Source organism: Schistocerca serialis, chromosome 4 (assembly GCF_023864345.2).
Source record: "Schistocerca serialis cubense isolate TAMUIC-IGC-003099 chromosome 4, iqSchSeri2.2, whole genome shotgun sequence".
NCBI classification, from domain to species: domain Eukaryota; kingdom Metazoa; phylum Arthropoda; class Insecta; order Orthoptera; family Acrididae; genus Schistocerca; species Schistocerca serialis.
This window is the reverse complement of record NC_064641.1, coordinates 208,052,932-208,197,110: the sequence shown is the minus strand read 5'-3', so window position 1 is coordinate 208,197,110 and position 144,179 is coordinate 208,052,932. Positions and strand designations below refer to the sequence as shown.

Here is a 144,179-nt window from a genome sequence, read left to right as displayed (position 1 = left end):
TCACGACGCTTCTAATGAGTGACAATTTACAATGTTGCTTTTGCAGTGTTTCTGTTTTATTTCTGCACAGTTTTTCTGTTTTATTCTGCAAAGTAAAACATGTTTTAGTAGTAACTTTTGTGGTATAGCTACAATGAGACTGCGCTTTCCGTAGCACAACAATACGTCACAGCACAGTACTTTCTTCATCACGGCAATAAGCGTAATAACTAAGATATCTATACGCAAAGCATTTCACTATTGTTTATCATGAGGTAAGTACATTGACTTCTGCAGAACTTAGCTTTCGGAGGACGATAACTACAACACTTCCACAGAGATTATCTTACAACAAGATGCACATTTAGCGCTACAGGACACGCATTTCAGTGATTAATTTTGTACTTAAACCATTTATTTTTCAAGATCTTTGAATTACAAAGAAAGTTTTCCATGATACATTTCATTCCATTGCTGTAATCTATAACACCTGAGGGTATAATTACATTAATCCTCAGGGGGGTACATGCTTACTTTGTGTACCATGTGTTTGGCAAGCACAAGGAGCCCTGGCTAATATGGTATTTGCTTATACAACTTTACACATCGGTACCATATTTCTCTGAAACATAAATTACACAGCTATCTGATCACTTAACTGAGAGATAAACATTTTTTTACTACATCAGTGACACATGTTTACGCAATACACAGTTGGGTAACTTCACACTTATGAAACTGTATTTTGTCTGTACTTTGTAACCTGTTCATATTTTTTCGGAATCATTGTGATACTATGAGAGCTTTGAATGATGTATTTGGTAAGGGAGCATGATTTTAAAGTACGTTTGAGGAAGATGACACTATTGAAATGAGCAGAGAATTTTTTTTAGGTTTTGAAATTATTGCAGAAAGCTACGACGTTTTTGAGATTTGACTGAGGTGTTATGATGTTATTATTACGACGACGATGTGTACTATGCTGTTGAGATATGTTTATGATCAATAAGATGATGCTACCGTATATGAGGAATAAGAAGTATGTTGGAAACCAAGAATCGTACTTTAAGAGTTATGAAATGTGCGTAAATTCGTGACAGTATCACAATGCTGACGAATATTTTATTTGGACACTTATATTTATAGGATTTTCTTTCTACAGATTTGCAACGCTAATTCTTGACCTGTGAAATATTTTTATGTGAGACTGTCACTGTAGCGGAAATTGCTGTCGTAAATATTTCCGTAAGAAAGTTAAGTGACCACCTGCATGTAATGCGTCGCGGGCACCCACCTGGGCGACAGCCGCCCGAAAAAAAAAAAAAAGCCATTAGCCTTTCAGAGGCGCAGGTGGAGAAAAAAAAAGGAGAGACCATTAACCTCGCTATTGACATTCCTTTGTGGAAAGCATCGCAAATAAGACACGCTCATTACTTGGAAACATATGATTATATTGTGGAGCGCCTACTTTCTGCTACTTACTGAAATGCTTATAAACTGATGGGAAATATTCTTACATCTGCAAACCTGATAATGACAAGTGTCTTTCTACGAGAGTTGAGAGCTACTGACTTATGAAATGTCACATGACTATTGAATGATATTTGTATGCTTTGGTTTGCGTAATTGCTTATTTCATTTGATACCTGTTTTCCAGCTGTGTTACAGCATTAGTTTTATAAAATAAACTTAGATGCATTTGCTAATGTGAACACTTTCTGTCAACAGATCTATTAAATGATAATTTTGTAATCCACATTCTTTAAAAAAAGGAGCACTCGGAAAGGAAAGAACAATAAGAAGGGACTAGTAACAGTAACTGGACACATAATTTTCTTTTCTAGTACATGGTAATATTTTTTTTACAATGAGTTGTTGTGGTGCACCACTTTAATTACTTAGACATTAAGATGTGATTATACATTTCCCTTATCTGCATTGTTATCTTTACTGTAATATTTTTTCTGCTTGAGCTATGTCATGTTTAGATATAAGCTGCTGTTTGCCAGGCATAGTGCTACTGAACTTTAATTTGTGTTACTCTGCTAAGCCAGATTTATTTTTTTATTTGCTGCGCATTGCCTCATATTAGTTGTAATGTTGAATTGCTTGGTAATTTAGATTTACTGTAGCTTGCTTTGCGATTTTCCATTTTTTTATTGCTGTTTATATTAATTGTTTTATGTGCTGCTGCATTGCCTCGTCCCTTAGTTTAGCATCTGAGCTCAGTAGATTTAAGTTAGCTTAAGAGGAGTAGACTATATAAGAAACTAACTATTATAAATTTATAAGAAATGGGATACTGTACAGTGGAGAAAAACTATTATTGACAGAGGATGTGAACAAAATACAGAAGGCAGGCTCAGATAGGACTTTTTGGGAATAATGATGAACAAAGGGAGATCTCCATGCAAAATACTGCAGTAAAACAAACCCTGTCCTTTCCCTTTTGTGTTATCCCACTATATGTTTATGTGCCCTTGTGTATTTGTTTTCTTCCTGTCTCTGTGTAGTTTCATAGAATTTTTTTTTTCTTTTAATATTAAGCTATATTCACTATGAGGAGGAATACTGTTATCCTCAAATATAAGTTGCATTAATAATATGTTATTTTCTTTGTAAAGTTGTTTACAATTCTGTTCTGTTTCAATTCTCATGTGTGAATATAATGTTTCGAAAACTATTCTCATTATTTTATTTAAAGCTTGTACTACAAATGTTATCTGTATTATTATGTTTTTAATGATGTATTTTGTACCTTTGTTATTGTATTTTTATGTTATAAAATTGTAATTGACACCAGTTCATCATATTATTAACTTGTAAGTTACATTTCACTGCACACGTTTCTGTTGGTCCTAGTATATGGACAATATGTGAGAAGTAGGGACTGATAGTGTTTGCACGTGTGTTAATGATTCAGCAAGGGACTGGATAACAGCATTGCTGGTTCTAAGGACAATTCCAAAAACTTTGTGTGTGCACAAGTGGTGGTTTATGGACTTGCTACATTATCCGCAAGACTCTTCAGTGGTGATTGTGCACCTGCACAGTCAGAACAGATGGCTGCTGGCCATCTCTTCAAGGACTACAGTGGGTCTACATCTTTGATGATCCATCAATACCATTATTTCTACAAGGACTGCAGTGGGTCTGCACCTTTGATGACCCACCAATACCGTAATTTCTACCAGGACTACAGTGGGTCTGCTCTGTGATGACCTAACTACCAATATTCTTCAAAACGTCGACTGACTCTGCTGTGGGTTTACTCTGTTGTGGCCCATTACCTGTCTGCATGTCGAGTCAGCACTGTCTTTCCGTTGGAAGGACAACACTACTTCTTCAAGACTGCATGGAAATCCACTATGTCTGTGTGCATAGTCTTTTACTGCTCAGACTTTGAGAAAAACACTGCAATTTTACTGTGACGAATGATGAGGACTGTCTTTATGGACTGTGAGAAAATTTTAGCTTTTGACCAACATTGTATCAATAAGTGTGTGCCTTTGATTTCTTTGTTATTGTAATTGTGAAAAAAATTTTAACAAATATGTATTGGCCAGTGCCCAAAAAAATTTGTAAAATTTTTTGTGGGGAGCATGGGGGCTATGTAAGTAGGCTGTTTAGGTTTTTTTATTGGTAACGCCACCTCTGTATGAAAATCACTGGCTGTGCTGTGTGCAGTCTGTGGCTGCTTTGCATTGTTGTAATTCTCGCCATTGTAGTGTTAGGCAGCTGGCTGCGAACAGCGCGTAGCATTGCGCAGTTGGAGGTGAGCCGCCAGCAGTGGTGGATGTGGGGAGAGAGATGGCGGAGATTTGTAATTTGTCATGAACTGCTATATTTATATATGATGATATCAAGGTAAATACACTGTTTGTTCTCTACTAATATCTTTCATTTGCTAACTATCCCTATCAGTAGTTAGTGCCTTCCATAGTTTGAATCTTTTATTTAGCTGGCAGTAGTGGCGCTCGCTGTATTGCAGTAGCTTGAGCAGCGAAGATTTTTGTGAGGTAAGTGATTTGTGAAAGGTATAGTTTAATGTTAGTCAGGGGCATTCTTTTGTAGGGATTTTTGAAAGTCAGATTGCGTTGCGCTAAAAAAAATATTGTGTATCAGTTTAAGGACAGTCGTGTATAATTGTTGAAAGGGGACGTATCACAATGTGTTTATGCTCTACGATCATTTCTCTCTTTCTGATGCGTTCTTGGTATGGGCACCAAACACTGGAACAATACTTCAGAATTGTTAGAAGTGACTTACATAAAATGTTTCACACTCCTTTTTAACGTAAGTGACAGGGGTTTCTGATGTACTGCAAACCCTGCTTGACAGTTGTTGTGTATGGAAGAGACTGTGTTCTGTTCACGGAGTTAGTGCAGCATGGTGTGCAGTTTCAGATGTCAAGCGCAGATGCTATGCATATGTCTATTTCCTCATGAAACGTAGCTGTTTCATACATTTTCCATTGATGATGATCATTTTATAAGACTGATGCGAGGATAGCATAACTTCCGAATCGTAATCTGGTGTGAAGGGCGGGCGCTGTACACGTCCGGAATGCGATATAGTGCATGTATCGCAAAGAACCTACACTATGTGACAAAAAGTATCCGGACACGCACAAAACATACGTTTTTCATAGTAAGTGCATTGAGCTGCCACCTACTGCCAGGTACTCCATATCAGCGACCTCAGTAGTCATTAGACATCGTAGGAGAGAAGAATGGGGCGCTCCGCAGAACCAGATGGTCAGATGATTGTCTGCCACTTGTATTATACGTCTGTGTGCGAGATTTCCACACTCCTAAACATCCCTAGGTCCACTGTTTCCGATGTGACAGTGAAGTGGAAACGTGAAGGGACACAAAAGCGTACAGGCCGACCTCGTCTGTAGACTGATAGAGACCGCCGACAGTTGAAGTGGGCCGTAATGTGTAATAGGCAGACATCTATCCAAACCATCACACAGGAATTCCAAACTGCGTCAGGATCCACTGCAAGTACTATGACAGTTAGGAAGGAGGCGACAAAACTTGGTTTTCATGGTCGAGCGGCTGCTCATAAGCCACACATCGCTCTGGTAAATGCCAAACGACCCCTAGCTTGGTGTAAGGGGCGTGAACATTGGACGATTGAATAGTGGAAAAACGTGTGGACTGACTAATCACGGTACACAATGTGGCGATCCGATGGCAGGGTGTGGGTATGGCGAATACCCAGTGAATGTCATCTGCCAGCGTGTGTAGTGCCGACAGTAAAATTCGGAGGCGGTGGTGTTGTGGTGTGGTCGTGTATTTCATGGAGGGGGCTTGCACCTCTTGTTGTTTTGCATGACACTATCACAGCACAGGCCTACATTGATGTTTTAAGCACCTTCTTGCTTCCCACTGTTGAAGAGCAATTCAGGGATGGCGATTGCATCTTTCAACACGATCGACCACCTGTTCATAATGCACGGCCTGTGGCGGAGTGGTTACACGACAATAACATCCCTGTAATGGACTGGCCGGCACTGAGTCCTGACCAGAATCCTATAGAACACCTTTGGGATGTTTTGGAACGCTGACTTCATGCCAGGCCTCACTAACCGACATCGATACCTCTCCCCAGGGCAGCACTCTGTGAAGAATGGGCTGCCATTCCCCAAAAAACCTTCCAGCACCTGATTGATTGCAGGATCCCATAGTCTTAGAAATGTATGTTTATGTTCTAAGAACATTTGTCTGTTTCCAATACCTTCTTGGTACGGACTCCAGACACTAGAAAAATAGTCGGGAATTGATAAGATAAGTGATTTACGTAAAGTGTTTCAAACTCTGTCCATCTGGAGCCATCTCAAGCATAAACCACACGTTCCTTCTTCCTCTTAACCATCAGTTATATCATCATAATACTGTCAAATGTTTCAGGCTCAAATCTGTTGTTCATCAATAAGGAGTGATAACCTCCTCAGTAAGCACAAATCTGGAGAGTTCATCTGTAGCTGATTAGTGCAGTGAGTAAAGCAGATAAGAAACAGTTTCCTCTGAATGTTAGTTACGACTCTGGGATGAGAATACTGGGCTGTATCACTGTCGTTGGTGAGTTCTGCCAGTGTGGAACATGTATTATGTTCTTTCGAAAACAGAATACTGAAGTGTATTGATTACCTCTTCCAGTTTTAATATGTTGCGGAGTCTTCCACATCCTGACAATAAGGAACATCGCTTCTGTCTTTTTTTCTACCACACTGTGTGTGTTGTGGGAGCAGCTTAGTTTCCACTATGCGATGTTCAGCTTTCTGTGAGAGCTGATAGATCAAAACATGTTAATGACGGTTTAGCATTTGACACAGGCCTCCAAGTCATGGTGGAAAAACAAAATTTGTGGCAAGGTACGAGGGTCACTCCAAAACAAATGCACACTATTTTTGTAAAAATACAGTTTTCATTCTGCATATGTGAAAGTTTTCAAACTTATCTCAACCTGTTCCCGTGAGTAACGCCGTCACAGCATGTCTTCAAGATGGCTGCTACACTTGACGTTCGTCAGAAGCAACGTGCTGTCATAGAATTCCTGTGCTGTGAAAACGAGACAGTGGGAAACATCCACAAAAGATTGAAAAAGGTATATGGAGATGCTGCTGTCGATCGCAGTACAGTTAGTCGGCGGGCAAGCAGGTTACATGATGAAAGCGGGCACGGCAATATTGAGGATTGTCCTCGCAGCGGCAGGCCTCGTACTGCACACACTCCAGACAATGTGCATTGTGTTAACGAATTGGTGACTGCTGACAGACGCATCACAGTGAACAAATTGTCACGCTACGTTGGGATAGGGGAAGGAAGTGTTTCCAGAATACTGAAAGTGTTGGCGTTAAAAAAGGTTTGTGCCAGGTAGGTTCCCAGGATGCTGACAGTGGCTCACAAAGAAACAAGAAAAACGGTATGCAGCGAACTTTTGGAACAGTACGAGAGTGGTGGAGATGAATTTCTTGGAAGAATTGTGACAGGTGATGAAACATGGCTCTATCGTTTTTCACCAGAGACGAAGAGGCAATCAATGGAGTGGCATCATGCAAATTTACCTAAGAAAAAAAAAATAGTGCAAAACCACACCTTCTGCTGGAAAAGTTATGGCTACGATGTTTTTCGATTGCGAAGGACTCTTACTTGTGGACATCATGCCAAGTGGAACCACCATAAATTCTGCTGCATGTGTGACGACACTGAAGAAAGTTCAAGCTCGACTGAGCCGTGTTCGACCACATCGGCAAGAGCAGGGTGTTTTGCTGTTGCACGACAATGCACGGCCACATGTCAGTCAAAAAACCATGGAAGCGATCACAAAACTCGGATAGACAACACTGAAACACCTGCCTTATAGTCTTGACCTTTCTCTATGTGACTATCATCTCTTTGGGAAACTGAAAGACTCTCTTCGTGGAACAAGGTTTGAAGATGATGACTCCCTTGTGCACGCTGCCAAACAGTGGCTCCAACAGGTAGGTCCAGAATTTTACTGTGCGGGTATACAGGCGCTGATTCCAAGATGGCGAAGGCAATTGAGTGGGATGGAAATTATGTGGAGAAATGAAAATATTGTTCCTAAAGGATGTATCTAGACACTGTAAAACTTTCAAACATGTAGAATAAAATATAGATTAAAAAAATAGTGTGCATTTCTTTTGGAGTGACCCTCTTACAATGCTGTAGCTGTAGTCACACACTGCTTGGTTGTATTACACAAAAAAAGACCCCAGACAAACGTCTTATGAAAGAACAACACAAGAGTCCTATCTTGTGATTGATAGTCTGTAGGACACGGTCTTCCTCCAGTACAGGCAACAAAACTGTACACAGGTCCACAGAAGTGACTGATCACTGGCCGGCCACCTGCTCCAGAGGACCAGTAAGTGTATGTTTAATATGCCCAATGTCAACACGCAGACCGTATTCATTTTCAATATATTGGAACAGAGAGACATGTTAATATCTTATTGAGTGCTCTACCAGGTGACATTAGCGAAGTTTTTATAGTTCGTAGTTTTATTCTGTTGGATGGTACAGAAATAATGAGGGGACAGAGAAGAGAGAGAGACACCGTGATGTTGTATTTCTAGTGAGGTAATCATAGGAATATGATGAAGGAGATAAGGACATGTACTGGGTGATATTTATTGACTGTCATTTGGTATCGACGAATTGTCAGTGTTATTCTTCTGAATTTCTCTGTGTAGTCCGCCTATACTCTGCATGATTGTGAATTTCCACCTAAGTTAGTGTGCTATTTTTATCCTTGTGATAGACTACTACCTAGTCAGTAAGAGATGGAGTACTATCTAGTACTTCAAATTATGGAACAGTGCTGTCAGAACATGATGGGATTTCGAAAGAATTAGCAGGGGTCTGTGACTTGGCTGGGGGAGGGGGGTATCAGTTCTACCTGCTCTCACAAATCTCCGCTATTGTACATAACATAAATAAAAGATGTGAGGGCTTTTTAATTGTAATTACTTCCATTATTCGTTGACAAAGATGTGATAACAATGGTGTGGCAGGAGGGCTTTGATAGTGAGAAGTTGTGACAGCCATAATAAACGACACCCAGCTAATGTGAACGTGGGCATACCATATTTTTTCAGATGCTGTACAGCTATAAATGATAATCACAGTAGTTGCTGGGAATGCTGCGCTGTTTAAACATAACATTACTATGGTCAGTGTTCCGGCATGTGCAAATAAAATAACTATGTCCAGTTGTAAGGGAGGTACAGGTATAACGTGGGAAACTGTGATTTCAGTTCTTTGATATCTGTAAGGGGATGAAAGACTTTACCTGGAAAATTATGTCCAGTCATAAGAAGGATATGGATACTGGTATTTCTAAGGCAACAGTCGTCAGGAGGAGATAATTCCGATACTTCACTCACTGTCGAATGTTACCAGATTGGAGTTGCACTCGTAATATTTAATTAGAAATATGTGGCTGGATCCCTAGGATCACTATGACGGCCTTTTGGGTGTGTGGAGAAGGTAGCCAGTGAGCGTAGTGAATTGACATTTATGGCTTAAGGTACAAGCCACTACTGAGCCTGCCAAACTGGACAGGTGTGGTAAAAATTGCGTAGCTGACCTAATCATGTCACCCTCTGAGCCGATTAATAATAAACTAATACTCAGCATCTATTAGGCAGCCTGCCTGACTGCGTGTGTTGCGAGTACTTTCCCATGTGGAAATTTGAGAATATTCAATATGGCGTGTGTTTTCACTGGACAATTATTTCCCCCAATTTAAACTGACTCGTTAACTGATTGTACTAGCATTCTACGCATTTTCTGTCTTTATTTGTCTGAGGAAACATAAATTGTGATGTGTTTTTTGCATTAAGATGGTGTAACACAGATGGAAGAGACATTTGCTGGTTCTCTAGACATGAAAAGCGCACCTGATTATAAGTATTAAAAGCTTAGTTGACTTTGTAAAGTACAAGAATGATCTGGAATCTGTTACATCATTGTCATTGTTATTCGTTAAAAAATACGAGTGGAGCTACCAGTGTCCTCTATTTGTGAGTTTTCAGGTAAAATCTTATACAGACGAGATAAGTTTCTAATTACTCAGTAGTCTGGAGCATGACCCACATAATGACCTCACTGAAGTTTCGGCTTTCTAGGGATATACACTCCTGGAAATTGAAATAAGAACACCGTGAATTCATTGTCCCAGGAAGGGGAAACTTTATTGACACATTCCTGGGGTCAGATACATCACATGATCACACTGACAGAACCACAGGCACATAGACACAGGCAACAGAGCATGCACAATGTCGGCACTAGTACAGTGTATATCCACCTTTCGCAGCAATGAAGGCTGCTATTCTCCCATGGAGACGATCGTAGAGATGCTGAATGTAGTCCTGTGGAACGGCTTGCCATGCCATTTCCACCTGGCGCCTCAGTTGGACCAGCGTTCGTGCTGGACGTGCAGACCGCGTGAGACGACGCTTCATCCAGTCCCAAACATGCTCAATGGGGGACGGATCCGGAGATCTTGCTGGCCAGGGTAGTTGACGTACACCTTCTAGAGCACGTTGGGTGGCACGGGATATATGCGGACGTGCATTGTCCTGTTGGAACAGCAAGTTCCCTTGCCGGTCTAGGAATGGTAGAACGATGGGTTCGATGACGGTTTGGATGTACCGTGCACTATTCAGTGTCCCCTCGACGATCACCAGTGGTGTACGGCCAGTGTAGGAGATCGCTCCCCACACCATGATGCCGGGTGTTGGCCCTGTGTGCCTCGGTCGTATGCAGTCCTGATTGTGGCGCTCACCTGCACGGCGCCAAACACGCATACGACCACCATTGGCACCAAGGCAGAAGCGACTCTCATCGCTGAAGACGACACGTCTCCATTCGTCCCTCCATTCACGCCTGTCGCGACACCACTGGAGGCGGGCTGCACGATGTTGGGGCGTGAGCGGATGACGGCCTAACGGTGTGCGGGACCGTAGCCAAGCTTCATGGAGACGGTTGCGAATGGTCCTCGCCGATACCCCAGGAGCAACAGTGTCCCTAATTTGCTGGGAAGTGGCGGTGCGGTCCCCTACGGCACTGCGTAGGATCCTACGGTCGTGGCGTGCATCCGTGCGTCGCTGCGGTCCGGTCCCAGGTCGACGGGCACGTGCACCTTCCGCCGACCACTGGCGACAACATCGATGTACTGTGGAGACCTCACGCCCCACGTGTTGAGCAATTCGCTGGTACGTCCACCCGGCCTCCCGCATGCCCACTATACGCCCTCGCTCAAAGTCCGTCAACTGCACATACGGTTCACGTCCACGCTGTCGCGGCATGCTACCAGTGTTAAAGACTGCGATGGAGCTCCGTATGCCACGGCAAACTGGCTGACACTGACGGCGGCGGTGCACAAATGCTGCGCAGCTAGCGCCATTCGACGGCCAACACCGCGGTTCCTGGTGTGTCCGCTGTGCTGTGCGTGTGATCATTGCTTGTACAGCCCTCTCGCAGTGTCCGGAGCAAGTATGGTGGGTCTGACACACCGGTGTCAATGTGTTCTTTTTTCCATTTCCAGGAGTGTAAATTCCACTCTTTTATCTTCGGAAGTACACTGTCAAGCGATCGGTAGCAAACTGCTATGTAGTTGATATCAAAACAGTGGCGTGAATGGTATAATATTCTGAAACTATATGAAGATGCATCAGATTCTGGAAATTTTCATATGCTATTCAATGATTTCAGCATAAAAGTGTCATAAATACGTCGCTTTTTTGGCGTGTGTAATTGTATAATGCAGATGACATCGGTTCGAGATTGGTAAATTAACTCCCAATTGATGAAGCATTTCTCATCGAAAGAGCTCAGAAAGTAAATGTTCTTGTAATCGCAGAGTCTGGAAATGGTCGCAGCTTGCTGCAGAAGTCATGGCAGCAAGCAGGCCAGACCAGAAATAATGCCATTCGTGGACGCCTTTGTTCCAGGAGAAACAGCCCAATGTTTTTATAGGAGTTTAGAGAGTGATTGCTGTCTGCGAAGGGCGCTCTGATCGCGCACCAAGCCGCCAAGGGGGCAGCTGGCTCATGATCATTAGCCGTGATGGATGACTGACCAACATCACAGGTAAAATCCATGCTGCAACTATATACACTGCATGTGTTTATGTTTTTGGAATCTATGTGTCTTCACGGTATATGTGTGAGTGAGTGGTGGTCTACAGCAATATGCAGGATGCAGAAGTAATGATTTTGTATGGTGCAGGATGGGATTTTGTTTACTATAACGATATGGTATGGCGGTACAATCGTTTGTAGTAATGTAGCCGGGTTGGAAATAAATTTCTCACCGAAAAGTTCAAGCTTTCCCTAACAGCAGCAGAACACTGTAATTGACGAAGTGTCTTGGTGGTAGCTTCCATATTACGCGATCCGCCAGACGCCTCATGCAGCGGCTAAGTCCCGTTGAAGGTCACCCGCCAATATGGCGGCGCACACAGCCATGTAAAACACCCACCCACCTCCCCAGGGGTCGGAACCCCTGCAACCCACACAGAAATGATAATTAATAAATAATTAAATTATAGATCTAAAAGATAAGAGTTTAAAATTAAAGTAGAGGTAGACTTTAAAAAAAAAAAAAAATCTCACGAGATAGATAAGGATGCTTCGCAACTTTATAATGAACAATAAAATTAAAAAAATTAAAAATCAAAAGGTGAGAGATAAATAAACAAGTACTAAACAAAATACACCCAAAACTCCCACAAAGGGCATCCCAGAGTGCTCCAGAGAGCATGCCAGAGTGACCGAGAAAGCATCCCAGAGTGCCCCAGAGAGCTAAAACACTAAGAAGAATCGCTTCTCGGCATTTGGCAAGATCAATGTGTAGTAAGTGTATATAAAACTATTAAATAAATATTAAAGTAAGTGTATATAAAACTATTAAATAAATATTAACTGTCAGTGCAATATGACTGCTGTATGTTTTTCCATCTGTACAAAATAGTTTTCTGCTGAAATTCTCGTAATTTGTCCATCTGTAGAGAGTAGTGGACAGTGCTCCCACATCATCAGCAGCAATTTGGCAGGTAAATTCAATAAGAACCAATCAGAATGCTCCTTTTACAGGAAGTTCCATTACATTAACAGAGTCACAAGACAACCTTTGTTGGGGACATAGGAGCCTGGGTCGAAGAATACAGGGCCAGGACAAGGTATTTACAGAAAGTTCTGTGACGTTGAAGAGTCATGTGATGTCTTCTTTGTTCGAGTGTTCAGAGACAAGTCCAGGCAGACCAGCCTCCTCTGGTTCGGACAGGTGGGATGCTGTCCCCAACCCACCATTGTGGCTTTAGAGCCATCACCACTCTAGCAGTTACAAGACATCGAACATTCACAGAAAATTCCAGCCATTTTTCTCGTTTGTAGGACAGCACTTCGAGTTTTAGGAGAATCTTTTAGACACCCAATCTGCTGTGGGCCTGTGTTCCTTTTTTTCAATTTGTAGCGGGTTTCGATGTATGGTATGAACTTTTCTGTCTCTAATCGTTCTAATTTTCCCGTCTGTGCTTAGACACCAGTGTACTTCGAAAAGTGAAGGAAATAAAAAATTAAGTGTCTTTAACATCCCTGACTCAGCAGGCAATAGTAGTTAAGCCACGTAGCCTTTCAAAATAGTGATGAACATCACAGCAGCTGTAAGACTCAGAAGTTTTTCTTTCTCCGACAGTGTCCCGAAACAAGCAGCTAAAACTCAAAAAGTGGCGAGCGCCCTGTTTAGAGTTACAGAGAAATTTATTTATTTAGAGTTGCATGGAAGAGGCGCTCTGTGTAGAGTTTGAATCTGCATGCTAGTAGTTTCGAGTGATATTGTGAATTTTTTTAACGCCAGTCGTGTGACATTGTCAATTTCAAGCTATATTGCGATCTCTAGAGATAAATAAATAAGCTGTATGAAAGACATCCTCGCAAACTGGCTAAATAAGCAATATTCTGCATGCTTCATCTCCTGCAAATTGTTTAAACAGTATTCCAGTGCCGTAAAGCGTTAAATGCTATGTGACTGATGATATATTAGCCTACTGATGTGAGATCCTCCCAGTCCAACACAGACTGAATGATTTTCCCGCCATTTTTTTAGAGAGTTGGGAATGGGTTGGGGATTTGGTGGGAGGTTCTTTGAGTGTAGCATTCCTAATTGTTTGAATGAATAAACAAACAGGGTAAAACTGTTTAAATAAATACTATATTGACCCTCCCAGTCCTGCAGCTCAACACAGAGTTTCCTGTCAATTTCCAGGTGCGGGAAGGGAGGGATGCTTGGCTATTTACCAGAGGGGGGAGGCGTTAATTAACTGATCGAAATAATTAATTAGTCACTTAATTTGATGTCAAAAGTGTGCTTTTATCTTCGAGGGGGAGGTGAGATGGTTGGGGATTTCCCAAAGAGATGGGGGAGATGGAGAGGGAGAGTTGGATGGTTTCTCAGCAGGATGGATTATTGCCAGGGGCTCATAAATCAACGGCCAGAGGGTCATAAATCAATTAGCAGAACAATAGGTTAAGGGGAGAGGGAGGGGGTCGTATGTCAATCAAGTTTGCCCCTGAATTTGTGCAACCCTCACTAATAAAACGCCCCAGAAGCCGCTTTACCCCAGTACTGTTGTACGAGGTGCATTCAAGTTCTAAGGCCTCCGATTTTTTTTCTAATTAACTACTCACCCGAAATCAATGAAACTGGTGTTACTTCTCGACGTAATCTCCTTGCAGACATTCACATTTTTCACAACGCTGACGCCATGATTCCATGGCAGCGGCGAAGGCTTCTTTAGGAGTCTGTTTTGACCACTGGAAAATCGCTGAGGCAATAGCAGCACAGCTAGTGAATGTCCGGCCACAGAGAGTGTCTTTCATTGTTGGAAAAAGCCAAAAGTCACTAGGAGCCAGGTCAGGTGAGTAGTGAGCATGAGGAATCACTTCAAAGTTGTTATCACGAAGAAACTGTTGCGTAACGTTAGCTCGATGTGTGGGTGCGTTGTCTTGGTGAAACAGCACATGCGCAGCCCTTCCCGGACGTTTTTGTTGCAGTGCAGGAAGGAATTTGTTCTGCAAAACATTTTCGTAGGATGCATCTGTTACCGTAGTGCCCTTTGGAACACAATGGGTAAGGATTACGCCCTCACTGTCCCAGAACATGGATACCATCATTTTTTCAGCACTGGCGGTTACCCGAAATTTTTTTGGTGGCGGTGAATCTGTGTGCTTCCATTGAGCTGGCTGGCGCTTTGTTTCTGGATTGAAAAATGGCATCCACCTCTCATCCATTGTCACAACCGACGAAAAGAAAGTCCCATTCATGCTGTCATTGCGCGTCAACATTGCTTGGCAACATGCCACACGGGCAGCCATGTGGTCGTCCGTCAGCATTCGTGGCACCCACTTGGATGACACTTTTCGCATTTTCAGGTCGTCATGCAGGATTGTGTGCACAGAACCCACAGAAATGCCGACTCTGGAGGAGATCTGTTCAACAGTCATTCGGCGATCCCCCAAAACAATTCTCTCCACTTTCTCGATCATGTCGTCAGACCGGCTTGTGCGAGCTCGAGGTTGTTTCGGTTTGTTGTCACACGATGTTCTGCCTTCATTAAACTGCCGCACCCATGAACGCACTTTCGACACATCCATAACTCCATCACCACATGTCTCCTTCAACTGTCGTTGAATTTCAATTGGTTTCACACCACACAAATTCAGAAAACGAATGATTGCACGCTGTTCAAGTAAGGAAAACGTCGCCATTTTAAGTATTTAAAACAGTTCTCATTCTCGCCGCTGGCGGTAAAATTCCATCTGCCGTACGGTGCTGCCATCTCTGAGACGTATTGACAATGAGCGCAGCCTCATTTTAAAACAATGCGCATGTTTCTATCTCCTTCCAGTCCGGAGAAAAAAAATCGGAGGCCTTAGAACTTGAATGCACCTCGTATGCTTCCTACATAGATCTTTTCAGAGATGCAAGAATCTCTACCAACTTCTGCCTGTCGTCATTTGCATGTCCTCTTTTGAACCGAGTGTGCCACAGCCTTAGCTTCCTCAGCGTTTACCGATTTTCATTGTTAAATCGTGGTGGGTTTTTCCGTTCTTAATCCACTTACCAGCCACATATTTGTTCAGTGCACAGTTTACAGTCTGTTTAAACTTGAGCTATAATTCCTCTACATCCATCATACTGAATCTAAATTACTTGACTGCATTGAATAAGTGAGATGCTAAAAAAATGCTTATCTGTTCTTTCTAGCAGGAGACTGTCCTAGCCTTCTTGATTGATTCACTAACTTTCGCAACTATAGTCAGTATGACGATATCATGTTCACTAATTCCGAGCTCTATAGTGACGCCATCGATAACATTTGGCCTGTTTGTAACTACAATGTCTAAGGTGTTTCCATTGCATATGAGCTGCTGAACTAGGTGCTCAAGACAGTTTTCGGGGATCATGCTAAAAACTACTTAGCAAAACTGTCTGTCTGTAGCTCTGCAATGAATCCATAGACATTCCAGTCCACACTCAGTACGTTAAAGTCGCCTCCAACTGGTATTGCAAAATCTGGGTACTTAAGTGTAACTGACTGTAGAATTTCCTTGAATGACTCTAGAACTGTCATGGCAGAATCAGATGTCCAGTAAAAACATCCAGCAGTTAACTTGGTTTTGCCTAGACCTGTTATACGTGACCAGATAATTTCACTGTACACTCAATTTCGTTCTCACTAATGATAACATTTTTGTCAACTGCAACGAGCCCTCTCCTCCTAAGGTGTGTAATCAATCACTAGCAGGAAATTCGTTGCATACATGACGTAGTCATTAGTGTCCACTGTAAGCCTACAGAGGATACTGACAGATGATCTCTCAATCTTCTGGCGTTACTCTCATGTGCAGTGACTCAAAATCAGCTCAAGTAAAACAGAATACTCATGCTTCCATCTCAATAACAGAAAGGCCAACAGTGAATTACAAACCTATTTTAAAGGAAACTCTATTAAACACAACTCTACCCCAAAATATTTAGGTTACACAGTGGAATATCCTTGAACTATCCATCACCCTCTGCTATACTAAGGCCAATGTTTACACCAGTAGCAACATCCTCCAAAAGCTGTATGGTACCTCATGAGGATCAAAAGCTGCAATGCACCGCTGCTCAGCATTAGGAACAGTGTATAGCACATCAGAATGTTGTGCTCCTGTATGGTTAAACAAAAGTACGCCAACGTACTTACTGCAGTCCAGTTAAAGTTACTTGTTAGTTAACGTCCCTCACTTCCCACTGCTATGTTGCCACATCAGCTGCCAGCTACTGCTCGGTTGTAAGTGACACCCAAGCATGGTAGGTCACTTCACAAATGCTATTAATGAGTAATGCAGAGTAATGTTGGAGAGGTGAATGTGTCGACTATGGCCTATAAATGGGAAGTATCCTGGCACTTGCCTATAATGTCTGAATCATTTTCATAAAAACCGATTTTCATACTTTTAATTCCCTTTAGGGAGCTACAATTAATGTTACATATTCAAGCTGGGCTAATGAACTTATGTGTAGACCTTGCTGTCTACTATTCAATTCATTTCAATGAATTATCTTCCTGTAACACAAATAAATGCAAATGAAATATTCCAGTGGAAAAAACCTTCAGTGTGAGTTTTAGTAGTTTCCTTTTTCCATTAACACTTCTCATGTCCTGTTGAAGCATATTGCAGATGTATGTTAAGAGAGCAGCCAACTACCACTGGTGTGCTTACTTCTTAAAGATTGTTCCACCATTTCTTGTTTATTAACTAGATCAAACAAACTTATGCTACCAACCATAGATCTGTAAGGAAGTGACTCCATCATGATGCCAGTGTAATTAAGTCAGACTACTAGACAGAGGCCTACAAGATCTCTGAGAATAAATGTCACGAATGAATATGATGGATTTGTTCCTGTACTGAGTTACCCAGAATCATAATCCCTTATGACAACAAGAAATGAAAATGTGCATAGTAAGAGTTATTGTGTGTCACATGCAGACAGTAGATAAACCCCTAACTCAAAAAAGTAGATAACTCCTAAATCATAAAGATGACAGCCAACAACAACAATGGAAGTAAGTTAAAACAAATCGTAAATAAACATGTGGTGTTCTTTTTTCAGGGTCTCTTTTTTCCGCAGTCGCAGATATGCATGTTGTTTAGGTTAATTACTGTCATTTGCACTGCAATGAAAGTCTTATTAAGATTTCAGTGAAGATGCTTTGGAATGAAGTGAAACACATCTTCATTGAAGATACTTTAGAATAAACCGAAAAGCGTTTGTTCTTAATAAGACTTTCATTACAGTTGCAAAAGATGGTAATTAACCTACACAACTTGTAAATTATAAATAACTTTTAACAAAAGAATTTTAGTAAGTTAGTTATAAGTAATGCATTTTCTTAATTAACAAGCAAGCACATATTTCCACAAGTAACAAAAATTTAAAAACAAATGATAACATAATTAGCACTGCAGTGTTGGCATTAGAAGTAACAATTAACAGCAACAGTAAGTTCATAAGCATTGTTAATGTTAAAAGTAATGTAGACAATAGTGGTTTGATTTTAGGCAGCATTTATCACTCCACATACAGCACACTATTTAAACGAAATTCTTATTACTTATAGACAGCAAACTGTATCGAAATATCATGTGCTGCAAAAGATGAACTATTAAGTTATATATTTTTGTTAAAACATTTTCAAAGATGATAACCACAATTCCATCTACTATGTTCTCAGCCAGTTTGTACTTATTGTTGACAGTAAAATAAAGCTAAACATAGTGATAATTACAGATGGTATCAATATGTACTATAAAACACTAAGAAAAGCCGTCGTAACATCACAACATATGAGGCACTAACAAGCAAAAGGGCTCACCATCATTGATTTTAAGACTTCAGCATGTATGAATGCTCTTTATGTCTGTTGATTTTGTGGTGGATCAGTTTTATCTGTATCTATAGGATCACATCATATTTCTATCTGTAGAGTCACGTCTTTTATAAGAACATTCACAGAAAGGTGCCTCACCAATTTCCCAGATATTCATTTCCATATGGGCCCAAAGGACAAGGCATAATTTTGTTGGCTGTGCTGCTCGATTGTTATCTAGAACTGCTAAAGTAACTTAGTGTCAACATCATGTATGTGGTAGTAGTACTTCGTAATTTGAGCTGTATTGGCAGTTTATTCCAAACCTCAAGTAAGAGAATTTGCTTCATGAAAATGATGACAACAAGGGCTATGAAGTGTTCGAATAGGTCAGTTAGTTAGATATTTAGTTAGTTAGTTAGTTAGTTAGTGACATGTTATAAAGAACATTTGAATGTTCTGTTCATCGAAATGATTTGGAATGAGTTAGTTTATGCAATATGTATACATGATTAGTTTTAACATTAATGAACACATTTTTTTTACTCCTACTCAAGAAACTACATTTATTTATTTCTTTTTTCTTTTTAGTGGCTACCAGTTGTAACATCCACGAGATAAATTTTTGGCTACAGTGCGACGAGAGGAAATCATGCCTCTAACAGTTATAAACGTTATGTATTCGACGTATGAAAAAACAATGAAAACTTATAGTGAATTAATTATTTATATAATATTCTATGATATAATTGGACATATCGATGTGTATCATACAAAGACAATGACAATTGTAAAGTGCTTTTATAATCTGCGTTTGTCTTCCTTTGTTTTTACCTTTTGTCGAATGGCTTTTGTAGGTTCAGCACGCAAGACGCATATCAAACTGAGGTCTGTTAAGAAATTGTAATTATTTGTTAATTATTACTTGAAAATGGAGTTCATTATTATTATAAACATGAGTGAATAATTATTTGTAACTGTAATTCCTCTCTCAGTAAGCATTATCTGTGTTAATTGTTTCTTTCCACTGCAAGGAGCGCAGCCATTGATGATAGCGATTTGTATCGCATTTTTGTCTGTGTTTTCCTTAGAAAGAAATCAAATGTTTGCTTGATGAAGTCTAAATAGTGCACAATACGAAAGTAGAGTTTCTGTAAAGTTCAATAAGCATTTAAAATTCTTATATGCTCTAACAATAGAAAGTCTCTATCAATTGTCTGCCGCCATCTTCACAATCATCACGGTGACAAACTCAAATTACGCAACTCTGCAGACATAAATGCTGAACGTAATACAAATGTGTAAAAATAAATGTGCACCGGTGGTCCCGAACCCATTTTAATGAAAATAATTCGAATCAGATTGGTTCTTAAAAAACAGTGCTCATAGCACGAACATTATAACAAACTTTTCTAGCTGATGTATGGAGCCGAAATTAATCACGCACGAGTTGCGAAGAATATTGTTTCAGGTAACGTACGTCAGTGTTGTGGGCGGCTGATATTCGGTGGTTTTAATGATAATTTTGCTGAAGATAACTGTTTCCATCATAATCCATAGCTGTATAGAAAGCGTTATATGAACTGTGATTTAGTGACACTTACACAACTTACAGACAACACTTTAACATGGCGTTAACTTGGAGTTCTTTAGCAACTTGATCAAATCTTTAGCCGGGAGAAAAATTATTTAGTAATTACTCAATGTAATAAACTAAGATTATCATTTCCATTTACAAATTAGTTAAATACCAAACCACTGAATAACCCAGCGAACGCCACACAGTTTTAAGTAGAAATTCAATGACGGAATAGGAGTTGCCCAGGAGAAATGATTTTAATTTAGATTTAGAACATTCACAAAAACTGCCTCTGAATAACGTAAGTTGGCCTTGATTGAATAAATAAAACAATCAAAATATTTTCTCCTTACCTCTAATCTGCACAAATCTGGATAACGCATTGCAATACTGCTCTGTCTTGCGTGCCACTATACTAAAGCTGTAAATTACTGTATCTACAGAGACACTCGAGAGGTGCAATGAGTTCTCTGTTAATTGCAAATCGAACATACTTGGTTAGATCATTCATTAAAAAGAATTGTAAGAGAAAGGTTGATAAGACAAATGACAACATTCTGTTTTCTTCGTATATTGAGAAAAAGTGCTCAAGGCAGATTTTAAATTTAATAATATTCTCAACATCCAAATAATACACTTTCCTATCTCTCAAATCTAAAAACTTTCAGTACAATAACCAAGTTCCTTCGATGGTGAAACAACAGTAAAAATTAATAAGATCATTATTTTATTTACCTCACATTCCATTAGATTTCTTCCTTCACAAATCAGTTTCGTGGTCATGTTGATTGAACAAAGATAAACTAGACATTTAATTTGAATCAAAATATTTCCATAGCTTCGTAACTAACACTACTTAACATTATCAGCTTAAGTCTAACACAGTTGTACTTCGACTGCACTCGCTACCAGAGCTAAACATTGCCTGCTTTACGCAAACACAGCTAAACTTCGACTGCTCCCCTGCACCCTCGTGCAACTCAAAGATGTTAGTTTAACTACTGTGATGCAGCTTACAACATCGCTGCTCCCTTACAATCGATTCAGATACCAAAAATTCACATACCTAAATTATACATGGCACCTATCACTACTAACTGCTTCTTCTTGTCTGAAAGGTCGCTCAGGAATGCATCTAGATTTCTCACAAATAGCTGAAAGTTTACTAGAGGGGATCTGTAGACTGTTATAATAATCAGAGAAGTGTTCTGCAGTAACAACTCATAAGCACATGTTTCTAGATTCTGATCAATGCAAAAGCTATTTATTTCAATATTTTTGATTTTGTATCCAACGTTTACATGTGTTGCTACTCATTTCATCATGTTAACTCTATATTAAAATGATGCAATAATCCTTGATACTTAACTTCTCCATCCCTGTGGTTACATTGTATTCAAAAAGGAACAGAAAATGTATCACTTCAGAATTTTCCACATCTTCTAGGCACATAATAAGCTCACCTATCTTTTTTTCAAGCTTCTAATGTTTTAATGAAACAAATTAACTTTATTTTATGGAAATTGTTACACATATTAAGGCCTACAGCTTTAATTTCTTGCGAGACCCTGTGTCTGTAACCTGACTTGACCTAAAAAATGTACCCCTTCGATTCCAGTCATAATTATGTATTTCTGTTCTTTATGTTATGATTCTAGTTCCACATGAATTACGAACTTTACATGTGCCAGAACACACTATTTTCACTGATCTATATATCTAAATTTTATAATCCTCACTATTAATTAAAATTTCCTAATATAAAGAGGGTATATTGTTTTTTCAGAGGAAATATAGGATGCTGAGGCTTGGTTAAAATGCAATTAAGTTGTATTAGACTAGTGGTTTGTCTACAAACTGGATTTTCACAAAGATTTAGTTTTTTCAAAACTTTATGTCTTTGCTTTGGACCCTTATACGTCTCAATGACCCACATGTAATTACACAAAAAATAAGTTCCTCCAGCAACAAGCTAAAACTTTTTGGAACATAACAATATTGGCACAGGAAAAATAAATCAAAATAATGAAGAATTTTTAATGGTAGATAATGAACTGATTGAAAATAGTAATAGCACTGCAGAAACTTCTAATAAATTTTTTCTGTCAGTAGCAGGTAATTTAGTTTTGAACTCTTGTTTTGAAAATGAACAACACTTGCTAAGAAAAGCCTTCCAAACTAGTTTGACATCTCTAGAAGGAGTTTTCAACATTATCATCCCTCTTAAAAATAGGAGTCCAAATGATTATCATGAAATCAGTAGCCAAGTATTTAAATATTTTCAGTTGAACTTAGTAATATACAACTAGTACAATGAAACTTCTTACAATGGTTCTTAACAAGAGAGTCTTAAAGATGCTGTTGTCAAGTCACAAGGAAGGAGAGAAAACATTATTAAGGAATTACTGACGTGTCTCATTACTGCCAACATTTTCAAAAATTTTGTGGAACGTAATGTACCACGAATATATACTTGGTAGCAAAGAGTTTGGATTTAAAAAAGGACTTTCAATTGCACAGACTACATTTACCATGACAGATGAAGTACTAGCATAAGTAAATCAGAAACTGCTACCATTGAAGTATTTTTTGACTTGGCAAAGGCTTTTGATTCTTTGAACAATGATATTCTAAAGCAAATACTAAAATATTATTTGACAGTAGGCACAGTAGGTTCATGATTTCATCATAGGTGAATGATAGAAAGCGATATGGATCAGTTCCTCAACACTCACATAACGACAGGCACTCAGAATTTTAAGCACTCAGCCATGGTGTAGGTCTACCACAGGTTTCAATTTTGGGTCTTCTTTTATTTCCTGATATAAATAAACGATCTTCCAGTTGCAGTTTCAAAAGAAACAAATTTTGAACATCTTTTTAGGTAATAAAAGATAGTACCAGTCTACTTACTGCAAAGGAATCCAATAAATATTCATAAACATCAACAGATCCTTCTAGGCAAACAGATTATCATTAAATTTTGACACTACTCAGTTCATAGAGTTCAGTACTTCTCATAGAACTCCACAAGCTGTAAAAATAATTATCTCAACACATAGAAATACAAGAAGTGGAAAGAGTTAAATTTTTGGGAGTACAGATAGGTCACAATTTCAATTTTGCTTAAAATTAAGGAAACGCCTTGCTTCAGTTATGTTTGCAGTTAGCATAAATACTGCTATAGGCAAACTAAAAATGAAGAAACTATTTAATTCTCGATATTTCGATTCACTAATAACTTATGAAATTCTTTTCTGAGGGACATTCAAGGTCCAGGGAAAAAAATTTCAGAAAACAGAATGCAGTGACCCAGACATTAAAAGAGAAACAGCAGATTCAGTTTAAACAACTTATTTGTTTACTGTTCTGTAAAACACTGCAGCAGAAACAATGGAACCAAACAGTGAATGCAGTACTTGGGTACAGGATGAGTTAGATGCAGACACTGGAAATCACCCTGAAAGTTGTCACTTGATTGAAAGATGCTGCAAATGGATATATTGGGGGAACTAGCAAGATACATGTATTAGAGATGTAAAAGTACTTCAGGTAATATCCTGTCCTGTGGATACATGTATTAGAGATGTAAAAGTACTTCAGGTAATATCCTGTCCTGTGGATACCATCTTCTCTCTCGGAAGAATCTATCACCACTTGTACTCTTACCTGTGAATGGCGCATCAGTAGTGGGTCTGGGACCCTGTATAATAGGACAAGGACAAGGAAAATCTCTTGGTATGCCGGTATGCAAAACTTAGGAACTAAAGCAACTTTTGCCTAATGAGTCACAGACAAGCAACGTATCTCATGAAACTTGGACCTTGCACAGAAGAACTGCTACAGTGCAATACAGAACGTAACAGAAAGAAAAGAGACCAACAGAAACGACACTTTTATTTAAAGACAATAACTACACTGAATTCACTCCATTTATGGTGGTCCCATGTGGTCGTTACAAAATGTGATCGCCACAGACGACAATGCATGCTCTGCAGCCTGCATCCCTGCAGCCCACAAGATTGGCAAAAAGTTCTTGTGGTATGGCATTCCAGTCCTCCACCAGCCCAGCTGACAACTGTTGAACGGTCGTTAATGCATGTGACATGCTGAAGTATGGCCCTTCTACACATTTCAAACATGCTTGGTGGGTTTTAAGTCGGTGCAAATGGTAGGCTAGTCCTTTTGCCAAATATCCTTCTGTTCCAAGAGCTCTCCCGACTGTGCAGTTTCATGCAGTCACGCATTGTCATTCACGAAAATCAAGATAGGGTCAAATGCATCCCTGAAAAGACGCTCCTATCGAAGGTATACAGTGTTTCAATAACATTGGAAGTCATTTTGCGCATGTAACAGTATGTCTCCCAAACCATAACACCTGGACCACCAAATGGATCATGTTCAACGATGTTGGTCGTACCCTCATATCGCGAGAGGTGGGAACAAGTAATGCACGTAGGACCATGTTCGACAGTGCCGGATGTGTCCTCATATGGCGAGAAGTAAGAACATATAATGCACCCATGAATACTGTCGAAAATAGTCGTCTTGGTGGTCCAGGTGTTACAGTGTTGCGAGGTGTAGTACTGCATGGGCATACGACCTCCAAATCTTTGAATACGGCACACTCACTGTTCAACATCATTTTGAGACTGTACTCCTTCCCCATGTGCGTCCTTTGAGGGCTACTTTTGGCTTTGACTTCGTTTTTACAGAAGACAGTGTGTAACCATGTTGAAGGAGTTCTTGGAACGAGAGCATATTTGGTGAACAGACTAGCCTGCCCATTCCACCAACCTAAAACCCATCGAGCATGTGTGGAATTCGTTGAAGAAGTGTATTACAACATGACCACATCCACCATGTCTAGCAATTGTCAACTGCACCGATGGACGACTGGAGGGCCCTACCACAAGAACGCATTAACAGTCTTGTGGACGGCATGGATGCAAGTTTTAGAGCATACACTGTCATCTGTGGTGGTCACACATGCCATTAACAACCATGTATCGCTTTTTGTAATGGTCAGGGGATCGTCATAAATGGGGTGAATTCAGTGTAATTAGTGTCATTTCTGTTTTTCTTGTTTCTTTCAATCACATGCTGTGCTATACTGTAGCAGTTCTTTCTATGTATGGCCCAAATTTCATCGAGCTATGTTACTTGCCAGTGACACATCATGCGAAAGTTTCTTCCTTAAGTATTACATACCATTGCATTTGCACCTACCCCAAAACGAATAAATTCTAGGCATTGTCTTCCACTGAAATTGATATCGTGCACATGAGACACGCTTCACCCATTGGGAAATGCACTGTTATCTTTGTCAAAGAGAGGAAAAGAAAAAAAAGCTAGGAGTCAGTCTGTTGTCAGTATTTTAAACACAAAGCGAATAATCGTACCACTTAGGGAGACGGCGGCAAGGGATGCGAAGCATCGCCCTGTGAACTCACTATGTGTGCTTGGAGACTTCTCTCAGGAACCCGAAGATGCTTTTTCGTCAGCCATTAAGGGGACAGTATGCAACCTGCAGAATGTCGCACACTCTGAAACAAACAATACCTGACATCTGGGCTTTGAAGTATACCTGGATCATTCCAACGACTGACAGAGAATACTGAAATGATCAAACTTGGTTAGGAAAATGCAACGAAATCTGGAGTACTGTCCCCAGAATTAATTGTGGCCTCTTGTTCTCAGTCGAACCAGTAATGGTGAAGGTTCTTTGATAAGATAGGGTGCAACTTGCTAGACTGCGCCCCAGGGCTGAGAAATGAGAGGTCCCTTAAAGGATCGTATTTGTATTAAACATCCAAGAGTGCTATTGAGATAGCTGACAGCGTGTGGGGTGTAAAAAAGTTTTTTTTTTTTTTTTGATTAGGCAACTTAGGTGACTCTCCATGCAGTCCACATACGAATAACTGTAAGAGACCCCAAAGTGTTAGTGTAAGATGGAAAGAAATATCTGCCACGGAATAGATTGTTAAAATCCTAGTCATTAACTGCCAGAGCATCCATGCCAAAGTCTGAAGAGCAACCAGAAAGCAATGGAGCTAAAGTAATACTAGATAAAGAAAGCTGGTTAACAATCTTAAATTGACAGTAGTGAGATTTTATGGCAAATATTAATGTTTGTTGAAAGGATAACCTAATGGAAACTGGAGATAGTGTACTCCTGTTTGTCACAGTAGGCAAGAAATCTGATCCAACAAGATAAAAATTGAAACTGCGTGCAAGATTGTTTGGGTGGGGCTCGGTAGCATGAATCGGCATAGCTTGATTTCCTGAAAGTCTTGGATGAAGACAGTCAGTGGGTGCATATTTCTTACCTTCCAAAAAGCCTTTGATTCTGTAGGACATGAATGAAGATTTCTCAGCAGGGAGGACACAGCATGTTATTTAGGGTGGAGAGTCATTGAAAGACGCAGAAGTAACTTCAGATGTGTCCCAGGGAACTATATTAGAACTCCTGATGTTCATATTGTATCTTAATGACCTGCCAGACAATAATAATTGTAATCTTAAATTTTTTGCAGGTAATGCAGTTTTGTATACAAAGTACTAAAAATGGAAGGAAAATTAGTGCTTAACATCTCATCTTTACTGAAGTATTGTTAAAAAAAATCTTCACAAATATTCAGTCAGATCTTGATAAGACTGGAAAGTAATGTGATGATTGGCAACTTTCTTTAAACGTTAAGCGATAAAAAAATTGTGCACTTCACAAAATAAAAAAACTGGTATCCTTAGACTTGAGTATGAGTACTCACAACTGGAATACATCAGCTCACACAAATTTCAGCATTTTTAATTTGTAGGGATACGAAGTGGAATGATCACATATGTGCAGTGAAAGGTAAGGCAGGTGGCAGATGTTGGTTCATTGAGTAGGATCGGGGAAAATGCAGTAATTCTAGAGATGCGATTTCCATCAAGTCACTTGTGTGATCCATCCTAGAATATTGCAAAAGTGTGCCTACCGTTACTAATAGGTTTTACATAGGATATTGAACATATGCAAAGAAGAGCAGGAGATACGGTAACAGATTTGTTTGATCCTTCAGAGAGTGTCACAAGGAGGCTGAAAAGCCTAGACTGGCAGACACTTGAGGATGGAATCCAATTATATGGTGAAAGCCTACTTACAAAGTTTCAAGTAACAGTATTATTTTCAGAATCTACTAATATGTTACAACTGGCTACATAACACTTCTGTAGGAGTCTGAAGACAAGATTAGACTAATTACATGGTCGATAAGGCAATTAAGCCATAGTTCTTACATGCTCAATATGCAAGCTGACTGGAAGAAATCTTAATATTATGTGGAATTTTGGGAAGTACCCTTTAACATGCTCTTCACAGTGGTTTCAGCGTAGAGGTGTGGATGCAGATGAATCACGATTTAAATTGGTTAAGAAATACAGCTAACTTGGGCCAAAATCTGAGACTGTATGTAATGGAATGATGACATAAACTCAAGTGTAAGGAAAACAAGTAACAGAAATCACTTCATTTGTAGTATACTGGGAAAATACAGTCAGCCTCCACAGGTGATTTCTTAAAAGACATTAATGTGACTCATTACAAAATACTGTTAAAATTAGCAACACCTATGCCTAATAGTACAGACAGAGAACTTTGAAGTACACAAACAATGATAGCACAATTTGTCGCCCGTTTTTTTCTCTCGCAAAAGAGAGTGATATAACTTTTGTATAATGTAAAATGAGAGACAGTTAAATAAAGAAGTTACTTAATTAACAATGACTAAAAACTTTCTGAGGTCAGGATTAAGTGATGAATCTGGGAAACATCACAGTTTCTACGTATTCATACCACACACTGCAAGGACAGTACTATATTGGTTATACTACAAAGAGAGGCATTTAAAGAGTCTTTCATATTGCACTCCCTACACAAATGGAATGGGAAGAAACTTTTATATATGGCATGAAGAGCCCCCTACTGTACACTTTGAAAAATGACCTTTTTTATGGATATTATGAATATTTATATATGTGTTTGGAGAGAGAGAGATTGATTTTTGATTGAGATTTTTACTTTAAGTCATAACTGGTACCTGAAGTTTGGTTGCTGCTTCCTTGAATGATCAGCTTCTGCACCAGTTGTTTATGTATTGCAATTTGGAGGAAGTTATTGTTCTTTAATGTTTAAAATACGACTCTGTTAGTTGCTGGGCCGTATTACGGATAGCTTTGAGCCCAAGTTTTTGTAGCTTTTCATACCTAAGGGACCACTGTTGTAAGTAAATATGATCAAACAGTAATCTGCTTTTCGTGAGAAAAGGAGATTGCTTGACATACAAACTTCCTTCAAACTACACATCCTGCTACATCAAAATTGGTCAATGGAGTTCAGCACCATACTATTGTACAAAAACATAAACCAATTACTGTAATTAAGAATTATGAGAGGTTGTTACTTATTGAATGAAAACTATAGAGAATGCATTTCTTTTCCTGTATTTTAGTGAACTTTGTACACTTACAATTCTGTCAATTAATAGACGGCGACGACAATGAAGTTCATCTTTTCCAAAAACAAAATATTTCTATTCTTCACATCCAGAAAATTTGTGTACATAAATGTTTGGCAACTCTTACACATATGTCGCTTTTATCACTAAAATATCAATTTCCATTAAATGTAACAATACGTTCTGAGTGATGGCCTAGCAACATATCCTCTTTCCACAAGATACAGATTAACAGTACTTTTTTTAATAAAATCGATTGTCTTTTACTTTCAGAGCCCATACTCGAAGATTCTCTAATACTATCGTTGCGGGGATTGTGTGCTAAAGAGTTTCTTGCTGTCCAGCTGCGCTTCACTTGATTTCAAGTACTTTTTGAATCACATTCTCATTTTCGGTATTTACATACATTACTGAGCCTCTAAGAATAAAATCAGCCACAAATTAGTTAAAGAAGAAAAGCAGTGAGGCACACATAACATTACAACTTCACATTATGATCATGGTGGCACTTTTAATACCCAGTGGATATATCGATTACTGTAAGCAGCAATTGCACAGGCAAAGAAAACTTGCACATATAACCTGCTGCCATCGTATTTCCCTACCAGATGGTTTGTGGAAATACCCTACAGGCTCACGGTCGACTCACACCAGATTAATATGGCTTGATATGAAAACTTCAGTGTGTATTCACACTGAACATCAAGTAAATTCGCTTAGCCTAGTATCAGATGGTGAGTTACCATCTGTGGTTCAGTGTGTCAGAGTATAGTATCAGAATTGAGGAACTAACAATGACAAAGTTTATTAATGGCCAAAGCAAAAATTTTTGTGAGAAATTGATGAGAAGTGAAACAACATATTAAAACATTGGCATTTACTTGCTAGCGAAAATATAAATTTATGCACAAACACAGCAAACAATATTTATAATGGAATAAATACAGCCTGTTTACCTTATCCATGATTTTTTCCCCTAGACAGCAAATAACATAATGAAGAACTGTATTTTTCTTCTTCAATAGAGATGAATTTCTCAGTCAACAAACGGTCATTTAATGAAAACTGCTTCAACAATTTATGCTCTTATTTATACATAGTGCAAGTGTCAGCATTGTTCTTTTATTATAAAATATAAATTTTTCACACTCAGATATGTGATATCACTTATGGAAAAGCCCTGAATGGAAAAAACGTCCAAGTTGTGATGAAACATTTGCAATTTCTCACAAAAACAAAGCAAAGCAACAAACTAAATATTAAGAAGACACAGAAGCATTAAATACATTACTACATTGCGAGTGAGAGAGGGGAAAATATGTTAACTTCCAATGTTAGAGAAGACAACATAGTTCCCCCCACCAAAATCACCATCAAAACATTCTTCCCGAGAAACCTTGATATGATGTGATGTGATGTTGATGCCCTGTGTGAATGCCGCCATTTGAAAGTTGTTGTGGAATGTTTTGATGTGATGTGACTTGATGAGAGGTGATGGAAAGTGTGAATTAGTTTTTACTCTGTTTTGTGTGGCGAAATAAAAAAAATTAAATTTATTGGTTTTTTGAAAAGAGGAAAAATTACGGACATGGAACTGTAACTTTAGAATTTTTGAAAGACTTTTTTACGGATTGTATTGACCGGCTTGAATGCGGACAAATACAGTGCTGCGTGAAATATGCCTGTAATATAATTTACCATTTCGATTAATTACATTTTGAATTCTACATCATTGTTGATTTAATCAGAGTTCTCACCTTAGACATAGAATTGTCCTTCTGCCACAATATTAATTCATTAGTCACCATCGATGTTCTTCTCTTTGTTGACCGTGTGTATCTTCCTAAGTCGGCATCGGTTCGCTTCACGAAGATGGTGGAAACCAAGGAATACAATGCTACGTTGCTTCAAATAATTTTCGTAACACTTCGATACTTCTCACTATTTTTTATTCACAACACAATAAGACTTGCTCTGCCCGTCATACAAACCATAATTACTAACAATATGGCTGCCTTTCCGCAAACACCAAAAATTACGTCCATCCTCCACGAGGCAACAATCGAAAGTGTCCCTTAGCTCCTTGGAGTATGAAACAAAAGAGAATCCAATGTGAACATTACAAAGATTATGATCTACATGCCTCTCAATTTAATCTTTGGCGCAGCTTTTAAGGCATTGTATGTCTCTGCGTCGGAATGTGTCATTACAACCGCCCCCCTACTGTATACTGTCACTAGAAAATTTAATTTGGTTGACAGGATACAGTAGTCGACCTTGCAATTGATAGGTTTGGGGGGTCTTTTATTTACAAACTTCATTTTTATTGTCTCATTTTCATGGCACTGCGAATTCTTTGGTATTACTGAGTGTGTGTCAGTTTTTGGGTGTACGTACGCTAATATTTACAAACCTTAATCCTAATACACAAAGTTTTGGTTAATACTGAGAAAACGACATCATGTGGTAAAGTTTGTGCAATAAAATATACAGTGAATACAACGTTATTTACAAATGTTTCCTTCCTCATCAGAGGTGAAAATTAAGTCCTTGTATTGCTTTCTGTATTTATTCTGGGGCGACGAGCTTTATTCGCTAGCCCCAGTGTTGAATATGGGCGTGTGATACGCGCGCCTGATTGTTTGGTCGTCCGTTAGCGGGCGACGTTGGTTGAATGCGCGCGCCAGTGCAGTGAATACACACCGACTTGCGGGTACCGTCAAGACTTCCGAACCTCAGTATGCGTGTGCTTTTTGTAGTTCCTTCCAGTACTTAGACTGGATACGACGAGGTACATTGGAATATGTGCCCCGAAGAACACACCACACTATGTGCGAGGCGGAGGACGATCCCATCGATGCAGCACCAGGTAAGAAGCGTACCATGTCAAACTTGTTTGGCATTGTCTTTTCTTATTGTGACGCCATGGGTCGTTTGACGATACAAGCTTCAATTTTCGATGTCACTTGTTTAGGCTCGCTGTCACTTGCAACATAGCACTACTTTGCACAATTTTAATTTTTACACACACCACTTTAACTGGGAGTATTGCGATCGAAACTTTCTTTTTCACTATACTTTTTTCTTCGCATTAACCCCTTTTACCTATTGTACCGAGATTCATTCCCCCCAATACTTCTGGTCAATGTACATAAGTATTCACAAATTTGTAAGTCACGGGACTTGGCATGAAATACAAAGTACATTACATACAATGGAATAACATCTAACACATACAATACATTGGTTACATTAATTACAGGAAAAAACTATCGACGAGAATTGAAAATTTTTTGACCACTCGTAGTGGCTTCTTCGTCTTGGATTTTACTGACACACACACCTTTTTCCACTAATCTGTTAGAAGGAACAAGTCCTTTGTTTTCCTTCTTGAACTCGAGTAAAAGTTAAGATTTACCTCCGTTACGTATTCTTCATACGCAACGACATGCATCAGCATGCAGTAGCCGCTCCACTGAAGCTTGGGAAGGGAATTTTCTACCTTCTACTTAGGGTAGTGGCAACGACTACGTGTATGCTACGGTTTTTACGTATAAAATCTGAAAATGCACGAAATAATCATTTATATGTAGCATAACCCTAATATATACATTGTTTTGGGCGTAAGCACATTCGGATGTGCTTGTAAATCATTAACCCTAATAAAACTTCCTACATTAACATCGACATATAAACATAAAATTTTGAAGTTCAGGGTGTAACTACTATTACTATGTACAGTGTTTCATAATAGCGGCACGCCCTTGTGTGCGTGTATCATCTTCAATTAAAGTGCGCTTATAGGCGTCTTGTGTTATCATGAGAGAAAAAATACAGACATTTTAATACATCGGTTGTCATGAAAATCAATGTACACGAATAATCCGACTTTCATAGCTTCAGTGCAGCATGAAATTCTGTATGACGTTTTTTTTTCATAGTTTATTTTATAGACGATTCCTTTGCTTACAGGTTGTCCATCACACTACTTACCTGTTTCTCGTACAGCGGCGATATCATTTTCATTCTTTGTGACCGTAAATCGTTATATGTATGAAAGATATAATATTGACATGATTTATCATTTCATATTTCAAGTGTGTAAGGTAATTCATACCTTCCTTCTGCATACATGTGTGAAGAATCGCTAATGTTGCACTGGGTATCAGGTTTTTCGTATTTTCTCGTAAACTCGTAGAGTCTTACGGTTTTAATTAAGTTATTTCTTGACGTTAGGTATACATGTTTATACGAGGTTGTCCTAGAGTTTAATTTTCCTTATACACTTCTATGTTATTTAGGTTCCGTACATGTACAGAGCTTCTTTCGCCTTTCACACATTCATACATTCGTTTATACACACAAAAAATATCTACCACTATAATATACACTTTGCTGGTGCGGCCCTTTTTCGGTACCCTGCACCATTCCCTCAATATTCCAAAGTAATTCAGGGTGTGCTGAACATCGTCCCCTCATACTAATAATACAACTAAATATTTCTTCTTACTTACATAACTGCCTTACGGTCCATTAATGCGCAATCATTCCATATTTTCCTCCTTTACACTTTAGCTTTCGTACATGTAACCTCGTGTATAGCTTATATATTCTACAAAGTTGTTTGCTGAGTGCTTTAGGTGTTTCCTAACGTTAATGTGTTTCTCTCTCTATAAATCCTAGGTATTTGTTTTGAGAGCGATTCAGTTCATTACTCACGCTGCATAGCTCTGTTTATTATTTTCCTATTTTAAAGCTTGTCATTCTTTTCCTTAGTCACAAAAATTCACACGTTTACCTTGTAGTTCATTCTGAAAATCGCTAGCTACTGTGTAATGTAAATGTATGCGTTATCTCTTTGCTTTCCTCTTTGCTGCTTTTTCCCTATATGTAATTGTGTGTTGTTCTCATGTACATAGCCTTTCTTCCGGTTATATATCTGCATTATTTATTTATTTATTTGTTCTATTTTCTTTCTCCTTCCGTACAAGCTAAGATTTTTACTCAGTATAATATAATATTACAATACCGTCCATGACCAGTATGTACTTGTATGTTCACTTTTATTACGTAGTACCAGCTTATAATAAAATTTTCTAAACTACTATTTACAAGACTTGTGTACCCTTTTCTTTCTTGTTTTTGAATGACTTTCGTCATTGTGTCTCATAGTAAGCATGGTCTCAAAATTTTTGAACATTCCGCGCATATGCGCTTATGTACCACGACTGTACTGTAGGTGCAGGGAAAACTCTGCATTGTTGGTGAATATTATTCGTGATAGCCACCATCCTGTAATAGAGTCACGTGACGCCTGGACTCGACCGCGCATGCGCCTTCGCGCTTTGTATACACTCAGTTGATCGGACAGGGAAGGGGGGAAGATTTCTCCCCGGCACGCTGCCTACAGCGCGGCCAATGCCCTCGTCTTGCCATGCCGCTATCGCGTGCTCGTCAACTGAGCGTTGTATTGCAACTTTGACGCATGGTTTGTTGCTCGTCTCAAGCGAACAAACTCTTGACCTTCGCGCTAATTTGGCATTGTTCCTCTCTCTTAAATAACTGAGTTAGAATACGAAAGTACCGTATGGTTTACTTTATAGTGTTAAGACTCACAGTAACATGTTTCATTAGGTGTGGTTAACTACGCGTTTTTAAGCTGGCATATGCCCCCAGTTGGTTACTAGTCTCGATGTTTAACTGAAATTTCAGTTATGTTTTCTAGTTTAGTGCATGTTTTTCACTAACTGACTGTCTTTTTCAATGTACACCGGACTTAAAGTTTTTTTTTTCTTTCGTGTTCGCAAGTTTCTTAGGTTAATGACAGCAATTTTACTATGTGATCCAAGGTTGTATAATTTCAATTTTGCTAAAATAATATATAACCTTTAATGAAAAAATTCCTTGATATCCTTGTGGGGATATAACCCTTTCATCTTGCCCGTTCGTGTGTTACCTAACAGATAACATCCTGGGTGGGGTTTGTCTATTATAATGAAAGGGCCTACATACAACTGCCACTTTTTGTTTAATGCCTTAATTTTAGAGGATTTTGGGTGGGTACGTAATAGTACTTCCTGTCCAATGTTAAATTCTGTAACCTTTCTTATCTTTTTGTTGAACTGTTTTTTCCTTATTTCTGCTTGTTCTTCCATCTGTAGTAATGCTTGACGTACCTTTTCGTCTAGTGTTATTTCCTTTGTGGCTAATTTAGGTAAAGGTTTAGCCCATTCGTCAAGTTCTGTGGCTTGAAACATTAACTCTGTAGGTGTAAAGCCTATTGAAGTACGAATTAAATTATTTACAATATGCTGAAATGGGGCTATGTATTCCACCCACTTTGTCTGTTTATTTGGTATATAAGTTCTTATAAAGCGATTAAATTCTTTAAAATTTCTCTCAATCGGGCTCGATTCTGGGTGAAATTTGGATACCAGTATATGTTTTATGTTTTGAGATTCGAGAAATGTTTTCCACTTATTACTAGTGAAGTTTGTTGCATTATCAGTTAATATAATTTACGGTTTTCCCACTAGTGGTATGTAGTCTTCTATCATGCGTTTGATTATTGATCCCGACAGTACTGCTTTTATAGCATACATTTTTAAGTACTTTGTGAAGACATCATAAAATGCGATCACATATCTAACTCCTCCCCTAGCTCGTGGATACGGTCCTGCTGCGTCCACGGAAACTAGTTGTCTTGGTCTAGTTGGAATGATAGGGTGTAATACGTCCAAACAAGATCTATTAAGATGTTTAACCTTCTGACATATTGTACACTTTTTTATTATTTGTTCAATCCTGCATCTGAGGTTCGGGAAGCAACAATACGTTGATATTTTCGCTGTACATTTTGATACCCCATAGTGTCTCCATACTCTATGTGTGTGTCTTATCAAATTGTCTATGTATTCTTCTGGGATGCAGACACACCAGGTGTTGGATTGTGGATTGCGCCTGTAGAAAAGAACATCGTTTGACATTGTGTAATATTGTTTCAGTGTACTATTGCCATCTGCCTGCAGTTTTTGTATAACTTGTCTCCATCTATTGTCTTCCTTTTGTAGTTTGCTCATGTCTTTACACATCTTTCTGTAATATGGTTGAAATGTGCCATCATGCATCATAACTCTAAAATCGTAAGTCTGTTCGATCAATTCATTGAACTCGCTCAAGCCTTGTGGCAAACGCGATAATGCGTCGGTAATTACATTCTGTTCACCCTTGATATAAACTATCTCGAAATCAAATTCCTGGAGGAATAAACACCAACGTGCAACAATTTACATGTGAGTAAAAACGATAATGCTTGATGGTCACAAAACACTCGTGTATGCCTTCCCCAAAGATAGTATTGGAACTTGCGGAAAGCCCACACTACAGCTAACGCTTCAAGTTCAGTTGCCGAATAGGCTCTTTCACATTCCGTTAACGTTCTACTGGCAAAACTAATTATGTTTACTTTCTGTTCTCCATTATCATCTACTAATTGTAACAGACAAGAGCCTAATCCCTGACATGATGCGTCCGTGCTCAAACAAAAGCAGTAGTTCATGTTAGGATGCTTCAAAATGGGTGCGCTTATGAGTGCCTGTTTTGATTTTTACGAAATCTTCCTCACGTTTTTCTATCCACAACCACATGTGGTTTTTCCTTAAAAGGTTGAGTAGGGAATCACTATTCAGTAACTGTTTGGGCACGAATTTTCGAAAAAATGACGTGAGCCCCAGAAAAGCTTTCAATTGTTTACGTGTTTGTGGTGAGGGGAAATATTTTATGGCATCAAGCTTTTTTGGATCTGGTAAAATTCCGCCTGGTGAAATAATGTGGCCTAAAAATTTTATTCGATCCCTTCCGAATTCGGACTTCTTAAAATTTGCTTTGACGTCATATTCTCGGAACTTTTGGAACACTTTATGTACCAATTCTACATGCTCTTGCCAGGTCTCCGTGGCTATCAAGAGATCGTCTACATACAAAATCACTTTGCTAATCAGTTCTGGACCCAATACTCTGTCTAAAGCCTCTATAAACACTCCAGCACTCACGTTGAGTCCAAATGGCAGTACTTGGAATTGATAGCTTCTGCCAGCATGAATGAACGCAGTATATTTTCTGCTATCACTATGTAGGGCTATTTGCCAATACGAAGCCTTCATGTCAACGGATGTTAAATACTTCACTCCATGAAATTTTTAGCAATTGCTCATCTAAGTTCTCCGGCCTAGTGTGTATTGGTACGATGATCTTATTAATTTCCCGCGCATCAAGTACTAATCTGACTGACCCGTCAGGTTTTCTGACAGCTAGGATGGGACTGCAGTACGGTGAATGCGAAGGTTCTATCACCTTCTACAGAACCATTCTATCTATTTCTTTGCGAACCGCTTCCTTCTTTGCCCATGGTAACGCATTTGATTTATGGCAGTATGTTTTATGCGGGTAGACTTCCATTTTGTATTAATACTTTTTGATTATTGTCGGCTGTTTTCTAAAAATGTCTCGGTATTCATAAATAAGATCTGCTAGTTGATTTTGTTGAGTTTTTGAAATACAAGTGGATTTTCCTACCTTCTCGTGGGCGGCCTGTTCGTTAATTATTTCCGTGTCTAATTGTTCGGGGTAAGGAATATCTATCAATAACACTTGTGGGTAAACTAATTTTACTTCAGCTTGTTTCTGTAATTGGCCATTACGCTCTATTGTTGACTTTACAAGATTGACCTTCACACTACAACCGCCCACTCGGAAATAGCAAAGTCCACTGCCTATGTCGATGTTTACTTTATACTGCCGGAAAACTTCCATACCTAAAATACAATTGACGATTAATTTCTCAACGATTAAGAATGTACAGTTTATCGTGACATCGCTAATGGTAACAGGTATTTGCGTCTGCCACTTAATACTTTTTGACCTGTTACCTACAGCTGTCAAGATTTTACAATTTTCCGTTGGCAACACTGGTACTTTTAACGCTTTCGAAACTCCTTCTCGCAGATCATCTTCTACGGTCGCATCCTGATCATATCTTAAAAATAATTGTTTAAGATGTAATGTGTGCTTGTTTGTGCCCCCTGTTGTCAAATCGGTCGGCCGGTGGGGGCTCATTGCGGCCGATTGTTGTTTACCGGGGGAGACAACGGCGTTGCTTCATTACTGTCCGTTACCTCTACGAAGTGTACTGAGTGGTTACTCTGTCGCCAATTAGTTTCTGGACCGCTGCGTGCAACATTTTCTTGCGACCGGCCGTCGCTATTCCTCCTTGGTCTGTCATTCCTATTACTGTAACTATTGTAATTTTCATTTGTGTGCCGCCTTTCATCACGCGGGCCTGACCAATCATTCACGTGATTTCTATCATTTCCATACCGGCGTGGACCGTAATCTGTACTATATCTTCGGTCTTCACGTCTCTGTGGTGCCGAATTCCTCCGATTTCCGTAATTCCAGGTTCCATTATTTGGCCTTGTCGCCTACGGATGCCAACTGTGATGATTTTGTCCATTGCCATTAAAATGATTCCCGTTACCGTTGTTTTGATTGGTTACGGAGTGTTCATTCCGATTACTTGTGCTCGGCTCTTCTTCATATATTAGATCAATTGAGTCAAGCACGGAAAGAAAGTATTCAAGGTCGTTCTCCGGCATGGTTACCAATTTTTCGCGTAAGTTCGCGGGTAGTCTGTTTTTCAGAATTTTGAGAACATCTACGTGCGGTATTGGATTGTTACAATAGCGTGTCTTATTCAAATACCTTTCGAAATACTTTCTCAACCCGCCGTTTTTGAGGTTGAACGGTTGTGGGTTGAATACCTCACGTCGCAGTCTTTCTTGGACCCCAGCAGACCAATATTTCTCCAAGAAAGCTCGTTCAAATTGTTCGTAGGTGACGCACTGTTCAGCCATGTCTGTGGCCCACAAAAGTGCGTCGCCTTGTGTGAAGCCTACTACATATCTAATCTTCTGTGCCTCAGTCCAGTTTCTTGGTAAGACATTTTTAAATGCTCTTACGAATACGACTGGATGAGTTTTTCTGGATTCTGTGGAGAAAACTGGAAACTGTCTATGTTTCAACAGGCTCTCATCGACTAGAATCGTCGAGATGCAAGGCGACACGCCTACTGCCTGTTGCAGCACCGCGTTTGGCGAATAGCCATTGTTTGCCTGCGCCGGTGCGTGCGCATACGCCGGACTGGGCGCGTGATGTTCTGCGTTATTGACATCGTAATCTGGCACGGGTAAATAAGTGTCAGGCTGCCTGTTGCTTGACGTAGGCAAATCATTTGAAACATTTAGTCTACCCGCAATTTCCTTGCGTATTCTGTCCTCGGCTACTTTGATTTCATTACCTAATTTTTCAAAAAGTTTTGTTTCCCAGTCAGTTATTGATTCATTTACATTACCGTTTTCTAAAGTTTCATTTATTTTGATAATGTCCACGTTGATACGTCGAGCCTCCTGTTTCAGAAAACCGACTTCTTCGTTAACTTTATTAACTTTGTCAGGTATTTCTTCACATGCGGACTGTACTCTTGTTAAATTTAATTGAATAGCCTGTACGTTTTCATGTATTTCTTTTTGTACGGTTTGTGTTTGATTGTGTGTTTCTACCATTTCTGACAGTTCCTGTTCCTGTTTGTTTGTAAGATCTGATAATTTTTTTCCAAGTCATTTGCCAATACATTTTATACACTATTGACGGTTTTGATGACTCTGTCTTCGATCTTTTGATCGATTTCATTGGTGAGTTTATTTAAGCGTTGATCGAAATGTCTGTGCATGTTTTCAAATTGCGTGTTTACACTTGAAAACTGCTGTTGGAGCCCAATTTCCATGTTTGACAATTTTGTGTTGGTCATGTTGTGGCTGATTTCTAGATTCGACAGTTTTCTGTTGGTTGTGTTGTGGCTGATTTCTAGATTCGCCAGTTTTGTGTTCGTTGTGTTGTGACTGATCTTTAAATCAGATAATTGCTCGCTCACGTTTGACATCAAACTATATAAAGCCTCAAGCGTAACTGACGAAGCTTGTGTGTTTCTATTTATGCCATTATTTGTTACCATTGTTTCTCTGCCATGGTCTGACTGAATCGAAACCGGGCTAGGTTCACTGATTTCACGCGAAATATTTTCATCTGATCTGGTAATCGATGCTTCATCGACTGTGTACAAGGTTTCATTTGCAAGTGGTTCGTTATCGCTAATCCCTGTGGAGTGCAATTGAATTGTATTTACTTCTACATTATGTTGTGCTGAAAAACTAATTGCGTCATCATTCATGTCACTATTGTCAGAATCGGTGACGTCTCCATAAACATTTGTCAAATTAAAATTCTCCAATTCCATTGTGGAGATATTATTTTTATCTGTACTTTACTGAATCTAAATCTTTAAATTCTCTCGCAGTTGAATTAATAAAAATATCTCGCGATTGTTATTTGTTGCGCATCGGAAATTTACAAGATGGCGCACTACGTCTTCTAATTCTGCGATTGTTGAACATAAAAAAGTAATTATCAAAGTGTAATTGTGTGTTGCCACAAACACTACCAGGATTTTAATATGGAAAGGAAAAGGTTCTGCTTTAAGTGGAGCTAAGCCAAGGTGCAGCCACTGCATGCGTTTGCGTTTCCTACCTGAATTCCGGCTGAGCTGCGTCACTCACGATTACATTAGTTTTGTAAATCCTTGTCCTTGTTCCTTCTGCTTATTGTGCCATCCGTTTATACAGTTAATATTGTTTCACCTTTTTCGTCATTGTCCATGTGCGTCATGTAACAGAGAAACAGTAATTAGTACAACTACATTTGTAGTACAACAATCAAGTACTTACTCTTTGTTCCACCAGCACTGTCCCTGTCAGCGTTCGCCAGTGTGGCGAAATAAATTAAAAACATTTAAATTTATTGGTTTTTTTTCGAAATGAGGAAAAATTACGGACGTGGAACTGTAACTTTAGAATTTTTGAAAGGCTTTTTTACGGATTATATTGACCGGCTTGTATGCAGACAAATACAGTGCTGCGTGAAATATGCCTGTAATATAATTTACCATTCCGATTAATTACATTTTGAATTCTACGTCATTGTTGATTTAATCAGAGTTCTCACCTTAGACGTAGAATTAGTCCTTCTGCCACAATATTAATTCATTAGTCGCCATCGATGTTCTTCTCTTTGTTGACCGTGTGTATCTTCCTAAGTCGGCATCTTCACAAAGACGGTGGAAACCAAGGAATACAATGCTACGTTGCTTTAAATAATTTTCGTAACACTTCGATACTTCTCACTATTTTTTATTCACAACACAATAAGACTTGCTCTGCTCATCACACAAACCATAATTACTAACAATATGGCTGCTTTTCTGCACACACCAAAAATTACGTCCATCCTCCACGAGGCAACAATCGAAAGTGTCCCTTAGCTCCTTGGAGTATGAAACAAAAGAGAATCCAATGTGAACATTACAAAGATTATAATCTGCATGCCTCTCAATATAATCTTTGGCGCAGCTTTTAAGGCATTGTATGTCTCTGCGTCGGAATGTGTCATTACAATTGGATCATATTATTTTTTGTTCTTTTGTTTTCTTATATATATGAGAGATATATAAACTGAATGGGTTATAGACACTGACAAAGATAAATGAAAGAGTTGTTTTGTGGCATGGATAATGTTCTGATACATTGTTAAATATCTGTATGAAATAAAATAAGAAATACACTCTTCAATTTATTAATTCCTGTATCTTCACCCTTTTGTTTCGACAAGTGGCAGTGTACGGATGTATGCTTGGATCTGTTGTACCAACATTTTTAGAAATGTGTATTTCAACTGTACATTAAAAGTGTTATAAAAAGTTATTGAGAAAGCAAAATTTATTCACACACTTACAATGTCCACTCCTATCTGTAAATCATTTCACTCGCCGCCGAGATCCTGCATCAACAGGTTCAGATCAGACAAGAAGAATTTACACATTACCCTGGAGGAATAAACCTGCATCAACATTGTCGAAATCAAGACCGAACACAATGGAATTAATGTGAAGCAGGACGTAATGCAAATTATGTTTATTGACATTGAACATATTGACATTGAAGGTCTGTTGATATTGGTATCAGTTAAAGTTCACTCAGGATAGTGCACTGGTTCATTTAATTACCTTCAAATTTCTTTAAACTACTCTTTCCAATCAATTTTTCCAATTATTCAAGCAACTATTGTTTCCATTTTCCTCCTGCCCACAATATCTATTCAATGGCGACTGATTAAAGGAGGTCAGCGAGCGAAATATGAATAGACCTTTCAATGTTTGAGATAAAAATTTTTGAGATAAGTGATTCATATCATTGTTACAAGAAACTATTGAAACTTTCATTTTATTTGTTACATATCCACAAGATTAGGAATGACAAAAACATTGACAGAGGAAATTAAAGTTGAATTCTGCCTATAAATGAGACAAGCTGAGAATGCCGATTTCAGTGGCAAAGGTATGAAGCTGCTACTCTGTATGCTTATATGGCTGTGTTTGGCGCCGTCTCTGGCAGTACATATCTCTTTTCCTTCCAATTAATATCCTTTATGTAGAATGCATTGCTACAGAAAAGATGAACATTTGTACAGAGTCATCATTGAGGTGCAAGATAAGTCATTCAAATGTGTCAGATAACAATGAGGTTCATTAATGAATATGCAGCTAAACCTACTTTAATTGAAAAGTATCGATACAGACAAAATTTCATTTTTGAAAAAAAAACTTATTCATAATTTTGTTAAAAACTATTCACAATGGAGTCAAAGCAAATGGCCATTGCTGAAAATTCATTACAAAATGCAATATGTCGGAAATCCGAGCTTGACATTTCGCCAACTCGTCAACAGGCCGATGGCAACCAAAACAACAAGGTTGGCATCCCACTATCGATAAAGGATTACACTAGTAATATAACTAATTATGATGTCACATTTATGACACTCGATGGGACAATTTCTCAGTTCTCACCAGGAAACACTTTTTCAAATACACTCCTGGAAATGGAAAAAAGAACACATTGACACCGGTGTGTCAGACCCACCATACTTGCTCCGGACACTGCGAGAGGGCTGTACAAGCAATGATCACACGCACGGCACAGCGGACACACCAGGAACCGCGGTGTTGGCCGTCGAATGGCGCTAGCTGCGCAGCATTTGTGCACCGCCGCCGTCAGTGTCAGCCAGTTTGCCGTGGCATACGGAGCTCCATCGCAGTCTTTAACACTGGTAGCATGCCGCGACAGCGTGGACGTGAACCGTATGTGCAGTTGACGGACTTTGAGCGAGGGCGTATAGTGGGCATGCGGGAGGCCGGGTGGACGTACCGCCGAATTGCTCAACACGTGGGGCGTGAGGTCTCCACAGTACATCGATGTTGTCGCCAGTGGTCGGCGGAAGGTGCACGTGCCCGTCGACCTGGGACCGGACCGCAGCGACGCACGGATGTACGCCAAGACCGTAGGATCCTACGCAGTGCCGTAGGGGACCGCACCGCCACTTCCCAGCAAATTAGAGACACTGTTGCTCCTGAGGTATCGGCGAGGACCATTCGCAACCGTCTCCATGAAGCTGGGCTACGGTCCCGCACACCGTTAGGCCGTCTTCCGCTCACGCCCCAACATCGTGCAGCCCGCCTCCAGTGGTGTCGCGACAGGCGTGAATGGAGGGACGAATGGAGACGTGTCGTCTTCAGCGATGAGAGTCGCTTCTGCCTTGGTGCCAATGATGGTCGTATGCGTGTTTGGCGCCGTGCAGGTGAGCGCCACAATCAGGACTGCATACGACCGAGGCACACAGGGCCAACACCCGGCATCATGGTGTGGGGAGCGATCTCCTACACTGGCCGTACACCACTGGTGATCGTCGAGGGGACACTGAATAGTGCACGGTACATCCAAACCGTCATCGAACCCATCGTTCTACCATTCCTAGACCGGCAAGGGAACTTGCTGTTCCAACAGGACAATGCACGTCCGCATGTATCCCGTGCCACCCAACGTGCTCTAGAAGGTGTAAGTCAACTACCCTGGCCAGCAAGATCTCCGGATCTGTCCCCCATTGAGCATGTTTGGGACTGGATGAAGCGTCGTCTCACGCGGTCTGCACGTCCAGCACGAACGCTGGTCCAACTGAGGCGCCAGGTGGAAATGGCATGGCAAGCCGTTCCACAGGACTACATCCAGCATCTGTACGATCGTCTCCATGGGAGAATAGCAGCCTGCATTGCTGCAAAAGGTGGATATACACTGTACTAGTGCCGACATTGTGCATGCTCTGTTGCCTGTGTCTATGTGCCTGTGGTTCTGTCAGTGTGATCATGTGATGTATCTGACCCCAGGAATGTTCCAATAAAGTTTCCCCTTCCTGGGACAATGAATTCACGGTGTTCTTATTTCAATTTCCAGGAGTGTAGTAAAACAGAAGGGCGCGACAGCGAAAATTCCATTGATTACTTGCTCATGACATCAGGAATGCAAGAAAAGGAGACAATTTGTAAAAGCAATCTAAATACTAGTGAGACACACAATTTTATACAACTCATGCAACAAATAACACAACAGTATACAAAACAACAGGAATATCAGAAAAGTGTAACACAACAACTTATGGGCATAGCACAACATTTTACACAGCAAAATCAGGCATTTCACGATTGCAAGAATAATATTAGTCAACAGTTCAGTGAGGTGAGCAAGACTATACACACTGAATTATCTGAAGAACTATCTGGGAGGTTGACAGAGCTAGGTAAACAACTAAAACAAGAAATAATTACCGTTATATCCCGCAATATAAATACGTTAACGGAAAGAGTGTCATCTGTAAACGATAAACAGGAACAACTAGCAGTGAGTCACAAAACCTCAGTAAAGCATATTCCCAAATTCAGGAGACGCAATCCCAGGTGGATGCATCGGTAAAAAATGTGACGAACGTAGTCAGCGAGCAGCAAGACTATACAAAAACTTACCTATAGAAGTAGAAAAGTTAAGTCTAAGGGTAGACCAGTTAAGTTTAGAATCGAAATTTGCCAAAAAACAGAGAGATAAGATATGTGCAAATGTAAAGGGTATAGCTGTAAACGCTGAGGCTGGGTTGCTGGATAAGGACAGCACCCTTGCTGAAAAGTTGGTGTCAGAGTGCAAAATTTATGCAAATACAGCAGAAGAAGCTCTAAAAGAGAAAGAAAGTCAATTCCTAGCTAAAATAGATTCAGGTTTAAAGGAAGCAGAGGAAAGGTTACGAGGCAGCATTGCTAAAACTAATGACATTCCAAAACAACATTTGACAGAAAACAAACCCATGCTTTTAGAGAAGTTAGATATTTTCACTGGTTACATACAATACGTGGCTAGCCCCTCGAAGGAAAATAGCGAAGGTTGCAGAATGCAGCACCTGTTGCTGCCAGCTAAACCTGTCGAGCAAGGGCCACTCCCATGCAGTACTCCACAAGCGAACATAAACACTCCTGTTACTGACAGTGTGGTATGTTTGTCAACATTACAGGCAGATGAGGGAATGCTTCGGCATTGACAATTTCCGATATTTGCCTCTGAAAGGAAAAGAACAAACCCTGTGGACTTTATCAGAGCATTTCGAAAAGTTTTACCTCATACCTGGACCGAAGCCCAGAAAATTATATTTGTTGTTGGATACACACAGGATGACATTCTCCTATGGGCTACAGACATGGCAGAACGTTGCTACTACTATGAACAGTTTGAGAGAGCCTTTCTAGGTAAATATTGGTCTGAGGCTGTACAAGAAAGGCTCAGGCGTGAAGCATTCAACCCAGCTCCATTTAATAGCAAATATGGAAGCCTAAGGCGCTTTTTTGAAAAATATTTGAATAAAACCAGATACTGAGCAAACCTGGTATCTCAAGTAGATGTGCTGAAAATTTTAAATGTCTGTCTTCCTGCTCACATTAGGGAAAAACTCGTACTGTACTCAATAGATTTAATGTATGAAGAGAGACCAGTACAACCCAAGCCTGTTAATACGCAGATAGTACCACAGAGATTTACAGACCAACAAGTGAACAATGGATTCATAGTATAACACGGATGGTAACCTTACCCCACACAGAACTATGGTAATAGTAACAATAATTACAATGGCGAAGGAAAAATACATAAATTCAAGGGCGGATATAAATAAACTGTCAAAAATGCAACAAAACAGCAGCAATGGGCAAGTAGAGTATGGCCAGCCTGTAAAATATGTACACACACAAGCTACTAGCAATAATCAGCTCATTGCATGGCAAACACAAAACAATACCAGACAGCCGAATAATCCACAGACATCGGAATTCGGCCAGCAAAGTGACGCACATACGCCGAATAAAATACCGAGGCAAAGAGAATTTCAGTCTAGAGCCTCACGGGATACTGACTGGTGTAATCAAACACCGTCGGTCAATATAGTAGAAGTTACGTCTAACCCAGAGACCAATGCCACTGCGATGCCAGAAAACTTGAAGCCGTTACAGTAGGCCTCCGTTCTGTGACCTGGAAGGAGAGTGGGGGCACGAACTTGAACGACATTTGCGTTATCAAATACAATCAAGGTAATGATGTTAAAGATGATCGGTATCTAAGTAATGGGGGTACACAGGGAGACTTGACAGGGGGGAAGGCACAAGCTACTAAAGCCAAAATATTTGACACTGATGTATCCATTGTGCTCGACGCAGGTGCTATGACTAATTTGATGTCACAGGGATTCTTTCAAGAACTGAAGAAACGTGGGCATATACCGACATTGCCGGCGCAAAATTGCAAGGTACAAACTGCGACTGCTCAGAAATCGAAAGGAGTCAAAAGCCTTAATTCCCTTCCAATTAGGCCAGTTTTCTGTAGGGTGCAATTTTTTGACAGTAGAGAAATTAATGGTTGATTTTTTAATCAGTATTGATACATTTAGGACATACCAAGTACAAATTGATATAGGCAAGGGCCAATGTCATTTCGCTGTAAATAACCAATTATTTGCAATATACCTAATCAGGGGAAGTACTGATGGATGTAAAACTGAAGTTACTCACGACTTTGAGGTTCATTTTGCTAAATCCCATAGTTATGATTGTCAACACATATAACAACGAACAGTCGGCAGCAGAAGAGGTAAATGTCGACACAATAAACAGAAAGGTAAGTGAATCAAAGTGCTTGTCTCATGAACAGCAAGCAGAACGTAGGGAACTGATACTTGCTTATACACATGTAATTGAAAAAAGTCCAGGTATCATTAAGGATTTTGTGTACAAATGGAAATATATCTTCACGAAACTTTTTGTTCTACTTCATACCCTTCACCAGGAACAAAGAGGGAAGCAGTAAGAAAAGAGATTAACACAATGCTTGAATGGGGCATAGTACAACCATCATTTTCACCTTATTGTAGTCCTATTTTGGCCATGAGTAAGCCAGATGGTGTGGTGCACTTGGTCCTTAACACATGTTACATTTATAAGATTATTGTACCAGTTCGAATACGTCCAGATAATTTAGAGGAAGCTTATAAAATTCCATGGCGCTAAATTTCTTACTATAATCGATCTGTAGTCCTCATATTGGCAAATAAAACTACATGAAGAAAGTCGGAATCATATCGCCTTTGTATGTGGCGGCAGGAGCTTCGAATTTCAAGTATTACCATTTTGATTGAATGTAAGTGCAAGTGTATTTATCTTTCTCTGGACAAAGTGCTAGGGTCCAAACCTTTGAGTAAGGTAACAGTATACATGGACGACCTTTTAGTCACCACACCCACTTGGGTAGAACACTTAAGATTAATTGAAGTCATTTTTCCAAACCCAGAGTAACAGAGAATTTCAAGAAATCTACTGTTGGACAAGAAAAGATAAAATTTTTAAGACACATAATCTCTTCAGAAGGTATACTGGCAGATCCTAAAAAACGTGATGCCATTAGGAACTGTCCTTTTCCTCAAAACAAGAGGCAATTAAAGGTATACTTAGGCCTAGTCTCATTATTCAGGAAATTCATCCCTAACCAATTTATGAACAGTGATGCTTTACTCAATCTTCTCCGGAAAAACAGATCTTAGTTATGGGACAAGCAATGTTAAACCAATTTCGAAAACATTAAGCAAGCCTTATTAAATGCTAATATTTTATCTCAACCAGACATTAAGAAGGATCTTTTTATGCACTGATGTGTCTTCTCAAGGTCTGGGTGCATGCCTTTTTCAAATGATGGAAGGCAAGGGAAAACTCATCCCTAAAGTAGTTAGCTTCGCCAGCTGCATCTTATCCAAAGCTGAACGTTCATATTCGTTCATATTCAGTTACAGAATTGGTGGGTTTGGCTGTAATTTGGTCCTTTAAAAAGTTTGAATATTTCCTTTGGGGTAAACACACAAAAGTACTGTGAGCATTAGTCCCTATCGTTTTGTTAAGTCGTAATCTGCTACATTGACAGATAGACAGGTGATGTATGTATCTTCAAGAATTCGATTTTGAATTAATGTACATAAAAGGAAACCAGAACATAACAGCTGATGCACTTTCTCGATTACCACAATGCTTAGAGGAATTTAATGATCGTTTAGAGCAGGAAGTTTAAATAAGAGCTACGTTGATGGATGACAAAACACCCTGACCTTACTATGTCCACATGTGTAAACACATGGAGCAATTACAGCAGGAAGACGCACGCTGGAATAAGATAAGAGCGAAATTTATGCAAAATGGCGATGAAAAGTTAAAAAGGTTTTTCACAATTCACAAAGGGGTTCTGTTCCATAGGAACCATCCCAAACAAGAACAATGGCTCTTGTGTTTGACAGAGGAATGTGTGGATGCTTTTGTCTTGTACACACACAAGACTTGGGGCCATTATGTCACTAAAAATGCGCTGACAAAATAGGTAAATACTATTATTTCCGCAACCTTAGACGAAGAGTACTTCAGGCGATAAAGTGTATTGCCTGCCAAAAAGCAAAACATTCTAACATCTCCAAATAGACTGAACTACATCCCATTGTGTCTAAAAAAACCTCTAGAAAAGGTATTGTTGGAAGTGGCTGGACCATATCCCAGAGGTAAGGGGGGAGTAAAGCATAGAGTAGGTCTGCATGATATTTTCACCAAATACATGAAACTGTATACTGTATAGAACATTACAGCCATTTCAATTACAAGATGAATCAAAGAGGATTATTTTGCAAGAGTATGAAAACCAGAAGTCATGTTAACATGTAATGCCTCTTATTTTGTTGGGTGTAAATGGAAAGAGTTTGCAGATACCAACCAATTCAAATACGTTTTAGTATCCAAATTTCATTCTGAAGCATTCTCTTTAGAAAGGGTGTTTAAGGGAGTGAACAGGTCTGTGAGAACCTATATACCTCTTAAACATCCCAAGTGGATTGAATATATCACTCCCTTCTTACAAGTTTTTAACAACCATCCCTATACATCAACTGGATTTACACCAAATGAGCTGACGTTCAATTGCAAACAAGTAGACGAGTGGGAGGAATCTTTGCCCAAGATAACAATACCAGAATTATCACTGGAGGATAAAATATGGCAAGTTATCAACCTTGAAACCTGGGCTAAATATAGGAAGGGAATTTACGACAGAAAGCTGAAACGTAGAAAACAATTTTATATAGGACAAAAAGTGTTACAACACATCCCAAACCCACAAAAATTGAAACTCTTAACTGTAAGAGGCAACTACTATACACTGGATCATACATAATTACTAAAATCCCCTACCTGGGAGCATACAGATCGGTACACACGAACACAGTTAAAGACAAGGGCCTTTCCCACACAAAGACTTGAGAACGTTTACATACTGAAGATGGGCTGTATACCCTCTAAGTTGTATATATGTATGAAAATATTAGATTTAGGATGCCTGAAAGTCACTTTCCAGAATTTATGTTGGTAGTTGTTAAGGAAAATTTTTGTTTGTGTTTTTTTTATATATGTAAAATGTGTAAACGATAACATGAGTGGTTGTAACAAGAAATAATTTTACTTGTATGTATCTAGAGACGACGATACTCTAAATACAACACTTTGCCTAGCACGTAGCCCAGTTGTAAACAAATAAATGACCTTGTGAAACGCACGGTAGGGTACAAAGCAATAACGAACTGCCACAACACCAGTAGTATCAGAGAGATGCAGCGGATGCACATGGAGGAGCCAGCTAGTCAACAAACTTAAAGTGTGTGCACGCCAGACAGGCACAACTGGAAGTGTTGGAGCGCACAAAACAAACAAATGTGATCCGCTACAGTCCACACATGCATTTGAAATACCTACTGAATAAACAGGGACCTAGACAATTTTGAGAGAATCGGTACTACGACTGTCTACACAATACACACACACACACACACACACACACACACACACACACACACACACACACACACACACACACGATAAGTTAAGGCATTATATACACAGGAAATGGATATTATACTACGAATATTTAGTTAAGCTATGCTACTACATACATTATATCTATATATGTACAATATACAATATTAACAAATCTAAGTATTGAAAGTGCATGCACTAATTATACTTGACGGACGAGAAAAGTCTTGCTGCAGGTAAACAAGCAATTACAGTATAAGTGGCAAACTGAAAAAGAGGTTGCAACACGCCTCTAATACACTTTATCTTTCAGATTTACAAGATGAGTAGAGACACACACATGACATTAAATAAGTTTTGTGATAGCATGACTGTACACTGAAATGAATGAACACCAGTTGAATACATGAAAAAGATATTAGTACCCATAGAGCTACCATACACTTATCTATGAAGATTTGGTTTTGAGTTAGTATTAAGTTTTTCCTTCCAGGGAATGATGCATTGACACATCCTAAAGTAAAGAAAGATAAATGCTTGTAGAGTGTTAGGTACCATATAAACATAAGAAAGGACTGCACCGCAAGTAAATATAGTTGTAAGTTTATGATGCATATGAATGTGTTTGCATAAAAGAATGTGAAGAGGAAAACAGTTGCAGTACATCGCATGCACTATTTATACTTGATGGACGGGAAAAGTGTTGCTGCAGGTGAACTAAGGTTGAGTATTTAAGAGCACATTTGCAGGATGGGCGTTGATATATTTCAATAACGATGATATAAGTTGAGAATATAAATAAAAATTAATTAAGATATTAATTAGTATTAGCAGTAGTATCGATTGTGGCATGCAAGTGCTGATACATTAGAATAATTACGCAGTTCAGTTGTCTTGCCGAGAAGAAGAGACCTTTTTTGTTCATGTAACGCTCCAGATTGGATGCATATCTGCCATCACTGCAGATAATTATTTGGCACACCACCATTATTCTATTTTATTGGGACGCAATCTCACAAGGTTTACTCACAGTTACACACAGCAACAGAATTAATGTGTCTATGTTATTTAATTTAGTATAATATACTGTGAATACAGCGATATTATTTAATTATGTGTTTCATTTATGTTGCAAGCTATTGTTCCAATTAAATGGTGTCTTGGCATGGCTAAAGGTTCCATGATACAAATCTTATGAATGGTTCAGCATGAGCCAAGACTTTGGAATTATTAAATTTATGAATTCCGATAAAGAAATATTTTCAGAAGAGTCACTCATGGTCAAACTTACAATGAACGGACCTTATGCAAAAAGTCATTGCCAAGTGCCTAAAGTTTGTATTACATACTATTAAAAATTTATACTCTTGTCACAGACTATTATTCTTTGTTTGTTCTCTGATATTCTCAAACCAGACCAGAAAAACCGATAAATCAAACGTAGTAACAAATAATCAATGGGTCGAAACCTAAGTACTGCATCGAGTACTCATGAAAGTGACAAACACCTGAATTACATTGAAATTTCTATGCATGTTTGTTACTTATGTAAACATTGTTTTACAATCATTATACATAACACATTGTACTGATGATACAACTCTGTAAACCTCAGCACATGAAATGGTTATCTTTTATACGGTGAACATAACAAGTAAATATTGAGCTGCACTTTTAAACACTGAATAAGTGTTTGATATGATTGGTATCTTCAGATGTGAATTGCGTTTACAAACAAAATACTATTTTGTTCTTGGGATCACAGTTAAGTCTATTAACGAAACATAACTGAGAACATAAATGCCTTTAGGTAGAATTTCCTCAACCCTGTGGTGTGTAGCTCCTTCCTGGAGAATGCTAGTGAGGCGAGGCCATACATAGTTATCTGAGCGGTGCATAGTATCTGTTGTAGCGACTATTGTTTACTTCTTTGATTCTTTTGTATTGATAAATATGCTCCAACAAGAAGTCATTATAAATTGATTGTAATGTATGTCAATTGATGCTATAAATGAAAGCAGAATCTATTATTGTAAGAATGTTATATGAAGAATATAAAACCAAACAAAAGTAAAATGTGTACTCATATAATTCGACTCGAATAATATGACGAAAATGAAAACAAAATGACAAGCTATTGCACAATATATGAACAGGCGAGAGAATATGTTACTGACTATAATGTCCATGTGTGACGATAGTGGCATGTCATTATATGAATAGGATAAGTGTATTTGTATTTTATTATGTTATGTACACAGTATGTGGAAAGGACACTAAAGAAACTTTATGTTATGCAGTTGTGTGAAGGATGCTCAAAAACAAAACGCAAAAACATACAAAACGTGGTTACAAAGTGTTAAGTGTACATATATTAAAATAATATACGGGTGTGCCCATGGTAAACTAAAAATGGCAATACTTGTGTAACAGGAATTTACTATGCTCAACAATGTCGCGAAAGCAGCAAGGAACTTACCTTGTTGACGGATATCAGATGTACGGCTGGTCTTCCCACTGAATAAGTGAGAGCAACAAGGTGAAATAAATTCCGTGGGCCGCTCATATGGAAGCCAGTTGTCAACTCATCTAAGATTTCACAAAGCATCACACTGCAGAACACTGGTTTCACGAATTTGTGCAGTGAAAGTTACTGTAAACGCACGATGCAGACACTGTGGGCTCTTACTGAACACGAGAGCATGAACTGTGACAATAATGGGTGCTGCTAAAGCTAAACACTGTGCAGCTGCTGACTGACAACATTGGGACTATGTGGTTGCAGAAGGCACTGTTAACACGAATCCAAAGGGACTGAAAAATCAGGAGTTCGTGTTAAAAAAATTCGTGTTAAGTGAGAAACACAGATTTTAAAAAGTATACATGTACAGCAGTACACTAATGTGTAATACACTACATTATCAGTCATGTTATTGTAGACTTATAACACTACAAAGTAATTATAAAATCCAACTACTCATAAATTATGTACATTACTTTCTTCGAAAAAATTTGGTCATGTTTCGCTGACGTTCATGGGAACGATAATATTTTGTAATTTCACAACCAATTCTAATGATAGCGTCCGTAAACCCAGCAGTGACGTCCGATGTTGAAGCGAACCGTTGTAAACAGTCCAAGGCTAACATCTCCTGACAGGTAAGTGGAATGGTATCTGTATTCTCTTCCTCTTCACTTTCTTCTGACAGTCCTTCTTGCGCCTCGTTCACAGCTTTTGGCACATCCGATTCCACAGAAGCACATACGACAACATCGTCGTCTACACTAATGAATTCTTTGAAACTAATCCCAGGGTTCGCACCGTCCTGCAGAACTGTCCATTCATCAGGTGAAGTGGCATCTTCTAACTCGTGGACATCTTCAGTGTTGATATGTCTCCAAGCTCTGTTAAAGCACTTCCATATATGATGTGGCGAAACTGAGTTCCAGGTTGCTTTGATGGCTTTTATTGCGTTAAGCAGATTCCAATTTGGGGTTGCACTATTGTTTACAGCAGCACGAATTTCAGCTCTTACAAGTCGCTTACGATAAGCTCTCTTTATGTGAGAGATTATGCCTAGGTCCAAAGGCTGAAGGCGGCTTGTGGCGTTGGGTGGAAAAAACTGAACCTTTATGTTGGATAGGTTCAGATCATGAACGTTATGGGCAGTACATCTGTCCAATGTAAGAATCACATGTCTATTTTGAGCAACCATTCGACTGTTGGAAGGAAGAAGCCACTTGCGAAATGATGTGCCATAGATCGAAGCTTTCTTGTGGCGAGAGTAGATGCAGGGTAAAGTGTCCATATTTATGTTTTTAAAACATCGTGGCTTCTCGGACTTACCGATAATCCAGGGACGAAACTTCTCACTGCCGTCAGCATTACAGCACAGTACAACAGTCACACGTTGTTTGCTTCGTGCTCTACCATGACACTTATCACCTTTTATCCCCAGGGTATGATTTGGAAAAAGATTGTAGAAAAATCCAGTTATATCCATGTTAAACACATCACACGAGGCATATTTTTCCCTCACTCGATTGAATTCATGCAACCAGCTGTTCGCACTTTCTTCGTTAACTTTATTTGCTTCTCCACAAGATGAATTTGAATGTCTCTTTTGGAACCGATACAACCAACCAGCAGAACAACGCAAGTCTTCGATGCCCATATCTTTAGCAATATCATTTGCTTTTGACTGAATCACACGGCCAGTTAAAGGTATGTTAGATGGACGCATCTGATTGAATCATTCCAGCAGTAACGTCTCTATGTCTTCATACCTGGCGGTATGAAGTCGTTTAGATTTGTTTCCAGAACCAGATGCCGCAGCATTAATAATTTTTTCTCGATTCTTAATAATCGTAGATAAAGTAGATTTAGGTATTCCAAACTGCTCTGTGATTGCTGTTTTCTTGGTACCACGGTCCACTTCATCTAAAATCTTAAGCTTTAACTGTACATTTAGAGCTGTCTGTTTCCTCTTTGCCATTTTCGCATGCTACGGTACTGGTTGTAACTGTAGTGTTTATTCAGTATTCCAACTCGATACGCCTACGACTAACAGAACACCTGTCAAATCTGGCACTGAGTACATTCCTAAATGCTGCTGCACACATCCCTGAATGTCTTACAATATACAGCATACACTGATTGTTGAGGTGATAATCGCTGCTACCGACCTAAAATACGTTAAAAACAAGTCAACAATAAGTATAATTAGCTTAGTAGCTACATTTCCTACATTCATTTCGGAAAAAAATTAAGCTTTAGAATACTCTAATGTCGGAAGTTTGTGTTACAGTGAAACTACGCTAGGAACTGAAACAGAGTTCGTAATTCGCCTTAACAGAAAGGCTTGTTAACCGATAATACATACCATAAGAACTAATGTATTCCTGGTGGGACCAATATTTTTTTCGCTTTAACCGCGAGTTCGTCTTATGCGAGTTCGCGCTAACGAGGTTATACAAGGAGAAGGTTGAATTGGCAGGCCATATAGCAACAGTGACAGAGTAGGCTACCTAGAATGGCATTCAGCAGAAGAACAGATGGAACGAGAGGAAGAATCATATATATATATATATATATATATATATATATATATATATATATATATATATATATACACTCCTGGAAATGGAAAAAAGAACACATTGACACCGGTGTGTCAGACCCACCATACTTGCTCCGGACACTGCGAGAGGGCTGTACAAGCAATGATCACACGCACGGCAACGCGGACGCACCAGGAACCGCGGTGTTGGCCGTCGAATGGCGCTAGCTGCGCGGCATTTGTGCACCGCCGCCGTCAGTGTCAGCCAGTTTGCCGTGGCATACGGAGCTCCATCGCAGTCTTTAACACTGGTAGCATGCCGCGACAGCGTGGACGTGAACCGTATGTGCAGTTGACGGACTTTGAGCGAGGGCGTATAGTGGGCATGCGGGAGGCCGGGTGGACGTACCGCCGAATTGCTCAACACGTGGGGCGTGAGGTCTCCACAGTACATCGATGTTGTCGCCAGTGGTCGGCGGAAGGTGCACGTGCCCGTCGACCTGGGACCGGACCGCAGCGACGCACGGATGCACGCCAAGACCGTAGGATCCTACTCAGTGCCGTAGGGGACCGCACCGCCACTTCCCAGCAAATTAGGGACACTGTTGCTCCTGGGGTATCGGCGAGAACCATTCGCAACCGTCTCCATGAAGCTGGGCTACGGTCCCGCACACCGTTAGGCCGTCTTCCGCTCACGCCCCAACATCGTGCAGCCCGCCTCCAGTGGTGTCGCGACAGGCGTGAATGGAGGGACGAATGGAGACGTGTCGTCTTCAGCGATGAGAGTCGCTTCTGCCTTGGTGCCAATGATGGTCGTATGCGTGTTTGGCGCCGTGCAGGTGAGCGCCACAATCAGGACTGCATACGACCGAGGCACACAGGGCCAACACCCGGCATCATGGTGTGGGGAGCGATCTCCTACACTGGCCGTACACTACTGGTGATCGTCGAGGGGACACTGAATAGTGCACGGTACATCCAAACCGTCATCGAACCCATCGTTCTACCATTCCTAGACCGGCAAGGGAACTTGCTGTTCCAACAGGACAATGCACGTCCGCATGTATCCCGTGCCACCCAACGTGCTCTAGAAGGTGTAAGTCAACTACCCTGGCCAGCAAGATCTCCGGATCTGTCCCCCATTGAGCATGTTTGGGACTGGATGAAGCGTCGTCTCACGCGGTCTGCAAGTCCAGCACGAACGCTGGTCCAACTGAGGCGCCAGGTGGAAATGGCATGGCAAGCCGTTCCACAGGACTACATCCAGCATCTCTACGATCGTCTCCATGGGAGAATAGCAGCCTGCATTGCTGCGAAAGGTGGATATACACTGTACTAGTGCCGACAATGTGCATGCTCTGTTGCCTGTGTCTATGTGCCTGTGGTTCTGTCAGTGTGATCATGTGATGTATCTGACCCCAGGAATGTGTCAATAAAGTATCCCCTTCCTGGGACAATGAATTCACGGTGTTCTTATTTCAATTTCCAGGAGTGTATATATGTGTGTGTGTGTGTGTGTGTGTGTGTGTGTGTGTGTGTGTTAAAAGAAGCTGACGTGCCTATATGAGTTGATAACCACTCAGGATAGCTCCAACGGCCAAAAATAAGGCTACGTCCATACCAGCCAGGATTATCAACCCTTAAAAAGGGAAATAAGCTCAGACACTGTACATGTCCGTATAACATCAGTGCACAGTGGGGGCAATTCGCTTGGATCATATTATTTTTTCGTTCTTTTCTTTTCTTATTGTTGTTGTTGTGGTCTTCAGTCCTGAGACTGGTTTGATGCAGCTCTCCATGCTACTCTATCCTGTGCAAGCTTCTTCATCTCCCAGTACCTACTGCAACCTACATCCTTTTGAATCTGCTTAGTATATTCATCTCTTGGTCTCCCTCTACGATTTTTACCCTCCACGCTGCCCTCCAATACTAAATTGGTGATCCCTTGATGCCTCAGAACATGTCCGACCAACCGATCCCTTCTTCTGGTCAAGTTGGGCCACAAACTTCTCTTCTCCCCAATCCTATTCAACACCTCCTCATTAGTTGTGTGATCTACCCATCCAATCTTCACCATTCTTCTGTAGCACCACATTTCGAAAGCTTCTATTCTCTTCTTGTCTAAACTATTTATCGTCCATGTTTCACTTCCATACATGGCTACACTCCATACAAATACTTTCAGAAACGACTTCCTAACACTTAAATCAATACTGGATGTTAACAAATTTCTCTTATTAAGAAACGCTTTCCTTCCCTTTGCCAGTCTACATTTTATATCCTCTCTACTTCGACCATCATCAGTTATTTTACTCCCCAAATAGCAAAACTCCTTTACTACTTTAAGTGTCTCATTTCCTAATCTAATACCCTCAACAGCACCCGACTTAATTCGGCTACATTCCACTATCCTCGTTTTGCTTTTGTTGATTTTCATCTTATATCCTCCCTTCAAGACACCATCCATTCCGCTCAACTATTCTTCCAAGTCCTTTGCTGTCTCTGACAGAATTACGTCATCGGCGAACCTCAAAGTTTTCATTTCTTCTCCATGGATTTTAATACTTACTCCGAATTTTTCTTTTGTTTCCTTCACTGCTTGCTCTATATACAGATTGAATAACATCGGGGAGAGGCTACAACCCTGTCTCACTCCCTTTCCAACCACTGCTTCCCTTTCGTGCCCCTCAACTCTTATAACTGCCATTCGGTTTCGATACAAATTGTAAATAGCCTTTCGCTCACTGTATTTTACCCCTGCCACCTTCAGAATTTGAAAGAGAGTATTCCAGTCAACATTGTCAAAAGCTTTCTCTAAGTCTACAAATGCTAGGAACGTAGGTTTGCCTTTCCTTAATCTAGCTTCTAAGATAAGTTGTAGGGTCAGTATTGCCTCACGTGTTCCGATATTTCTACGGAATCCAAACTGATCTTCCCCAAGGTCGCCTTCTACCAGTTTTTCCATTCGTCTGTATAGAATTCGCGTTAGTATTTTGCAGCCGTGCCTTATTAAAATGATAGTTCGGTAATTTTCACATCTGTCAACACCTGCTTTCTTAGAGATTGGAATTATTATATTCTTCTTGAAGTCTGAGGGTATTTCACCTGTCTCATACATCTTGCTCACCAGATGGTAAAGTTTAGTTAGGACCGCCTCTCCCAAGGCCGTCAGTAGTTCTAATGGAATGCTGTCTACACCTGGGGCCTTGTTTCGACTTATGTCTTTCAGTGCTCTGTCGAACTCTTCACACAGTATCATATCTCCCATTTCACCTTCATCTACCTTCTCTTCCATTTCCATAATATTGTCCTCAAGTACATCGCCCTTGTATAGACCCTCTATATACTCCTTCCACCTTTCTGCTTTCCCTTCTTTGCTTAGAACTGGGATTCCATCTGAGCTCTTGATATTCATACAAGTGGTTCTCTTTTCTTAAAGGTCTCTTTAATTTTCCTGTAGGCAGTATCTATCTTACCCCTAGTGAGATAAGCGTCTACATCCTTACATTTATCCTCTAGCCATCCCTGCTTAGCCATTTTGCACTTCCTGTCGATCTCATTTTTGAGACGTTTGTATTCCTTTTTGCCTGCTTCATTTACTGCATTTTTATATTTTCTCCTTTTATCAGTTAAATTCAATATTTCTTCTGTTACCCAAGGATTTCTACTAGCCCTCGTATTTTTAGCTACTTGATCCTCTGCTGCCTTCACTACTTCATTCCTCAAAGCTACCCATTCTTCTTCTACTGTATTTCTTTCCCCCATTCCTGCCATTTGTTCCCTTATGCTCTCCCTGAAACTGTGTATAACCTCTGGTTTAGTCAGTTTATCCAGGTCCCATCTCCTCAAATTCCCACCTTTTTGCAGTTTCTTCAGTTTTAATCTACTGTTCATAACCAATAGATTGTGGTCAGAGTCCACATCTGCCCCTGGAAATGTCTTACAATTTAAAATCTGGTTCCTAAATCTCTGTCTTACCATTATATAATCTATCTGATACCTTTTAGTATCTCCAGGGATCTTCCATGTATACAACCTTCTTTCATGATTCTTGAACCAAGTGTTAGCTGTGATTAGGTTATGCTGTGCACAAAATTCTACCAGGCGGCTTCCTCTTTCAATTCTTACCCCCAATCCATATTCACCTACTACGTTTCCTTCTCTCCCTTTTCCTACTACCGAATTCCAGTCACCCATGACTATTAAATTTTCGTCTCCCTTCACTATCTGAATAATTTCTTTTATTTCATCATACATTTCTTCATTTTCTTCGTCATCTGCAGAGCTAGTTGGCATATAAACTTGTACTACTGTAGTAGGCGTGGGCTTCGTGTCTATCTTGGCCACAATAATGCGTTCACTATCCTTTTTGTAGTAGCTTACCCGCATTTCTATTTTTTATTCATTATTAAACCTACTGCTGCATTACCCCTATTTAATTTTGTGTTTATAACCCTATAGTCAGCTGACCAGAAGTCTTGTTCCTCCTGCCACCGAACTTCACTAATTCCCACTATATCTAACTTTAACCTATCCATTTCCCTTTTTAAATTTTCTAACCTACCTGCCCGATTAAGGGATCTGACGTTGTTCACGGGGGGGGGGGGGGGGGGGGGTTCTTTTCTTATATCTTATTTCTTATATCGTAAGAAATATGTAAACTGACTGGGTTATAGATATTGATAAAGATAAATTAACGAGTTGTTTTGTGGAGAGGATAATGTTTTAATACTTTGTTAAATATCTGTATGACACAAAATAAAAAATACGCTTTCTAATTTATTAATTCCTCTGTCTTCACCCTTTTGTTTAGATAAGTGATAGCACACAGATATATACTTGGATTCGTCGTACCAGAATTGTTAAAAATGTGTATCTCAACTGTACATTAAAAGTGTTATAAAAAGTTATTAGGAAAGCGAAATTTATTCGCACATTTGCGAGTCCACTCCTATCTGTTCATTTCACTCACCGCCGAGATTTTGCATCAAGAGGTTCAGGGCAGACAAGAAAAAAATTACGCAATATCCTGGAGGAACGATCATGCATCAACATTGTCAAAATCAAGACAAAACACAATGGAATTAATGTGAAGCAGTACATAACGCAGATTATGTTCATTGACATAGAATTTGTTGATACTAAAGGTCTGTTGATATTGGTATCAGATAAAGTTCGCCCAGGATCGTGCACAGATTCATAAATTACCTTCAGATTTCTTTCAGTTTTTCTTTACAATCACTTTTTCCAATTATTCAAGCAATTATTAATCAATTTCCATCATCTCCACGTATACCTATTCAACTGCGATGCCAGCTGGCATGGCAGTCATAAAAGTTAAAAGCTGTGTAACGCAAGCCACATTGTTAGAGGCAGCAAGAACTGGCACTTTCTTCATATCACGACCATATCTGCCAGCCAATTCATCTGTGGGAGCACTCTCCTGACTCAATGTCACGCCAACTGGCGTGACAGAAAAGTCAAATGCTCTTTAAATTGAGACCACATTTACTTTCCCCCACCACCTCCGAGGTCCTTCAGATTAGTGCTGAATAGTGTTGAAGCCCACACCATAACTAAATAAAAAAGTAAGTTGATGAAACAATTTTCATTAAATAATTTTTAACGAAGGAGAAAAATACGATTTTTATAATGTTATCAGTTAAACCAGAAAAATAAACATAATGAACAAGGTAACAGGCTCTATTTTTCACTCATAAATATTGTCTGAAGTGTTTGTATGTATATATTTTCGCTAGCAAATCAATTTCGATATTTTGAAATTCTGTTCCACTTCTCAGCACCCTACCACACAAAAATTACCAAGAACATACATTAAGAAGTTTGCTTTGGCCATTGATAAGCTTTATCACTCGTTCCTCAGTTCTGAGACTAAAATCCGAAATTTTTGTGTCACAGACGGGAACTTACAACCTCACTTACACATTTCAGTTTGGGGCTAAAGGTGCCTCCACATGGAACAAGGCAGCTAACGTCGATGTGGATGCAAATGGGAAATCCATCAGCACAAGATACTGCTCTGTCAGAAGATATGACGACTTGATTAACGCAATTTACCCTTTCCAGTGGCAGTTGTCAGCATTATTTGTCTTGCAAACCACACACTTTGTTGTGATTCTTCAGTTTCTCTCGGCGTATTTGTTGCTCGAACAGTCCACGGGTGTACTGCCAGTTCATAGTGTCCAACGGGCACAATATTTCGGCGATCAGACATGGCACCATCGTCAGGTGCGCTGACGACCTGAGCTCCTGAGGGCGGACGGCGAATTAAATCCCCTCCCCCCGTTGGCCGCTCTCTTCGCCGTCCGCTCCCGTGCGCCGGCGGTCACGAAGACGTGGGCGTCGGTATTTGTCGTAGCGTCGATGTGCTTGCTACGTCCGCCGTGGTAGCCAGTTCGTACTTCTTGCTGAGAGTCTTCTGAAATACATTCAATGCCGGGTCCCAAGCCTTGCTGAGATTGTAGCCGCAATCTCGGTTGACAAGATCTTCCCTGGTGCGAATTTCGATAGCCTGTCTTATTACACCCCCCCCCCCCCCCCCCATGAACCATGGACCTTGCTGTTGGTGGAGAGGCTTGCGTGTCTCAACGATACAGATAGCCGTACCGTAGGTGCAACCACAATGGAGGGGTATCTGTTGAGAGGCCAGACAAACGGGTGGTTCCTGAAGAGGGGCAGCAGCCTTTTCAATAGTTGCAGGGGCAACAGTCTGGATGATTGACGGACCTCGCCTTGTAACACTAACCAATACAGCCTTGCTGTGCTGGTATTGCGAACGGCTGAAAGCAAGGGGTAACTACAACCGTACTTCTTCCTGAGGGCATGCAGCTTTACTGTATGATTAAATGATGATGGCGTCCTCTTGGGTAAAATATTCCAGAGGTAAAATAGTCCCCCATTCGGATCTCCGGGTGGGGACTACTCAAGAGGACGTCGTTACCAGGAGAAAGAAAACTGGCGTTCTACAGATTGCGGCGTGGAATGTCAGCTCCCTTAATCGGACAGGGAGGTTAGAAAATTTAAAAAGGGAAATGGATAGGTTAAAGTTAGATATAGTCGGAATTAGTGAAGTTCGGTGGCAGGAGGAACAAGACTTTTGGTCAGGTGAATACAGGGTTATAAATACAAACTCAAGTAGGGGTAATGCAGGAGTAGGTTTAATAATGAATAAAAAAAATAGGACTGCGGGTAAGCTACTACAAACAGCTTAGTGAACACATTATTGTGGCAAAGAGCGAAACACAGCCCACACCTACTACAGTAATACAAGTTTATATGCCAACTAGCTCTGCAGATGATGAAGAAATTGATGAAATGTATAATGAGATATAAGAAATTATTCAGGTAGTGAAGAGAGACGAAAATTTAATAGTCATGGGTGACTGGAATCTGACACTAGGAAAAGGAAGAGAAGGAAACATAATAGGTGAATAGGGATTGGGGCTAAGAAATGCAAGAGGAAGCCGCCTGGTAGAATTTTGCACAGAGTGTAACTTAATCATAGCTAACACTTGGTTCAAGAATCATGAATGAAGGTTGTATACATGAAGAACCCTGGAGATACCAAAAGGTATCAGATACATTATATAATGGTAAGACAGAGATTCAGGAACCATGTTCTAAATTGTAAGACATTTCAAGGGGCAGATGTGGACTCTGACCACAGTCTATTGGTTATTAACTGTAGATTAAAACTGAAGAAACTGCAAAAAGGTGGCAATTTAAGGAGATGGGACCTGGATAAACTAAAAGAGCCAGATGTCGTACAGAGTTCCACGGAGAGCATAAGGGAACAATTGGTAGGAATGGAGGAAAGAAATACAGTAGAAGAAGAATGGGTAGCATTGAGGAATGAAATAGTGAAGGCAGCAGAGGATCAAGTAGCTAAAAAGACGAGGGCTAGTAGAAATCCTTGGGTAACAGAAGAAATATTGAATTTAATTGATGAAAGGAGAAAATACGAAAATGCAGTAAGTGAAGCAGGCAAAAAGGAATACAAACGTCTCAAAAATGAGATCGACAGGAAGCGCAAAATGGATAAGCAGGGATGGCTAGAGGACAAATGTAAGGATGTACAGGCTTATCTCACGAGGGGTACGATAGATACTGCCTACAGGAAAATTAAAGAGACCTTTGGGGAAAAGAGAACCACTTGCATGAATATCAAGAGCTCGGATGGAAACCCAGTTCTAAGCAAAGAAGGGAAAGCAGAAACATGGAAGGAGTATATAGAGGATCTATACAGGAGCGATGTTCTTGAGGACAATATTATGTAAATGGAAGAGAAGGTAGATGAAGATGAAATTAGAGATATGATACTGTGTGAAGAGTTTGACAGAGCACTGAAAGACATAAGTCGAAACAAGGCCCCGGGCGTAGACAACATTCCATTAGAACTACTGACGACCTTGGGAGAGCCAGTCCTGACAAAATTCTAACACCTGGAGAGCAAGATGTATGAGACAGGTGAAATACCCTCAGACTTCAAGAAGAATATAATAATTCCAATCTCTAAGAAAGCAGGTGTTGACAGATGTGAAAATTACCGAACTATCAGTTTAATAAGTCACAGCTGCAAAATACTAACGCGTATTCTTTACAAATGAATGGAAAAACTGGTAGAAGCCAACCTCGGGGAACATCAGTTTGGATTCTGTAGATATGTTGGAACACGTGAGGCAATACTGACCTTACGACTTATCTTAGAAGAGAGATTAAGGAAAGGCAAACCTACGTTTCTAGCATTTGTAGACTTAGAGAAAGCTTTTGACAATGTTGACTGGAATACTCTCTTTCAAATTCTGAAGGTGGCAGGGGTAAAATACAGGGAGTGAAAGGCTATTTACAATTTGTACAGAAACCAGCTGGCAGTTACAAGAGTCGAGTGCATGAAAGGGAAGCAGTGGTTGGGAAGGGAGTGAGACAGGGTTGTAGCCTCTCCCCGATGTTATTCAATCTGTATATTGAGCAAGCAGTAAAGGAAACAAAAGAAAAATTAGGAGTAGGAATTAAAATCCATGGAGAAGAAATAAAATCTTTGAGGTTCGCCGATGACATTGTAATTCTGTCAGAGACAGCAAAGGACCTGGAAGAGCAGTTGAACGGAATGGACAGTGTCTTGAAAGGTGGATATAAGATGAACATCAACAAAAGCAAAACAAGGATAATGGAATGTAGTCGAACTAAGTCGGGTGATGCTGAGGGAATTAGATTAGGAAATGAGACACTTAAAGTAGTAAAGGAGTTTTGCTATTTGGGGAGCAAAATAACTGATGATTGTCGAAGGAGAGAGGATATAAAATGTAGACTGGCAATGGCAAGGAAAGCGTTTCTGAAGAAGAGAAATTTGTTAACATCGAGTATAGTTTTAAGTGTTAGGAAGTCGTTTCTGAAAATATTTGTATGGAGTGTAGCCATGTATGGAAGTGAAACATGGACGATAAGTAGTTTGGACAAGAAGAGAATAGAAGCTTTCGAAATGTGGTGCTACAGAAGAATGCTAAAGATTAGATGGATAGATCACATAACTAATGAGGAGGTATTGAACAGAATTGGGGAGAAGAGGAGTTTGTAGCACAACTTGACCAGAAGAAGGGATCGGTTGGTCGGACATGTTCTGAAGCATCAAGGGATCACCAATTTAGTACTGGAGGGCAGCGTGGAGAGTAAAAATCGTAGAGGGAGACCAAGAGATGAATACACTAAGCAGATTCAGAAGGATGTAGGCTGCAGTAGGTACTGGGAGATGAAGAAGCTTGCACAGGATAGAGTAGCATGGAGAGCTGCATCAAACGAGTCTCAGGACTGAAGACCACAACAACAACAACAACAACATATATTATAACGCTGTCCCAGTATTTAGAGGGCTGAGCCAGGATCTTGGTACGCTGATAATCCATCTCGTGTTTCTCGGACAAACAGTGCTCTGCTACCGCCGACTTATTTGGATATTTCAGTCGAGTGTGCCTTTGATGTTCTCGGAAACGATCTTCGATGGTGCGTACTGTTTGTCCGATATAAGTCTTAGCACACTCACAGTGAATTTGGTATATGCCGACCTTCCTCAAACCGAGGTCATCTTTCACATTTCCCAGTAATGCCCGTGTTTTATTGGGCGGGCAAAAGACGGTTTTAACTCGGTGTTTCTTTAATATACGGCCGATTTTCCCCGATAGTGCGCCATTGTACGGACTAGAGGGAGTGGCTACCTCTTCTTCCGTGACTTCATCCGTCTCCACAGGTTGTGCTGTGGTGGTGGGACGGAGAGCGCGTCTAATCTGCCATCCCGAGTACCCGTTTTTTCGGAACACGGTTTTGAGGTGTTCCAATTCCTGGGGCAGATTCTCTGCGTCTGAGATGCTGCGCGCACTGTGTACTAGTGTTTTTAGTACTCCAATCCTCTGAGAAGTGTGGTGGCAGCTGTCTGAATGCGCTGTTTCCTTAAAATGGCCTTCTTCCATAACACGAAAATAACCAAGCACGAAAATTCGTTTATCACATTATTGCAACAAATCGACGCGTTTTAGAGAGATTCAGTATGCTGGTGCTTAGAAACAAAATAAAATGTAAGTTAGAACATAAATTCTACTATATACGGCCTTCAGCTGAAAACGACAGATACAATATGGCACCTAGGTAAATTCTGCTTGCAATGTAGAAAGCGTTCTCGATTTCTTTAGTTCCGCTAAGCGTGGCACATTGCAGAAATATCGCTGATGCTACCTAACTCATTCCATGTGAGGATAGCTTAAGCGAATTCACGTGTGAATTAGCCACAGCCCCTGAATACTATTGATGTAACATAGTATCATTTTCAGTAACTTAACCTATCAAATATATACTGAGGTTCACAGTACTACAAAAATGGTTATATTCTAGAAGTATTTTGATTTCACCATGGCAATAATGAACTTCTGCTTTGGCTATTGGCTGTAATTAGTATGTTGTTGTTGTGGCCTTCAGTCCAGAGACTGGTTTGATGCAGCTCTTCATGCTACTCTATTCTGTGCAAGCTTCTTCATCTCCCAGTACCTACTGCAACCTACATCCTTCTGAATCTGCTTAGTGTATTCATATCCTGGTCTGCCTCTGCGATTTTTACCCTCTGCACTTCCCTCCATCACTAAATTGGTGATCCCTTGCTGCTGCAGAACGTGTCTCATTAACCGATCCCTTCTTCTAGTCAAGTTGTGCCACAAATTCCTCTTCTCCCCGATTCTATTCAGTACCTCCTCATTAGTTATGTGATCTTCCCATAGAATCTTCAGCATTCTTCTGTTGCACCACATTTCGAAAGCTTCTGTTCTTTTCTTATCTAAACTATTTATCATCCATATTTCACTTCCATACATGGTTACACTCCATAAAAATAGTTTTAGAAAAGACTTCCTGACATTTAAATCTATACTCGATGTTAACACAAGTGTCTCTTCTTCAGAAACGCTTTTCTTGTCATTGCTAGTCTACATTTTATATCCTCTCTATTTCGACAGTCATCAGTTATTTTGCTCCCCAAATAGTAGAACTCCTTTACTACTTTAAGTGTATCATTTCCTAATCTAATTCCCTTAGCATCACCTGACTTAATTAGACTCCATTAAATTATCCTCGTTTTGCTTCTGTCGATGTTCATCTTATATCCGCCTTTCAAGACACTGTCCACTCTGTTCAACTGCTCTTCCAGGTCCTTTGCGTGTCTGACAGAATTACAATGTCATCGGCGAACCTCAAAGTTTTTATCTCTTCTCCATGAATTTTAATATCTACTCCGATTTTTTGTGTTTCCTTTACTGCTTGCTCAATATAAAGATTGAATACCATCGGGGATATGTTAAAACCCTGCCTCACTCCCCTCCCAACCCCTGCTACCCATTCATGTCCCTTAATTCTTATAACAGCCGTCTGGTTCTTGTACAAATCGTAAATAGCCTCTCGCTCCCTGTATTTGACCCCTGCCATCTTCAGAATTTGAAAGACTATATTCCAGTCAACATTGTCAAAAGCTTTCTCTAAGTCTACAAATGATAGAAATGTAGGTTTGCATTTCCTTAATCTAGCTTGTAAGATAAGTCGTAGGGTCAGTATTGCCTCACGTGTTCCAACATTTCTGATTTTCCCCAAAATCGGCCTCTACCAGTTTTTCCATTCGTCTATAAAGAATTCGTGTAAGTATTTTGCAACCGTGACTTATTAAACTGATAGTTCGGTAATTTTCACATCTGTCGCACCTGCTTTCCTTGGGATTGGAATTACTCGTTTTATATTCTTCTTGAAGTCTGAGGGTTTTTCGCCTGTCTCATACGTCTTGCTCATCAGTTGGTAGAGTTTTGTAGTTGGCTCTCCCAAGGCTATCAATAGTTCTAATGGAATGTTGTCTACTCCTGGGGCCTTGTTTTGACTTAGGTCTTTCAGTGCTCTGTCAGATTCTTCATGCAGTATCATGTCTCCCATTTCATCTTCTCTTACATCCTCTTCCATTTACATAACATTGCCCTTAAGTACATCGCCCTTGTATAGACCCTCTACATGCTCCTTCCACCTTTCTGCTTTCCCTTCTTTGCTTAGAACTGGTTTTCCATCTGAGCTCTTGATATTCATACAAGTGGTTCTCTTTTATCCAAAGGTCTCTTTAATTTTCCTGTAGGCAGTATCTATCTTACCCCTATTGATAATAATTAGTATAGTAAAGTGAAAATAGGAAATTTATTTCTATACTGAAAGCCTTTTGGCTTGAAACAAAATCCTATGCAAATAGAACAGTGTTCATATAGGTGCAATCACTGAATGATGACTGATTGTGGGCAAAGTTGGTAACAAAGTAATGTACATGAATAGTTACATTTACAGCAAAAGTGACCTCTCAGACATTACTAAGAACAAAAAAGAAGAAGGTCTGTTGAGATAAGAGCCTTCCTTTCAGATAGTAATCAGATGCAGTAACAGAAGCTCGATAATAACTCTGTTTTTATACATTTTATTTAATGTCTAATAGGTTACACTCAATTATGGGTGACAATAACGCACATAGAGCATAAACAAAAATTCAAAGAGTCTGCAAAAAGGAAGTTAACACCAACTAAAGGAAAAACTGTGTTGCCACCTTAAAATAACGCTAACATTGTACCATGAACATACTCCTTCAGTGTTAATTATTGGTGTTACAAAAACGAAATTATTAGCTTTAAGTTTTTCAGATTTTTGTCGTATATAGAGGCTTCATCAGAACATTAACTTGTTGTTTGTTTGTATTAATGCGCTTTAACAGAACTTTCTTGACAAAAATTTTCTCTCTAGGTAATTAAATTTTGACATCTATAAGATTTAGTTCATGATGGAACTATGAGGTCTTGCAAAGGCTCATTACTGTCATATTGTCTTCATAAAGTGTAACAAGTATTTGACTGCCAGAAAGACTGTAATGCAAGTTACTGAGCCAACAGGCTTCGCTAGCTGCCATGCTTAAGGCTACAAATTCTGATTCTGTTGATAACAGACACACTGTGGGTTGTTTCATAGATGCCTTTGAAAAGGTAAGCCGCTGTGGACTTTCTATCTAGTTTGTCACTAGGCCAGTCAGATTCAACATAACCAGTTGTAGTATCAGTAGAATTTTTATTCCTAACATATAACAGACTCAGTTTTAGGGTTCCCTTAGCATAACATAATACACATTTTAAAGCATTTCATCCACCCGGTCTTGCACATGCTTATAATACTTGTTGCTAGACAAATAACTGGACTGGAATTTAGCATGCCATACATCAGTGACTCTATTAATTCTGTACATCTTTTCTCATTGTCTACATTTTCAGATTTTTCTCTGTTTAACACACTGTTGTCAAAATTTTCCTCCATGGGAGCAGAACTGCATTCAGATACATCAAAAACTTTTAATACTTTTTCAATATAGGTATTTTGATGGATTGTAGTATGCTCCTTTGAATTTCGAACAATATTCATACCTAAATATTTAATAATCAGACCTAAATCTTTCGTTTTAAATTTATCGTTCAATAACAGCTTCAAATTGTCAGTTTTGTTCTGAGAAATTGAAATTATTCAAATTGTCAGTTTTGTTCTGAGAAATTGAAATTATCAGCAGATCATCAACATAAACAAGTAAGTAGGTATTGTGGGTTTTTTTCTGTCCTTATATACAATGTTCAAAATCACTTGTTACAAGTATTAAGATTATTACTGTGTGGAATTTAACATTCCAATTTTTGGATGAGTCCTTTAAACCATACTGAGCTTTTCTAAGTTTACAACACTTACCATTCATTTTACTGCAACATCCAGTAGATATTTTAACATAAAAGTCTCCAACTATTTCTCTATAGAGAAAAGCACTACAAACATCCACTTGATAGATGGGAAAGTTATTTTCATTCCAAAAAATCAGAAAAAGAAACAGTGAAGTTAATTTTGCTACTGGACTGTATATTTCTGAATAAGTCAATAGTTGCTGGCTATCTTAACCTGAAAGATGAGCTTTGTAAAAAACAATATTAACTTTCTCACCTCTTTTTTGCCTAAAAGTCACTTTGTGTCAATAACACTACAATCATTTGGCTTAAATACACAATGCCATGGATTATTTTCTTCCTGGGCTTGCAGCTCTCTTGTTATGTCATCTTTCTAATTTTCAGCATTGCTACAAGACATCGCTTCACCATAGGTGTTGGGGTCATCATCATTTTCACTGCTGTCACTGGGCCCAATGCATAGTCCTCTAAATAATTTGGCCATTGAATATACCTCCTGAGTCTCAGATTGTATGTCCTCTCATCGACATCATCTACATTTTCCTCTGTATCCTCAAAATAATCTTTCCTGTTTGCTCTGCCTTCACTGATTTCCTAGTCTTCTTTAAGTTTTCATGTGCACAATCCTTATTTCTTCTTTCTGTCCCTCTGATTCTGAAATTTTATCTGTGTTCACTTCATCACAAAAAATGGTATCAAGAAAACTACATCTCAATGCACCTCAGTTTTTTTGTGGAAGGTATAAACGTTCTGTATCCTTTCACATCATTATTATAAACTGTACACAAACCTATCTTGTTTTTGGGTTCTAGTGTCAATCTCTTTTCCATGGGTATAAGGACTGACATATGAACCCCAAACATTTTCAGAACCTCTAAGAACAGTCCTCTGTCATAAAAGGCAGCTTCACTTCTGACAGGACTTATACTAGTTCGTTTTAGTATATAAGCTTCTGTGTTAACTGCTTAGATCAGAAATGTTTGGGCATTCCTGAAATCGTTCAATGACTAGCTTCATCTGAGGTGCACATTTTCTTTAACCACTTACATTTTGGTGTGGTGTGTACACAACGCAAAGAAGCGTGGATTATCCAGTTTTCACTCAAAAACGTACCTAAGTCAGTATTCATAAACTCCATTCCATTATCATTCCTTAGAGTTTTAATGTTTGAAGTTTCTCTATCCGATTTTGCAATAAGTTCGTTACCAAACCTTTAACTTCACCCTTTTGTTTCATAAAGAATGTTTTGCGATAAACCTAGTAGTTTTCCTTCAAAACCAAAAATTTCTCTCTCCTCCAAGCGAATGCATCTCGATAAGTCGGCAATTTTCTGCATGAACCAATTCAAGTGGAGCGTTAGCTCTGATGAACTGACGGGGAAAGACAAGCGAAACTGTTTAATTGCGAAACACTTTTCGCAAGTGCCAAAGCCGCCAACAAAGTCTACTCCTATACACAACTAGAATTCTCTCACATGTCATAATGCTCTGATGTCATAATTTTTTATATCAAAAACTCAAGTTATCAACACATTTAGACAAATTTACCAGACTACTATCAGTACTGACAGATGAAAAGTCACTAGTATCATTACAGTCAACCATAGAGTGCATTTCACCTCCACACATCAAAGTAGCCAGTGACATTTCTGATTTGTTCCGATTAGGGGAAGCAATATATGACACATTTTATCGATATATTTGTATAATTCACGAATTTCACCTTTGCTGTTGAAGAATTCACATTGTTCCATGTATGACACCAAAAACATACCTTTGTCCAACACGGTTCCTATCTAAATCACGCTGAATTTCAGTTCAGGCACAAAAAGCACACGACTAACCACGGTTTTGATACATTTAACCTTGTTCCATGCATACAATTCCACAGTATCACGCCAAGTCACGTCGAGAAGTTTACTGTCACCCACAGCAATTTTCGCTGTTATTCACACAGTGCCCACTTTTTTAAACAATTCTCTCTTATGGTCACTAGCACCTGTATCCATGAACCAATAGTCTTCCAGGTCAACTCTTTGCCTCATAAGCATAAGGATATTTACATCCTGAGCCTTTTTTGCCGTTCTTAGACTTCAACAATCTGTAATCTGATTTCAAATGGCCTCAGTTCTTGCAATAACTGCAGCTTCTAGTTCCTCTCTTCACTTTGTTTTTACAGTCCTTTGCAAAATGACCTCTCTAACCACAAGAGTAACAGGGATGTTTTTGCTGCCTGCTTACACTTGCCAAAGCTAACTTTTGCTGACTTGACTGATTGTTTCTCTCTTCCTCGATTGGTAATCTTGAAGTTAACTCTTTAAGTGTTTGCTTCTCAAAGGGAATGGACCCCATGCTGAACGGAAATGTTGATATCTCTCTGGCACTGACATCAACGCCTTGGTTATTTTCATTTTCTCTGAAAGTGGTTCATCCACTTACTTCAATTTCTTCTATTTTCAACCATATCAGTGTGAGAAAAACTTTGACTGATTTAGGTGAATGCTCACTACTGAATGCTTCTCATACATTGCCTTCAGTTTAGTTCATATGCCAGCTGAAGTTGTAGACAAAAGTAGATGACTGACTGGCGCTACTCCCATCCCCATCACCATAAGTTCTTGTGCTTTTGCGCCCTTTTCAAACCATCTTTTTCTTCAGCTTCTTTCCCCTTTGGACATTTAATAGCTATGCCAATGACAATATCCAAAAGGCCTTTTCTTCTGAATATCACTTCCATTTGCAATTTCCAACTACCCACTTGTCCCTTCCAGACAACTTCAAACACTAATGAGTAAACTCTTCCATCACTCCATGCCAACACTATGCCGGTAAAGTCAAATTTTCTGTTGTTCATGATACCACCAAAAAACTCTCCCACTACACTGAAAAACAGACTTTTGTTCCTGGGCCAACAACCTGTAATTAGGCACAGCAAATGAAGCTTGATAATGTGATTGTTTGTTCGAGGTTTATTTAAATCTGTAATAGCTTACACTCAATGGCAGACAACAATAATGCAGACAAAGATAAACAAGAAAAAAGGGACTGGAAAACGTAAGTTAACACAAACTAAAAGAAACAGTGTTGCTTCCTTAAAATAACATTGACAATGTGCCACTAACACAGATGAATTGACATGTATTGAAAACAGCACCATTTCACGTAACAACTTAGAAATTGTGCTTTCAGAAATGCCTCAGAGCTTACTACTGTGGTGGTAAGAGTTACCAATTGCCAAATATGTTTTACGTTTAAGATAGGCTTGTGGAGAATACTTGCACACTCATATACCTGTCTTTCGAATAGAGAAAGAAACACACTTGTGGAGGAATTCAAAACTAGTTTTATTTATCCGAAAATTCATTCTTTTACTAGCATTTGAGTTCCACAAAGGATTTCTATTATGAGGAATTTATTTCTTGTGGCCAATATTTCTGGCTAGGGAGTTATCATTTGTACATCTACACTTACACCCACCGAAACTACCTCAGTTGGTGCCATCTTGGAAAATGTGCCAAAAATTTCATCCATGGATGTAGAGAAACATACTTTGTCATTGGAGGATGATGGGGGGGGGGGGGGGGGGACAAATGTATGAGGCCCAACATATTGTTGATATTTTTTCACACAGTGATCTACGTGTTGCAAACACTAAGTAGAATTATCTCTAGACTGAGCATTTGGATTCGCACAACAGATTTTGTGTTGCCAACACACATTGCCAACGTCGTAACGTGATGTCAGGGCGTCGTAGTTTTGTCCATAAAGCGCGCTCTACATTTAGAATGTTATTACATCACTAGTACAGGCTTTTCTCTTCGTAGGTGCTCTGGATTTGGCACATACGTTTTATAGACATCATAGCGATTTGTATTTGATACCTGAAGTGTATCGGTACGAACAAAAATAAGGAAAGCCAGAAATTGAAACTTTGAAATATTCTTTGTGACAAGTATCACAGCTTATATGCACCCATATTTTGGTGTGTGTGGCAGGTAGCGCAATTTTTCTGTTTTACATGGCACTTAATCGTATTACCAACTTTGATTTCTGCTACAATAGTATCGCAAAACGACTTGATAACAAGCCAGGGCCTTTGAAAGTGTCTGAAAACCACCGAATTCACCGCGCATTAGCGACTATATCACCTGCTTCATGGATTTTTTCCAGTTTTGTGGATTTTTATTCCTTCTCCTTGTAGGCTAGCGCCACGTTTTGCTTACTTGTTACACTCTGATATATGTATTTAGTGCATTTGCTTTCCACTTCATTAATACTGATTATAAATTGAATAAAAACGTGATCGCTGGTTAAATAGACAACGAAGCCAAGTATACTCCACATATTACAAATGTACATGAGATGTTGCACTCTCCGCTGGCCACTACCCCTCCTCCCTTAGCACACAGCATCTTGCATGAACATATAATTCCATTGCTCCTGTGACATTTACTTTAGCTCTTCAGTGTTAGACCATTTAACAGCTCAAGGGAAGTGGGCGTCACTCATGGATAGCATCTTATGTAACAATATTTTATGCTTGTTAGTCAAAAGGTAAAGACGATAGATTGAAAGTAAAATCCGACAATGCAGATGATTTTGTGCTTTAATTACATTGTGTATGTGTTTTGTCTGAGTTCTGTTCCCCATTATTATGATTCACATTCAGTATGATGATTTCTTACTGACTTACTTCCAAAGCAGAATATACAGCCTATGCATGAGGATGCTGTTGGGAATATGTAAACAAACATTTTCCAGCGTGCATTAGACTCTATGGAATATACATGTTCCGTTTTTGTTGATGGGGTAACGTAATATAATTTGGTAGTCAAATGTATTAATATGTGTTGTGCGAACAAAGCATAAGTTTATTTTGTCCCTTAAATAGTTGTTACCTATCATTTAGCTGCGTTAACCTGCATAAACTACAACAGGTTATGGGCCCAGGTACTGCATTAAAGCGAAATAATAAACTTTAAGGTGACGTGTATTTACGCAAAAGGTGCGCAGAAGTTCGTATAAACTTGTATTGTGTACGCTATACGAAGAAGAAATAACTGTAAAATGGGTACAACACAAATACCGCAAATAGAGCGGCTTGTAGGGCGCGAAAATTACGCGACTCGGAAATTTGCCATTGAGGCGTATTTGCACTTGGATGATGTATGGGACGTCGTAAAAGGTAAATTGGCACCTACGGCATCAACTTTTGCTGCTAAGGATCGGAAGGCTAAATCAAAACTAATCCTTTTGATTGATCCAGTGAATTATGTTCACATTGAAAAGGTTACGTCAGCAAAGGAGGTATGGGACAAACCGAAAAACTCATTTGAAGATGGTGGTTTAACCAGAAAAGTAGGATTACTTCTTGAGCTGATAACCACAAGATTGAATAAGTGTAAAAGCATGGATGAATAAAATAATTTCAATCTCCAATCGTCTGAGGAATATTGGTTTTGAAATTGTGGATGAATGGATTGGAACTTTATTGTTAGCTGGGCTCCCAGAGGAATATTCGCCAATGATTATGGACTTGGAAAGTTCGGGAATATCCATTACAGCGGATAGAGTTAAAGTAAAGATTTTACAGGATGTGAAAAATGAACCAGATTCTAATGCTCCAGAAAAAGAAACAGCGTCGGCTTTATACTCTAAGTACAAGAAGAAGAAGCAAATAAGATGTTTCAGATGCCAGAAAATTGGACATATTGCTTCAAAGTTTATTGAAAAGTTTAGTATAAAGAAAAAGAAGCACGTTAATTCTAGTAGTCCTGAGAGAAAGATACTGATAAAGGTAAGGCATTTTCTGTTTTTCACTCTTTTAATGAAGCGAGTGACGATCATGCAGAATGGTTCCTAGATTCAGGAGCGTCTGTGCACATTAACAAAGCTCCGTCAGGTTTGTATGATGATCAGTCAAGGACAGACATTGGAATTTCTAGAGTTGATGGATCTAAGTTAAGGTGTGAACTCGCAGGAAAAGTGGAACTTAATATGCTTGTGGATGAGGAAAAGGAAATGGTTACTGCTCATGATGCACATTATGTAAACAATATTGCAACTAATTTGTCGTCAGTAAGCGAAATAGTAAAGAAGGGTAATAAAGTTATCTTCGATATAGAGGAAGCCAAAGTGATAGACCCTTGTGGTGATATTGTAGCTACTGCAAGTAAAGTAAGAGGTATTTACAAAGTGAATACAGTTCAAAATACTGCTGAAACAGGAAATCACTCTGTTTATGCTGCAAAAGGTTTCTTGTGGCATAGGAGACTTGGACATTTGAATAGGAAAAGTATGACTTTACTGAATAATATGGCAACTGGGATGGAAAATTATGGAATGAATGATGTTCAATGTGACGTGTGTTTGCAAGGGAAGCAGGCTAGATTGCCATTTAAATCGAGTCAGAGTAGATCTACCGAAGTTGTGCAACTCATACATTCAGATCTCTGTGGACCAATGGAGAATGAATCCTTAGGAGGTAGCTTCTATTTCCTGACATTCATAGATGATTTCTCTAGATATATGCATGTTTACTTTATAAGTAGCAAGGATCAGGTGAGTGATATATTTGTTGTTTATTGCAAAATGGTCGAAAGACAGACTGGGAAGAAAATTAAAATTATTAGATCAGACAATAGATCAGAATTTGTGAACAGGCGGTTTATGGAATGGGTATTAGGTATCAGACTACCATTCATTACAGTCTTTCTCAGAATGGAGTTGCAGAACGAGCCAACAGAACCATTGTAGAAAAGGCAAGAAGTATGTTAAGCAATGCTGAGCCACCGAAGTGTTTTTGGGCAGAGGCTGTGTCAACAGCAGCGTATTTAATTAACAGATCACCTACCAAAGCTGTGAGACACAAGACACCTTATGAAGTATGGACTGGGAAGAAACTGGATCTAAAGCACTTAAAAGTCTTTGGATGTGAAGCCATGGTTCAGATTCCAAAACAATTAAGAGGAAAGTGGGATGCAAAATCTCAAAAATATATTTTTGTTGGCTACTGTGAGGATTCAAAAGGCTACAGATTTCATAATCCAGTGCATAAGAAGATAATAAGTAGTAGAGATATAGTATTTTTGGAGGATTATAGACCTAAAATAAAGGAAAGTAGTCAAAATGTTACAGTAATGCAACCATGTATAATGTGTGATAGTGCTGGAACAGAGATGGAAACTGAAACAGAGGAAGACGAGAATAAATAGGAAGCTGATGTGCTACCCGAGAATCAAATTGAGGAAGAAGATTCAACAGAGGAAGTCAGTTTAAGGCAATCTTCACGTATAGCAAAACCAAAAGAATATCCAGATTATGAAATGTATGCTGCCCAAACAATCAACAATGAACCAATCACAGTTGATGAAGCTTTAGCAAGTTCAAATGCTCAAGATTGGAAAAAGGCTACTGGAAAGGAGCTGCAATCTTTTGTGGATAATGATACGTATGAATGGGTTGACATGCCTGAAAAAAAAAGCCACTAAGAACAAGATGGGTGTTTAGTATTAAAAATCCTGAGAGTGCAATACCAAAATTCAAAGCCATATTGGTAGTTAAAGGATATTCCCAGAAAGAAGGAATAGATTACAATGAAACTTTGTCACCAGTGGTGAAGTATTCATCATTAAGATATCTTTTAGCTCTGGCAGTAAAGGAAGACTTATTAATTCATCAAATGGATGTGAAAACAGCCTACCTGAATGGAAGACTGGAAGAGGAAATATATGTGATTGCACCTGATGAAGTTAAGCGACCTTATCAAGGGGAAAGGAGAATATGGGATTTGAAGAAAGGCATATATGGATTAAAGCAAAGTAGCTATTGCTGGAATAAATGTTTGCATAAAAGTTTGGTAAAACTAGGCACGTTACAGTCAAAGGCAGATCCCAATATATATCATAAAAGGAGCAATGAAGAAACTGTAATCATGGCCATATAGGTAGATAATTTTTTTATTTTATCCAATAGTGAAAGCCAGATGGACTTTTTAAAAGAACAGTTATTGTCAGAATTTAATATGCATTATTTGCAGGAAATTAATCAATACTTAGGCACGAAGATTCTATTAAGTGCCAACAGAGAAGAATTATGGATTGACCAATCTCTGTACACAAGGAAGATTTTAGAAAAGTTCAATATGGAAAATTGGAAACCTGTTTTTACTCCTATGGAAAACAATGCAAAACTGCTAATAACTGATGATGACAAGAAATGTAAGGAAAGTGTACCCTATCTGGAAGCTGTAGGAAGTCTACTGTACTTAGCACAGACTTCCAGACCAGACATTGCATTTGCCACAAATGCATTAAGCACGTTTTGCAGTGATCCGAGAGAAAAGCACTGGATGGCAGTCAAGAGAATATTCAGATATTTAAATGTAACTGCTGATTATAAGTTAAAATATTCTAGAACTGGAAATGTAAATTTGGAAGGATACAGTGATGCAGACTGGGGAAATGAGTTGGAAAGCAGATACTCCATCACTGGAAGTTGTTTTAGGCTAATGGGAGGATTGATACAATGGTCTTGTAAGAGACAAAGAACTGTTGCTTTGAGTACTGTAGAAGCTGAATATATGGCCTTGTCCTCCACTATCCAAGAACGTCTTTGGATCCATACACTGATGAGTGAAATAGAATCACCTCCAACATTAAAGCCAAGTGTGATATTTTGTGACAATATGGGAGCTATTAAACTTGAAAAAAATAACGTCACCAGTGTAAGATCCAAACATATTGACATAAGGCATCACTTTATAAGACATCATGTGGAACAAGGGAATATAATACTCAGTTATCTATGCACGGAAGAAATATTATCTGATCTCCTAACCAAGCCTCTCAGTAAGGACAAATTTCAGAAGCTGGTGAAACACTATGGTTTAACCTGGGATGTATAGTGTTGAGTATCTGAAAAATGTTTCTTCAAGGGAGAGTGTTGGGGATATGTGAACAAACATTTTCCACTGAAGTTAAAATCTTCTGGGTTGTTAGTCCGCATCATGTTTCTTCTAAAATGTTCGACCCCTCTGCTGGTATCTTCCTCAGGATCTTTTCGTGTCCACTACTGCAGTGTTCTAGCGGTAGTGGACACCAAAAGGTCCCGAGGAAGATCGCAGCAGAGGGGTCGAAACGTCAGACAACTTAGAAGAAACATGACGCGGCCTAACAACCCAGAAGATTTTAATTTCAGTGACAATGGCCACGAAAGCCTGCAGACTTACATAAAACATTTTCCAGCGTGTATAGTGGCGCACAAGATATGATGTGCAGTGTGCAATAGACTCTATGGAATATACATGTTCCGTTTTTGTTGATGGGGCAACGTAATATAATTTGGTAGTCAAATGTATTAATATGTGTTGTGCGAATAAAGCATATGTTTATTTTGTCCCTTAAATATTTGTTACCTGTCATTTAGCTGCGTTAACCTGCATAAATACAACAGATGCCAGAGTTGTGATAAGAATAAAGAAAGCAGTTGTTGTGTACCAGACTTGTGCAGAAAATGTATTTAAGATAAATGCTGAAATTTCCTTCCGTGCATGTCGTATTTTCCAGTTTTCATGTAATTCGCATGATTTCATTTCATACAAACTTCCTGTTTACTTTCAATTTTCTATAGTCTAAAATGTTCGTGCTCTCTCTCTCTCTCTCTCTCTCTCTCTCTCACACACACACGCAAATCCAGTTTTTCCTCTCTGTATTGCAAAGCATTCTACCCTAGCAAGAGTGGAATATTTCATGTATGTTTTGATTTGAATAAAACACAAAACTGTTTCTTGATGTTACATATTACCACATGTGAAGTATATTTCAGTTTGAAACAAAGTGGCCACGAATTACGTTCGCCTGAGCTATCAGAAATGTTTAAAGCGGAAAAACGCCTATCTTCTACATCTTTTCTAAGGTTCACAACTATCAAAAGAAATGACCATTTTTCGAGCTCTGGATTGACACAGCCTTTTATGTTTATCACTAACAATAAATGACACACATTTTGCACGGATTTTAAACATTTCTTGAAAATCTAACCACAGCGACACAGTGCGTTTCGTATGCATGTAACACGAACTGTCTCCTTCCATGTATTTCTCTTTGCACCTGTAGCATCAACAGTAATTCAAATTGCTATTACGAATGGACAAATGGTGAAAACACAATAAATATGAGTAATATTATTAGTTTCGAAGGCTGAAGAAAGTATAAAAACGTGACAGTTTCCACGAGATAAGGTGATAATTCCAGGTTAGTGTTCACAACATGCGCAGATCATAATGCTCACGCCAGAGACGTTTCTACTCTGTGGACTAAGGATGCAAATAAATATCAAGTCAGAGATATTATTAAATTTTTGCTGTTTGTTATGATTGTGATGAGTCTGTTCCGAAATTAGTTGTTAGCGATAAGCGTACCGAGAAAATGTGGAAGGAAATAAGAGCAGGACAGAATGTGTTAGTGTTGTGGGGAAAGTCATCGGCGGGAGGAACTTTGGAAGATGTAGTGAAAGAAGTGAGGAATGTTACGGGAGCGAACGGGAACGTAGCGGTGGAAAATGCTGAACGTTTAACAATGGGTGTGTATTTTTTCATCCGTACTTGCGTGATTATCTTCTCTGTTGGTAGCACTTCTAACGGTAATATTTAATATTCATGGGATGATGCAAGTGTTGTTTCCAGTGTATGAATAGCATTGTACAGTATGTCTAAAATGCAAGTCACCGAACGATACCTCGTTCACAATTGTTCGTATAACTATTTTGTATTAGTGCGGTTGTTACGTGGTTCATCAGGCAAACCTTTAACATTTCAGGGAGTTATTATTCGCAATATAATGTATTCAAGGTTTGTCATGTTGAATGAATGGAATATTACAGTATTCATCTGGACGTTGGTTGATTCCTCAAGTATGCTTCAGAAAAGTAAAGACCATTATTTATAAACAGTATTACGCAGTTGCTCTCAAAATAATTAATGGCAAGTGTTTCAGTATTATTGGGACTCTCATCACTGTGGAGCGTCCCCAGACTCTGGTTAAGGGAGGTGGGATAGAGTGTATTTTTGTCGGATTGTGTATGACTGGATATGGATTCATATGATCAAACCAAAGATTCACATGTGGTTGTCATTATCATCTATGTATGTGGTGTTTGTTGGAATGCAGTACACATTTCCACTTTTGATTTGTCATCATTCTCTCGTGCAGTTGTACCCAACATATCAGTCTAGACATCTTTTTCATACATAGTGTGCCTATGCTAATCTCGGAGCTCTGTGTTGGCAATGACGGGAGTTTAACATGGATAGTGGCTTCTGTACACTGTTACATGATTACGCATGGGATGGCTTTCCCCGTTTTTGGTGTCCAGCGTGAAACTAGTGAACACGTTGCTGTTGTGTTTCTCCCATCTGTTGGGTCATTATAGCACGTAATAATTAACTTGAAGGCATTGATTCTCGTGGTAATTACCATTTTCTTTGATTGACGGTACATCTTGTACACTCTCGACATAATGGGGTGCCAAAAGCCCAGTACCTATACGACTTAAATTGATGGTGTGACCCATGTTCCTAGCAGTGACAATCTGGTTCAATGAAGTGAACTTACATGCGTGATACATTCCTATCCTGCATTCATTCTTGTCAGTAGCAGTAAAAGCACTCATACTCTGCCATATGACATGCCAAATTATTCCATTCACTGTGGCAGTAGAAATGTCTGATTCAAGTGCTAATGGGGTGAGTGTACATATTGTTATGATTCACAAGTGAAATTTACGGAGAAGCATGTGTGGTGGCTAGTGCTTACCTTGGGTCAATGGAGGCATCCGATTCCACCCGTCGGCTTTGACCTGTAACGTAAGGGTTATTGCTTTGTATAAATAATGAGAAGAGGCTTGGGCTCATTTCATTCAAAATCACCCAAAATAAAGAAATCTCATTGCCATCATGTCACATATTTTTGAAAATTTTGTATAAGAAAGTAGATAAATAGAAAGTGATAAAATATTTTTTTTCAGTTTTTTTAGATCAAAACTAGTCAGGGGGCCGTTTTGAAATGTCTAGCATTTTCTCCATCTGGCATCAGTACAAAAGGTAGGATGAAAGTATTTAACTAGGGTGAAGTGGGGTAAGTGTAACCATGGGGTTAGTGTAACCACGGCTTATGGTGCCTTAAAGAAGCTCTATTATTACCTATCACACATGTTAATTTACTCCTTTCTTTGTTATATTTAACCATAAGTTGTCAAATCTGACATAAATTGGTAATTAATTTTTGGACTTGAATTGACATCTACGTTTTCACTCTGAGCAAGTGACATGCTCAGACTTTGGTGGTCTGTCACTTTTGCAGTTTTAAAGATAACTGCACAATTTTTTGGTTACAAACTAACTTTTGCATGATAATTTCAAATATGAGATTCGTTTTACTCTACTGATAAAGCTCTTGATATGCCAGCCATGGTTACACTTACCCCAGCTTTTTCCCATGTGGGGCAAGTGTAACCAATCGGCTGGGGCAAGTGTAACCAGGGGGGGTTACACTTGCCCCAAACAAACTTACCGGAACAGATTTATTTATTTAAGCTGTAACCTTGTTTTTGCCATCACACTAGATCAACTAAACTGGCCTTCCTGTACATATGGACACCAGAATACCTTATGTGCTGGATTTGTAGGCCTACAGTGTGTGTGATATATATTTTATTTTTTTATTTAAGTCTACTATATTCTTAAACCACGTTTACTTTTATAAAATATGACTCACAACTGTAAAGAATGCCACAATTTCGACTGTACGACAGTATGTGAAGCATTGTTTGACTGACAACAATGTTGAGCATGATAATTCATTTCTGTGTTGTCTTTTCATATGTGTGTCGGTGTATTGAGAGGTTGGACTACTGAGGGCTCATCAGCAACGTTAGAATGTATTTCTCTTAGAAAAATTAGTCACACATGAGTAAACCTAATCTTTCATAACTTATCTATCCCATTGTTAAATTGTTTTATTTCAGATTTGTGACTTAGTGTGGCAGGCCAAGTTTTAGCTGTGAAACATAAAGTGCCAAAATGGTTAGGAACTACCAGAGGAAGACTAACCGTGCTACTTCCTACACAAAAGAACAGTTTTCCAGTGCAATTGGTGATATACAAAGAGGAATTTGTACAATACATCAGGCTAGTGCTAAATATCAAATACCGTACTCAACACTTCTGAAACACATAAAAGGTTCTCGTGGTGTTAAAAGTGTTTCTCAAGGACGATCTACAGTAATCCCATATGAAAAAGAGCAGCAACTAGCAAATGGACTGACAACTTTAGAAAGGTGGGGGTGGGGCCTAAGTAGGAAGGAAGTTTTGGAATTGGTTGGGAAGTACATAAGACGAAATAAAATACCGAACCCATTCAAGAATTGTATACCTGGAGAAGACTGGTTCCTGGGGTTCAAGAAAAGGCATAAACTGTCTATAAAAAAGCCACAGACTCTTGAATATGCACGAAAAAAAGCTGGCTCTGATCCTTTCATCATTGAGGGGTATTTTGATATTCTGAAACAAACACTCAGAGACTTAGACATTGAAAACAAACCAAAGCAGATATTTAATATTGATGAGACTAGTTTTTCTCTAGACCCAACAAAAACCAAAGTTGTTGGTAAAACTAGTTCTCCCTCTTCAAGAATCACAGCGGGACCTGCTAGGGAAACTACCACTGTGTTGCTTGGTGGTAATGCAGATGGGGACAAGCTGCCTGCCTTAATAGCGTTCAAGGGTAAGAACGATTGGGACACTTGGATGGCACCACCACCACAACCTCCTTTTCCTGAAACCTGCTATGCTGCTTCAGTAAATGGATGGATGGAGTCAGACATTTTTTAAAATTATTTTGAAAAATCTTTTTTGAAATTTTGTGGTCCACATAGACCTATCCTTCTAATCTATGATGGCCACACTACACACATTGATGATCGTGTGATTAAAAGTGCAATTGAAAATGATATTACAATAATAAAGCTGCCCCCTCATTCAAGTCACATCCTGCAGCCAATGGATGCAGCTGTGTTTAAGGCTGTGAAATCTACTTGGGACCAAAAGTTAACTCGTCACCAGAGACATCATCAAGGGGTAAAAATTAGCAAACGTGACTTTTCCAATCTCCTCACTGCTGTATGGAATGAAACACCACCTGAATTGTTGAAAAGTGGTTTTCAAAAAGCAGGAATATTCCCTTACAGTAGAGAAGTAATTGATAAAACTAAATATGATCCAGAGGCATATAAGAGATATGTAGCTCATACCAAATCTTTGGCATAAACAAATCCATTGGCAGCTCACGATAATGCAGCCATAGACTGTGTGGAAGCTACGTCTCTAACAGAAAGTACTCAGATTTTTAGGAAGCTTCCAGCTGAACAACCTCCACAATTTTATAGCCCTACATCTACTGAGCCCTGAAGTTCTCTCAGTATCAGACAGAGTTCTTTCTCAAACATTCCCAAGCTAACCAATGTTTCATTATGTTCTGGAACTTCTGATTTGTCATTTGAAAGCTGATTATTGGAAACAGTCCGACAGTGTAGTCCCACTGTTAAAACAAAGAAGAAAAGGATTGCACCAGGAGCTGAAGTTATCACTTTTCAAGATGCCATCTATAAAGAAAATGATTTTAAGGGAAACAAGAATAATAAGGAGAAAGCAAAACAAAAAAGCATTATTGACATAAAAAAGGGCTTGGTAATGAAAAGTAAATCTTCCAAACAAAGTCCTGTTACTTTATCCGAAATGGCATCTCGGAATGTTTGGAAAAAAAATCCCCGAGTGCTCATGTGGGTAACAAGAAAAAAAGACTGGAAGTTGAATCAACAAGTGAAGAAAGTGAAACTGAAGGCGGCCTATCTTTAATAAGTAGTGATGAAGAAAATGGGACCATAATAACACTGGACGATGTCAGGAAAGAAATGATAAACTGTGAAGAAGAAAAAGAGGCAAACTTTTTTAAAGCCAAAGATAAAATTACAGTTGGAAACTATGTTCTGGTAGCTTTTGCAACAAAATGCAAGAAAGTTCACTTTATTGGCCAAGTTAGCAAAATTAGTGATTTAGGAAATCCAGAAGTGATTTTCCTCAGATGCAAAAATAAGACAAAGCCTGGCACCACATTCTACTGGCCTGATAGAAGAGATGAGACGGAAGTTCCATCCTGTGATGTCATTTCAGTGCTGCCTGAGCCTACTTTGGGTCGCAGGGGAGACCTGACATTTGGTGTTACATTTGATTCATACAACATTCAGTGACTTTATAATAGTTAGGGCCTAAGTGTGAATATAATAAGTTGAATTAGGGCAGTTTAGCATTAAACACAAATTGCCAACAACTTTAGTTCAATTACCATGAAAGATAATAGAAAGTGAACTTATAAAGTGAATTTATCTTTTCTCTTGATAATAGATATTTTATTATTTTTGTTAAATTGCCTACTAAAGAAAAAATATTACTTTTGTAGAATTTGAACTAATAAATTACTGGCCTAAAACAAAAATAAATCATGTATGAAGCATTCTGTTTCAGTGTTTTATGGTTTAGGCTAACACTTATTTTTTAGTTTAGCTCAGATTTTCTGTGTATTTCATAATATACAAAGAGGCGTGTGCAAAAAAGTTCATACCTTGAGTAAAATTTAAGATATTTTAATAATTTAAAAATCCTCAGATTCAGTAAAAATAGGGTAATCAGGTCACTTACCCCAAGTCTGTTTTACAATGCTCTGTATGGGTACAAAAATGCGGGGTTACACTTGTCCCGAACCATGGGGCAAGTGTAACCTCACAACACAAAATTTTGAAAACAATTATTTGACCATATAATTTTTTTTTTCAAAAACAAAATTTATATTGTTTAAAAGTCAGTAAGTCAAACTTTAAGCATGAAAAATTTCAAAATCAAATCTTCAATAACAAGTTGGCCATTTTGTGTCAAAGTTGAACTATGCCAAAACGTGGTTACACTTACCCCACTTCACCCTACTATAACTCCCTTATTTATAAATCAGTTTTATTCAATTTGGTGTTATTATAAAGATAAAAGGACCAATTATATCACTAAACTATAAAAATCCTATAACCATGCATATAAATATGTGCAAATCTGTAATTAAAGTCATTTTTCAACATCTTTTTTTACAAACTTCATGAAATTTTTATTTTTTTTTTTTTTTTTTTTTTTTTTTTGTCAAAATCACAAGTTTCACCATTTTAAATTTTGTCTCAAAGAACTGCTATTGTCATTCATTTCAACATAAAAAAATTAGAAGGGTGTTTGTTCATTTAAAACAGAAAGAACATTAATAATAATAATAATAATAATAATAATAATAATGATATACACGTTTCATTTTGTGACTCTTACCTAGTGGTCACAAATGATGATCAATTCTCATAAAACTCATTCATAAAATTCTAAAAAGCATTCATTCTTTCAAACAAATTTTCAATGCAATATTATGTCTGATTCAAAAGTATATAAACGACCAGTACTTGTGCTTGCACTAGGAGCGTGCAAAGTCATTAAAATGTTTTCATAAGGTATCCAGCAAACATCAGTGTGAAGTGGCCATGAATAACTTGAGGAAGGGCCACTTAGACTCATGAACTTGACTTTTGCATCTCTGTATTCTTCACTCATCTCCACCACTGGTTATTGTAGATAGCTGTGACAGATGTTTCTTCTTTAATTGTGTTAGAGGCAGTGTTTTGAATTCCAAGAGGAAGTTGAATGAATTTAGTAGATGATGAAACTCTCTTTATCAGCAACTTGTTTTCATTCAGTGGTTTGAAAAAATGATTCACTCTTGTCCCAAGAATGGCAGAACCAGTCTCATATCGTTTTTGTAACATGTTTGTGAACTTTATCTCCTCTGTTGTAACATAAAAGGTTTCTATTCCTGGAACATGAGTTTTGGAAAATGTAAACAGATCTTTTGGACTTAAAATGTGACTGTCATATGGACGCTGTAAACTTGCTCTTGTTGCTAAACGTTTACTAGTACCACCAACTCCATTACATGCATTTCTGCCATGACTAGTGGGAAAAAATTCCATTCTGCAATTTCTCCATGATCTTGCTTGTGATGGCACACATTTAAAAAGTTCTTAAAGTTTTTATATTGTGCAGAACTGCCATCTACGAAGTACATAACATGCTGGATGTGTGGTAACTGTTCCAGTATATAATGAGAGCTGTTTTCTGGAAAACATAGAATGTGTTTGTATCATGTTGCAAACAGTTACTTGTACAACACAATGACATTGACTTACTGCAGTCATCTGTTTTAAAGTACACCACAAAAGGATGAAGGGTGACTTGAATGTTCTGCCAGTGAAATGCTTGTGCAGCATCTTGAAGCAAACTCGTCTAGTTCTCTGCAAAATCCACTATGATGATGCATGTAGTATCAGGGAGGGTATTTTCCTGATTTGAAGTAGTGACTCAGATTTTGATACATAGTGATATTATGTTCAGTTTTGAAGTTTTTGCATGAGATACTCAACAAATTCGTTGGTCGTTTTCATTAATGTCTCCAGTGTAGGTCGATCAGTTTGCATCAATTGTTTGAATACTACATTTTCACAATCTTGTAAGATCTCCAGCTCCATTAAAAAATTGCACACTTCATATTCGTCAGGACACTGGAACAGTGATGCAGCATGCACTCCTCATTTTCCAGATGGCACACAAGTTTCTGTAGAAGTTCAGTGTACGGTTCTTTCACATGTTCAGCATGCATTAACAGTTTTACGTTTTGGTGATACATGCATACACATCGTTATGCATTCCACGACTGTTTACAGTAACACATTCTTTTGGCCTAAGTTCATAAAATTAGTAAAACTAGTTTTATCTTAAGGGTATTTTTCTCTGAAAGCTAAGTATACGTCTTTCAGATTAGGCCTATGTAAAATTAGTCTTTTCATCTTATTGACTCTTTTGCCATTTTCTGAAGGGACAGACAGACAGGCTTTTTTTTTATTAGCAGAAATGTGGCTTATATCATCTTCACAGTAAAAATTCTGGACACGTTTAACACATTCTTACCTATTCTGTTTCCCACTTTATAACTCCCTTTTGACAAAATACCATCATCTTTTAGCAATACCCTTGATTTCTTTACCATGTATTCGGTAGTGTCAAAAAACATTTGGATTTTTTCTATACTCCATGAAGCTGGTGCTAAGGTAAGTATTTGTAGTTTTTCTTTAACAGAACTTCTGCTGAATTTTTCTGTAAGTTTTTGCATTAAAGTATTACAGTCTGTACATTCAACACTGCCAGTTTCTTCAGACACATTTTTCAGTGGAACATGTAGCACTTCTGATGCTGTTTGCTGGTATTTTAAAGCTAAACGACAAGACTTGGATCGAATGTATCCTGGACACCTGTCTTGTGCTCTCTTGGTAACCTTAAATGGTGAAATTTCAAGTAATTCAGAACTTTCATTGAGTTTTTGAAGAGCTGTAGATGGATCTGGTGTATATTCTTGATTTTCAACTTCATTCATCCATCCCTGGAAGGTTATCCCCCATAGGAGATAATATGTCCTTACGGCATGTTATGCACAACTTGGTACCTAGGATAAGTCCAACGGTTTTATATTGCCTTGCCATGGTTAAAGAAATAGGTTTCAAAGATTTCTTAGCAGTCTTTTTACCATGCTTCTTAAAAGGGTCACAGTAAATTCTTTGTCTGTCTTCAAATGCTCCCAAGTAGAGCCTTTTGTGAGAAGTACAAACACTCTCAATATTTTCACAGGTGCGTGTTAGCTTCAATAATTCAATATCAGCTTGATTCAGGTTTGACATATCTATTAAATCAACAAAGAACTGGATGGTTTGAAACTTTTTCTTGTTCTCTATTAGTCAAGAATGTACTATGAAGAATCTGTAAGGGGGAAATGAGAAAGAGTTAATGACCACTTTATTAACTGATCTCTAATATTCACATTATGGAACAACTTTGTTTTACAGTCAGATCCCTCAATGTGTAAAACTCCTCAATATGATATTCTAAAACCCTCACGTTAATAATGTGACGTATTTTATGATAGTCAATCAGATGCTGCTATAGGACAGAGTAAGATTCATAATACATATAACCTCTGATTGTGGAATTGACTTACGTTTATTATAATTTGTTTTATTTATTTTATTTGAATTATCATATATAAGTAATAAATTTTACATAATGTCTCAACAACCTTTAAAATGAAATACCTAAAAATAAACTTTCAACTATCAATAACAAAATCAATGACAAAATAATTATATATTTATTACTTGGTTATATATTGTTAAAATGGAGTGGTTTAATGGCTGGTTTGAAGGTAATATATATTTCAAGTATATAAATTACGTTTAGTAAATAAATTAATATACAAATCACATTTTATTAATTTATAATTAAATTGATGATATCATACAGTGACTAAATAATAATTTAAAGAGTAATAACTAATTATAAAAACTCTTCAAAATGGAATTATAGATATGACTAAATTTTAATTTAATGTATTTTTAAATGAATAACCATTGATCATAATATAATTTTGTATGAAACAACATTATTTATTATTAATAAATAACAATAATATTTATATGAATATATCATTATTTCTAATGATAATTGATATAAAAACACGTGAAAAAAACATTAAATAAAATACATGATCTTTTTACACTCATTATAATATTTGATAAATAAAATTAAACAAAGCATATACTGCAACAAACATTTGTAGGTTATAATATGATTGGGTGGTCTAGTGTTGCTTCATAAAAATTATACAACACCAGAGGGCACTGTAATGCGTTGAAAAAATGCAACCCATTGCACTTACGGAAGTCAAATTAAGTCTCCCTGGTTATACATTACAGCACAACTATCCATGAATTGGATGAATTCTTTCTCTTTTCAATTTCAGTTGTTCCTTTTCACTGTCTCGTATTGAGGGGCCTCTTTTTCCCGAACATTATCATATTAAGGGGTTTGACTGTACTTTCACATAACCTACCAGGCAATGGCTGCTTATGTAAGGAGCACAAAATCAAGACAAAAAAGTCCTTCAGAGATATACAGTGTACAGACACACAAAAACTTGACACACACAGCCTGTGTTGCATGTGAGTGTTGCTGCTAGACTGAATTTTTTATTGTTGTTTCATGTATTGTTGATTAGCTATTTGAAGCAATTAATTATTACAGCATTATTGAAAAAGTATAAGATCTAACTATAGAGAACAAACACCCTTCTGATTTTTTTTATGTTGAAAAGTATGACAGTAGGGCAATTTGTGATTCTGCTGAAAAAAAAAAAATCCTGAAATTTGCACAAAAAATAGGTGAGAAATTTCATTAATTAAAAATTTTCAAACATTTGTTGCTTAGACACAGCTCTTTAATAATTTTTATATTATAGCTCTATTCTTTTACTTTCCAATGATACCAAATTGAATAAATTTGATTCATAAATAAAAAAGTTACAAGGCACTTTACATCTCAGTGACAGTTGGTAGAAGGAGCCCACATTTCAAAATGGTCTCCTAATTACAATTTTGCTCAAAAAATTCCAGAAAAATATTTTAACCCTAACTCATTATGTACATTCTTACATCAAATTTTCAGAAAAATCTGTGACATAGGGGCAACAGCCACCGGGTGATTTCACATGAAATTACCCATTGAAGGTTCAGGTCACTCTACACCAAAATAATAGATTGTCTCTTATGACACTACCTCAGATAGATTGATAACAGTTCAGTGGCAAGATGTTTCCTTTATCAAATACTTATGTAGTCAGTGCATGTTATTGGTATTTTTTTTACCATGTTGAGAGGATGGAAAATTTAGTAATGTGCACCAAGAGTTGGATAGGAGCCTTTGACATTTGTTTATAATATTCTTTTATCTGACTGACCATGTTAAAACTTGTGAACCAAACGCAAATCAGCAGGCTGCTGTACTTCATCTTTTCTTTTGGCACCACATAAGTGCTCCAAAAAACTAGTTAGAATGCCCCCTCCCTCCCCAAACCTCCTCATCCTCTCAAGACTAAATATGTCCAGGCAAAGGTGTTGCTGCTGCAGAAGAATTTAGCTGTGAGTGGCATATTGTACTTTGCAGTGGAATATACTGAGAAATTGATGTAATTCACATACTGAAACTGTATTTGAGACTGCAACCTTTCTCTTAAGTTTCAGTAAGCTGTAGCTAGGTTATTCTTCCTTACTACACCAGTGGAATGTCACTTTTGTATAGTTTGCAAGGAAACTTCAATCTGATTTACAATACGAAGATTAGGCTAGTGACAGAAATGATTCATATTAGGCAAACATGTCGTAGATGATTGTGTGCTTAATGCTTGCTGTGAACAGAAAGGCTTCTTAGCATGTATACTCAGTTTTACTGCTGCTTCAAAATAATATTGAAAGCCAAGCTTTTAAGTACCAGAGTCTCTATCTTCATTATCAGTGGGTAAAATCCAATGCCAGAATGTGTCTTATGGGCCTTCTTGCTTTCATCTACATTTGTATCCATTCAAGAAAAACCCTTGTGTTGGTCCATGGTGGCTGTGCCACTACCAATCTCAGTGACTGAACTCCATCACTAATGGCCCATGGCTGATAGCCAGGCAAGGTCAACCACGTGTGGGTTCCTTCCCAAATCTGAATGTGGGTGTCTAGCAGATTCCCAGGCCTGAATGTGGGTGTCAGACAGATTCTCAAGCCTTGTGTGTGTCTCTTTCTGGTTCCCAAGGCATAATGCAGACTTCTTAAGTTATGAAATGCCTTAAATTTGTTGCTGATGTCCAAAACTATTGCTTCTGGCAAATTGTATTGCTGTACCATCAGTGATATATCTGGAACTGGAATGGCTGCAATTATCTGTTGTTCTGGAACCCAGCATATCTCTCTTCTAGCAGGCCAGTGAAATGTTTGAGTAGCTCCGTGAGGATGCATGAAATTAATCAGGGCATCTTTTTCTCCATATGAAACTTCACAGATATTTCCTATCCATCATTTTCCACCATAAATACAAGCAAAATACTGGCCAGGTTGTAGTTCAGTAATGGCAACATGTTTAGAAGTAAATTTACCATTTTCTATGAAGGACAATGTATCTTTTGACACTCTACTAATCTGAAGTCACTTTTCATCAATTGGCCCAAAATGGTGATGCTCTCTTGTACCGGAAACTGTACATCCATCTTCAAAATGCTTTTTTGATCAATTTTTGCTTCTTCAGTAATTTCTTTTTTGTGTAAATAAATTCAATGCTCATTTGTTTTGCAATATTCAAACAGATCAGTTGGTGTTAAGATTTGGTTTTAAATTGGACACCCAATTCCCTCACATGATGAATTCCCATGGCTTGTTCCGAAAAATTGCATTCTGGATTAATGCCAAAATCTTTTGATGGTGGTAAAGATTTAGGAAGTTCTTAAAATTTTTGTACTGGGCAGGAGAACTGTCGCTAAAATAATTAATATGCTTAATTTCTGTGAAAGTGCACTTCAGAGATTTGATCGAGTAAGTTAAAAAAACATGCACTGCAACTGTATCATATCAGTGGCACTCACTCATTATGCAGTAGCAGATGACTTTTAGTTCTTCATTATCATTATAGTAAATGTCAAATGGATATGATGTAGCTGGGTATTTTCGCAATGAAATTCTTGAACTGCATCTTGGACAATAAAGGAATAAAAGAATGCTAATGTAATAAATTCTCCTGGTTTGAGACCTTCTTTAGCCAGTTGCAAATGCCTGCTCTGATTCTTTACAATGTAGTGGTGAGCAGAAAGGGCTGAAAGTTTTGTTTTTTTCTTCAATGAATTCTTCAACTGTCATTTCTTTGGTTTCAGTTGTATGTCTGTGAGTTTGAATCAATTGTTTCAACTGCAATTACAATGAAATCCAAAACATTAACTGCTTACAGACGTTGATAAATATTCATGGGGACAGTTGGAAACGTGTGCCCCAATAGGGACTTGAACCCGGGATCTCCTGCTTACACAGCAGACGCTCTATCCGACTGAGCCATCGAGGACACAGAGGATAGGGCGACTGCAGGAACTTTTCTCAGGCATGCTCCCCATGAGACCCATATTTCCAACTTACTGTCCACACACTACATTTGTATTGTAGGCTTACTGGCCAATGATCTTCAATGCGGATGCAGTCGCATTGCTCGAACTCTTATGGGAATCGGTAGATTGACTGCCACGAGTAATGAGTGCAGTGACAGTTAAGTGGGATATGTGGGTCTCACAGGGAGCGTGCCAAAGATAAGTCCCTGCAGTCGCACTATTCTCTCTGTCCTCGATTGCTCAATCGGATAGAGCAGGAGATCCTGGGTTCGAGTCCCAGTCGGGGCACACATTTTCAACTGTCCCTGTTGATATTTATCAATGTCTGTAAGCAGCCAATGGTCTGGATTTCGTTGTAATTTCATTCTTTGAGAGCTGCAAGATCACCAGTGGTATCTGTTCTTTTGGAAAGAACAGATACCATCTTCATGTTTAAACTGTATTGGAGCCTGACAATCAATATCTGCAAAAACACTTTCCTAGTACTCGTTTAGAGCTTCTGTTCCTGGACATACTTCACAGCAATGAAGCATGGAATCCTCCTTTTTCCAAATTACAGACAATGTTGCTCAGTATAATTTTATAATCTTCTTTTATTGGCTGTCTGCTATCATTAATTTCACATTCTGGTGTAGTGTGCAGACACAAACTGAATGTGTACCAGCTGCACCTACAGTCACACAGCACTTTGGCCTTAATTCACAAAATTTGGAAAATTCGATTTCCATTCTGTTTTTATTGTGGTAAGCAACAAACACTTATTTTATGTTGCTCAGTAACAGGTACTTATGTTTTTGAACCTCTTCTCCATCTATTCAAACCGTAATAGTCATTTTTATGTGGACAAATGTGGCTAAATTCTTCATCATAAAAATACTCTGTGACTCTTGCCTTCACAGCATCAGAAAGCTTTTTCTTGCAGTTACCTTTGGGCTGTTTCAGTATTCTCTGTTCAGCTTTTAACTTTCTAGCCTTTCTTACCATTCTTTCTGGAACACAAAATTCTTCCATAGTCTTTATGATAGACCAGGGAACTAAGGTTAAAATTTGAATTTTCTTGTTATGATGTATATAACCTTCTTCTCAATTCTTAGATCAGCTGGCTGTAATCTAAAAAAGTCAAACATGGCTTGCTTGTGCATTGTTGCTCCAGTTCACTGGAATCAAATCCTCCAACTTCTACAATTTTCTTAATAATAGCACCTTAAACTTTATATATTTTTCTCTATGCATAGTCTGTTGCATCCCTTTCACCAATTCGTTGAAATTTTAAAGGTGGTATTCCAACAGCTGTTAAGCTTGCATTCAAATTATGAGAAACATTAGTCGCATCATCTTCATCTGATTGAGGTGTAACTTTCATTATGATTTTTCATTATATAAAATTTTTTTTCTACAGGATGGGCACATTTTTTGGCCTCGTTTAATGTCAGATGTGGTTATCCTTTTTAGCTGGTCAGCTGTTTCCATGCCGAGTGAGTGCAAATTTTTTTCATGCTGTATGGTTTTTCTTACTAAAAGTGTTGCAGCATGATCTTTGCAAAAATTCAAACCTTTGTAGTAGTAAAAGTCATGATGGAAGCATAGTTCAGCATTTTCAGTAGTGCATAAACCACTCTGTCGAATAAGCAATTCTTGTTGTTCTAATGAAAGTTCCTTTGCAGCTTTCAGTCCTGTTAAGGTGTTGTATGTCACTAAATGCCATGGGGAACCTGCATTTCTGTAACTGCACATATTGTCTTGATCTTGTTTCTCCATTTTAACCACAACCCAATAAAACATGAGCGTATTGGGAAGTGTCAAAGACGATTTCGGTTTGTGGAAGGCCGGCATATACCAGATTCCGTGTCAGTGTGGGAACAGACAGTGCGGACCATCGAAGATCGTTGCCGAGAAAATCAGAGGCACACTTGACTTAGGTACTCTCACAAGTCAGCAGTCACAGAGCACTATTTGTCCAAAAATCACAGAATGGACTACTGACATACCTGGGTCTTGGCATAGACATCTAAATACTGGGACAGCATCTTTAGAGAGGCTATTGAAATTCATACCAGGGACGGACTCATCAACCGAGATTGCGGCTACAACCTCAGCAGGACATGGGAACCAGCATTGAGTCTAATTAGAAAGACCCTTAGTGAAGGAAACGAACGGGCGACTAGGATGGATGAGGCAATTACACTGACGCCACCACATGCGCCAAAGCCAACGTCTCAGCGACTGCCGGCGCACGGCAGCGGGTGCGGACTGCAGAACAACACCTCGCAGGGGGAGGGAATTTAAGATGACCACCCACCCTCAGGAGCTCAGTTCGTCAGTGCACCTGCCGATGGCGACATGTCTGATCACCGAAATATTGTGCCCGTTGGACACTATGGACTGTTTGAGCAAGAAATATGCTGGGAGAAACTGAAGAATCACATCATATACCTCTACAGGGAGGAGATGTATTGCAGCATGAAGAAATTTGACAAGCTGTGCCACCGAAGGAGCCGTTTGCTGAGTGCTCTTGCTTTTCTGAAGAGATGTCGTGCCGATCTGGTTGTGCCAAACTTTGCTAAGGTGACGCATCACATCTATTCTGCAGCAGCTATGAGAATTAAGAAGCATACTAACCTCACCTTGGTTTGTGAGACGGTGCACTTTATCAGATGCAGCCTTGAGTACAACTCCCAGGAACTACTTAAACGACATCAACAACTAGCCAATCATTTTAATTCTGAGACCTGGGACTGGATTCGTGGGGTTACGTGGGTGACCACCGATTCTGCACATAAGAAGGCCTCGGGGCGGCCGATATATAAATTCTCTCGTTTCTCTGACAAACCGTCACTGGGGGCCCCATGCAAGACTGTCATCAATCTCACGGACATTGAGCTGACTGGGGATGCAGTTTCTGTTCCGGAGAAGCAGGCATTGTCAGCGCAGTTGAACAGATTGTTGCGCGACTACCACCTGAAGCAGCTGAAGAAGTATGCTGGTAAACCTGCCATGGTCTGACGATAGCTAAACCGATCAAGTAGAATATTACCAGCAGGGAGGGGGCAGTCATTCGAGTCCTGAGATTGTTGTCCTTCTGGCTGACAAAGGCAGTGCTACGGTTTTTCTTTCCCATAAGGACTACATTGAGAAGATGCAGAGCCTGCTAAATGACAAATCTTGCAGGAAGATCAATGCTGACCCCCCGAAGAAGGTGGAGAACAAGACTAGGGTTCTTCTCAAGGACGTGGATTTATCAGAGAGTTTCACCAAGAAATTGACACCTCAAGGACCTGTACTGCCAAGACTTTATGGACTCCCTAAAGTCCACAAAGAAAAGGTGCAGTTACGCCCAATTGTCAGCAACATTAGGGCACCTACATATTTGCTGTTCAAATATCTGGCAGAATTACTAAGCCCTTATTTAGATAAATGCCCTCATCACGTTCGTAATTCTGTGGATTTTGTAAAATGTCTCTACAACTTCTAGCTGAAAGGCTCAGATATCCTGGGTGAGTTTTGACGTTGTTTCATTATTCACCAGGGTGCCTCATTGAGAGTCAGTTGAGCTTATTGCACAGAAATTTGACGAGAAGACGACTGACATTTTAAGGCATGTTCTGACATCCACGTATTTTCTCATTAATCTAGAATACTATGAGCAAACAGGAGGAGTTGTAATGGGAGCCCACTCTTGCCTGTGGTCACGAATTTCTATATAGAGTACTTCGAGGAGGAAGCTTTGGCGTCATCCAAATGGAAACCTACTTGTTTTCCCTGTTATGTGGATGACACATTTGTGATCTGGCCCCATGGAAGGGACAAGCTCTCCTAGACTTCCTAGACTATGGAGACCGAAGCAGAAGGAAGATAACCATTCCTGGATGTCATGGTCAAAAGAAGAGTGGGTGGCACCCTGGACCACGGGGTATACAGGAAGAAAACTCACACCGACATTTGCTTGCAGATAGCTGCCACCACCCTTCGCAGAGGAATAGGGTGCTAAAAACACTGGTGCACAGGGCGCGCACCGTCTCTGATGCAGAGAGTATGCCCCATGAGCGGTAACACCTCAAAATTGTATTCCGGAAAAATGGGTACTCAGAATGACAGATCAGACGTACTCTCTGCCCCACCTCTACATTACAGCTTTTGGAGAAGGAAGAAGTCACAGAGGAAGAGAGAGCCACTGCCTGTATAACATATACTGGCACACTATCGGGGAAAATAGAACGAATATTGAGGAAACACAGAGTAGAAACTGTCTTTTGCCCACCCAATAAAACATGAGCATTATTGGGAAGTGTCAAAGACGATCTCGGTTTGCTGAAGGCCGGCATATACCAGATTCCATGTCAGTGTGGGAAGACTTATATTGGATTCATAGTGCGCACCATCGAAGATTGTTGCCGAGAATATCAGAGGCACACCCGACTTAGGTACCCCAACAAGTCAGCGGTCACAGAGCACTAAATCTCCGAAAATCTTGAAATGGCCTACTAACATACCAGGGTCTTGGCACAGACATCTAAATACTGGAACAGCATCATTAGAAAGGCTATTGAAATTCGTACCAGGGACGGACTCATCAACTGAGATTGTGCACCTATATAACCTCAGCAAGGAATGGGTACCAGCATTGAGTCTAATTAAAAAGACACAAAAAAATATGAACGGGCGACCAGGGTGGACGAGGTAGTTACACTGACACCACTACAGACGCTGACGCCAGTGTCTCAGCGATTACCGACGTGCGGCTGCGGAGAGAGCACCTTGCAGGGAGAGGGGATTTGAGACGGCCGCCCGCCCTCAGGAGCTCAATTCGTTAGCGCACCTGACAATGGAGACATGTCTGATCGCTGAAATATTGTGCCCGTTGGACACTATGGACCGGCAGTACACCCGTGGACTGTTCGAGCAAGAAATACGCCGGGAGAAACTGAAGAATCGCAAAAACTTGATAAGTTCAGACACTAGCATCAAATTGTAGAGTTATAAACAAAGAAATGAAATAATTAATAAGCATGCAATTTGTATTTATAAAAAGAGTTACGCAGCAGTTTTTAGTACAGTTAAATGTAGTAATGAACCTATTACAAGCAGGTTTAAATTTTTTATTAGTCACCAAATAAACAGCACAATGAATATTTAAACAATGTATACTTAATCAACAAAATTTCATATTGTAGGTGGTATTTTCGCACTTTACTCAAAGTGACACCAAATTGGAGATAAGTATTTCTAATGAATGAAATGTGCTCCAGTGACTGTGTTAATGAATGTAACATGGTAGGTGTCCATTTTGAGACACATGATTTTGAACATGGTTATAATTTGGTACATTCACATCTTTTATTAAATTCGCTGGATGGTGGCACAGTAGTTAAAAACACAAGCTAGGCCCTAATGCGTGTCATGTCTAATAGCCAGACATACAATAGTTTGGCAAAAGAGCAAGTCCATAGTGCCCATTCCTCACTATTTATGCCTTGTGAAACTATGGGGCAAATTTGTCACATGATTTGTTGCCCACATTGAACTGAGATTATGCCAAAGGCATTGCTTTTTGAACTTTATTTGCACCATTTATGTGTTGAGCACAAAAAGTAGTACCACTATGCCCTGAAACGAGGGGATAGTTCTTTTAGATTAGGAACAGTGGCGTGCCAATCTTGAAGATTTCTTTGTGACTTTTCGGACTCCAAAAAAGTGACCTTCACAAAATTAGCTGTAGTACCTCAACCCAAGTTACAGGTGAATCTGAAACTTTGCAGAAGTTTATGCAGGTCCCTCAGATAGAGACAGTTTCATCAAAATTGAAGATGGCCAAGGGGAACATGCTTTAGGACTCGTTGACATGGAATGACCCTAGTTAATTTCATGTGGATAAATTCCACTTTTAGATTGCTCCATATAGTTACTCATATGTCTGTTATGATTGTTACTGTTACCAGTGACTTTTCACCAGTAGTGTAATTAAACAAGAATTGATCTTGTTATTTATGTATGAGTGATATGTTACATTTATTTTCTGCTCAGGATCAACACTTCCATTTAGTCGTTGATGCTCCACATGTCTCCCCCATTTTGTTACAGTCTTTTGGCATTGCTACCCTCCTACAGCCAACTGCATAGTCTGCAAACAGCCTCATGGAGCTTTGAACATTATCACCTTGATCATTTATATAAAGGGTAAATAGTAATGGCCCCATAACACTCCCTAATGGCACTCCCAGAATTAATCATCAAAGACTGAAAGTCTTCTTAGAGGTCAACAGCCATGATGCCCGTACACAAAAAGTCTCCGTCTGCATCGCTTTTTATTTCTCCAAATAGATTATGCATTATGACAAACTGCCATGGTCAGGTGACATTGCAAGCTGTTGATGTAACAAAGTTTCTGGTCCAGCCCACTGTGAGGTGTTACTGTCTCTTGGCAAGATGGTGTTTGATGTTCACATTTCCTACAAATTTGCCAATATCAATTATGCACACCCAGCAGCTCACATAACACAATCCATATTTCTGAATTACGAAAAGTCGCTCTTCAGCGGCAGTAATGGCAATCAACTGTTAAGAGGAAGTGGGTCAATTCAAATAAAGTAGGCCAATAAAAATTAAGTTGGTTTCTTGTCAATTTTTAAATATTTTAATTTTTTATATGTGATTACCCTAGAATTGAGAAGTTCAAAACAGTTTTTTAAAATAATTTATCGTGCACCCTCACTGGATGGCGGCCATTTTTATTTGTAGGCATGCGACAATTTTTCAGTCTGGAGACAGTGTCTATTACACAAAATACCCCAAATTCAAAAATAACCAGTCAAAATGACCTCTAAAGTTTGGTATCCAAATTTTCAAAAATCCACTTTTTAGGCCCAAAAAATAACAAAGGAGGAGTGATTTATGAGAGTCTGTTTTTTCCTATAGTTACACATCATACACTACCAGCCTCATACAGAGCAAGAACACTTACAAATATTTCATTAATTTTTTATGAAATTTTTTAAATTTGAAAATTTTCATTTTTTGTAAAGTTTGGGGTTAGTTATCTCAGGTGGGTATGAAAATAAAAATATGATTTTTGCACAGTTTGTACACCTATATGATAGCAATGTACTGTAAAAAATTTCAACATTGATATCTGACTGTCAACAAAGATATGAATTTTTGAAAATGAGGAAATAATTCACATTTCTCTACAAATGATCTTATGGATCTTGCCTATTCATGTGTGATTTTGGCAGGATATAATCAATTGTTATTGAAGTATGGTACTGAATTAAATACAGAAAGTGGAAACATCACTGAAATTAACATTTATATTATTTTGACATACTTAAAATATATATTTTCAATTAACATCCTTCGAGATGCGACTGTTCCTAAAACTGGAGGTGAATGTTAACACTTATTTCTTCCGACAGCTTCTGTGATATATAATAAGGCCTCCCAGTTGCTGTGGTAAGTTCAAGCACTGAAAGTTTCCTTAAAACATTTTTCATTGGTATCCTAACTTTTTCACTAGTAGATTTCTTGAATGATGTTCTTGGGCCAGCAGGGTGGTAAAAATGCACAAAAACATCATTTTCCAAACTTATTCTTTCAACTTCTGCAAGCCACCACTGTCCATCATACACAAGTGCCACTATGTCATTCAGCGATAAAGACAGAGATATAATTTTACTGACACAATGATCCTCATAAATTTCGTTTTCTGGTGTTACGTATCATTGAACTAAGCTTTCTGCAATGCCAAGGAATTTGTAGAAATGCCTTGTTCCTTTTATTGCTATACTGTTTTCAAATCTGGTTTGAAGTGTTGTTTTCATATGCAGAACCACTTGTTTCTTGATCAGAAGATAGGTAATGCCTTTAATATTATCCTTGCAAAAGACATACATGTCCTGTACTGTGAGCATTTGGTCTGTGGTTGGTCTTTGTAGGCTGGCTTTTGTACTTCACGTTTTGTTGTACCTCCTACACCATCACATTCATTTTTACCAGGGCAAGATGCAAAAAAGTGCCGTTCAGCCTCCAACCCAAAGTCTGTTTTGTGGTTGCACAGATTTGAAAAATTCTTTTTGTTCTTATACTGACTACCACTTCCATCTAAAAAGTATATCAGCTTGTCAACCTTTTATGTAATTTATTACATACTTTTGAAACACGTGTACAGCCAAAGTGTTGTGCTCCAAGTAGTCTCTTAGAATGCAAATTGAAGAACTGCAAATTACATCTTTCTCATTTTTAAAAGTAGAGAATAAATGGATGCACTGTTGCCTGATCATTGACCCAGTGGTACCCTTGTATTGCATCCTGAATCACAAATGTAAAGTATTCTGCAAATCAGCTAGCACTATGCATTCAGGCTCATAAAACTGTGCTTTCTTGTCCTTCAAAAACTTACTTTTGATTTTAGAAACATAGTGGTGACTTTTGAGTTTTTGTAAGTTATCAATTAATGATTCCAAGTACTCTTCCTGAGATTTAGCCACTTACCATTTCTGCCCTGTCATTTGTGACCCACTGTTTGAAGGTAATACCGTCTGGCATTTCCTCATCATATTCGTGAAACAGTTCAATAACGGTTTCCTTACCAGGGCACAAACTCATCATGCAGTCATAACTGTTAGTATCACAGAACATTAAATATTGTAACTCTTTGTAGTTAAGATCACTGAGTTTTGCACCTGCAATCATCAGTTTGATAATTTGATGATATAAACGATACATACTGAGTGTGTTCCTGAGGCTCCAACCAAAATGCACCACTTAGGGCAGATGTCACAAAATTTTGACCTTCTAATTTTGCATTCAGGATGACAATTTTTGAAAGCTGCATAAAGTTCATTTAAATTTGACAGCACTAGTCATTTCTGCTTTGTTACTTTAACTCCATTTATAACAACTCTTGCTATCTTTGCAACCTGGGCAGATTCTACTGTTTTCATCATCTTCAACTGCTGGATCTTTTTAATTGTTTCTTCGCTTATACCTACTCCTTTCTTCTTTTCTAAAACTGGAAGAATGCCTTGCTCTTTCACTAATTTTCGGGTTAGTTTAACCAAACGATGAGAAATGTTGAATTCATGAACTATTTTTTCTCTTGACCATGAGTCAGGGACCAAACTTAAAATTTTGACTTTTTCCTCTTTAGATGTCACTGAACATTTAATTTTTAGTTTCTCTATTAAGCTCATATTCAGTGTCCCATGATGCTGGTGGTATGTTTTCTTCTTCTTCAGAAATAATGTTGGTATCTGTATTATTAAAGCATGATTCCAAGTCTTTTTCTAATTTTGTCTGAAATTTGTTTTACCTTATTTTCATCAGGTGCTTTTCTTTTTCTGCTTCTTAATTTTATTATTTTCAAAGCAGGAGATACGTCTATCTTAGAGCAAGCAAAATCCAATATGCTAACAGCTACCTCATTAGGAATATAAATGTCATTAACAAGGTTATACGATTCTGGTTCTGGATTCACAACAAATATTTTTGAGTAACAATTTGCGCACACGTAATTTCCAGGAATCACATTACGTTTCACTTGGGGAGCTGTTTCACTCTCACATAACAAGGACAAATGTTCAAGTTTTATTTTCCTCAAACCTTTAGTAATAGGGTTTTTATGAACTTTAAGTGGATCACAGCACTTTCTTCCAAAAATGTCGTTGTACTTCAGAATATATTCCTCCTCATGATACTCACACACTGATGCTACAGAAGAACTTCCTCAAAATTTAAACAAAGTTTGTCTAACTTCAACAAAGTCATTGACATTTTTCAAGTTTTTTGAAACTGAACTGTAAACTGTTTTGTGACACACTTCACTTGCAATCTGTTCAACAGAGCACTGTTCATCCATGTTATTGCATTCCAGTTAATTTCTCAAAATTAATTACAAATTACACACAGAACAAAGCACATAACATGTTCTACACTCTCGATGAAGTATGTACATCCACTCTAACAGAGATTTTAGAACAGACTGAGTACAACAATGCCACGCCCAGCAATAATGTACTTCTTTATTGACAATAAACCTAAATGTAACTGGGCATTTTTATTCCCATAGAACAAAAGCGCAAGTTCCTATTGTTTAATATTGTGTTATTGAAAAGAAATAAACCAAATAAATACTGGGTGATAGTGTTAACTAAATATATGTCACAATTAAATTTTATTACAGTGAAACAATATACCATTTAAATAGGCAACAACCGTAAGATCATTTGTAGAGTAATGTGAATTATTTCCTCATTTTCAAAAATTCATATCTTTGTTCAGTCAGAAATTTTTACAGTATCTTGCTATCATATAGGTGTACAAACTGTGCAAAAATCATATTTTTATATTCAGTCCCACTTGAGATAACTAACCCCTAACTTTACAAAAATGAGTAATTCCATGCCAAATCAACACACCTTTTTTACCTCATCCTCTTAGATTTTACTGAAAGCTGGTATACTTATAGTGGGCACTGAGACTAAGAAAAATACCAAATTTCAATTTTTTATCTTCAAACCATTCCTGAAATATGGCTATGTAAACTTTTCAAAAACCAACCAAAAATATGTGAATGAACTTTTTTTAAATTGTCCTAGGAGCTGCCCTAATTGAGCTAGAGAACTGGGAAAGGTGTCATTTTGCAGCATTGTGCATGCTCTTTCCAGGGATATACAACAAAACATAGCTTCTAATTAATAACCTTTTTCAAAATATTAATTAATATTTTGATTTAATTTTAATTTTTTTACAAAAAATACATAATTGAAAATTTTCAAGATATATCCATAACTACTTCACACTGTTGTAAATCACATGGCAAAATATAAATCTGGGATGATGATGGGTTCATCGTTGAAAAAAATTATCCCGGACTCTTGTTTTTCACTAACGGCCCTTGTTTGACCAAATTGACCTTTAACAAACAGGAATTTCTTTAAAATATACTGAAAGGTAAGTAAAAAAAGTATTAGAAATATCAAAACATCACCTTATTAAACCAAAACTAATCAGCATATTTTATAATTAAGTTGATTGCTTATTTTAATTTCATACAACTTCACTAACAGTATATTAATCGATATAACAAAAACAAGAAATTGAGCATTTAACTACAAACTGAAATAAAGTATGAATAAGTACAAGTATTTACATAATAGTTCTGGTCCATGGTGTTTGAAATGGAACTATTAAACAAATTAAATATGTAATGCTTGTTTTTGAGTAACAGGTATCTGTACATAGCTAAATTTAACACAATAGGTACTAACAATAATTTTGAAACAACTTTCTATAAAATATACATTACCACTAACCTGAGACAAAAATTAAGTTTTGAGTTGAAAGCAGTTTCCCAATAAATTGTCTTGGAACTTCACGTATTACATTTTAATAAAGCTGACTGGGTTTGGTTTACATCACTTTCATTAAGAATGTATGTTCTCCCTGTCGTAGTAAATTGATTCACTTTTGTGACAACATCCACAACTGACACCCACAGGACATCTGCATGTGCAGGATAAGAGAATGACTTAGCTGGTCCACGTGGATGAAGAAAAGTTATTTTCACTTCATCAAGTTCTTTGTTTTTTTCTAAAATGTACCCTAGCCACCAGTTTCTGCCATATACAGTGGTGACATAGCCTGATACATCTTGTAACTTCAGTTTGTCTAGTGATGTAGTTACTTCCCTCTCCCAACTCTGCATATCACCTGAGAAGTATTTGACTATTAATTTTGACGTATTATTGGGAATGAAAGCATGAAATTGATGTGTTTCTTTGATTGTCAATGCCTCTTCAAGTCGGCTTTTAAGGATATTTCTGAAGCAGCGTAGTCTTCTTGAGTGGAATATGCAAAATCAACATTTGTGATATTATCCTACTGCCCACTCAAATAGATCTTGTGCGGTTTGGATCTGATTTTGGTATGGCCTTTGCAAACTTGCACGAACTGTCAGTCTCTTTACTGGACCTCCTACTCCATCACAAGGCCCTTTCCCATGTGCTGTGGCTGAAAAGTGCCACTCAGCTTTTATGTTGAAGTCTTCCTTATGAAGGCAAAAGTTCAGGAAGTTTTTCTTATTTTTATACTGAGCGGCAGAACAGTCAGAATAATAGTATATCTTTTTGGAATCTTTTGAAATTTATTTGTTAGATATGAAATTAGTTTCTTTTGAAAGGTGTAAACCACAGTTGTATTGTGCTCCAGGCAATCAGAAACAATGACAAAGCTCATATTCTCAATTTTGTCTTCCTGTTTGTAATATATAACAAAAGGATGTATGGTAATCTGTTGTCTTGTCCAGTGGAAACTCTGAGCTTCATCCTGTAGAACTATACTATAATTTTCTGAAAAATCACATATGACAACAAATTCAGATTCCATAAGGTTTTCTCTTGTGGAGTTAAGGAATGTTCATTGTTGCTTGGCAATGAAGTCATGCCGAATCAAAGTCAACATCTTACTACAAAATAAATCTATGAATTCTTCAGAAGTTTTCTGAACAATTTCCAGATTACATCGTTCAACTGACATCCACCGTCGGAACTGAACTTGTTCAATTAAGTTTTCATGAAAAGAGTCTTTTAAAATTTTACGTATGACCGTTTCTCCTGGGCAATATTCACAATTTCCCATGTTGCAATCAACTGATGATGGGTTGCAAAGCATTTTTGCAATGCTCTGCTTATAATTGTTTAAGCTGCTGTTTGTTACTGTATTTAGTTTGGCATTTTCTATCATTAATTTTATGTTTTGGTGAGTTGTGCACACGCAGACAGTGTGTGTGTCACTCCGGCCAGCTAATACACAATGTTTTGGTCTCAACTCAGCAAATTTAGAGAAACCTATTTTTATGTTAGGAAACTTGTCTTTAAAATGCTTGTAAGCTTCTTTAAGGTTACACAAAATAAGTCTTTTTGATATTTTTGTTTTATTTCCACTTGTTTCTGTAATTGTCACACAATCTTCAATACCTGGCATTGCCCTGCTAACTTCATCATTTTCATAAAATGAATGTACAGTTTTGACAGTTTCTGTTGGTAAACACTTCCCTGGTTTTGGGTTTGGACCTTCCATGAATCCTTTCTCTTTCAAAATTTTTTTGGACTGCCGAACAATGTAATTAGGAGCATTAAATTCCCTCATTATTTTCCTTACACTCCACTTTTCACGTAAACTTGTAAGAATCATTAGTTTTTTTGCTCCACTTATAGAATTTTTAAAGTTTCTTTTAAGATTTTCAAGAACGGATTCATCAGTATCAGTATCTGATGAAGACGTTTCAGGAGCAACAAAAAGTTTACGTGTCATTGATGAGATTTTCTTCACTTTTGATTTGGCGTAATGCCTAGATGTTAGTTTTCTCTTGTCAATTGGGGACTCACCTAGTTCTTGAAGTGTTGTGTTAAATGTTTTAACAGCTACTGAAGTTGGAGTGAAGTCAGGGTCTTGGTCTCGGATGATTATCGCTGATCCGGAAGATTCTTCTTCAACAGTTTCATCACTGATGGGCTCTGGTGTATTTTTCAATTTCGTTACATCTTTCCTACATTTATCACAAATCTTGGCACCACTTGGTATTTGAGGAAATAATTTGGGCATCCATGTTGTGACATTTCTCAGTTTTTTTCTGTCTCTAATAAAATGATTTGACTTCTTCAATGGATTACAACACTGCACTCTTACAGCACTGCACTTTTTTCTTGGTTCCATATTTATACAAAAACCACTTATAAACTGTCCTTCAATGTATAGATTTACTTGAAAATGAACTATTAAATATAATAGATACAGACTGGTCAACACAGAGGTAACAATTGATTTGCACTAAAACCACCGTGCACAATAATGCTGTAGGCACACAAAGCCTTAGAAGGTAACAATGCAGACTATATCATCTCAACAATGGCTCCAGTCTCTGAATTATTGTACAGACATCAAGCCCTATGTATACGGTCCTCTACTGACATACTACCTTAAAGGTCAGTTTGGTCAAACTAGGGCCGTTAGTGAAAAACAAGAGTCTGTAATAATTTTTTTTTTTTAACAATGAACCCATCATCATCCCACATTTATATTTTGCCATGTGATTTACAACAGTATGAAGTAGTTCTTGAAATATTTTGAAAATTTGCAATTATGTACTTTTGTAAAAAAATTAAATCAAAATATTAATTACCATTTTGAAAAAGGTTATTAATTAGAAGCTATGTTTTTTTGTCTATCACTGGAAAGAGCATGAAAAATGCTGCAAAATGACACCTTTCCCAGTTCTCTAGCTCAATTAGGGCAGCTCCTAGGACAATTTAAAAAAAGTCCGTTCACACATTTTTGGCCAATTTTTGAAAAGTTTACGTGACCATATTTCAGGAATGGTTTGAGGTAAAAAATTGAAATTCGGTATTTTCTTAGTTTCAGCACCACTATAAGTATACCAACTTTCAGCAAAATCTAAGAGGGTGAGGTAAAATTTTTATTTAAAGTGTGTTGATTTGACATGGAATGACTCAAATTTTCAAATTTCAAAAATTCATAAAAAATTAAGGAAACATTTGTAAGTGTTCTTGCTCTGTATGAGGCTAGTAGTGTATGATATCTAACAATAGGGAAAAAAAGGAATCTCGTAAATAAAACACTCCTTGTTTTTTGGGGAGGCCTAAAAAGTGGATTTTTGAAAATTTGGATAGCAAACTTTGGAGGTCATTTTGACTGGCTGTTTTTGAATTTAGCGTATTTTGTGTTATAGACAGTGTTGTATAGGACACTTTTCTAAAAACAATCATGTCAATTGCAATGTTGTAACTTAACCCAGTGCAGAGAGATTAAAATGTTCGCTCATGTCTCCAGACTGAAAAATCATCATGCACCTACAAATAAAAATGGCCGCCATCCAGTAAAGATGCAAGATAAATTATTTTAAAAACTGTTTTGACCTCAAATATAGGGCAATTACATATAAAAAAAATTAAAATATTTAAAAATGGTCAAGCAACCACCACTGGATTGGCCCCAGTACGACCTACAATCTAGATTCTAAACAGACAATTTTTGTATAACCTCCCAAAATTAACCTTTACATTTTTTTCCTCCTTCATGAAGAACGGCCCTTGCTGACATTGGCACTAAAGAACTAATAGTTCGAAAAATAGATTCATACTTAATACTCCACAACTGTTCCAATATTATTATTCTCTTCATGCCCTTCATGACTTACCACTGTATGAAAGCAAATAATTAATGATTAACAGTGCTTCTCACCACATACAGTGTGATGACTATTTCCAAACTGTCTTAGCACAAAAAGGGGTGCACAATGGTGCTACAAAAATTTTTGATCACTTATACAGTAACATAAAATGCCTGACAGACAGCAAGGTAAAATTTGGAAACAAACAGAAAATTTCTCTGTGACAACTCCTAATCAATAGAATAATTTCTAATAATTGTAAAAAGTGGTGAGTAGGAATTACTAACTCACATCTGTGTAGTTAAAAAAAATAGAGATAAATAAAAAAGAAAACTTAAAAATGTTTAGCATGTAGGCATATTTATGAATTAATTTGTGATGTGAATGTAAAATGATCCATGGAATATGAAACTAAATCACTCCTTACTTGTGAAAAATACATAATTTTTTTTAAAGTCATAGTTAATTATTTAAATCCTGTTCTTTTCCATTTTTATTTCTGGCTGATGAATATGTTGTTTCATTTCAGCTGCTTATCCAACATCATCGTTTGATGCAGTGTTATCGGGAGTTACATTTCCTCAGACAGTGAGGCACAGGCTTCAAATCTTAGAAGAGATTATCCGCATTCTGAAACCACAGGGCATCCTAATCTTACAAGAACCTGTAAACATTGGCATGCAGTCAGAAGCACTAATAAGCAAAGAAAAACTGCGCAGTGAACTGAAAATTGCTGGCTTAAAAAACTTGTCAGATTTCAGGACTATTGAACTCACCAATGATGAAAAGCAATTAATCAAGGATCTTTTACACGTGACTGATGATTTCTGCGTTGTAGAAGTTCAGTGTTATAAACCGGATTTTGAGGTAATTGTGCCTTGTTGTTGTTGTTGTTGTTGTTGTTGTTGTTGTCTTCCAGTGAGTGGTTTAATTCAGCCTTCTACACTGTTTTATTCTGTGCAACCCTGTTATTCTCTGAGAAACTCTTGCAGTGTACATCCATTTGAAACTGCTTACCATATTCATACAGTTATCTCCCTGTAGGTAGTGATGTGGGCCGGGTATATTCCCAGTGGGAGGGAGCTTATAAAATGGGAATATTGCTGGAAATATTTCTTTGGCCCAGGAAGAATCCCAGAAATTAGGAATTTATGAAAATTTTTAGATTTTGAATGTTTTAACACCTATTAACGGTTAAGAACCTTAAAACTAGGTTAACTAAGTAAATTCATACATTTTAATCGAAGATTTATCATTCCATTCATTAATTTCCTTGCAAATCTCGTGAAAAACACATTTATCGTAAGTCTGATGGAAGAAATAATTTAAAATATTCGCTAGGCCTACTATTTTTGGGCAAGTTGAAACTCCACATTTCTCTGAATGAATCCTAAACTTACAAAATATTTCTCTGAAGGTGTAATTCTCAACCGGCCGTTATCTGTAGTGTTTTTTTTTTTTTTTAATTTTTCGAAACAAATGACTATATGTGTTTCACTGTCAGAATTCAAAGACTCCTCATTTCATGTGATGAATTATGATTTATAAATTTATTTTCCGAAATATCGTGATCACTTTCACTTTAGACTTGTTAATTAATATATTACCATGTTCTATGTGAATAAAGTAATTTGTATTTTCAAGTAAATCGTAAATCTCGGGCAGTTTATTCGTATAATATTTCCCCGAAATATCATTTTCGATGACTAATGTTTACAGAATTTGCAGGTGTTTAAAATAAACTTTATAGCCTAAAATACCTCCAATGCCAACGGAAAACTTGAGAAATTGAATAAACAAACTTCCCTGTGTATTTTAGCAACTTTAGTTAAAAGCTGGCATATCAATATTACAAACTCAGTTTTTCTAAAGGTTGATTATTTTGACATTGGCAGTTCTAGGAAAAGTAAGAGTCACAAATGTCGATGCTTGGCAGTTCAAGGGCTAATTCTTTGATATTTAAAACATTGAAAACCAAAAAATGTGTGTGTTTCTAACAAGGAGGTTAAGTCCAGACCCATACAAGATTTAACCATATAATTACTGCTTTTACCTATGAACAGTTTTTTGAGCTATCTTGCTAATTAATCATAAATTCCCAGGAATTTATGGATTTTGGGAATATTTCTTTGATTCTAAATTCCTGGGAATTTTGCAACACTACCTGTAAGGTTACTGAAAAATTACACAAAATCATGAAATTCATCTGAATATGTTTTTTTTTAAAAAGTAGCGTATGTTAGGCATTTGTATAGGTTAGGGAGAGCAAGATGTTTTAAAATTACCGTGTATTTAATTTTCTTTAATTAAAATTGTGGGCTAGAAAAACTTAACATTTTTATGTACTAAAAATTTTAAATATTATATGGCTGGTCCAAAATACAATACACATTTGATATTCTAATATACACTGAAATGAGATGGAAAACTCAAAAACTAATGCACGTCTATAATTGGGATATTTCTTTGGAGAATATTTCTAGCATAATTACAGCATGAAACGAACAACAGGGTGAACTACAAAAATTTGTTTTTTCTGTTTCAATAATATGACATTCAACCAACAACAGGTATGGACAGTTTACAATTATACTTAATATATTTAGAGTAATACAGAAATAAGATATACACAAAAAGAGAATCACTGTATTTTTTTCCCCTCCTAGGAATTGGCAGTTTCCCTATACATCCCTCTTAGGCAAGATAAATATCTTTTTTGTTTAATTTAAAAACTAATTTGCCCTTATGCACAGACTGTAGAGACAGAACGTGCTAGGTATTTTTCAGTACTTTATGTATTGGGCAGACAATTTGCAGTTGTATGAATTCCTCTTTTCTCCTAGAAATTTAACAAAGATATTATCTCCTCCACCCAGCCATTACAATAGCATCTGGCATGAACTCTTCATAGGGATCAGTATCATCCAGGCATTCAGAGTGTAACCACTACTTACCTATAGCTGAGACTCAAGATTAATAACACTTTAAAATTTTCTTCCTCCGTCTAATGCTTGAATAAGACCATGTGCATCCACCTCAGAATCTAGTGCACAACAAATAAGATGAAAACCTAGCAGAGTCTATATTATCTGGTGCTCTAGTGTCAGTGATAGCAAGAAATACAGTACAAAAACTGCTGCATTATTACGAACAGAAGCTAGATGCACATATTTCGGTCTATAGAACTGAATGATGATAAATTTGTGTATCACTTCCAGGAATCAACTGCATAATATTTTGGAACAGTGGATCATATTCAAGCATTTTACTTACTACTTAATACAGTGGAACTTTGAGTTCTCCAATTTTAAGTTTCTTGCGATTCTACACCATAAATTCATAGTTCAAAAATTACCTGATTTTACATTTGTTCCTAGTAAGGTTTACCTCGATTCTGAGTTCTTACTCTGTCTCGCTTGGCTTCATTCCATTTTCCTCCTGTTAACATTTGATATGCCTCAACAAGTTATAAGTGGCACGAAAGACAGATGGTTCGCACCCCAGGTGGTGGTGGTGGTGGTGGTGGAGGAGGAGGAGGAGTTAAGGGAATATTTTAGGTTGTTGTGGAGAGGGGAGACGTGAGAGAGGAAATGCTTATGTAATCCACGATCGGTGCTGCTAGCATAACTTGCAACATTTAGCTTCACTGTGCAGTTATGATACAGCTACTGCTAGGTTGCAGTAGTAATGGAAGAACAAGACAATCAACATGAAATGTTCCAGACCAGGCCAGTACATGAAACTGTAGCACCTGAGCTTTCTTTCAAATTAATGTTTTTCACAGTGTACAAAAATTCACTGAGCCAATTTCTAATTAGTTTGTAACATCAGATGAGGAAGTAAACTCATTTTTTCAGTTGTCTGTTTTTTTCGTCAAGACTAAAATAACACTTTAATGGTGGTGAGCATATGAAGTGTGGCTCATAAGGAAAGCCTTAAACAATAACGGCAATGGTGGTAAAATTTGTCATTAAGCAGATATCTGAATTTATGCTTTTGGTTTAACCACATAGCTGCTGTAATGTTTCTTGTTTAATTCAACATGTTCATCAGATTTTGCTTTTTTTCTGGGTTAGCACAAAGGGTGATCTCTCAAAAACTTGTGTTTTGAACATATAATTTGGGGTAGTAGCACATCAGGAAATAGCTTGATTCTCTTGTACCCAGATACCAAATTTAATTTTTTGATGAGTTTTTACTTGCTGTTACACATATGTGGTTTTTTTAAGAACTGATGAAATTCTTTACCACAAATTATTGTACAAACATTGTGCTGTACATTTAATTTCCTTCACATAGACAGATTTCCTACAAAGTATTCGAAAGGATTGCAATTTTTAATCGTGTATGCCAGTTACATGTGTTTTTGCTAATATTTTTTTGGGGGAGGGGTTTAACATTTTCCTCAGTTTTGTGTTTTTTAAGTCTGGACCACGAGAAAACTTAAAACGGTGGTTTCACTGTAAATATCTCCAGGTAACCACTGTGACACTACTGAATAATCCAGCAGACAAAGTTGTTAGATAGAAAGTCTGTATTCTGATAAATGTCCTATATTTGTGTATATTTATTTTCAATCCCAAAGTGGCGTTTGTCAAAAGTATTTTTTACCTGAAATGTGAAGTCTTTAATAAAATAACAAATTATAACTAACCAATCCTAAATAGTGGAAAATCCGAGATGGAATAATGACAATATTATGAAAGGGAAAGATTGCTTCTCACCTTATGCAGACATGCTGAGTCACAGATAGGCACAACAAAAAGCTACTAAACATGTAAGCTTTCGGCCAGAAGGCCGTCTTCAAAAAGAAAAAAAAAAAAAAAAACCACACACACACACACACACACACACACACACACACACACAACTACTGTCTCTGGCTGCTGGGGCCAGATCAACCTCTCTGCTGTATGGTGAGTAACAATCTTTCCATTTCATAATATTATCATTAATCCTAAACAGTCCAGGTTAAAAAATGGTAGGGACATTTGTGATGGGTGTCTTTCTTTTATAAATAGACTAGATGTATCACTTTTACAAAAATTTTAGTTGTATCAGTTTTAGAACATGTTACTTCACAATGTTTACCTCCCACACTTCCCTCCATTTCCAAACTGATGATTCCTTCATACCTTAGGATGTGTTCTGTCAACTGACCTCTTCCACAGTGAAGTTTCACACTGCAGTGGAGTTTGCACTGGAAGGGAGTTTCAAATCGAGTCCTTCCTTTTGTCAAGTTGTGACATAAATTTCTTTTCTCCCCAGTTCGATTCAGTACCTCCTCATTATGTACTCATTCTGCCCATCCAATCTTCAGTATTCTTCAGTAGCACCATGTTTCAAAAGCTTATGTTTTTATCTTTCTGACCTGCTTATAGGCCATGTTTCACTTCTGTATGAGGCTATATTTTTAAAGAAATAGCTTCAGAAAAGACTTCCTGAACTTTAATTTATATTCTATGTTTTTTAGAAAGGCTTTTTGTGCTATGGCCAGTCTGTATTTTATAACCTCACCATTTCAGCCATCCTCAGTTATTTTACTGCCCAAATAACGAAACTTATATGCTACTTTTAGTGTCTCATTTCCTAATTTGATTCCCTCAATATTGCCTGATTTAATTTGACAATATTCCATTATCCTTGTTTTGCTTTTGTTTATATCCATCTTCCTTTCAAGACACTGTCTATTCTGGTCGACAACCCCCTGCGGGTCCTGGGATTAGAATAGGCCTGATGTATTCCTGCCTGTTGTAAGAGGCGACTAAAAGGAGTCTCATACGTTTTGGTCTTTGTGATGATCCCATGTCGGATTTGACCTCCATCTTTCTAAATTTTCCCGAAGAGCAAGCCAATTGGGGAAGGACGCCTTACATGGTGCATCATGTCCATTGTGCATTGAGATCTTTAGCCCACTTTCTTGTCGTCACAATGCAGTCCCACTCATTCTCCTTTTCTTGGCCGAGGACACCTTCCTGGGTGCATTTTCCACCATGCACTATGCAGTGTCGCTTTCTGCGCTGACGATGACCATGGGCTTCTTAGCATCTTATATCCAGCACGGTAGCCAGTCCATTGTGGTGGGGCCGCCATGTACCCTGTAGGTTGTAGCCCCCTGACAACACAGGGATCCCTCTGCTCATGCCTGTGCCGTTAACTCCCCATGTATGCCATGAAGTAGATACCCATTTCCCTGGGGCATCGGGACTCCCGGCAATGGCCATCCTGCCTGATGGCCCTTGCTGAGGCTGGGTGGCGCCTGTCTGGAGGGCCCCTGGTCGGAGTGGGTGGCATCATGGCAGATGACACGCCATGAAGCGTAGTACGTCATCTCTTGCTGGTGGTCCACTGCCAGCAGTCTCTAAGTGGGCAAAGTCTAACTTCAATGCTAAGAAATATGACCCAAAATCATTCCCCTCCCTGGCCACACCATGGGAGCAACACCAGGCTAAGGATAGCAGAGAAGCTTATTCGCCTCGGTACCTTGTATGTACGACAGTTGATGGGGAAGCCTTCATGTCCATGAAGCCTCAGTTTTTGTGGAGCATTTGGATGACAAGTTTGGGGAGGTGGAGGGCTTGTCCAAAATACGCTCTGGGTCAGTCTTGATAAAAACAGCATCCTCTGCCCACTCGCTTGTGACAAGTTGGGGGATGTTTCTGTTACCATCACACCCCATAAGAGCTTAAACATGGTCCGGGGTATTATATTCCACCAGGACCTTCTTTTGCAGTCTGACAATGAGATGCACACCAATTTAGAGCGGTGAGGTGTTCCTTTCGTCCGGCGCGTCCATCGGGGTCTGAGGGATAATCAGGTTGCCACCGGTCCTTAATCTTGGCCTTCGAGGGTGACACATTGCCTGAGAAGGTCAAGGTGATGGTCTACCACTGTGATTTTAAACCATATATCCCTCACCCGATGCTGTGCTTTAAATGCCGGAAGTTCGGCCATATGTCTTCCCGCTGTACTTCCATCACATGTCAAGATTGTGGACGTCCATCGAATCCCAATACTCCATGTGCCCCACCTCCCATCTGTATCAACTGCGGAGAGCATCATTCACCTTGCTCGCCAGACTGCAGGATTTTACAGAAATAGAGGAAAATCGTAGAATATAAGATCCTGGACTGACTGACCTACACTGAGGCTAAGAGGAAATTTGAGCACCTACTTCCTGTGGCTATGACCACCTCCTATGCCGGTGCTACGAGAACAGTTGTTGCCCCATCACTTCCTCGCATTCCTATCGCCTCTCAGAACCAGAAGATTCCACCTGCCCCTTTGATGGTGGGGGACACTTCTCTCCCTGTTGCTCCCACACCATCTACTTCTGGAGCAACACTCCCCACCCCCCTCCCCAACCATCAGTGACATCAGTCCCCACTTCTGAACTGGAGAAGCGTAAGTCGTCTTCGGCTCCTCTCGTTAGGAAGGGGTCTCTTGGGTCACTCCCTTCCCAGGTTTCTTCTAGTGGGAAAGATGACACCCGCCAGTGGCTGAAGAGCCCAAAAGCAGCCGGTAAAAACCTGCCAACGTTCTTTGTAAGCTGCTGGAACTTATTGTGGGTCGGTGGTTGGGTTGGGTCCTGCAGTCACATGGCCTACTGGCTCTATGTCAGGGTGGCTTCCGCCAGGGTCGATCTACCGCTGGCAATCTTCTGTCGCTTGAGTTTGCTATCCAAACAGCCTTTTCCAGACGCCAACACCTGGTTGCCTTCTTTCTTGATTTACGAAAAACGTATGACACCACCTGATGACATGATATTCTTGCCACATTATATGAGTGGGGTCTCTGAAGCCCGCTCACGATTTTTTTCCGAAATTTCCTGTCGCTTCATACTTTCCGTGTCCAAGTCGGGGCTTCCCATAGTTACCCCCATGTCCAGGAGAATGGGGTCCCAGCTATGTATTGAGTGTCTCTATTTTTAGTGGCCATTAACAGTCTAGCAGCAGCTGTTGGGCCCCTCCGTCTCATCTTCTCTGTATGCAGACGACTTCTGCATTTCGTACTGCTCCACCAGTTCAGGTATTGCTGAGCAACACCTACTGGGAGCCATCCACAAGGTGCAGTTTTTGGTTGCAAAGTCATGTGTTATGCACTTCTGTCGGCATCCTACCATTCATCCATAACCAGAACTTTACCTTAATGATGATCCACTGACTGTAGTGGAGACATATCGATTCTTAGGACTGGTTTTTGACACCCGATTGACTTGGCTTCCTCACCTTTGTCAGCTGAAGTGGAAGTGCTGGCAGCACCTCAATGCTCTCTGCTGCCTGAGCAACACCAACTGGGGTGCAGATCTCTCTTCGCTGCTGCAGCTCTACAGAGCCCTTGTTCAACCTGCCTTGACTATGAGAGTGAGGTTTATGGTTAGGCGGTTCCCTCAGCATTGCGTTTAGTCAACCCAGTGCACCACTGTGGCGTACGCCTAGCGACAGGAGCTTTTAGGACAAGTTCGGTGACCAGTATCCTTGTGGAGGCTGGAGTCCCTCCATTGCAGGTTAGGCATGCACAACTGCTGGCTAGTTTCGTTCCACACGTTCGTAGTTCTTCTGCGCATCCAAATCACTGTCTCCTTTTCCCACCCACGGCGGTTCAACTCTTGCATCGGAGGCCCAGGTCAAGGCTGCCAATTGCAGTTCGTGTCTGATCCCTTCTTTCTGAACTGGAGTCCTTGCCTTTACCATATATACTTGAGGTCCATTCATGTACACCTCCATGGTGTACACCTAGGCTGCAGCTTCGCCTGGGCCTTTCACGTGGCCCTAAGGACTCAGTTAACCCTGCGGCTGGCTTCGCGTATGTCCATGGAGGACATATCGAACTGCATTCCTTGCCAGATGGTTGCAGTGTTTTCACTGCCGAGCTGGTGGCTATATCTCATGCTCTTGAGCATATCCGTTCATGCCATGGGAGTTGTTTCTTCTGTGTACTGACTCCTTGAGCAGCCTACAAGCTATCGACCAGTGCTACCCTCATCATCCTTTGGTAGTGACCTTGCAAGGAGTCCATCTATGCCCTGGAACAGTCCAGTCGTTCAGTGGTGTTTATCTGGACCCCAGGTCACGTTGGAATTCCAGGCAACGAACTTGCCAACAGGTTGGCCAAACAGGCTATGCGGAAACCGCTTATGGTGATCAGCTTCTCTGCAACTCACCTGCGTCCAGTACTACACCTCAAGGTTTTGCGGCTTTGGGAAACGAAATGGCATAACCTCAGCATGCACCACAAACTGTGTACCATTAAAGAGACTACAAATGTGTGGCAGTCCTCCATGTGAGCCTCTCGCAGGGACTCTGTGGTTCTGTCGGCTCCGCATTGGCCACGTTTGAGTGACACATGACTATCTCCTGTGCCGTGATGACCCACCTCAGTGTCGGTGCAGCGCCCGGCTCACAGTGGCCCATATCTTGGTGAGTTGCCCTTCTTTGGCTGCCCTGCGATGGACTCTTCAGTTACTGGACTTATTACCATTAATTTTAGTTGATAACGCCTCATCGACTAATTTAGTTTTACGTTTTATACATGATGATGGGTTTTATCATTCTATGTAAGTTTTAGCGCATGTTCTTTGTCCCTTTGTGTTCTCCACTCTAATGCTTTTAGGGTGGATGTTTTAATGTGTCGCAGAGTGGTTGGCTTTTCCTTTTTATTCTTGTGGTCGGCCAGCCATAGTCATCTGCTCTCTTTTTTTTTTTTTACCCCTTCTACCAGTTTCTTGCTTCTCTCTGTGGTTTTCTTTTCCTGTTTTGTCCATAGTAGTATTGGTTGTTCTTCTGACGTTCTTCTGGTTCTTCCTTTCTCCTGTTATTGTGCTGTACGTCTCCTTTTTTTCTTCTTTCCTTTGTGTAATTATTTTACCAGGAACAAGGGACTGGTGACCTCACAGTTTGCCCCCCACTATCCCCCCTCCTCTTTTAAACAAACCAACTAATCAATTTGTTGAACTGCACTTCCATGGTTTTTGCACTCTCTGATAGCATTATGATTTCATCAGGAAAGCTAAAGGTTTTTGTTTTTCTCCCTGAACTTGAATTCCTTCTCCAAATTTTTTCTTTCACAAAGTTCTTTCATTTCTGTACTCCTTGCTCAATGTACAGATTGAGTAAAATTAGGCAGAGAAATATACAATCATATATCACTCCCTTCTCATCTAGTGCTTCTTTTCTCATCTTGTGACTGATAATAGCAGTCTGCTTTCTGTAGACATTGCAAATAATCTTTGACTCCCTGTATTTTATCCATAGTATTTTCATAATTGTCAAGAATATATTCCAGTCAATATTGTCTGCATATTTCTGTAAATCTGCAAGTGCTATGAACAATAGGTTTGCTTATTTTGGCATTTGTTCTAAGATAGATCATAGTGAAAGTATTGCTTCACATGTTCCTAAATTTCTCTGGAACCCAAACAGATCTTCCCCGAGATGGTTACTGCCTGTTTTTCCATTTTTTGTTAAAAAAAAAAGTCATGTCAGTATTTTGCAAGCATAACTTATTAACTTAAAAATGTAAATTTCATATGGCATTGTTGACTGGGATATCCCACAGGCTGTGTTCAACTGCTTGCCAGGTGCACATTTGCCCCTTTCCTTGTAGAAGCATTGGAGTTGTCATATGTGTATTTGTTGAGTGGAGGTGAGTATAATGGAAGGATGTATAGTTTAGTGTTGTATTTGTGTTGGATGATGATGATGATGATGATGATGATGATGATGATGATGATGATGATGATGAGAGAAGGGAATGGAGTGAAACCTGGTGCCGGCACATGACCTAGTCCTCTCAAGTAACACCATGGGGGTTGCCGAGGTTAGTGTCCCTATCGGACTGATGGATCACCATCAACTGTGTCACATGTCCTCAGTTCATGAGGCACTGCAGAGAGGTTTGGAATTTAATCCAGAACATTGGCACAAAGACTGGTGATCAGGAACCTTACGCCACAGCCTCTCTTCTCCTTGCTGGCCAGATATTGGCAATGAAAATGTCATCCACCATCAGGATTCAAACCAGCTTATCCCGAATTGAGTGCCTCCTCACAAGTGTGCATTAAACAGCTTTGACTTTGACAGGCTTATTACATCAACAATTTGGTAATATATCAAACCTGTTAACACCTGCCTCTTTTAGAACTGGAATTATTACATTGTTCTTGAAGTCTAAGGATATTTTACCTCTCTTGTATATCTTGCAATGGTTTTATCATATATGTGTCAATTTTCCTATACGAATTTCTAGCTGACTGTTAGCTTAACAGGTATTTAAACTGCTTCCTTTTTACAATAATTTATTATTTTAAACATATATTAAGTCAGCTTCTGGAAAGCAGAGATGTCAAAGTCCAAGCATAATAAATTTTCACCTTTCCACAACTCCACAGTCCTATAGACATTGATAAAATGATGTATTATGTAGCCCTTTCAATGCAACTGTAGAAGAGATGTGCTTTGTATGTCTGTAAGCTGCAGCTCTATCAGGTCTCTTTCATTACTTCAACCAACATACCAGAAATTGGTGCCTCATTGTCATTATATGGTCACAGACTTGTCTTGGTCAACAAATTACTGCAAAATGTTGGAAAGCTGCAGCAGTGCACGAGAAGGAGAATGAGGTAAATGGATAATATCATGTAGTAGAGAAGGGGCTGATGCACGTTTTAGGTAAATTTGGACGCAAATAGTATACTGATGGATAAGGTTGTAATAAGAGAGGTAAATGGTAGCATGAAAGAGAGGATAAGGCAGAAAAGACAGAACACACATTTGTAGTAGTAGGGGACTGGGGAACTTCCAGAAGAAGCAGGTGATGAATGTAGAAAGCTTGATATATGTAAAAGATTATTCTGATCTGTACACCTGTCTAAATTTATTCCATTAACCAGCTTCTGATTCCTGACTGTGTTATCGTAGTCATTTTGTCTTTTCCTCTTTAATCAATCTGTTACCACAAAGCAGCAATTGTTACGCAATTGTACTTTTTTATGTAGTCATTTGTGTAGTCATTTGTTTCTTTGTCAGTGTAGAATGTAACTAACTTTGATTCTTACAGATATGCGTATTTCTTACTTTACAGGTAGGATCTTCTGTAAAATTATCATTTGGTGGCAGTTTGAAAATATCTGCTGAGAATGATATCAAGCCACCAGTGGATGTAGCTGCAGTCTGGAAACTTGATGATACAGTTGATGACAGTGTAGAGACAATTGATGCCGACCAGTTGCTAGCTGAAGAGGATCTCCAGAAACCTGATCCTAGCAAATTAAGGGGTAGGTAGCATATATTGCAATAATATCCCTGACCATCATGTGATACTGTGACATAATAAAGGTACAGATGTATGGTAATAATTATGAAGTTACGCATTACCATATAGTTTCTCCTAAATAGCAAATGCAAAATTAATCTTTCTGTTATTTATGCTCTCAATTATTTGTTTAAAGCCAACTTATTTATTTAGGCAATTTTCAGACAGATAGAAAGCTTACTGCATGACTCTTAGTTAGCATTAATAGAAAGTGCATTTTATTTTTGTTCTGGTATATATTTTTGAATTAACTGATCAACAAACAAAAACTTTTTGTCAGGTTACTGAATAAAACAAACTTATTTGATGTGTTGTTTTTCAGTGAATATGAAAACAATACTAAAAATATTTAGTTGGTTTTTATTTTTGTGATATAGGCTTTTTCTTGTAACTGTATACACATACTGTATATACGTAATAGTAACTATTCTCTTTGTTTTCGTTTAAGGCAGTTCCATACATACACAAGTAATTTCAGTATATTTGTTTATCAATTATTACAAACAACAATTCCATATATATCCATGCACCTTTATGAATGTAGATAGTTTCTGAAATCTTCCTGTTGATTGTTCAGCAGTAGTCTGGTAACATACTGAGATTCCATTTTTCCTTGTTAACTCTTCTCCATGGTAGCCATCTGTTGATGGAAACTCTCCTTATGTTCATCACTAAAAACACCGAGAGACTCTGGAAAGAAGTTTAAGTAGGAGTGTAAGTAGTGAACTTAAGAGACATGTGACACCCCATGTTTCGGAAAGATGTCACAATATTCTCTACCAGTTGCACATAATTTTCTGCTTTCTTGTTTCCAAGGAAATTAATGGTTACATATTAAAAAAAGCATCATGCTGTTTTTTTCCTTTTTGTCCAGTAGTTCAGTGAAATTACCGCTCTTCATAACCTAATTTATGGGCCAATAAAAACACCTTTGTAGAGTTTAGCATCTGTCATGTGAGGAACCATATCTGAAGGCACCCAAAGTTTGCATCCTCCCTATTCAGGGCGTTTACGAAAGTCTTCATAAGACATTGCTTAATGTGGAGTGGAGGCAGCAGAATCTGTTCCCTATCAACAAGATGATTACACTGAACATTCTGCTTCACTTTGCTCACTCTTTCACAGTGTAATGTATTGTCAGTTTCACGGCTGTCCAAAACACAAATGAAACTAGAGAACTTGAGGTATTGTAACTACATACCTAGGAGGAGCGCTTTAACCTTCAGATCAGCACAGATTTTCTACTTATAGATAGGGTATTGTAGACATTGTAAAATATGCTTCAGCGAATTGTACCATGTGTTAAGAGGATCTTGTAGTTTATGAACTACAAATCTTGAAGCAGCATTACTCAAATTTGAAGAGCACTTTTCTAAAATAATTCATTTAACAGTATAATGTGGGCTACAATCAGAAAAAAATTGATATTGATTATATGTTGTGCAGCATGCATGGCAGGAATGGAGCTTTTCTCATGCCCGTATTGGAGAAGCACACATTTCAGACTCACCTTCAAGGCATAACCAAATCATGAGAAATGCAAATCGCATAGATGTTAACTTCCCATTCAGCCACTCCCTGTGATGCACAGCACAGGCATTACAGCAGAAATGAGAAGCCCACCCTTTCTCCTGGCCACTCACCTTGCATCCAGAGTACAATTCACAAGCTTTGCAAACAACAGGCTTGAGCTTCCTCTTCTGTGTTGTAAATTTGAACTCGTCGCAAGTGTAACAGAAATTGTCACTATTGCTCACACACGAGCTTAGCATTTTATTGTAGACCTAATGACTGGCTCACAGCGAATGACACAAACCTGGAAAAAAGTTCCATTTAAATAATATAAAAGAAAATTGAGGTCTCATCATGAGAGTAAGTGACCTAACCTAACACAATATCTCAGAAACTAGAACCAATTGGTGATTTTTATTGGTAGTTTTAAAATCAGCATGCCGAATTTAGTTAATAGCCATTACTTCCATTTAGGAGCAAAATCCATTGTTGACCAGTGTTAAATCAAACTAATGCTAATGGAAAGCCTCTCTACACAGGGGGAAGGGGTGGAATTGTAAGAAACCCATATAGGGATATTTTAGTTCACTACAATTGTGAATGTTTCTCAAGTTTTGTGTCCATTCTCGATATTCACAATCGCCAATTTATTTTACTGACTACTACAGTCAGTCTGCTGGTAGTTTCTTCCTGGATTGTTTGTGTGCTATATTACAGCTTCATTCCCACAATAGTCTTTGTATTATTGTGGTTTTTGTGAAGTCATCTGGCTGATTGCTCTCTTTGTTGACAATTAAATGCAGTGTTATAGATGTTGAAAGACTGTCTGTAGTGCAATACTTGAAGCAAGTGCCCAACTGACCCATGGATGCCAAACTGCGGAAATTAAGTCATCCGGAAGTATAAAATCTGTAAGATCTCTGAAAATAATGGGAGTATTAGTAATAAAAATGGAATAAGTTTTGAAAGAGTGTACCAACAAAAGTGGACCACAGTTTTTGCCATCCGGAAGTGTAAAATCTGCAAGGTCTCCGAAAATAAAGGTAGTATTAGTAATAAAAATTTGGAAGAGTGTACCAACAAAAATGGACCACAGTTTTCTTCTTACAAGTGTATGCACTCCACCAACTATACCAGTGTCCATTGGAAATGTAAGGTTTTAAAAATGGAACATTCAGCTCAAATGATGTACTGAAATGTATAATCTGAAGCAGACTGTATGTTAAGAGGGTCTTGTAGTATATGAACTACAGATCTTGAAGCAGCATTACTCAGTTTTTAAAAGTGTTTTTCTAAAATAAGTCGTAACAGAAAGCATAGGTTACATCAGAAAAATTTTGATATTGATTATAGTTTATTATTGGGAATATTGTGAGACAATTGCACATAGTAGAGCATCTATCGGACCGGGTGTGACAACCGTTCGCAATTCCTCTGGTTACATTCTTTGTATTTGTGTAACTACTTGTTTATGATTCATAGTAGTTACCTGGACCAGATAATTCCGCAAAGTTTCATTCAGTCAGTCCAAATATATATCGAGATTGCTCTGTATCAGTAATATTTTCTATGTGTAATTTGAACACATCAACTTGCGTTATAGCATGTAACCCTTCAATCCTTGAGCATAACAGCTTCTATCTTTCCTCAAGAAGTTTTAACTCTGTAAGTACTACACAGATCAAGGGCGCAAACCAATCTAATACCGTTAATGAGAAATATTCTGTTAGTGCCTCATGTGAATTTTATGTAATATAACTTCAGTGTTATTGTTTGTTAGGCCGTCCATAGACTACACCAAATGGTTGGCAGACTTGGTAAAGAACCCAACTGTTATTGTAAACTCTTGGTTAATACGTAACTTGAGAATATTTTCAAACACATTTTGTCTGAATGAGGAGAGTATTTGCAACTAAAATTTTTCATTAAGTATTCAAAGATTGTGTGTCAAAAATCATCACAAGCAGCACAATATTGCACATAAACTTTCAGTTCATGTAGCTATCATTTTCAAAATATGACATATTTAATTATAGTTTACTTCTGTCAAATTATCATTCAAGCTTTCGTTTCAGGCAAACTGCTTCCATAGAAGAATTCAGTAATTTAGTTATACACAAGCTTGGAAGTAATTCCCAATTTCTCAATAACAACTCTCCAACAACACTTTATTGCATATCAGTCATGTGTTATTGCCTGTGAAATAATTGCTGTATCCAAGTCAAAGTACGGATATGAACGGGCTTCAATAAAACCTACATAAAATTTTCTAATTAAATAAAAAGAAGATCAATTTGTATTTGACTAATCATTGCAAGAGATGGCCACAATGCCGACAGTGTCTTTTCCTGGTGCACGGTTGTTGGTTCGGTGACAGTGACGACCAGCTTCTCAGCTTGCAGCACCATCACCCTTGAGTCTGCCTCCTTGTGACATGAAACAGGTAGAACACAAGTAAACCAACACAGGAGTACAGACAGTTTCGTAATGCTAATGTCATTTGCCATGTATCGTAGTGCATGAGTCCGGACGTGCTGATCACAGGAAGAAATATCGGCACATAATGTCACATTGGAAAAGAACTGTTGGGATTTAGTATTTCTGAAATTCATGTATGTCTCATGCCATGGCACTAACTTGTAACTCTCGTCTTACCATGGAACCATTTTTGGAAAAAATGGAAAAATTCAGTTGTGATTGTAGTTTTAATTTTTGTTATTCAATTTGCTCTTAGCATGTATTAAGTCATCTCTTTCTCATGTCTTAAAATTTGAGTGGTATTCATTTGCTTGACCATAATATTTTCTGTCTTCCTTTCTTAAATTTATTCAATAATTAATATGCCAATATGCTCATTATTGCAGTATGTGGGACTACTGGCAAAAGGAAAGCTTGTAAGAATTGTTCATGTGGTCTAGCAGAAGAACTTGCTGCTGAAAGTGCAACAAAAGCTGCTACTGCTCCAAAAACATCGTCTTGTGGAAATGTAAGCAATACAGTAATCACAAATTATTCTAATATACGAACCTTATACAGTTGTGTTTGTGAACTTTCTGATATATTTCTTTTTATTATCAGTGTTATCTTGGAGATGCTTTTCGCTGTGCCTCGTGTCCTTACCTTGGGATGCCTGCTTTCAAACCTGGAGAGAAGATTCAACTATCTGATTTTCAATTAAAGGCTGATGTATGAAATTATTATGAATTATGTCAAGGTCACGACAAACAAAATTTGTGATAATATTTATTTGGGTAATATAGCAGTATATTGCGTATAATTTTACACAGAATTGTATTAATTGTCTATTGCTATAGGTAATAGGGTAGAAATGCAGCTAAGGTATTAGAAAACAACTCTTTTTCATTGAATGAGGTTGCACAGTAAATATGAAGAGTATTTGGAACAGAACAGCAAATTATGATTTACATAGAACTTACTGATACCTGTACTTCCTGTCATCTAATGAAGTATTGCTATAATAAAGCCAACTGTATCAAGATTGTTTTGTACCTCCTCATTTGGTATAAGAAATTTCAATTTTTTTAAAAAATTACAAGTTGTGTTTCCTTACACAGTCATTTATTTACTATTGCTTTTCTTCTACCATTACTCTGTGCAAAGAGAGAGATGGCCATAGCACAAAATACATAAGAGTATCTTATGTATTTTGTCTCTGATCTTTGCCTCTGCACTTCCGCCTCGACTGACATCTCTGCCCAAATTCTTTGTCTTTAAATATGTCTGCTTGTGTCTGTATATGTGTGGATGGATATGTGTGTGTGTGTGTGTGTGTGTGTGTGTGTGTGTGTGTGTGTGTGTGTGTGTGTGTGTGTGTGTGTGTGTGTGTGCGCGAGTGTATACCCTTCCTTTTTCCCCCCTAAGGTAAGTCTTTCCGCTCCCGGGATTGGAATGACTCCTTACCCTCTCCCTTAAAGCCCACTTCCTTTCATCTTTCCCTCTCCTTCCCTCTTTCCTGATGAGGCAACAGTTTGTTGCGAAAGCTTGAATTTTGTGTGTATGTATGTGTCTGTTTGTGTTTCTATCGACCTGCCAGCGCTTTCATATGGTAAGTCACATCATCTTTGTTTTTAAATATAAGAGTATAATCACCTGCATAAAATACTTTATCCATTTTTTTACTTAATTGATATAGTTATGTCATGGTGTCTGTAATAAGATTCAGTTTCTTTAATATTTGCAGCATCACTCAAATTTGTTTGAGGTAACTCCATTTTCCAAAAACAAAGAGAAACACAAACACTGAGACTTTGAACTCGGTTTTCGTTAATGTTGTGAATACAGTGTTCATAGTGGGCATATATTGCTTCTCTACATGTGTGTGCAGCTACTTTTTTGAATAGAAAATAAATGTTACATGTTTCTAGATAGTTTTTAACTTTTTATTTGTTTGGGACAAGCAGAGTGATATGAACAATTTAGTAGAGTAAGTAGTTTTACAACATTTAAGTTATGTATATGTTCTACAATATAGGTTGGACATGTCATTTGTAATAAAATTGCACAACACAGTTTTATTCTCATCTAATTTTAACATCATTATCAAGTCCCTCAGCATTATGTAGGTCCAACTAACAGGTATGATACACAGAGTATTTTAAGCGAGATGTGTTCCAAATAGAGCAGTAACAGGATTTATTTTTCCAGGAAAGAATATTATATTAAGTACTTGTGGCCATTAGGTAAAGTCATTGCAAGAAATTTGTGTCCCTCCACTTGGTAGATAACTGCCTACTCCAGTGACAACAACATTCAATGTTGAATTTTTTTGTTTGATTTGACTTGAAGGTGATCTTACTGAAATAATGGATTTTCTTAATTAAAGGTGTAAAGGTAACTACTCATCTGCAGACCACCACCCAGGAACCAGGATGGGCATTATTCTAGTAAATTTCTGTCTAGATAATTATTTGAATAAATAGATCATTGAAACACATTTATTTGTGAATAAATTATTCATGAATAAGGGGATTCTTTCTCTCTGCAAATACAAATAATTGTTATCAGAATGAAATAATGGGAAGTGCAGGATGGAATGTGACAATATTATGTGGAAAGGATAGCTGCTACTCACCTTACAGCAGAGAAACTGCATTGCAAATAGGCACAATGAAAAGACTGTCACTGTGGTCATTAGAGTTGCATTCGTGTGTGTGTGTGTGTGTGTGTGTGTGTGTGTGTGTTTTGTCTATTTCTGATGAAGGCCTTGTTGACCGAAAGCTCACTTTCTGACAGTCTTTTTGTTGTGCCTATCTGCGGCTCAGCATCTCTGCTGTGTGGGGAGTAGGAACTTTCCTTTTCATAATGTTATTACCAGAAAGATATTTTTCACTCTGTAGCAGTGTGTTCGCTGATGTGAAACTTCCTGGCAGATTAAAACTGTGTGCCATACATTTAATGGTGACAGAAGTGCTGTAACTTTCTGGTTATTCGTTAATTCATCACCAAGAAACTACAACACAGTTATACAACTGTATAATACGCTATCGATGACCAACAGCATCAAGGTGCCTCATTTACCAGCCCAATACCTTTCCCACCAACACTATGATAGGAAATTGACAACATAATGCTTACAAATTCAACATTTCTCAGCCATTGTTTACAGGAACATATCTTCCATAAAGGCTCACTTAACATCTGAAAATTTGTACTGACTCAGGAAACAATAACACAACTTGTTCACACAACAAAACTGGACAGGAAATGCTGGGGAGGTGTAGTCTGCCTGTAAACTGAAAAGCAAGGAGTGCTCATGATGGGGGAAGCTGCCTTTCCCAGTAGCATGCTACAGCTGCTGTACAGGATGATTAAGAATGAATTTCCCCTCTAGAAGTGTAGAAGAGTGTGAAGAAATTTACGTAGATTGTATTCATATGTTTCTTGCGTTAGTATTGTTAGTAAGTCATATCTGTTTTCCATGTAGTACCAGTATTAATCAACTTTTTGGAAAACAAACACGTCCCTTAGGTGTGCTAATGCACTGCATCACCAGTGATTCAAAGGCGTGCTGCAGAAGATCGGTATAACTTTGTGAAACATCTTGTTGTCGCTTCTTGTGACATAATGGGATAGATAGTGGGGAACCTCCTGCTCGCTGTTCGCTTTGCAGAGCTATGAAGGAGAGACGTGCATAACTACAATCTGGCAACCAACATTCCCTCACCTTATACCCTCCACACCCACCCCATTACCCTGTTACACCCCCAGAACACAATTTATCCCTTAATACAGCTTTACTGCACTTAGATGTGGTATACACATTTAATATTTGTTCTTAATGCACTTCATTTAACAGCAAGCAGTAACTTATACCATTAAAACACTATTTTTAATAACCTGTGGTTTTTCAATCCCCTGCAGTGTGGAAACTACCTGTGTCGGAGAGAAATGAATGGGACCTGTAGTGTAGGAAATTTAATTCAGTTTAATTTTGTACTGGGAAACATATTCACTAGAAGCAGCAGTTCTTAAGTTATTCAAGAAAACATAAAAAGAGGATCTATAAATGCCCCCTTCCCAACCCCAATGATCACTCTCTAATGGCAGGGATTTTTAGTATGTTGTTCATGACACTCTCTTCTCCCACTGTAGAAAATTTTGTGATTACATGATTTTTCTCCCTAATTTTCATTTGTTGACGGAACTATTGTGACAAAAAGGGCAGTTGACATATGACATCCTTGCCTTACAGAACTAGTTATCATTCTTTAATGTTTTGCGGACAGTACCAGTAAACCACTCTGGGAAATCCATTTTTTGCATACTGTCAAGTAAGAACTGATGAATAACTGTCAAAAGCATTTTCGAAGACGTGGGACTACTGGACATTTTATTTTGCATGCTTTTTCTGTTGATATAATGTCTGTACTCACACAGTCTGGAAAAGTGACCTACCTTTGCCGATGTTTGTTAGGTGGTGACCTATTACCATTCTCATGATCATTTCAACCTGTTTGCTACAATGCACACACATATCTTGTAGTTACTATTGAGAAATGTTACTGGACTTGGATTTTCGACCGATTTCATATTTGGGATTTTAAAACCATGATTTGTTCTAGAAGTTCTTTGAGTATCTCTAAATCTGGGCAGGAAACAAGTGTTTTGTGTGTGTGTGTGTGTGTGTGTGTGTGTGTGTGTGCGTGTTTTGTGTGTGTGTGTGTGTGTGTGTGTGTGTGTGAGAGAGAGAGAGAGAGAGAGAGAGAGAGAGAGAGAGAGAGAGAGAATCAGTATTCTGACTGGTTTGATGCAAACCACCACGAATTCCTCTGCTGTACCAACCTAATCTTCTCATAGTAGTAACCTACGTCCTCAATCATTTGCTGGATATATTCCAGTGTCCGTCTTCCTCTACAGTTTGCGCCCTCTACAGCTCCCACTAGAACCAGGAAAGTTACTACCTGATGTCTTAACAGATGTCCTCGTGCCCTGACCCTTCTTCTTGTCAGCAGTGTTTACCATATGTTCCTTTCCTCACTGATTCTGTTGAGAACCTACTCATTCCTTATCTTATCAGTCCACCTAATTTTCAACAATCTTCTGTAGCATCACATCTCAAAGGCTTCAATTTTCTTCTGTTCGTTTTCCCCCAGTCCACATCTCACTAACATACAATGCTGTGCTCCAAACTTACATTCTCAGAACTTTCCTCTTCAAATTAAGACCTATGTTTGATACCAGCAGACTTCTCTTGCTCAGGAATGCCCTTTTGCCGGAGCTAGTCGGCTTTCTATGTCCTTGCTCCATCCGTAATGGGTTATTTTGCTGCCTAGACAGCAGAATTCCTTAACTTCGTCTAATCCATGATCCCGAATTCTGATATTAAGTTCTCAGTATTATCATTTCTGTGACTTTCCGTTACTTTTATTTTCCTCAATTTGCTCTCAATCCATAGTCTATATTAATTATTCTGTTCATTCCATTCAAAACATCTTGTGATTCTTCTTCACTTTCACTGACAGTGGTGTCCTCAGCAAATCTTATCACTGGTATTCTTTCACCCTGAATTTTAATCCCACTCTTGAACTTTTAGTTTCTTTCCGTCACTGCTTCTTAATCCCACTCTTGAACTTTTAGTTTCTTTCCGTCACTGCTTCTTAATCCCACTCTTGAACTTTTAGTTTCTTTCCGTCACTGCTTCTTCAATTTATAGATGAACAGCAGGGGTAAAAGAAAACACCCATGCCTTACACCCTTTCTAATCCGAGCACTTCATTCTTGGTCTTCTAGTCTTTCTGTTCCCTGTCAGATCCTCAGTTTTCTATCCTTCTGTATTTTATTCTTGGCAGCAACTTGGATGCATGTGCTCTTAAGCTGATTATGCGATCATTCTCACAAATGTTGGCTCTTGCTTTCTTCAGAATTGTTTGGATGGTGTTTTCCCAATGTCAGATGCTCTTCCACCAGTCTCATACATTCTACACATCAACATGAAGTTTTGTTGACACTTACCCAATGATTTTAGAAATTCCAATTGAATGGTATCTATCCCTTCTGCCTTATTTGATATTAAATCATCCAAAGCTCTTTTAAAGTCAGACTCTAATACTGGATCCTCTATCTCTTCCCCATCGCCTCCTGTTTCTTAATCTATCAAGGCATCAGACAAGTCTTCCCCCTTGTAGAGACCTTCAATATTCTCTTTCCTCCTAGTTGTTGTCTTCTCTGCATTTAACAGTGGAATTCCCATTGCAGTTTGACTGTATACATTTGACTCCATTAGTTTTGAACATGTACTGTAGCTTACTTATCACCTGTTTGAAAAATTGAGTGCCATGTGGCCACTGGCAGTCACAGCAGAGCCATAAACCTGATACCATGTGGATGTCGCACTATGCATGTAGCAATCAATGTGTTACATATCTGGTAATATTCCACTGGACTGCCATCTCACCCTGATGATTTATGGCTTCTTTGACATGACTCTTGTCTTTTATTAGTCACTCAACCAGGATACTTTCTACTTTTTCTGTTTGCTTTCTCTTTTGAATATAATGAGATAGATAAAAGTTTATTTATTGCTTATTGTATTCTGTACTCTTTATCTAATTTTATGGCCTTCTGTGAGATTCATTTTCGAGCTTAAAATCTGGGATTTTATTATTTTGATATGTTCATGATTTTGTATTACAAAGGTATCAAAGCCGTTTAATTCTCATAGGTAGGTAAGCCCATCCACCATGGCAAGGTTGTACCACACTGGATGAGAAGTATTGGTTTTAAATTATTCTGAGGTCAAAAGCCACACAAACTTGAAGAGTTAGAATGACTCTGTGACATTTACCAGTGACAGTACGGGTAAGAGGACCAGCAGTGCTCATCTTGAAAAACTATTGCCCTACAGTAAAAGAGCCATCAACCTGCACGACATGGTCAACTTTTCTGAATGAAGTGGTACTTGTCTCCAGTCAAGCACGTGTGGGATATGATGGGACGACAAGTGACTCATGCAATTCGTTGACAAACAACTCTTACACAATCACATGCACAGGCTGTGCAGGCCTGGTATAACGTATCCCAGGACAGTATTTGTCATCTGTACAATCAACTGGATGCCAGAGACAGTGCCTGCATTACTGCCCACGGAGACTTCACCACATACTAAAATGGGTGTTTTATCATTGCTCAGTACCTGGTACTTCAGAACCACTACTTGTGCTATTGATCCGCAAATATAATCATTTCATGTACTCCATATGCACTGCTGCAATAGTTAACCTTGAGTGAATTGGAAACCTCAAAATAGGTGTAATTTTTCAGCAGTATACTTATCATCTGATTTTTTTAAAACTATTAGGTGGGGGGAGAGGGGGGGGGGGAATGGTTTCTGTGCATCTTACAGTCTGATATCTTCACCATTATCTGTCATACTTACTGGACTGCAAAAAATTAAGTAAAACATTGCACGAAATTATAAAGATTTTGCACACATAAGAAGCATTTCTGAAATGTGGTGTGTGGTTGATTTAGCTCATACATTCAAGTTATTGAGTTTTATATTCAAAGGACAAGTGTGCATGATGTGCCCATTCATGTCCTTGCAAAATTGCAAATCATGTGGTCACAATCATCATATATCATAAATGATCCAAGATATCAAAACGTGTCTTTTTTTTGCAACTGATAGCATGCATGAGGCACATATGTTCTATGAGAAATACTCGAAACTTTTTTATTCATGGTAGTTCTTCTGCAGCAGCAAGAGGTTGGCTGGTCAGGATGCAGTCGGACATCCATAGTACTGTAGGAAAATCCAGTAAAAAGGTCAACAGCAAACAGTAATTTTATACCTTTAAAACACTATTTTTAATAACCTGTCATTTTTCCACCCCCTGCAATCCAAAAACTACTTGTCTTGGAGAAAAAAATCAATGGAACTTTTATTGTAGGATATTTAATGTAGTTTTATATTTTTTATGGGGAAACATTTTTGCTAGAAACTGTAGTTTTTCAGTTATTTAAGAAAACTTAACACACTGAACTTTAAATGCACCTCCACACTCACACCCCACTGCTCAGCATTTTTAGTATGTTAATGGCACTCTTACTGCAGTACTAAGTTTGTGACTACAGTCTTACCCCCTATCCAGCCTTGGTTGGTCTTGGTTGACTGAGCTATTACTATTGAGCCATTACTTGCTACCATGACCCAGCAGCTATAAGGATTAAACATAAATGGCTAGAAAATAAAATGTAGTGCTTAGGCAAGTGATGTAAGCTTCATTGTAAGAGTGAATGCAAAATAGAAGAAGCTCTACAAATCAAACACCAATGTAGACTCGCATCTAATGCATAATCAAGAAAAGTTCTCCAGGAATCATGAATATGACTCAAGAAATAAACATTCAGAAGAAAGGACAACTAAATATGAGCTCAAGGATGGAATGGCTAGGCATCGATTACCGACTGAATGTACAGCAAACTATCACTACGAACTTAAAAAATGTATTAACGAGGACATGTGAATGTGTGCAGGGACATAGCAAAAGACAATTAGACAAACTTCCAAAACTATCATTTCCAATTTGAATTATTTAACACAAATTCTTCCAAAACCTCAAGACCTAGCCAAAAGAATAGTGTTGGCACTAGGCTCTTTCGTAAGTCGTAGTAATATATTTAAAGTCAAATATGACACACTGACACTTGCTGCAGAAAATGGCGGGACTGGTCTCATGGACGTCATTAATAAATCAAAATCTTTATATGTGAGCAGCTTACACCAGTACTTCATCTACCTTCCAAACTTCACAGAAGTTCTGCTGCATAGCTTACATGACTACAGCTCCCAGAGAAAAGGATATCTTGGAGACATGGCATAGTCTCAGCCTGGAGGATATGTTTCCAGAATGAATTTTCCCTCTGCAACGGAGTGTGTGTGATTTGAAACTTCCTGGCAGATTAATACTGTGTGCTGGAGCAAGACTCAATCAGAAACTTTTGCCTTTTGCGATCAAGTGCTTTACCAACTTAGCTACACAAGCATGACTCGCCTCACTGCTTCACCTTCCGTCAGTACCTCATCTACCTTCCCAACTTCACAGAAGTTTTGCATACCTTGTAGAAGAAGGATATTGCAGAGACATTGCATAGGCACTTAACTGTGGGGTTGTTTTCAACTTCTTCTAAGTTAGGAAGATAGGGGATGAGCTACTGGCAGAAGGAAAGCTATGGATCGTGAGTTGTGCTTGGGTAGCTGCAAATAACTCGGTAGATCAATTCGCTGCAAAAGATTAATGTCCCAGGTTCGAATCTTCATCTGGTACACAGTTTTAATCTGTTAGGAAGTTTCAAATTAGTGCACACACTGCTGCAGAGTGAGAGACTGCGGAACTCCCTAATAATTTAACATAACACCTATTAAATGAAATAACCCCGGTGAGTTTGTTTCCCCAATTACCTTTACTAAATAAAACATTTCTCAATAGAATATAATTATTTAAAAATAAATACATCTGCAAAGGAAATGACAAAATTGAGAGAGATACCAAAAATTAATGAGACAAAAATTACTGAACTAAAACACAAAAATAACTATTGGCAGATGATATGGGAAAACATTCAGTGCAAAGATATGCCATCACAGGTGAAAGTGTTAAAGTATTTTGCAGTCAAACACAAATTACCAACAGACTCAACATTGCACGAAAAAATCTTTACTGTGTATGAAGTGCATGCTGATAGATACTTATGAACACAAGTTCATTTGTAAAAATGTCAAAGAAATATGAGCGACTGCAAGACAAAGTTAACAGACATTAACAGAACTGAACCATCTGCAATAACCTGGCAGACTTTTCTAATGTGCCAAAAATTATCCTAATGTGAAAAGAAATCCCTGATTGGACTGAAAGGTCATGCTATACCTTATATTCTACAGTAGAAAGTAAAAATAGAGAAGACTTCTCATACCGCACTACCACAAGTTATGCCAGACAAAAAATTACAAGGAAAGCTGTGCCAACTTTTTAAAATAAAACAACTGTGTAAAATCTGGTGTCAAAGAGACTGGTTTTAAAATAGAAATTACATTCAAGAACTTATATGGCTTTTAATCCAAACAATGCCAAAGGAAAAGCTGAAGGTATGTTACATTCCAGACTACAAAGATAAATGTCTTGGTTTGATCCCCGTAGGTCAGTGGTAGGCCCTGAATCAAGTATTCATGTGGCCCACAGTTGTCAGTTGTATTTTATAATATAGGTACACGCTAAGACAGAAAAAAAGGCACACCATGAAGGAATTATATGAATGGAACAGAAATGGATAGATGTGATGTACATGTACAGACAAACAAATGGTTACAATTGCAGAAAAATTGGATGATTTACTCAAGAGAGCACTTTTTATGTCTTGGATGTAACATGCCTCTGGCAACTAACAACTGAATCCAAACTCGGATACTGCATGTAACTTCCTAAGACCATATTTCCTATTCATTCACACTTACAAACAAAAAATACTTACTGTGACAGTAATATTTTAAGAAGTTCTTATGTTAATTGATGCTGGTGAGCCCTGAGACAGGTAAAGTCAAACACTTAAGTCAAGGACAGAGAGATAAGCAATGTGACCGCTGCGGGATTAGAGGATGTGAGAGAGGTAATGTTTTATTGTTTGTCTTCCGGTATTAACAACTCGTGGATGAGCGCAACTTGTGTCGATCAGCTGCTATGATATAAATTTTAACATGGGTTCGTGGTTGGGCATTACAGTCATAGTAATCTTCAAGTGCGGTACATATTTGTGTCAAAGAATATCAAATGAAATTAAGACCATTTTAATACATCACTCTCATTAGTATAAAAATGCATTTAAATGCAATAGCTGTTATTAATGAAGTAATCATCTGCTCACACAGAGCCGGCCGGAGTGTCCGAGCGGTTCTAGGCGCTTCAGTCTGGAGCTGCGCGACCGCTACAGTCGCAGGTTTGAATCCTGCCTTAGGCATGGATGTGTGTGATGTCCTTCGGTTAGTTAGGTTTAAGTAGTTCTAAGTTCTAGGGGACCGATGACCTCAGATGTAAAGTCACATAGTGCTCAGAGCCAGTTTTTGCTCACACAGATGACACAACATTTTGTCAGGCCGTTACAGAGTCAGTTTCATGATCACTGAGAGTGGCAACAATCTGAAATAGAACACTTGACACAAAGTGTTCCAAATGCTGTCAGCTTTTACTGATCAGTACTTGGGGGCCAGCAGACAACTTATCTCATGTGTACTATAACTAGTCAATTGGGAGCTCTTAACATACTAATTTATATAGGTCACCAGTTAATAATAAGTTTGGTACATATGAGGCCCAAGTGTCGACCCACATTGTCAGTATTGACTCTTGAGTAGAAAAGTTTGACGGCCGCTGCCATAAGTCCTACAATTTTTCCTTTCACTTACTGCTTCTTTCAGTTTTAATGATGTGAAAATTGCAAAATTAAGTTACACAATGTTTCGGAGTATGTCTAGTCGCGCAGTGTTCAAACCAGCCTTCAGTTTGATTACAACTTTATTTATTTATTTATTTTTTGCTTTACAATATGACAAATGCAATATAAAAATGTTTTGTTATTGGACAGCCATTGCAGTTATACTAACAACATGAGTATTATATTGGTAGTGGCTCTAATCCACATTGCACTTAAATGTGGTATTGACCCTTGTGATATCACTGACGGCAAGTGTTTGTGCGGGTTGCCTGCATACAGAGGCAGTACGATCATGTTCCTAGATGATGGTAAGCAATATATCACTGTAGCCACATAACATGCCACACCCTGACCCGTCCCCTCTCCATCAAATAAGAACACAGTAGTATAATGAAACAGCCAATCATAGCGTAGTATTTTAGTAGCCATTAAAATAAAACAGCCAACCACAATGTAGCACCAGAGCAGTCATTGTACATAGTGTGTGTAACCCTTTTCATCTCCGAGTAACTACTGCAACCTACATCCTTGTGAATCTGCTCAGTATATTCACCTCTTGGTCTCCCTCTATGCTTTTTACCCTCCACGCTTCCTTCCAATACTAAATTGGTGATCCCTTGATGCCTCAGAATGTGTCTCACCAACCAATCGCTTCTTTTAGTCAGGTTGTGCCACAAAGACCTCTTCTCTCCAATTCTATTCAAGCTTATAACTGCAGAAAACGTGTTGACTAAAATATTATGTTAAGCAGGTGAGATGCATACAAATAGGCAATCTGAATTACTGCCAGCTAGTGGAAGAATGCAATTAATTCCATTTTGTAGGCCAATGCTTGGTGCACGACACAATGGACTCTCAAGTTGCATATGTGAACTTCAGAATTTTTCTATGTTGCTTTTCAAGCTTTACAATGGTTTCTCCATATCTAAAATATGTAAAGGGTGTTGGCATTTCAATCTGATGCTATGTTATTGGTGGCTCGTAGAATGAGCTGTCATCACCCTACATTTTTACAAGTTTTTCAGTACTGTTTCACCTAGCATGCACCATTTGAGGAGGGAAGAAGATAGTGCATCATGTTCTACACTAGAAAAATATAATCATTGTTACTGATTAGCAGTTACTGATTAGCAGTTATTGGTTTTATTACAAGTGATTCTGGCCTACTCTAGGTTCTGAACAAAAACAACTTTTGAGGAAGGCTGCAATATTCACCATCTGAAACTCTGGTGCCAAGGATCTCTAAAATGTTTACATACTGTGTTCACCATAATCAACTACTACACAATTCCAAATTCTAATTAGTATATGTAAAAACACACAACATAGCCCCAGACAAACAAACTGGCCAATAGGAGGTAAGAAGGTGTTTTGACAAGATTTTTATGGTGTAACTGCATATATTCATAATACACAAGGAGGACTTTAAAATCCTAAATTTTTACATACTACACAGCATGACAATGGATGGTGGTGGAACAAGACAGAGATGAGACATGGCCAAAGATAATGGTGAAACAGGGCAGGCATGAATGGTCTGTATCTCGAAAATTACAAACATTTGTGTCTCGCTGAAAAACTATCCATACAAGCCCCCCTACAAGACTTCCATCCATCTTACTAACACCCAGCTGAGTGATGTTTCGCTTCTGGAGAGAGAACCTAACTTTTCTTCCACAGCCGGCCGAAGTGGCCGTGCGGTTAAAGGCGCTGCAGTCTGGAACCGCAAGACCCCTACGGTCGCAGGTTCGAATCCTGCCTCGGGCATGGATGTTTGTGATGTCCTTAGGTTAGTTAGGTTTAACTAGTTCTAAGTTCTAGGGGACTAATGACCTTAGCAGTTGAGTCCCATAGTGCTCAGAGCCATATTTTCTTCCACAGATTGCTGACATTACAGGCAAAGTTGAACAGGTGACGGTTTGACTCCTGCCTGAAGCAGCTGAAGAAGTATGTTGTGAAAACTGTCCCAGTCTGACAACAGCTAAACCTGTAATGTCAAACATCACCAGTGGAAAGAGAGCAGATTTTTGGTACCTGAGCGAGTGCCTGAGATTATAGTTTGCTGACAAAGCTAACGTAACAGTTCTCCTAAGCAACATATAGACTGAGAAGACGCAAGGCCAACTAAATGATGACTGCTGACCCCACTAAAGGTAGAGAAAAAGAGCATGTCACTTGTCAAGGGCACGGATTTACTGTTATCAACAAACTGTTACAAGGAGCTGTACTGCAAAGACTTTGTGGACTCCCTATAGTACCCTAAGAGGACGTGCCAATATGCCCTATTGTCAGCGACAACAGAGCTCCTACATATTTGCCGACAAAATAATTTGAAGACACACTCAATTCTTGTGGTGGGAAACCCCCACTTTAAGTCTCCAATTACATGAATTTAGGCCGAAGAAGTGACAGCCGTGTGAGCATTGGCATTGTTTCTCTATTTTTCAGGGTCAAATGAAAACTGAACACCCACCACAACAGGGCCATGGAATGATTCCATTCAAAACTAATCACCACACAGCCTAAGACTTCTATCCCACTGGGAGACAAGATGATCAGTGCCTTAGCAAAGAATGCAGCTGGGACCTGACAGATCCCCAATCACATCCATTCTTCCCCTACCACGTCAGACTGAAACCAATCTCTATGCATGTCTTTCTTGAGCTCGCCAAAGATTTGAAAATTATACGGTGAAAGATCTGGGCTGTACGGAGGATGTTACAGTGTTTCCCAACCGAATCACTGAAATGTAGCCTTTGTCCAGTTGGTAGCATGAGATGGGGCACTATCGTGTAACAGGATGATTCTGTCTGACAGTATTGCTGGGCATTTTGAATTGACAGTGCATCGCAGTTTGTGCAGTGTTGTCATAGTCCTGGGCATTACCAATCAGAAATGAGCTCTGTGTACTCGATTTAAACTCGCCAGCATGTCCTCAACTCGCCACCTCCATGTGCCCTTAGACTTGACTCAATAGTCTCTGCTGCAGCCCATTTGTAACTAGAGTCTGTTGTGAAGTACAAGTGGACTTGACTCTCTCAGGAAGGAGAGCGAGTACATGAGTTAGCAGCTGTAACTGTGGACTTGCGACATTCCCACTACATATGCTATTGTTTTGAAAGACATTTCAGTGACTAAATTGTAAAGTACTATTCGTTTTGTTCACACAGTCACGATTTCAGTTTCATAGCCATTCTCATGTTCAAGTGTCCCATTTCTTAAATGACTGAAGGAGAAACCTTTGAGCATGATGGTTATTATGTACCAATATAGTGACTGATGGTTAGCAGTGAATATTATTCTGTTTATACATAGCTTGCATCTATATAGATACAAATTTTTTGAAGACTGCTTTAATTTAAATTTTAATATTTAATATCTGTTCAGAGAATGTGTAACAATTACAAACTTTCAAGACATTACCGAGTCTGTAACTGCAGTACCGGAAAACTTGATGTGCAGAAGAATTGCAATCTCTAAATAGTAGTTAATTATAAAAATAAATTACAGCAGTGAATGATAGGCTACACAACTCACTGTTAGCCCATAAACACAAGTTGCCATGACCAAATGAATACAGAAATAGTGCAGTTTTTTTGTTGCAGGGGATATAGCACGGATGTTGCTCTGTGCCCAGTTTTCATTTGTGCAGCACATATGTTTTCCAATGATGGAGATGAAATAAACAAGAATGCAACCATTTTGTTTGAACTCGATGAAATTTGTACATTTTTTGTCTGAAACATGGATACAGCATGAAACTTGTTCCAGATGTCAGTCCTCCTCTAATGCAACACATTTGCACTTGTGTACTTTGCATCAATTAATTTTCATCTTACAGCTCAACAGTCTCACAATACAGCGTCATTAAAGGCCATCTAATCCCAACAGTCAGTCATTTTACCTCATCAGTGCTACTTTACAGCAGCAAGATCGGGTCCTCAGCTTCCTTTACTAACAACAAGTTACAACTAGCTTTACACTGCTGCATGCCTCAGTAAGAGAGAACGAGTATGAAGTGACCTCAGTGCCACAGTTCTCAGAGCCTTCACACTTGCAGAACTATAGCAGGAATTACTGAACCTCGTTATCACTGATTTAATATCAATACCCTGATTTCTGAAGTATGCAGTTCACACATTAGACTGATATTCACTCTGTTTCTGATTATGCATTGACTGTGGTTTCACGCTCAAGGAACTTGACAAGCAGAAGGTCTGTGCAGTCAAACAAAAAGGTCATTGTGCCCTACCAGAACATGCACCCAGCTCTGGATTTCTTTGGTAGAGGGTATGTGGGATATTTCTTCCATTGTTAGCATTGCTGTTTGCTGTCAGAAAGCTGTTGAGCAGAATCATCCTTCTACAGTATAACATCTGTCCCCATGCTGCCAATCTCACATAAGCCATGCTTTATTAATTTGTTTGGGAAACACTGAAACACCTTATGTGCAGCCTGGATTTTCATATCTTTGGTGACCAAAAAAAAAAAAAAAAAAAAAAAAAAAAAAAAAAAAAAAAAAAAAAAAAAAATGCGTGAATGTCAGTTTCAGTCAGATGAAGAAATCCGGGAGTGATTGTGGATTTGTCAGTGGCCAACAACATTCTAAGGAACAGAAATTGATCATCTTGCCTCCCAGTAAATAAATTTCTTAACACATGTGGTGATTTACCATTCCATGGTCCCATTGTGGCGGATATTGCAGATATCTGCTTTTCATTTGAGTGCCCCTCATACAAACACCATGACTTCCTCGCACATCTGAACTCCTTAGGTGCTAGCACTAGATTAACTGTGGAGACCGAGGCGGAGAGTAAATTATGATTCCTGGCTGTCACGGTCAAGAGCAAGCTGGGCCACAGTCTATATCAGAAGAAAATGCGTACTGACTTGTACCTGCACAGAGACACAGCCACCTCTGTGTGCAGAGGACTGAAGTGCTCAAAATGCTAGTACACAGAGCGCAAGCTATCTCTGATGCAACTGGAGCACCTCTGAATGGTATTTTAAAAACAGTTATGCAGAATGGCAGATCAGGCACACTCTGCACTGTACAACTACAGTACGAACTGTGGAGGCATGTTGATTTACGGAGGAAGAGGCAGCCACAACCTGTGTGCCATACTCTTGTGTACTATTGCTGAATACTGCATGCATGTTGAGGAAGCATCAAGTAAACACAGGTGTTACTGGGGAGTGCCAAAGATGACCTTGATTTACAGTACGATGGGGTTTACTAGTTTCATGGCAATGTGGCAAGACATATACAGACACAAATAGCACACACAATCAAAGACCACTGCTAAGAATACTTGTGGCACACCTGAAATGTATCCCGAAAGGTTGGTGGTTGCAAAGCACTGTTTATCTGAGATTACATATGCACAAGGGTCTTAGTACAAACGTTGAAATAATAGGACCAAGTTGTTAGAGGGCCCATTGAAATACACACCAGAGACAGTCTTATCAACCAGAGCCATGTCTGTAATATTAGCCATGCTTCAGAACTAGGAGTGAATCTCATTAAGGAGAAGACACTCAACAAACACAACGAACTGACAGGCAAGGTTGACAGAGTGCCTACAGCCACACTGCCATAGCCAGCCCACACTGATGTGCATTACCGACCACAGTCACCAACTCTATCCTCTTATACCAGTTGTTAATATTTGGACCACATACAGAGTGGCCTGCAAGGGCACTCCTAGGAGTCAGTTCACCAGCACACATGAGAATAGGGTCTTCAATGAAATATTCTGTTCACTGAACTCGTATTAAAACCCATGGACTGCTCAGTCAACTTATTAAATAGTTCAGTCGCTGAGATATCAATAGGCACATAAATAAAACAGGCAGCACTGGTAGTTTTCAGATGAATTTCTCTACAGAGATATGGATAGGGACAGGAATAGTCATTTTATTTTATGGTCAATTTATTCCCAGTGTTATTTAATGGTGATTTGTCTTTCTTTTCAGTTATTTATTTTCACTCTTACTCAACTCAGGTATTCACATTTCACTGACTTGAGAAGAAAAAGGAAAAAAGAGGATTTATATTATTCCAGATAATTTAAGAAAAAAATAACACTTTAGGCAAGCAAATTTTCAACCGGACACTGCAGAAAGTTTTTCAAAATGCAACATTGTCATAATTTTGAGGTTATCTTCCAAGAGATTGTGCCACCGATATGTCAACATGTCTGTGTAGTTAGAAAATAGCCTCTGACTGTCTACATTGGAACATGAAATCCAAACAGCCTTCAGTATATGAACTGCGAGCTACTGATTACCATCCCCTGTTGCCTGCAGACTTCTGATTGTGCCAATACTTCCTCTTTGCATCGACATTTGCTTTTCAGCAAAATTCTGAAGAGATTTTACTCCTTCAGAGCATCTACACTATTGTCACTAGTAGTTACAAGTACAGGTTGCCAGATCTTTGACATGTCTGCGCTAATGAAATTATAGCTGGTTGTTCCTGTATTTAAATATGAATTTAATGCTTTGAAAACTGATTTGTTTGGATCTGTGGTCATGATAGTTGAAAATCTCATCTGAAGACACAATCCAAAGCACTTCCATCCCTTGATAACTTCCGTATGAAGCACTTGCCCCTTTATATTAAAAAAAAAAATTATTTGTTTCATAACCAAAAATTCCTTTTCCCACCTTAATAATATATCCTTCAAGCTGTTTTAACTTCGATTAACATTTGTACAGAGTGAGATACTTCAGAGTCTCTAAGAAGTCAGTTATATTAAATTAAGTCACTTGCACATTCATTAATGAATGTGTTCTCCATGAGATTCACTTTGCCATCTGACAGTATACTCAGTGTCTGGATTAGACAGCTCTTGCACGATGTTGGTGCGGCACAATTCAATCATTTCTTCAAAATGTTTTGGCATGTAAGTGATTGTGGATTTCAGTGTGTTAACACTGGAAGAGGAAAAAACATTGCATCTCTGTTCTTTTCATTCAGAAACTGCAAAGACAAATGTTCCCTCTTTCTGGTGCTCAGGAAAGTGTGTACGTGTTCAACTCACAAAGTTCTTTTGAAAAAACGTTCACAATCAGATTCAGTTTATGTACACATCACTGAACATTGTTTGAATGGTCACCTACGATCGATTTCAGTCAACACATTTGTTCACATGTCTAGCACTTCACTCATTACTGCTTTCACATTATCGTACTGTAGCATATATTGTATCTATGATAATCTCAAAAAATTGTCTGAGGGCCCTGTATAGTCACAACAAAAAGTTTATGCTCTTTCCACACTTCATAAATTCTCAACACCGGAGCAAAAACATAATCAGTGGTCTCGTTGACTGATAGAACAACATCTATTCCTGCTAGCTGCTCCATTACTTAATTTTTTATAGTAATTGTACTGAAGGCACCACAGCCTCACTCATTGTTTTTATGCATGGGATGTTACCAGCACTTTAAAAGGTATAGTTATTCCATTAGTTGCCTGAGTTTTTAAAATAATATTATACTGTACTAGACAAAAAACTTTTACTTTATTAAACAATTAGTATTAACTTTTAACAAAATGTTAACAAAATGCTGCTCATCTTCAATAAATTCATTCATCCATTGTCAAAAACCTTTGTTTTCCAGTTTGGGGTATAAATATTGGTATTTAAAAATGTTTCAACAGTCCTTTGGGCCAGATACCAACAGTCCCTTTTCTTCTTTTCCACAGTATCAGAGCTAATGCTAATTGAAGACTGCCACTTTATTAGCAAACTGGATTGCTACATTGTGTTATTGTTATGTTTTCCATTCTGCCAGTGTTTCAAAATCATGTCATTAGGCTCTCCCGATACTCTGCTAGTACAGTAATTAAAAAATCTTCTGTTTTAACAGGAGCATAAAACCCTTCAGTTTCAGGTTGCTGTGCCCTGTTGTCAGAAACCACTGAAAGCTTCATCATTTTCACAGTTGGGAATTACTGGAGTACATATGCGTGTCACTGAGCTTAGGGTGCAATGCATAGAGACAGAATTTGTTGTCATTTGAGTTTTACTTTCAGAGGAAACATTAATGCTGCAGACTTTGAACATCCATGTGAAAGAGCTATGGTGTATGACCAAAAACATGTGAAGCAAGACAAATTGTGACTCAATAACTATTTGCATATATTTTTTCATAAATGTTGGAACTATTTGAATAATTTTTGAAAATAACATCCAAAGAATTAGTCCATATTAAATAATATTTTCATCAATTAGTACATATTAAAGCTGAGTTTACACTGCATCAGATACAGAGTCTGTTGTGCTTTTAACCATATAATGAATCCTGAAATGTTTCACGTGATATAAATTTATATCATGTAATAGATTTACATGTTCAACAATGGCACTTTTGTTACAAAAATAGGCATAAGCAATAATAAAATAAGGCATTCAATGATTACTTCCTAGCAAGTTGACTAAAAACACTTGTGTTCTCATTTCTTACACAGGAAATGAACTGGTACCTGGAACAAGGTTATATGCCACAGTCAGTACTGACGAAAAAGTCGGTAACTAATTTAAAAATTAAATAGCTATCAGTTGTCACTTATATCCTCAAATGTACATTTTTTTTACTCCGAAATAGGGAAAAATACTACTTTTGCGTGATTTAATGAAAACCTCCAATTTTGTGTTATGTTGGTAAAAATAATAGAGGTTACTTCCACTCATATGCGGACTAGATAGGTTCCACTTAACTTGGATTATTAATGTCAGCTTTCTCTCTCTCTCTCTCTCTCTCTCTCTCTCTCTCTCTCTCTCTCTATCCC

General features: G+C 38.5%; 1 protein-coding gene across 1 annotated transcript; it reads left to right on the top strand.

Annotated features, from left to right (window-relative positions):
• The first annotated feature begins 79,628 nt into the window (after positions 1–79,628).
• Positions 79,629–124,934, top strand: LOC126474165 (anamorsin homolog). The gene is made up of 5 exons (XM_050101623.1): positions 79,629–79,864; positions 108,141–108,478; positions 119,693–119,885; positions 124,300–124,421; positions 124,514–124,934. The coding sequence occupies exons 1-5, from the start codon at positions 79,711–79,713 to the stop codon at positions 124,625–124,627; spliced, it is 921 nt and encodes a 306-aa protein (XP_049957580.1). The 5' UTR covers positions 79,629–79,710; the 3' UTR covers positions 124,628–124,934.
• Positions 124,935–144,179: the final 19,245 nt, after the last annotated feature.

What these genes read in the sequence shown, in the direction of transcription:
- LOC126474165 (XM_050101623.1), top strand. Translation starts at nt 79,711, where the DNA reads ATGTGGAAGGAAATAAGAGCAGGACAGAATGTGTTAGTGTTGTGGGGA. An exon ending in GTTATAAACCGGATTTTGAG is followed by an intron (nt 108,479 to 119,692) that starts GTAATTGTGCCT and finishes CTTACTTTACAG; the next exon opens with GTAGGATCTTCTGTAAAATT. An exon ending in AAACATCGTCTTGTGGAAAT is followed by an intron (nt 124,422 to 124,513) that starts GTAAGCAATACA and finishes TTTTATTATCAG; the next exon opens with TGTTATCTTGGAGATGCTTT.